General features: G+C 53.1%; 9 protein-coding genes across 19 annotated transcripts in view; 5 read left to right on the top strand and 4 right to left on the bottom strand.

The window, feature by feature from the left end:
- The window catches only part of LOC142825969 (uncharacterized), a 6826-nt gene extending 1374 nt beyond the window's left edge, over positions 1 to 5452 (top strand). Inside the window, exons 2-7 of the mRNA XM_075918319.1 lie at positions 835 to 1903; positions 2537 to 2605; positions 3058 to 3405; positions 4529 to 4651; positions 4837 to 4874; positions 5313 to 5452. Coding sequence (XP_075774434.1) covers positions 1618 to 1903; positions 2537 to 2605; positions 3058 to 3405; positions 4529 to 4651; positions 4837 to 4874; positions 5313 to 5423 — 975 coding nt within the window. The 5' untranslated portion in view covers positions 835 to 1617 and the 3' untranslated portion in view covers positions 5424 to 5452. The remainder of the gene's footprint in view (positions 1 to 834; positions 1904 to 2536; positions 2606 to 3057; positions 3406 to 4528; positions 4652 to 4836; positions 4875 to 5312) is intronic.
- LOC142825972 (uncharacterized) lies at positions 5370 to 13398 on the top strand. 2 transcript variants are annotated; one of them, XM_075918326.1, is made up of 7 exons: positions 5370 to 5509; positions 7588 to 7760; positions 8356 to 8424; positions 8877 to 9221; positions 10416 to 10538; positions 10727 to 10764; positions 11617 to 13398. In XM_075918326.1, the coding sequence occupies exons 2-7, from the start codon at positions 7694 to 7696 to the stop codon at positions 11725 to 11727; spliced, it is 753 nt and encodes a 250-aa protein (XP_075774441.1). In that variant the 5' UTR covers positions 5370 to 5509; positions 7588 to 7693; the 3' UTR covers positions 11728 to 13398. The 2 variants fall into 2 exon arrangements, with proteins under 2 accessions (XP_075774441.1, XP_075774442.1); XM_075918327.1 differs by lacking the exon at positions 5370 to 5509 and having other exon boundaries at positions 6845 to 7760; positions 10730 to 10764.
- A 3769-nt stretch (positions 13399 to 17167) lies between these two features.
- GPANK1 (G-patch domain and ankyrin repeats 1) lies at positions 17168 to 20160 on the bottom strand. 2 transcript variants are annotated; one of them, XM_075918270.1, is made up of 3 exons: positions 19919 to 20160; positions 18747 to 19390; positions 17168 to 18536 (listed from the first exon to the last, which is right to left on the bottom strand). In XM_075918270.1, the coding sequence occupies exons 2-3, from the start codon at positions 19319 to 19321 to the stop codon at positions 18074 to 18076; spliced, it is 1038 nt and encodes a 345-aa protein (XP_075774385.1). In that variant the 5' UTR covers positions 19322 to 19390; positions 19919 to 20160; the 3' UTR covers positions 17168 to 18073. The 2 variants fall into 2 exon arrangements, with proteins under 2 accessions (XP_075774385.1, XP_075774386.1); XM_075918271.1 differs by having other exon boundaries at positions 17168 to 18533; positions 19919 to 20157.
- Positions 20161 to 20679: 519 nt separating this feature from the next.
- On the top strand, positions 20680 to 27119 carry CSNK2B (casein kinase 2 beta). Of its 2 annotated transcripts, none has more exons than XM_014568661.3 (7): positions 20680 to 20800; positions 22960 to 23042; positions 23232 to 23334; positions 25332 to 25447; positions 25558 to 25633; positions 25900 to 26089; positions 26768 to 27119. In XM_014568661.3, the coding sequence occupies exons 1-7, from the start codon at positions 20731 to 20733 to the stop codon at positions 26856 to 26858; spliced, it is 729 nt and encodes a 242-aa protein (XP_014424147.3). In that variant the 5' UTR covers positions 20680 to 20730; the 3' UTR covers positions 26859 to 27119. The 2 variants fall into 2 exon arrangements, with proteins under 2 accessions (XP_014424147.3, XP_075774388.1); XM_075918273.1 differs by lacking the exon at positions 20680 to 20800 and adding an exon at positions 21782 to 21917.
- A 3171-nt stretch (positions 27120 to 30290) lies between these two features.
- Positions 30291 to 32481, top strand: LOC142825957 (16 kDa beta-galactoside-binding lectin-like). Its single transcript, XM_075918274.1, has 4 exons — positions 30291 to 30359; positions 30810 to 30889; positions 31748 to 31919; positions 32237 to 32481. Exons 1-4 carry the CDS (start codon positions 30351 to 30353, stop codon positions 32381 to 32383), a joined length of 408 nt encoding a protein of 135 aa, XP_075774389.1. The 5' UTR covers positions 30291 to 30350; the 3' UTR covers positions 32384 to 32481.
- Positions 32482 to 45576: 13095 nt separating this feature from the next.
- Positions 45577 to 65794, top strand: LOC112544184 (uncharacterized). Of its 2 annotated transcripts, none has more exons than XM_025179915.2 (2): positions 45577 to 45723; positions 55570 to 65794. In XM_025179915.2, the coding sequence occupies exon 2, from the start codon at positions 55623 to 55625 to the stop codon at positions 56250 to 56252; it is 630 nt and encodes a 209-aa protein (XP_025035700.1). In that variant the 5' UTR covers positions 45577 to 45723; positions 55570 to 55622; the 3' UTR covers positions 56253 to 65794. The 2 variants fall into 2 exon arrangements, with proteins under 2 accessions (XP_025035700.1, XP_075774384.1); XM_075918269.1 differs by having other exon boundaries at positions 45666 to 45751.
- On the bottom strand, positions 65646 to 69016 carry LOC142825956 (uncharacterized). Of its 3 annotated transcripts, none has more exons than XM_075918267.1 (2): positions 68887 to 69016; positions 65646 to 67320 (listed from the first exon to the last, which is right to left on the bottom strand). In XM_075918267.1, the coding sequence occupies exon 2, from the start codon at positions 66965 to 66967 to the stop codon at positions 65951 to 65953; it is 1017 nt and encodes a 338-aa protein (XP_075774382.1). In that variant the 5' UTR covers positions 66968 to 67320; positions 68887 to 69016; the 3' UTR covers positions 65646 to 65950. The 3 variants fall into 3 exon arrangements, with proteins under 3 accessions (XP_075774382.1, XP_075774381.1, XP_075774383.1); XM_075918266.1 differs by having other exon boundaries at positions 68914 to 69016; XM_075918268.1 differs by lacking the exon at positions 68887 to 69016 and adding an exon at positions 67588 to 67605.
- A 21925-nt stretch (positions 69017 to 90941) lies between these two features.
- Positions 90942 to 111811, bottom strand: LOC142825960 (uncharacterized). Of its 2 annotated transcripts, none has more exons than XM_075918284.1 (2): positions 111020 to 111811; positions 90942 to 95523 (listed from the first exon to the last, which is right to left on the bottom strand). In XM_075918284.1, exon 2 carries the CDS (start codon positions 95294 to 95296, stop codon positions 91451 to 91453), a length of 3846 nt encoding a protein of 1281 aa, XP_075774399.1. In that variant the 5' UTR covers positions 95297 to 95523; positions 111020 to 111811; the 3' UTR covers positions 90942 to 91450. The 2 variants fall into 2 exon arrangements, with proteins under 2 accessions (XP_075774399.1, XP_075774400.1); XM_075918285.1 differs by lacking the exon at positions 111020 to 111811 and adding an exon at positions 97392 to 97497.
- A 2765-nt stretch (positions 111812 to 114576) lies between these two features.
- On the bottom strand, positions 114577 to 136027 carry LOC112544940 (uncharacterized). 4 transcript variants are annotated; one of them, XM_075918290.1, is made up of 3 exons: positions 135382 to 136021; positions 133700 to 133898; positions 114578 to 117700 (listed from the first exon to the last, which is right to left on the bottom strand). In XM_075918290.1, the coding sequence occupies exons 2-3, from the start codon at positions 133719 to 133721 to the stop codon at positions 116337 to 116339; spliced, it is 1386 nt and encodes a 461-aa protein (XP_075774405.1). In that variant the 5' UTR covers positions 133722 to 133898; positions 135382 to 136021; the 3' UTR covers positions 114578 to 116336. The 4 variants fall into 4 exon arrangements, with proteins under 4 accessions (XP_075774402.1, XP_075774405.1, XP_075774403.1 ...); XM_075918288.1 differs by lacking the exon at positions 114578 to 117700 and adding an exon at positions 129380 to 132986 and having other exon boundaries at positions 135382 to 136026; XM_075918287.1 differs by lacking the exons at positions 133700 to 133898; positions 135382 to 136021 and adding an exon at positions 119410 to 120038 and having other exon boundaries at positions 114577 to 117700.
- Positions 136028 to 136518: the final 491 nt, after the last annotated feature.

The following is a 136518-nucleotide window of genomic DNA, read 5'->3' as shown; positions in this document are numbered from 1 at the left end:
GACATACCCTATTTTAGTTACCCTTTTCTGAACCTTTTGAAATAAGGTTCTTTACTAAGTATTTCTTCTGGAATAGCTTATTTCGAAATAAGCATTCAGTGTAGACATATCCCTAATGACATAAAAAAAAACAAGCACTGGGTACTTAAAAGCATTTAATACCCACTCTGTCAGCTTCTTTTAGCATGGACATTCTGACAATTTTCTCCCTTTTTTCCCCCTTCTCCCTCCCCCTTCTTTCTCTGCTATTAATTTGGAAACTGGACCCTGGAACTCCATTCAGCTGAAGAAGTGGGTTGTGCCCACAAAAGTTCATGATCCCATCGACAGGTTTTGCTAGTCTCTAAGGTGCTGCAGGACTATTTGTTGTTTTTTAAGTTTTTGCATCTTAGAAGTGAGGGTATGTCTACACTACAGTGTTATTTCGAATTAACTTATTTGGAAATAGTTAATTCGAAATAAGCTAATTTGAAATAATGCATCTATACACAAAAACTAATTCGAAACAGCGTTTTTCTATTTCAAAATAGCGCGTCCACGCTGAGTGGACGCTGAACCGAAGTGCTGGCAGGGCATCAGGTTAGGCCCCCCTATTTTGAATTAAGTGTCTACACAGCACTTAATTCGGATTAACTATTTTGAATTTGGTGTTATTCCTCGTAGAATGAGGTTTACCAAATTCGAAATAAGTGCTCCACTATTTCAATTTAAAATCGAAAGAGCAGTTTGCATGTATAGACACTATTAAAGTAAATTCGTAATAATGGATGTTATTTCGAATTAACTTTGTAGTGTACACATACCCTTAGTTTTTGAATGAATCGTTTTCTTTAGCTTGGTAGGTTCCTTTGTAAGAGAAATGGCTTTCTCTGAAATGCACCGTCGTTTGTGCAAGTGAGTAATGTGTGAACGTGTCAAAAGACATAAGACGCCGGCCTCCCCCGACTCCTGATAGAATGGTTAACAAGGTGTGAACTCAAGCATGGGTCATATACTGGATGGCTGAAGAAGGGGAGAAGGAAAGACAAACTTGTGCGAATAAGAGAAACCAGCTGCAGCGACTCCACGGAGATGCATCGACGGAGCACGAGGAATGAAACCACCTTTGAAGTAAACACCAATCAGCAAATACATGATTCCCGCATGATGCTGCAAAACCCATAATGTTGAGATTTCCCCTATGAAAGTGTGTGTGTGTGTGTGTGTGGGGGGGGGGGGGGGTTGCCCTGAAATGTGGGCTGAATCCTGAGGAGACGACTTCAGGGCATCTGCTTGTGACTGACTGAACCCAGATCCTTCCTCGTGCCTTGCTTAACCGGCCACCAGGCTGGTACCAGGCTGGATGCCAGCGGCGGGACGTGCGTGTGTGCGGGAATGGAGGCAGATGCTGATTTCTCTGCTGTATTTGCAATCCATGTAGCGCGTTGACTCCTCCCCCGAAAAACATCCTGTGTGCTTATCAGCGTAACAGACAGGCCAGTTGACCCAGTGCTACAACGGGGGAACTAAGGGGAGCTAGGGGTCCGTTTCCCCTTCCCTCAATTCACAGGCCTCCGCAGCTCTGAGTAGAAGGGAATCCCCCACAGTTGTCGACAGGATGGGGTACAGGACTCATGGATGAGGGGAATGATCCATGCCACCAGGGAGCGTATGTGGTCCCAAACATGCACCCAGACGTCTGCCACATCTAGCAGCCCAGACACCAGCTTCTCCTTCCCTCCTCCCCTTATCTGGCCCATCTCAGAGGTGCTGACCACAGACGTTTCCGTCGGCCCTTGGGGGCTGATGCTGCCAGAGCTGAGCTGGCCCCGGAGAGCCACCCAGAGAGCAGGGACCATGGAGCAGCTGCCAGCCCTGAGCCCCGTCCTCTGCATCCTCCTCCTCGTCCCCATCTGGGCAGCAGGTAAGTCGGCAAACCCCGCCTAGATAGCCTGAGGATCCGTCTGTCCCCGAGGTCCTTCTGTCTGTCCCTCCCCATCCCTACAGCCATGGCTAGTCATCCCGTTTACATACCCACCTATCTAAATCCTTCCACCCCATCCTCTGTTCCCTGCCCATCCCTCCTCCTGGCTCTCCTTTCACCCTTCCCTCTAAAGTATTTCTCCCATCATCCTTTTCTGCACAGTATCTATCCTCCTCTGCTCTCGAACCCCAGAGACCTTTACCTGGCTGCAAAGGGAGCATATGGCGCCAATGTAAACTAGACTGGGTTTTACATCGGATTAGCTGACGGGGGCAGCTGTGCAGACAGGTTCATTCACTTCCTCAGCGAATGTGGAACTCCCTGGCGAGTGCGTGTTCAGGGAGCCCCTCGATGCTTCTAGCTCATGTTGCAACAACTGGGGCTTTTCGCTTTGGACGTGCCCGGTTCAATCCGCAGGATGCAGGCCAAGACGGAGGTCCCAGAAATGCATGAAAGTCTTCTCCCCGACTTGAAGGGCAGAAGTGACATTTACGAGTCCCTAGTCCAATCCCTGCACATCACAGGTCCCACAACCTCACCACCTGCTCTTGTGTTTTTCCCATCGAAATGAAGATGGCGCAGAAATTCCCGCTGGCTGCAGGAGACCGATCCCAAACATCAGTGGGTCTGCCCAGAGTACAGGTGAGTTTGTTGCGGCATTCGGGGATACGGCTCTTGATCAAGTGACCAAAATGGCAGGATTCATCGAGCGTCTGGGATTACAGATCATCCTTGGGGACTGATCCACGTGGAGTTAGGGAACGTGGGACAAAAATGGAGAACAGATGAATGAATTAACCAACAGGGGTCCAGGAATGAAAGGCTGGATGGATTGGATTGACCAATGGACGGAAGGGCCTGTGACTGGAAAATGGATGGATGGTTCTGTGACCATTGGTTGGGTGGATGTAGGGTTAAAATATGGATGGATGGATGAGAAGCGGAGAGACAGATGCTGCTAACAAATTAGGGAGGGGGGAGTTGACTTCTGCACTCAGCAACACAGTGACTTATTCTCTCTCCAGAGCCCAGGGCAGGTCTATCCCATCGCACGGGTGGCCCAGAGTGTGACGCGGGTTCTCTCTCGTCCCCAGATGGTCTGAACATCTCCCAGGAACCCAGGTCCCTTAACACGACAGTTGGGGACCACATGACCCTGAATTGCACCTTTCGGGCCAGAAAGAATGACACAGTGAATGTGCTTTGGCTTGGTGGAACTGGAGAAGACCTGTGGCTGGTTCGTAATCATTCCTGCTACAAGGGCCGGCTCAACGTGTCCAGTCAGGAGGAAAACAGGAATGGGACAGCAACCCTGACCCTGTTGAAGCTGGAGCGGCGGGACTCCGGCTTCTATTACTGCTGCATCAAAATCAACAACGACAGTGCAAAGACAGGAGAAGGCACCAAGCTAACAGTGATTCGGAGAAACCAAGGTGTGACTGGTGAGAGGTGGGATGCGGGACGGGGCATATACCTGCTTAGACGTTGCTGGCTCTGATCCAGCCCCAAGGTGGGGAACTGGCTGACTCGGGGGGAGGAAAATGGGACGTGGGGCTGGCTCCTATTCCGAGTGGAGATGACAAATCCTTGAGTGATGCTCCTGCAGTGGCAGGATGTCAGGTTTCAATTAAACAATCTCCCAAAACTGGTTAGAGGCAACTTTTGTGCCTAATTCTCACAGGCAGCAGCTCTGGTCTGGCTCACATCTTGCCAGGATCTGCAAGGGGAGGGAGAGGTGGCTAGAAATTGAGCCCCGCACTTCTGCCAAGAGGCACCAGATACTCAGAGATGGGAGATGTGTCGCTCTCCTTCTTCCCTCGCTATTGGTTTTCTAGTCTGCAGAAGATAAGGGTATAACTGACGCCCCACTGACTCACCGCAGGGTGATCAGACTTGTGGGCAGCTGTGAAGGGCTTTGCAAGATGTGGAGATAGGGGAAGTTTACTCACCATGTTTGCTGAAGAGGAAATAGGTCACTTCGTGCAGGGGCATATGAGAGGTGCACAAAACCTCTGATCCAGAGACACAGAGAGGCCCACACAGGTCCAGGAATTAACCAGACCCTGGAACCCACATGGCACCAGCCTGCGTTCTGTTGTGCCCCTCACTTGAGATTCTGTCTCGCTGGCCCCAGATGGGAATGGAAGGTGAAGACCACTAGCACAGATGCGCAACTGGCTATGTCATACTCCTCAGCATCCCAACAGGCCTCTCCTGTGCCTCCTCAATTGGGGAGCAACTCTGTGGTTGCTCCAGATTCGCTGAGATCAGAATCCAGATTAACTCCTTTGGAGTCAGCGGGCTGACTCTGGATTCACACCACAATTACTGAGACAAGGCCATGATTGCCTGAGCCTCCGGGAGCATCATTCCAGATTTAGATCAAGTTCTTGGAGATCAGACTTCCGGCCCTGATTCTGCTGACATCCTGGGAGTCACTCCGGATTCACACCGGGTCCACCGAGACCGGAATCCAATGTGAGAAAGCACTACGCCGGAAACAGCTTCCTAAGGCCCTTCCCAGCTGAGGTTCCTGCTGACGTTCACACCCTTCCTTTGCTATAGAAAACAGAAAGGGACTGAATCCAGATGCCGGCACTGAACTCACCGTCTACAGAGCTGTGGTTGCCCTCGCAGGTGTCAGCATCGTCATCCTCATTGCCACCCTCCTGCTGCGCAGACGCACAGGTATTTACTCTTCCCACCGTGCTCCCTCCATCTGCCTGGGCCCCCCTCCTTTGGCATTCACGTCTCCTCCGTCCTGCTGGTGCAAGTGGGCTGGTAGCTTCCGACGTACATTCCCCATCTGTTCAGTCCGTATGCTTCCGTTCATCTCTCCGCCAGTAACCCTCGCCTCCTCCTTTCCTCCCCAGCAGCCGTTCCAGAGACCCAGAAGCAGCTGCCGGCCAAGGTAAGACCGTTAATATCAGAGCCTGAATTTAACTGGGTGGTGTTGTCTGTGTCCAGCCAGTGCCGATGTGTGGTCTTGTGCCTCTGGTAGAAACCTGTAGAACGTGTGAGGGGGGCATTAGCACTTAGATATCACAGTCACGGAACTGCAAAAGAATAGGAGATTATCTGTCATCTAAAACCAGGTTTTTCAAACCTTGAGGTCGTCGGGGGATACATTAACTTGTCTACGTATCTGCCTAGTTTTACAGCAGGCCATATAAAAAGCAACGTTAAAAATAGCACAAGCTAAAATTACATGCAAGCGGTGACTTACTTTTACTGCTCTGTACACACTAGACACTGAAATGTAAGGACAATATTTAGATTTAATTCATAACTATATGGTAAAAAAATCACAACAAGGATGTGGCTGTGACTTTGTTTATGTCTCCAACAGGGGGAAAGCAGAGCTAGCGAGGATGCGAGCGAGGGGCTGCACTATGGCGAGATCACATTCCAGGCTCCGGCTCACACAGAATATGCCTCCATCCAGACTCAGCAGCTCTGAAGAGCCAGACCTGGCCATGAAGGAAATGGAGACGCAGGGAACGGGATGGGAACAGGCTTCATGCAACCTGGGAGTCATCTCCCAGGGTCAGTGCTGGCTTAGTCAAAATGCTGAGACTTTCGCTTCTGGACAGGGATAGGTGTGGGAGGCTGGGCCAGGCCTCCAGCTGGTGCCAATCAGCCGCTGGTCCATGGGTGTTGGCCCCTGGCTGGTCTGAACTGTGTCACTCCTCTCACCCAGAGGCAAGGTACAGTGCAGCCCAGGAGCCTGGCCTGCACAAAATGAGATCTCCTTTCAGAACTCTCGGGTGAATGCCATCCGGTCCCGGTGACTTGTTGCTTGTTTAGTTTATCAATTTCTTCGAAAACCTCCTCTAATGACACCTCAATCTGGGACAATTCCTCAGACCTGTTGCCCAAAAAGAATGGCTCAGGTTTAGAAATCTCCCCAGTATCCTCAGCCGTGAAGACCAAAGGAAAGAATTCATTTAGTTTCTCTGCAATGACCTTATCATCGTTGAGTGCTCCTTTAGCATCTCGATTGTCCAGGGGTCCCACCAGTTCTTTAGTCGGCTTCCTGCTTCTGAAGTACTTAAAAACATTTTGTTATTACTTTTTGAGGTTTTGGCTAGCTGCTCTTCAAATTCATTTTTGGCTTTCCTTATTATATTTTTATACTTAATTTGACAAAGTTTATGCTCCTTTCTATTTTCCTCACTAGGATTTAACTTCCACTTTTTAAATGATGCGTTTTTATCTCTCAATGCTTCTTTAATTTGCTTGTTATGCCATGGTGGCAGTTTTGTTGGTTCTATTACTGTGTTTTTTTGATGTGGAAGTATACATTTAAACTGGGCCTCTATTATCGTGTCTTTGAAAAGTTTCCATGCAGCTTGCAGGGATTTTACTTTGGGCACTACATCTTTTAATTTCTGTTCAACTAACCTCCATCCATCTGTCCATCCACTCACCCTAGCTCAATCTATCCATCCATCCTCCCACCCTACCTCCATCCATCCAACCAACCATCCATCCCATCTCTCCCTCCTCTCATCCTAGCTCCAGCTATCCATTCTCCAGTCCTACTTCCATCCCCTCCACCCTTTCTTCCTACATCCTGTCTGTTCAGCCATCCACCCCCCATTTCTATCCCTGCCCCCCTCAATCCCCACCGCTCTACTTAGCCCCAGAGTGGATCCATCCCGCCATTCGTTTACCCCATGAGCCACGACTCCATGGGAAAGGCACCTGGTTTCTGCGGCGACCCGCCAATGTCGGGGATCCGTCCCCTGCAGGCAGTGGGAATTGCTGCCGCGGCTTCATGGGCATGAAACAGAGGAGGAGAGTTTAGCGCTGGTCATGCAAAAACGAAGGGCCCAACCGCACAGCATCCCCGGGCTGGGAACAGAGCTCACGTCTCCCCGGGATGCCATACAATGGGAATGGGGGGGTTAGGAGATTCGTGGGCTGGCACCCCCTAGAGGGGACAGGCCCCTGCCCTGTTCCCTGGCCCCCATGAACCACCTCCTGTCCTGCAAATTACCTCTGCCCGTCACAGTCAGCGCGGTGCCGGTGCCCGTCTCCTGCTGGCCCTGCGGGTGGGTGATGTAGCAGCGGTAGAGATCCGAATCCCTCTCCATCAGCTCCGACAGGGTCACCGTGGCCTCCGCCCGGCCCTGCTGCTGCTGCTGGCCCTCGTCCAGCCGCCCCTGGTAGAAGGGGTGGGAGGGGTCCAGAACCGCAACCTCGCTGCAGCTCTGAGCCCAGGTGACGTGGGTCCCACTCCAGTTGTGGCTGGGAAAGATGCAGCTCAGGATGACGCTGCCCCTGGCTGGGGCACTCGCCGTGGTGGGGAGCTGTTGGAGCCCCCAGGTCTGTGGGGAGCAGCATGAGCCATGTGTTGGTCAGTGGCCAGGGCCTGGGCCGCCCCCTGGCACCATGCGGTGCTGTCTACATCTGCCTGTCTGTCCCCCGGCCTTTCCGCAGCAGGGTCTGCCAAAACTGTGGATGGGATGGGGTCCTGGACCAATGGAAGAGGGGAATGATCCATGCCACCGGGAGGAGGGGGGCGCATGTGGTCCCAAACATGCACTCAGCCGTCTGCCACATCTAGCAGAACAGACAGACACCAGCTCCTCCTCCTCCCCTTATCTGGCCCATCTCAGAGGTGCTGACCACAAACGCTTCCATCTGCCCTTGGAGCCTGATGCTGCTGGAGGAGGCTGAGCTGAGCTGAGCTGGCCCTGCAGAGCCGCCCAGAGAACAGGGACCATGGAGCAGCTGCCAGCACTGAGCCCCGTCCTCTGCATCCTCCTCTTCTTCCCCATCTGGGCAGCAGGTATGTTGGCAAACCCCGCCTAGATAGCCCGAGGGCCAGTCTGTCCCCATTCCTACAACCATAACTAGCCATCCCGATTACATACCCACCTCTCTAAACTAATCTCTCCACCCCACCCTCTGCTCCGAGTCCATCCCTGCTCCTGCTGCCTCTCCTTCCACCATTCTCTCGACACTATCTCTCCCATTATCCTTCTCCTCACAGTATCTATCTATCCTCCCCTGCTCTTGAACACCACAGAGACCTTTAGCTTGATATAAGGGCAGCATGTGGCGCCAGTGTAAACTAGACTGGGTTTCACATCGGATTAGCTGACGGGGGCAGCTGTGCAGACAGGATCGTTCACTTCCTCAGTGAACGTGGAACTCCTTGGCGAGTGCGTGTTCAGGGAGCCACTCCGTGCTTCCACCTCAGGCTGCAACAACTGGGGCTTTTCGCTTTGGAGGTGCCCAGTTCACTCCACACGGTGCTGGCCAAGACGGTGGCCCCCACTTAAAGGGCAGAAGGGACAATTACAACTCCCTCGTCCAACCCCTGCACATCGCAGGCCCTAGAACCTCACCACTCACTCGTTTTTTTTTTCATTCAAACAAAGAGGGCGCAGAAATTCCTGCCGGCTGCAGGAGACCGATCCAAAACATCAGTGGGTCTGCCCAGAGTCCAGGTGAGCTTGCTGTGGAGTTCGGGGATACGGCTCTTGATCAAGTGACCAAAATGGCAGGATTTATCGAGCATCTGGGATTACAGATCTTCCCTGGGGACAGATCCATGTGGAGTTAGGGAGTGTGGGACTAACATGGAGGACAGAAGAATGAATTGACCAACAGGGGTCCAGGAAGGAAAGGCTGGATGGATTGGATTGACCAATGGATGGAAGGGCCTGTGATTGGAAAATGGATGGATGGTTCTGTGACCACTGGATGGGTGGATGTAGGGTTAAAATATGGATGGATGGATGAGAAGCAGAGAGACAGATGCTGCTAACAAATTAGGGAGGGGGGAGTTGACTTCTGCACTCAGCAAGACAGTGACTTATTCTCTCTCCTGAGCCCAGGGCGGGTCTACCCCATCGCATGGGTGGGCCAGTGTGTGACGCGGGTTCTCTCTCGTCCCCAGATAATCTGAACGTCTCCCAGGAACCCAGGTCCCTCAACTTGACAGTTGGGGACCACATGACCCTGAATTGCACCTTTCAGATCAGAAAGAACGACACAGTGAATGTGCTTTGGCTTGGTGGAACTGGAGAAGACCTGTGGCTGGTTCGTAATCATTCCTGCTACAACGGCCGGCTCAACGTGTCCAGTCGGGTAGAAAACAGGAATGGGACGGCAACCCTGACTCTGTTTAAGCTGGAGCGGCGGGACTCCGGCTTCTATTACTGCTGCATCAAAATCAATGACACAGCAAAGACAGGAGGAGGCACCGAGCTAACAGTGATGTGGAGAAACCAAAGTGTGACTGGTGAGAGGCGGGATGCGGGACGGGGCATATACCCCCTGAGAGGCTGCTGGCTCTGATCCAGCCCCACTGTGGGGAACTGGCTGACTCGGGGGGTGGAAAATGGGACGTGGGGCTGGCTCCTATTTCGACTGGAGATGACAAATTCCTGTGTGATGCTTGTACGGAGGCGGGTTGTCAGGTTTAAATTAAACAATCTCCTCAGCTGATGAGAGGTAGTTTTTGTGCCAAATTCTCGCGGGCAGCAGCTCTGGTCTGGCTCATGTCTTGCTGGGATCTGGAGGGAGGGAGGGGGAAAGGGGAAAGGAGGAAGGAGTGGCTGGAAACTCAGCCCCACAGTTCTCCCGAGAGTCACTGGACACTCACAGATGGGAGATGTGTCACTATCCTACTTTCCTCGCTATTGGCTTTCTAGTCTGCAGAAGATGAGGGTATACCTCAGGCCCCACTGACTCACTGCAGGGTGACCAGATTCGTGGGCAGCTGTAAAGGGCTTCGCAAGATGTGGAGATAGGGGAAGTTCTCTCGCCACGTTTGCTGAAGAGGAAATTGGTCACTTTGTGCAGGGGCATGTGAGAGGAGCACACAGTCCCTGAAGCAGAGACACAGAGAGGCCCACACAGATACAGGAATTAACAAGAGACCCATAGCAAGGCAGGCACACATCCAGAGAGAGAGCAGAATCGCCCTAGGACCCACACAGCACCAGCCTGCATTCTGCTGCGCCCCTCTCGAGATTCTCTCGCGCGGGCCCCAGGTGGGAATGGAAGGTGATGACCACTAGCACAGAAGGGCATCTGGCTACGTCACACGCCTCAACATCCCAACCGGCCTCTCCTCTGCCTCCTCAATTTGGGACCAACTCCACAGACATCCCTGGGGTTGCTCCAGATTCGCTGAGATCAGAATCCAGATTAACTCCTTTGCAGTCAGCAGGCTGACTCTGGATTCACACCACAATCACTGAGACAAGGCCATGATTGCCTGAGCCTCCGGGGGCATCATTCCAGATTTAGATCAAGTTCTTGGAGATCAGACTTCAGCCCTGATTCTGCTGATGTCCTGGGAGTCACTCCGGATTCACACTGGGTTCAGCAAGACCAGAATCTAATGTGACAAAATAGTACGCTAGAAACAGCTTCCTAAGGCCCTTCCCAGCAGATTCTTGCCAATGTTAATACTCTTCCTTTTCTTTAGAAGACAGAAAGGAATTGAATCCAGATGCCGGCACTGAACTCACCGTCTACAGAGCTGTGGTTGCTCTTGCAGGTGTCAGCATCGTCATCCTAGTTATTGCCCTCCTGCTGCGCAGATGCACAGGTATTTACTCTTCCTGCAGTGCTCCCTCCATCTCCCTGGGCCCGCCTCCTTTGACATCGATGTCTCCTCCGTCCTGCTGGTGCAAGTGGGCTGGTAGCTTCTGATGTACATTCCCCATCCTCTGTTCAGTCCGTATGCTTCCGTTCATCTCTCCGCCAGTAACCCTCGCTTCCTCCTTTCCTCCCCAGCAGCTGTCCCAGAGACCCAGCAGCAGCCGGCGGTCAAGGTGAGACCATTAATATCAGAGCCTGAATTTAACTGGGTGGTGTTGTCCGTGTCCAGCCAGTGCTGATGTGTAGTCTTGTGCCTCTGGTAGAAACCTGACCTGTAGAACGTGGGCATTAGCACTTAGATATCACAGTCATGGAACTGCAAAAGAATAGGAGATTATCTGTCATCTAAAACCAGAGGTTTTCAAAACCTGAGGTCTTCGGGAGATACATCTACTTGTCTAATTATTTGCCTAGTTTTACAGCAGGCCACATAAAAAGCAACATTAAAAATAGCACAAGCTAAACTTATATGCAAACGGTGGCTTGCTTCTACTGCTCTGTACACACTAGACACTGAAATGTAAGGACAATATTTAGTTTTAGTTCATAACCATATGGTAAAAAGATCACAGCAAGGATGTGGCTGTGACACCTTTGTACATTGCAGTCTGATTTTGGAAGCCAGGAATTTTTCAGTGAGGTGAAACGGAGAGTACACAAGCCATATCTGACTCCTGGAGGGAAGGAGTAGTCTGGGAAGATTGAGAACCACTGATGTAGACAGATGTGGGGCTAGTCAGACACATCTGTATGCAGAGATGAGTGTGCTGAAAGAATCTCAACTCCCAGCCCCTCTGTTATTCTAGCCCTGGGCTCCTTTCTCCACACACAGCCTGGATGGTGCCTCACTATCCCACCCTGTAGCCACCTGGGGCCGTCCATCATGGAGCAATGGCACACAGGGCTCCCACCATGCCGCTGGGGTGTGTGTCCGTTTCATCCCTTCCTACTTAAATGCACGGAAGGGGCAGGAAAGTCGGCGGCGGGGGGTGGAGCCCGGGTGAATTTGTTTGTGTCTCCAACAGAGGGAAAGCAGATGTGGCGAGGACACGAGCGAGGGGCTGCATTATAGCGAGATCGCATTCCAGGCTCCAGCTCACACAGAATACGCCTCCATCCGGATCCGGCAGCTCTGAAGAGCCAGACCTGGCCGTGAAGGAAAGGGAAATGCAGGGAACAGGATGGAAACAGGCTTCATGCAACCTTGGAGGCATCTCCCAGGGTCAGTGCTGGCTTAGTCAAAATGCTGAGACTTTTGCTTCTGGACAGGGATAGGTGTGGGAGGCTGGGCCAGGCCTCCAGCTGGTGCCAATCAGCTGCTGCTCCATGGGTGTTGGTCCCCGACTGATCTGCACTGTGTCACTCCTCTCACCCAGAGACATGGTACAGTGCAGCCCAGGAGTCTGGCCTGCACAAAATGAGGTCTCCAAATTCCAAAGCAGTGCCTAATGGGAGTTGAAGTTCCCTCATTCTGGATGGGAGCATGTGTCTTGGCTGGTCCACACCTCCCACAATGTCATAGGAGTCTCTGGCAGTGATGTCTCGTGGGAGATGTCGTGTGGCCCTGGCGTGACAACTCCCACAGGCACCGTGTTGAATCCAAACCGTTCGGTTTTTGAGGTTACACCCAAACATTCTCCACAGAAGAAAAAAGATGTGTGCTGAAATTTTTTGGGGGAAAGGAGGTGTCCTTTTTTCCAGCCAGCTCTAAATCAGAGATTCATTTTTTTTTCCTGCTGCCTCTTTCTTGAATGAAAAAAAATGAGCACTGGAAAGGTGTTTCTAGGTCACCACCAACTTGCTGGCACCCGCTAAGTGTTCTATATAGCCGTGTGCCAGGCTGTGAGCAAATGAGGTTCTGTGTTGTTATCAAACTCAAAATCAAACTGCCTGAGAGTGTGTGGGGAGGGTTTGTAATTGAAACAGAGAGCGGAGCAGCAGCATGAAAAAGCATCTGCGTGTAAGGAAATATGTATAGTTGGGATTATTCCCCTCCCTCCCCCCGCCATGTGCATTACTTTGCATTTATCAACATTAAAATTCATTTGCCGTTTTGTTGCCCAATCACGTAGTTTCGTGAGGTCCTTTTGAAGCTCTTCACGGTCTGCTTTGTTCTTAACCATCTTGAGTAGTTTAGTATCCTCTGCAAATTTTGCCACCTCTGTTTACCTCTTTCTCCAGATCACTTACAAATTTGTTGACCAGGATTAGTCCCAGTATGGACTCCTGTGGGACACCACTACTTACCTTTCTCCATTCTGAGAACTGACAGTTTATTCTTAACCAGTTAAAAAAGACAGAAACAAAGGGTATCAATCCATGAAAGGACCTTCTCTCTTATCTCATGACAATTTACTTTACTTGAGAGACTTTGGTGGGGGACCTTGTCAAAGGCTTTCTGGAAATCTAAGTACACTACATCCACTGGATCCCCTTGTCCACATTTGTTGACCCACGCAAAGACTTTAGTAGATTAATAAGGCATGAATTCCCTTTACAGAAACCATGTTGACTTTCCCCCAACAAATTATGTTCATCTATGTGCCTGACAATTTTATTCTTTACTATAGCTTCAACTAATTTGACTGGTACTGACGTTAGACTTAACGGTCTGTAATTGCCAGGATCACCTATAGAGCCCTTTTTAAAAATTGGCGTCACGTTAGCTATCTGCCAGTCATTAGGTACAGAAGCTGACTGAAAGGATAGGTTACAAACCACAGTTAGTAGTTCCGTAGTTTCACATTTGAGTTCTTTCAGAACTCTTGGGTGAATGTCATCTGGTCCCGGTGACTTGTTACTGTTTAGTTTATGCAAAATGCAGGACAATGTAGCACTTTAAAGACTAACAAGATGGTTTGTTAGATGATGAGCTTTCGTGGGCCAGACCCACTTCCTCAGATCAAATAGTGGAAGTGGGTCTGGCCCACGAAAGCTCATCATCTAACAAACCATCTTGTTAGTCTTTAAAGTGCTACATTGTCCTGCATTTTGCTTCAACTACCCCAGACTACCCCAGACTAACTACCCCAGACTAACACGGCTACATTTCTATCACTGTTTAGTTTATCAATTTGTTCCAAAACCTCCTCTAATGACACCTCAGTCTGGGACAATTCCTCAGACCTGTTGCCCAAAAAGAATGGCTCAGGTTTGGGACTCTCCCTAACATCCTCCGCCGAGAAGACCGAAGCAAAGAATTCATTTAGCTCCTCTGCAATGACTTTATCATCTTTGAGTGCTCCTTCAGCATCTCGATCGTCCAAGGGCCCCATAGGTTGTTTAGCCAGCTTCCTGCTTCTAATGAACTTGAAAAACATTTTGCTATTACTTTTTTAGATTCGGCTAGCTGTTCTTCAAACTCCTTTTTGGCTTTTCTTATTGCAATTTTACACTTAATTTGACAAAGTTTATGCTCCTTTCTATTTTCTAGGATTAGATTCTATTTTCTAGGATTTAACTTCCACTTTTTAAAGGATGCCTTTTTATCTCTCAATGCTTCTTTTACTTGGTTGTTAGGGCACAGTGGTGGGTTTTTTTTTGGTTTTCTTACTGTGTTTTTTGCTGTGGAGGTATAAATTTAAATTGGGCCTCTATTATGATGTCTTTGAAAAGTGTCCATGCAGCTTGCAGGGATTTTACTTTGGGCACTGCATCTTTTAATTTCTGTTCAACTAACCTCCTCATTTTTGTGTAGTTCCCTTTTCTGAAATTCAGTGCCACAGTGCTGGGCTGCTGAGCTGTGTTTCCCACAACAGGGATGTTAAATGTTATTTCCTTTTGGTCACTATTTCCAAGCGGTCCAGTTATATTTACCTCTTGGACCAGATCCTGCGCTCCGCTTAGGAATAAATAAAAAATTGCCTCTCCCCTTGTGGGTTCCAGAATCAGCTGTCCCAAGAAACAGTCATTTAAGGTATCAAGAAACTTCATCCCTGCATCCTGTCCTGAAGTGATGTGTACCCAATCAATATGGGGATAGTTGAAATCCCCCTCTATTACTGAGTATTTAATTTTTATAGCCTCTCTAATCTCCCTTAGCATTTCACAGTCATTATCACTGTCCTGATCAGTAATATATCCCTACTGCTATATTCTTATTGGAACATGGAATCCCTTATTGGAGATTCTATGGACTATTTTGGTTCATTTAAGGTTTTTATTTCATTTGATTCTACATTTTTTTTCATGTATAGTGTCACTCCCTCCCCCCCCCCATGACCCGTTCTGTCCATCCGATATGTTATACCCTGGTATGACTGTCTCTCATTTATTGTCCTTAATCCACCAAGTTTCTATGATGTCTATTATATCAATACCCTTTTTTAATCTGAGGAATTCTAGTTCAGTGTTTTTCAACATTTTTTTTATAAAGTACTGCTTTAAAAAAAAGTTATAATTACATCCTTTTTAAAATATATAAGTACCCCCAGTACCTACAGTTTTCAGACACACAATTTTTTTTCCTTCTATTGCAACACATTTGTTTAAACAATTTAATCTTACCTTGGTGGGCGATGAAGTATTTGGGTGTAAAAAGTACAAAAATTATCAAGCGCTGTAAAATTTAAAACAAAAATTCAGTTTTCTTCAAATGTCAGTTGTGTTAACATACCTCCCAGACTTCTCTCACATAGCCCCAAGGGTTCTCGTACCACTGGTGGAGTAACACTGCTCTAGTTCACCCATCTTATTATTTAGACTTCTAGCGTTTGTGAATAAGCACTTTAAAATTTTGTCTCTATTTATCTGACGTTTCCTAATGTGTTTAGACTCTTTTCATTTGATTGTTTCTCATCTGATGCAAACCATATTTTATCATCTTCCATCCTCTCCTTTTTACTAGAACATAACGAATCTCTATTAATAGACCCTCCCCTTAGAGATGTGCATCTGTCGGCTTTCTCCCAGCCCTTAGTTTAAAAACTGCTCTACAACCTTTTTAATGTTAAGTGCAAGCAGTCTGGTTCCATTTTGATTTAGAGGAAGCCCATCTTTCCTGTATAAGCTTCCCCCTTTCCCTAAAGTTTCCCCAGTTCCTAATAAATGTAAACCTTTCCTCCCTACACCATCATCTCATCCATGTATTGAGACAGAAACTCTGCCTGCCTACCTGGCCCTACACGTGGAACTAGAAGTGTTTCAGAGAACGCTACCATAGAGGTCCTGGATTTCAATCTCTTTCTAGCAGTCTAAATTTGGCCTCCAGGACCTCTCTCCTACTTCACTGGTACCTACATATAACATGGCCACTGGCTCCTCTCCCACACTACACATAAGTCTGTCTAGATGTCTTGAGAGAGCTGCAACCTTTGCACCAGGCAGACAAGTCACCATATGGTTCTCCCAGTCATCACAAACCCAGCTGTTTCTAATGATCGAATCTCGTATTACTAACACGTCTTTTTCATTGTCATTATGAAAAGATACCATAACATTCTCTGGAAGGAGGGATCCAAATATGGGATCATTTCCCTCTGTTCCAGCTGAATGTTCTCCTTCCTTGAGTCTTTCACCCTCCGCTACAGCACAGGGGTTGTCTGACCGGAGGTGGGACCATTCTACGGTGTCCCGGAAAATCTCATCTATGTACCTCTCTGCCTCTCTTAGTTCCTCTAGTTCAGCCATCCTGCCCTCCAAAGACTGTACGTACTCTCTGAGGGCCAGGAGCTCCTTGAACCGAATGCACATAGACGCCACCCGCCCATAGGGCAGGTAATCATACATCCTACATTGGGTACAATGAACAGGATGGCTCCCACTTTGCTGCTGGGCTTGTGCCTATGACCTCTCCTGTAGGTAATTAGATTCTTGATAGGTTTTTTTTTATTACAATCGGGTAGTTTTGGTTTTAGTTTGAAAGAAGTGTTAAAGAATGCCAAGTGTAGCTAGCCCCCTTCAAACTCTCCCTCTAAACGCCCTCACAAAACTCCCTGAAAGCTGCTCCCATTAGCTAAGCTCCCTGGTCACTTACTAGCTCTGGCCTTCCTGATAGCCCTGCCCCCTGGTTAAGGCCTGATGAATGGACAAAGTGTTAGGTTTCAAAGCCTTCTTAACAAGCATACAGCTTCCAACTGCCGGCCTCAGCACATGGTCCTTCAAATAAACAGCTCACAGACATCCAAAGAGACAGAAAAGCACACGTTCAGCACAGAGTATCTTTCAGGCAACCAGGAAGTATCCCCCAAACACAAACACACACACTACAGCCAGCCACTTACCCCAAGGGTCCCATAATTGCTTCTCCTTCACCTGGAGAAATCCCTCATGAAACTCCATTAGCTACACTATGATGTCAAATAAAAGGCCTGTTTTGTTGACTTTGCAAAATGGAGCTGTAAGCTGATCTCAGGGACTCAGAGCTAAATCCAGAGCCACCACACTGTTGTCAATCCCGGGCTAGGTTCTGTATTCACTGAATTCAGAGTGACACCACTGTTGTCAATGGACACGTTCTGATCTCACTTCCTATGAGGTAAATTTGGAGTCAGGGCTAGACTCTGATCTTACCTATGTTTACACGGTCAATTAGGAAATCCAGATCTCTTAGGACAATCACTAGAGCCACAAAACAACCAGGGAGGGACCACTATTTATTCTCACTTAAAGATTCCAAATCAAATAGAATCCAAACAAAAACTGAGATTTGTTTCCCCTCCAAATCAGTCAAAATCCCCAGACACCAAAAAACCCGGCCAGCATCTTTTCCTGCTCACACATCTCACTGCTTTCTGAGCAGAAGGGAGAACAGCAACCAGGCCACGTTCCCATCCCTGAATCATCCCATTAAATTACAGGAACAAGAGCTTGTGCATGTTGGCCTAGTCAGCAGATCTGGCATTCTAAGACCGTGAGGATTGCAGAGATGTGTCTCTTCCCTGATAGCTACTGGCCCTTTAAGAAAAATGATGTCATATCAACCAGCCAATCCAGAATTCCAATAGGCCGAATGGTTTGAAGAACTGTAGGCTGAGTGGTTAATGGTGCGGCACAGAGATCCCATTGAGATGCTTCTGGTTCATAGTCAATGTTTTGTCAAGGGTTTGCATCCAACATGTCAAGGAAATCAACTGTCTGGATACTTTCAAGGACTGTGCGTTATTAGTTAATGGTACTCCACAAAGATGACATCATAGGTTAAGGGTCAATACTCATGTAGACATGAGGGATCTGATTGGCTAAAAAGTTTTCCTGGGCTGTAGGTTTGTTGGCTAACAGCGCAGGTATCAGAAATACCAGAGGTTGAATTTCTCAAAAAGCACCTCACCTGGATAATCCAACTGGCTGCATGATTTTAGGGTTGTTAATTGTCTCGGGGGGTTAAAGGTCAGAGTTCATGTAGACATTCCATCCTGGCAATCCAAACAGCTGAACATTGATAGGAATCAGTGAGTGTGAAAGGTTAAAGGTCAAAGTGAATGTAGATGCACCATCCAAGCAATCCCAGTAGCTGAATAACCATCGAGGCTCTTAATCCAGAGTTCAAAGGTCAAGGTTCATGTAGGTGCGCAGATTACGCTCCCAGGCCTGTGCTTTGGCCTCTCTGCGACGGGCCTCTTTCTTCCCCACTGTAGCTGCCCGTTGTGTCCTAGGCTGCTGCTCCCTGGGCTGAGCCACAGCGCTGGGGTCATTAGCGTTGAAATGGGTGACCTTGGGCCGGAGGTCGCTACGGAAGCCCAGGCCCTTCTGGTCCCTCTTGAGGACAGTCTGGACAGGGAATTTACGACCAGTGCCCTCAGGCCCCAGCCCAGCCTCAGCGTCCCAGCCCCCCTTGACCATGAGCTGGAAGCCGACGTTGTTCTCGGGGATGTGGTAGCGGGTGGGAGGCAGTGGGTCGCGCCGATTGAAGAGGTGGGCCGTGGAGCGTTCGTGGAGCTCTACGCTGTCCTCGCTATAATGCATCTTGCACACGGCACAGTATTTCCTCTCTGCTGGAGTCCTCCTGCTAGGGAGACAACAGGGTCAGGGACTACTTGGTTGGCTCAGGGAGATGAGGAACGGGACATAGGGCCTTTCCCCTTTTGGTCCCATCTGGTCCCAACTTGGGGAAACTAGCTAGTTGAGGCAGATGGGGAAGGGGAGACGGGACCTTTCTTCTCTAGAGAGCTCTAGCTCTGATTGGGGTTGGGTCAGGTGAGCAGAACCGAAGACTCACCTGGCCATCCTGCCCTCTGGCTGAGCCGTTTCACGCTCCTGGAGGATCCTCACTACATCCTGGTGCCCGGCTTCCTCGGCTAGGTCCACCGCATCCCGGCCCTGCGACTCGCACACGCCCACCCATGCGGCTCCCCGGGTCAGCAGGTATCTCACGGCCTCCCCCCGGCCTGCATAAGCGGCACACATGACCGCCGTCCAGTAATAACCGTCCCTGTAGTTCACATCGCACCCCTCCTTTTCCAGCAGCCGCCGCAGGGTCCTTGTGTCACCCTCCTGGGCCGATCTCAGCAGCAGGTTCCCACGGCGAGAGTCAGTCTGCCCTGTCTGGGTGGTGGGTGTCTCAGGCACCCTCGGGCGTCTCGGTGGGGCCTTGCGTTTTCGTAGGGGACTCGAGCGGTCACCGGAGGCCAGGACGCTCTCATAGAAGCTCCGGGCTTCCTCGCCTTCCATATCCGCATCCCCTTCCCGGCGTCGGACAGGGCACCCGGCCCGTATCTGGAGCTGCCCATCCTTCCAGAGGTCTGACTCTTCCCGGGCCCGGGTGAAGGAGATGAGCTGGGGGCCGGAGTTCATGGTGGAGACGGGGGGATGGAGGTGGGTCACTGGGCGGCCCCGGTGCACAGGGCGGGATCAGCCTGTTTCCTAGCGGGGAGGGGAACAAGGCCGGCAAAGGTAGGAGGCAGAGCGGTGATTTCCCCGGGGGGGGGGGGCACCAGTGTCCTTGGGGGACCCGCAGACAGGGCCGTGGGGGTGGGGTGCCGGGGGGGGGGTCGGGCGGGGGCCCTAGCGAAATGGGGGCGGGGCCACGAGCCGGGGGGGGGGTTTGAGGAGTGGAGCCGGGTCCCGAGACGGGTGGGGGTGGGGGGTGAGACCAAGAGCCCAGGAGGGGAGTGGGGGCTGGGAGGGGGCGGGGCCAGCTCCTTGAGGGCGGAGCCCGGGTCTGGGGGCGGGGCCAGCTCCTTGAGGGCGGAACCCGGGTCTGGGGGCGGGGCCAGAATCCGGAACGAGCCCCCTGGGGGCGCTGTGGGCGGGGCTAGCGCCCCAGGGGCGGGGCTAAGGGCCAGGGGGCGGGGCGAGCGCCTCGGGGAGCTGTGGGCGGGGCTAGGCCCTGGGGGCGGGGCCAGCCACACTCCCGCCCCTCCCCCCAGACGCCGTCGCGGCCCCACTCACCATAGAGACGCCGGAGGCCGCAGCAGCCGCGCGCCGCCCCCGGGGGCCAAGGGAAGGCGCATGCGCGCGAGGCCGCCGGTGGGGGGGGCAGGGGGGTTCCTGGTTCTAGGCACGCGCATGAGGGGAGCGGCTCGAACGCAGCCTCCCGCCGGCCGGTTACTCTAGGCCGCGACGAGTGACCCGCGACGCGCATGCGCAGTACATCCCCCCCCCCCCGAGGTGCGTGCGCACCGTGTTCCAGACGCGGGAAAAGCAGGCGGGGCGCGTGAGTGACGTCACGTAACGCGTCAGGCGGTGAAGGGAGGAGCCAGGCTCCTGCGCACGGGAGCCCAGTGAAACCGAGCCAGGGGGCGCGCGTGCGAAACCGAAAACAGGCGCATGCGCAGCCCCGTGCTTCGAACCTAGAGGCCAGCACAGCGCATGCGCAAGGGCCCTCGCGCTCTCGCTGGCCTAGTAACGGCCACTGCCCCGCGCGCTTCCCTGCTTCTAGCGTGAGGTGCGCGGTAATCTCATTTGCATATTACCCAGCATGCCTTTCTGCCTCGAACCCAGCCAATTAGCGTCGATTTGTTCCCATTTCAATAGAATTAGATTTAATTTGGGAAGGAATTAATGACAGTAGGATCGGCTCGCAGGCGCGTGACGTCATCCCGACGTCGGTTCATTAACACACCTTCTAATTTACCTCACCCTAACCGGATTACGTCAGAAATAGCCCTACCCGCGACAGGCTAATTAACATATTTGTAATTAACCTGTAGGTCAGCGTAATTAACCCTTCATGGCCGGTACCAATTAACGTGCCGGGGCAGATGAGCACGCGGGGCGCCATGGAGTACAGCAGAGCCAGCACCCGGCGGAGCAGCACCAGCATCAAGGAGGGTAAAGGAAGCCACGCCCCCGGCGGGGAGGCCACGCCCTTTCGTGGGGGCCGGACACTCCCGGAGATGAGGCCACGCCCCCTGCGGGAAATCCCGCCTGTCCCAGTAAGGGGCACGCCCTCACGAGGGTTAGACCACGCCCATTTTGCAGGGACACGCCCGTTTAGGGGAAGCCACGCCCTCTTTGTGTTGGCCCCGCCCTTTAATATGGCAGTTACTCTGGGTGAAGTCTCACCCCATCGGGACAGGCCACGCCCATTTGCGTGCGGACACCCCCCTTTTTGGATAAGCCCCTCCCCTTCGGGTCAGGCCACGCCCATGTCTGATGGCTTTCAGGTGTCCGGGCCCCTCCCCCATGCGTCTGGCTCCGGTCTGCTCCTAAGAGACGGCGGGGGGGGGAAGACCGCTCCTCCCATTATGCTCTGCGGCCCCTCCTCTCGCCCCTCCTCTGGGCTTCGTAGTTTCCCGCTCCCCCGCCCTCCAATCCCGGCAATGAGGCTCGGGCGGCGACAGAACTACAACTCCCAAGCGGCCTTGCGGCGCCTCCCCCGGCTTCCTCCCGTCCCGCCTATCGCGTTCAAACATGGCGGCTGTAGTTCGCGCGGGGAGCTGCGGGACTACAACTCCCAGGAGGCCTTGCGGCGCCCGGCTGCGCACGCAGCCGCTTCTCTGTCTGTCATGGCGGGTGTAGTCTGTGAGCATCCTGCCGCCCGTTCGTTCTAATGGCCCTAGGGGCACTCCGGGACTACGATTCCCATGCTGCTTTGCGGCTCCGCGGGGTCCCCTCCTGCCGTACGCCCGTAGTACCGTCGGGTCCCGCTGCCCATGCGTCCCAATGCGGTTCGGGCGGCTGGAGAACTGCAACTCCCGTCGTGCATCGCGGCCTCCCATCACCCCCCGCGCCCGCTGCCCCCGCTTTGCATGGTGGGAGCGGTAGTTCCGCGCTGGCCCCGCGTCCCTGGACTCCTATGGAGGCGGCGGTGGCTGCGAACTCCATCTCCCGTCATGCCCCGCGCGCTGGGAGGGGGCCGGAAGCGAGGCCTGTGCACGTCTGGCAGCGCTTGTTTGCACTCGCTGCCGGGCACCGCCTGCTGCCGAGCGGGGCTGAGCGCGCGGGGGTGAGTGTCCTGCGCCCTGGTGCGAAGAGGGGCGGGGGGTGGACTGCCCTTGTGCAAAGGGCCGGCCGCGCCGTAGTGCAAGGGGGGGCTTCTACCCTAGTGCAAAGGGGGGGCGGGGAGTCTGCCGTAGTGCAAAGTGGGGGTGGGGGTGTGCTGTAGCACAAGGGAGGCCGGGGTGTCTGCCCTAGTGCAGTGGGGGGCGGGGGGATTTGCTCCTCGTGTAAAGAGGGAAGAGGGCCTTCTCCTAGTGCAAAGGTGGGGGGGGCTGCCCCTACTGGAAGGCATGGCGGGGGGATTTGCACCCTAGTGCAAAGAGGGGGAATTTTCACCCTAATGCAAAGGGGGGGGAGCCTGCCCTTAGAGGCCGGAGGTGATTTGCATCCTAGTGGAAAGAGGGGAGGGGGCCTAATCCAACGGGTGTAAGAGTGTGTGTTCTGTCCCCAGTGCAAAGGGTGTGTGTGTGGGGGGGGTCTGTCCCTAGCACAAAGGGGGGGGCATGTGCTCACTAGAGCGAAGGGGGCATGTGGCAGGGTCATCTGCCTTCTTAGTATCAAGCTGGGGAGGAGGGAGCTGTGCAGCGGGAGGGCAAGGGGGCCCAGACCCACACAATGATGAGCGGTCTGCCCTTGTGCAAAGAGGGGAGGAGGGTGGGGGCATTTGTGCCCCAGTGCAAAGGGGGAGTATTTATCCCTCATCTCTGCCCGTGCCATGGGAGGACGAGTTAAAGATACAATGGGGGAAGGGCCATTCACCCTTCATGCCCCACCCCAGAGCCAGCTGCATCTCAGTGCCGAGAGAGGGGTCCCTGTAGAACTGCCCCTCTCCCTCCCCGTGTCCCACCCCAGAGGGGGCGCATCTGAACGCTGTCTGAGGGGGCTGCTCCTGAGGGGGCTGCTCCTGAGGGGACACGTGAGGGGACACGTCACAGCACTGGCTGCACGGTCTGTAGTGGGAGCGGCGTGTGGGGCTGCCAGCCAAGCCCGAGCCACGTTCACCGCACACACGGGTAGCCTGACGCGCCCCCCCCCCCCCCCCTCTGCAGAGGACGGGAAGATGAGCAGTTCCGAAGAGGTCTCCTGGATTTCCTGGTTCTGTGGCCTGCGTGGAAATGAGTTCTTCTGTGAGGTGAGTGGTGCCTAGTGGTTGGAGCCAGAGTGCCTGGGTTCTCTGCCTGGCTCTGGGAGAGGAAGCAACTGGGAGCCAGGACTTGTCCTGACCATGGGAGGAGAGTGGGGTCTAGTGGTTGGAGCATGGGGGGAGGAGGGCCTGGGAGTCCGGACACCTGGGTTCTCAGCCCGTCTCCCTCCCCCGCAGGTGGATGAGGACTATATCCAGGACAAGTTTAACCTGACGGGGCTGAATGAGCAAGTCCCCCATTACCGCCAGGCGCTCGACATGATCCTCGACTTGGAGCCAGGTACTAGGTGGGGGTCCCAGGGCTGAGGAGGGGTCTCGGTCTGAGCCCCTGACCCGTCACCAGCCCCCTGCCAGCTTTGTGTGAGTCCTCGTCTCCTTCCACCCTGCTGCCGCTCCCCGCCCCTCTGAATGGGCCGGCATGTCGAAGCCAGACAGCTGCCCCTTCGCACGACTGCCGGCCCAGGATGCGTGCGGCACAGTTGTGTGAGCAGCAGGGTGTGTCTTGCCCAAGCGTGGGGGACAGGTGTGCGTGTCCATTTCAAAGTTGTCCGTCGCAGGGTGTTTGTGTGGTGCACAGGCATGAAGGATGGGATGTGTGCCTCTTGCACACACGTGGAGGAGGGTTGTGTGTGGATGAAACATGCACGTGGCACACAACCTGGCTCTGAGCTCCTTGTCCTCTCTCGTGCACAACTGCGAGGTCCTGGGATGTTTGTGCCTTTGCACGAGGCTGCATGTCTTTTACAATATAGTGAGGTCTTGATTTGCACGTAGCTGTTTTTTGCACAAGCACGTCACAATTGAGGAGGGCTCATTATGATCCCCTTTCCGGGCAGCATCTGCACTCGTACCCATCTAGACATGCGAAAGCAGCGTGGGTGTGTCAGCCGTACAATGGACTGGCCTTGGTGGTGTCTCTTTGCCTGAATCATTGAGACCCGGGGTCCTCCTCTCCCATCTCTTCCTTCCAATTTGACATGGCCAAATAGAAGACCGGACCACCAGGAATAGCCACGGGGACCCGTCCTTTGACATATGGGCCCTGGGGGAGAATCGCTGAATGGGAGCTCCCGACGTAACATGGGTCAGTGCGCAGCTGGGAAGGCAATTTGTTGGTTCTGTGGATGGAGATAGAGATCCCAAGGCCAGGAGAGTCGTGAGTTCAGCAATTTCACGGTTCGCAGGGCCCACGGGAATTGGCTCCCGGGATCACGCCGGCTGGAGCACGGATGAGTTAGTTAATAGCATCCCATCTGGATTGAAAAATTGCTGGCGACGGAGAATCCCCCAAAACGTGGGCCAGCGGTTCATTACGTTCCCTGATGTCGATCTGTGCCGGGAATAAGCAGGAGTATTTCCCACTTCTTCCTACTCCCGCGTTGGTTCCTCTCCCTTCCCCCTGGAGAATTTAGACACGGTTTTGACTTTGAAAAGAATCAAACACATCTTGCATGTTCCATGTGCAAAAAGTACGTTCGCTCCAGTTGGAACAGGCCTCTCGTCTTTCAATCCTGCACTTCAGTCAAAGCCTTAAAACTTTTATTTGAAAAAAGCCTCGTTTTACGTTGCGGACGTTCGGTTTGTGACCCTCCGCAGCCGTGTGTGGTTGGCACATCATGCCAAAGTGGGCTGCACTTTTGCCTTAAAAATGTAGATTTAAAAAGCCCTTCTACGTGACGTGTTTGCTGGAATTTTTGTAAACTGCTTGCGGCATTATTTTTAGACCCACTGAAATGTACCGTTTAAGTTATTTCTGTGTCGGGCTTTTTGCAAAATATGTAACGGAAAAGCTGCTCTCTGAAGGAGGTTTTTTGATAGAAAGGAACAAGAAAAAGAGACCAGCCGCTGGTCAGAAATCGAATTTCCGCGATGTAAAACGAGGCTTTTTTTAAAGAAAGGTTTTAACGCTACTGAAGCGATCGGTAATAACAAAACTTAAGCAGGGGGTCTTGCGAAGTGTGCGCTTTGTTTGCCTGCAAATTCCCGCAGCCTGGAATTTTTGTCCACCTGGTCTTGCCCCGCAACAAAGTTTATTTGCCCTGCTGCTGTCACTGCGGGGATCCTGGCTCCGATCAGAGGGAAGGCGAAGCAGAGTGACTTGCGATGGGTTGGGTGGATCTAAGCGTGTAGGAATGAATTCCAGGCAGCCGGTTGGCCGGTGGTAGGGGCTCAGACCGATCCCGCGGGTTGGGAGTGACTCTGGAACTCCCGGCGTTCCTGCCTCCGGCTCTGCGGGGTCTCCCCGACCTGTCTCTCACGCCGCCCCTTTCCTTGCAGATGAGGAACTGGAAGATAACCCCAACCAGAGCGACCTGATCGAGCAGGCGGCCGAGATGTTGTACGGGCTGATCCACGCCCGGTACATCCTCACCAACCGCGGCATCGCCCAGATGGTGAGCGCCAGCCCCGCCGGGCCAGCCAGGCCCTGCCCTGGCGCTGGGTGCGGTCCGGAAGGTCCTGTTCCCAGGCCCGGGCTTATCCTTTCTCTCTCTCTCCTTCCCAGCTTGAGAAATACCAGCAGGGGGATTTTGGCTACTGCCCTCGGGTCTATTGTGAAAACCAGCCCATGTTGCCCATTGGTAAGTGGAGGAGCGGAGTGAGGTGTAGTGGTTAGAGTGGGAGATGGGGAGCCGGGATTCCGGAGTTCCCTTCTCAGCTCTGGGAAAGGCAGTGGAGCCTAGTGGTTATAGCGGAGGGGGGCGGGGGTGTGTGCATGCGCGTGTGTTCCAGGATTCCTGGGTTCTCTTTCCAACTCTGGGAAGGGCAGTGGAGCCTAGTGGTTAAAGCCGAGGGGGCTGGGTGCCAGAATGCCTGGGCTCTCTCTGACTCCCCTTCCTCCCGCCAGGCCTGTCCGACATCCCCGGCGAGGCCATGGTGAAGCTCTACTGCCCCAAGTGCATGGACGTCTACACCCCCAAGTCTTCCCGCCACCACCACACGGACGGCGCCTACTTCGGGACCGGCTTCCCCCACATGCTCTTCATGGTGCACCCCGAGTACAGGCCCAAGCGGCCAGCCAATCAGTTCGTCCCCAGGTGAGCTGCCTCCCACTGCAGAAGGGCAGAGTCCAATCCCAGCGGGTCAGAGAATCCAGCTCCGGGTTTTCCCCCTTTCCTGATGGGCTGAAGCCCAACTCCGTTCTGGGGGGCTGGCTCCAGTTTTTCCCTCCACCAGCAAGCTGCAGCCCGAGTATGTTCCAGTGGACTTGGGATCCACTTCCAGCTCTTCCGTCTCCCCTAGAAGGCCTGTTCCGGTGGACCTCCAGGTTTTCCCTCCATCCCTTTGGGGACCTGGCTCCTACTGCCCCCCATGGGGAGTTCCCAGAGTTCATTCCAGCTGGGCCCATGGATCTGGCTCCAGGTTTTCTCATCCCTCCTCCATTGACGCTGCCGCCAGACTCCGTTCCAGGGGGATCCACCTCTGGAACTTCCCCTGGCAGCTGGGTTTCATTCCAGGGGCATATGGCGATCCAGTTCCATATTTTCCCTTTCCTGCACGCAGACTTCAGCCAGAGTCCATACTGGTAGGCGCAACAATTCCAGCTCTGTTTTTTTCTTTCTCCCACATATGAGTGTTCACTCTGGACCCTACTGATGTCACCCCAGCGTCATCTCTGCAGAAATCCCTGGTGTCAGTGGGGCCTGCTGGGGGGGACTTGTAGGCGTGGCTGGGGCTTGTTCCCAAATATTAACCCCTTCCTCTCCTTTTGGTAGGCTCTACGGCTTTAAGATCCACCCCATGGCTTATCAGCTGCAACTGCAGGCCGCCAGCAACTTCAAGAGCCCTGTCAAGACCATCCGCTGATCCTTTGCCCATCTCCTCAGCCAGCTCCTTTTCCTCCACCGTTTCCACCTTGGACAGGGCCACTTTGATTTTTTTGGGGGAGAGGTCCCCTTGGACTGGTCTGAATTCCTTTCCCCTCCCCCCCAAGCTTTCCCCCCTCGTGTCTGATTTTCATTCCTTTGGATGCGTTGTTTAAATTAATTACCCATTCTCGAGGGGGGGAAAATATCCACACAACTCAGAAAGTGTCTCCTTCCAAAATAAAGTGAGGAGGAAGATTGAGGGATTGGCTCTGGTAGTGGGGACTAGTGGTTAGAGCGGGGGGGCCCTGCTGTGGGAGCCAGGCCTCCGGAGGCGCTGTTGGGATCTGCCCTCAAGACTCGGCCTCCATCCTGCGCACCGTTTCCCGGCCCTGCCGTCTCTCTGCTTTTCTCCGCTGGGGGCCATGGCGGGCGGCGCTCGCTCTTGGGGTGACCTGTCGGGGAGTCTAGAAGCCGCCGGTTCCAGCCGTCACCCTGTCCCTGTTGGAGAGCCCTGGTGTGGGGGACCCCAATACTACAGGCCTGTCCCCCTCACCTAGGCGAGTGGGTGGGGGGAGGTCGGGGGGCTCAGAGCGAGAGCTGCGGAGCAGACACACCCCCACCCCCAGTGCTGTCTGCAGGTGTGAGGGGGTCAGGACCAGAAATTGGTGCCTTGCTTGCAGCTCTTCTGCCCCTGGAGAGAGAAGCTTGGCCAGTGCCTGGGGGGCCCTGTGGTTTGGGGAGGGAGGAGGGGGGTCTTGACTGGGATGGGCCAGGCTAAGAGGAAGCAGGGGGGTTGGGTCCTTGGATTAAGACCATGGTAATCCCGGAGCCCCCCCCCACAATCCCTCACCCTTCAGTTGGCCCCAGGTCCCCCAGCTCAGGGAGAGGAGGGACAAAGTGGCACATGGTTGCTTTGAGGGGGCAGGAGAACCCTGGGGTCCTCCCCCCCGCCTGCCCGTTGCTGGGGAGGGACCCCAGGAGTCCAGCTGTAGCCCCACTCCAGAGCAGCAGGGGGCGGGACCGTTCCCCTGGAGCGCAGGCGTGTTGTACCGGAGGGTCTGGGGCCGAGCTCAGGCTGGAGACGACCGGGGGAGATGGATGGAGGGGGATGTCTGCAGGGGAGGGGTGGAACGATACGGGCCCGAAGGACCTGGGGGGGGGGGGGGGCTCTGGGCAGTGTCTGGCAGCTGATCACTGGAGCGCTCCTGTTCTGCCCAGCCAGTGACCAAGCGGCAGGCTGGTGCCGCGGGGACGGCCGCACCGTTCGGACGCCCCACAGCACGAAGAGCCCCCAAAGCCATGCAGCTGGGCTGTCTCTCCCCACTGCGCCGTGGGGCGCTTCCCCACACCGCTTGGCTCTGAGCCTTCCCCGGGCAGATGCGGCCTGCGATGAACAGCATCTCGGCACGGATGCCAAGACCCAGCCGTCCTGCCTCCCAGTCCCATAGTCCCACTCTAACTACTAGGCCACGCTCCTCTCCCCAGCCAGAAACAGAACCCAGGAAGTCGAACCTTCAGCCCCGCTGGGATACGGTTGTGGGCAGGGCCCTTCCGCTATGGCTACGCTGGCGGCGTCTTCTGGGAGAAATATGCAAATGAGGCTACACATGGAATATTACTGAGCCTCAGTTGCATACCTAATGAGCCACCATTTTTTTCAGAAGAGGCTCTTGCACAAGAAAAACTCGCTCAACGCCGTTCTTCCTGAAAAGTAACCGGTGTAACGGCGTTGTGCAAGAGGGCTTTTCTTGCGCCAGAAGGGGCAGTGTAGACACTCCTGGCGCAAGAGCCTCTTCTGAAAAAAATGGCTCATTAGGTATGCAAATGAGGCTGGACACTATTCCATGCTTAGCCTCATTTGCATATTTCTCCTGGAAGAAGCCGCGAGTGCAGACATAGCCTACGAGATCTCTCCCCACCAGATGTCGCGACAGCAGTAGCATCCCTGGGTTGTTACATACTCGGAGGAAGACCCGGTGGAAAGTGAAAGATAAGCGACGAGGTTACTAAATGAGCAGGAAGCAATGGGCTTAAATGGCAGCGAGGGAGGTTGAGGTTGGACAGAAGTAAAAACTTCCTGCCTCTCGAGTGTTAAACTGGAATAAATTGCTTAGCGGGGTGGTAGAATCTCCATCGGGGGGGATATTTAAGAGCAGGTGGGACAGACCTCTACTAGGGCTGGCCAGATGGTAATTGGTCCTGCCGTGAGGGCAGGGGACTAGACTCTGGAGTTCTCTTCCAGTTCTAGGGTTCTATTAATCTGTGACCCCATCCTTGCTTAATAGCCATCCTCGAATTTATCTAGCTCTTTTTTGAACCCTGTGAAAGCTCTGGTCTTCACCCCGCCCTCTGGCGAGGAGTTCCACAGGTTGGCTGTGCACTGTACGAGGAAATACCTTGGTTTGTTTTAAACCTGCTGCCTGTTCATGTCATGGCGTGACCCCTTGTTCTTGTGATACGGGCAGGCGTAAATAAGCAAAGACGGATGGATTTCTCCACACCTGGCGTGATTTTATGGACCTCTCTCGTCTACCCCCTTGGCTGTCTCTTCCAAGCTGAATAGTCCCAGTTATTCATCTCACCTCCTACAGACACTGTCCCGTCACCATTGTGACCCTTTCCCCCGTCCGCTGTGGCGTTCTATCCTCTCCGGGGACGCCAATGAAAGTGCCATCACTGGTTTGGAGGGGCTGAACTCCAGCCTGTTAGATTTGCAGGGTCTAGGAGGGGATTGTGACCTAGATGAGGGGGTGCAGAGGGTGACATGGGGCAGGGAGTTGGGGTGCGGGAGGGGCTGGGGTGCCAGGTGCACCACCAGACTGCTCGAAGCACTTGGCTGCTCCCTGAGGCCTGATCTAGAGGTTCTTCTTAACCCCCCAAAACAGAATCGGCATGAGCCCCCCGCCAGCCGGGGAGCGTGGCTAAGAGATGCACCACCCTCAGGCCCCGCTGTGTGTAGAAAAGCAACTTTGACCCCAAAGGGGAAAGGGAGCCAGCATTAATTTGGGGTACACACCCCGAGCATCTGATTACGAGCACACACCTGCCCCAGAAGGCATCAGGCCGGATCTTTGCCTCAGTTTCTCACCATGGGCATGTGAGAAAAAAAGACACTCTCCCTCTCTTCCCCCCACCCACCAAAGTGAAAGAACGTGGCCCATGGTGTCCTTTTTATAGGCCAGGAGCTCCCAAGGCAGGATGGGAGCGAGGCATGCTGGGAATTGTAGTTTGCCCACGGCTCCGTTTCTGATTGGCCGGGGAGCGAAAGGGGGCAGGGCCCCAGAGTGAGTGCAGCTGTCTTCTCTGGCCCCGCCCACCTGACCAGCTGGGGCTCCACCTGGCCACACCCCTCTCCCCTCTAATTGGCCAGTTCTGTAGGGCTGGGGCGGCCTGATTGGGCCACAGGTGGGGTGTCTGGGTATTTAAAGCTCCTGGCTGGGGTGGAGGCTCATGGTGTGTGGTGGTAACAGCTGTGTGTGGAGTAGCTGCCATGGAGTGTGTGAGTTACTTTGGGGGGGGGGTGTTAAGGCTGGTTTGCTAGGAGAGGGGTTATCTATGTGGGGTGCACTTGGGGTGTCTCTAATTCCTCTTCCTGTGCTGGAGAGACTGCTTGATGACCCCCCTTGCCCTGCCCCACATCTGTGGGGGTGACTGGGGTGTATGTTTCTTGGTAGCTGTTGCCTTGTGGTGACTGGAAGCTGAAGTCCCTGAGGGTGGGGCTGGCGGGGGGGGGTGGGTGATGGGTCCCCCTGGGGCTGGGGGGGAGTAGGTGGGGGGGTTACAGCTTTGCCACTTGCATCCCCATGGGGAAGCTCTTACAAACTTTCTATGCCCCCTGGAGAGGAAGCTGCCCCTGCCCCCACCCCATGACCCAGTCTTCTGCTCGGGGAGGGGCCTCTGCCCCATGAGGTGTCCCTGGGGGGTGCTCACCTCTTCCCCCTGCCCCCAGGGAATGGTTCTGACCCACCTGAAGGTCCAGCCGGGCGAGTGCATCGCTGTGAAGGGCACGGTGCTGCCGGATGCCCAGAGGTGAGTTCAGACCCATGGGGAGGGTTAAATTTCCCCCCTATGGGGCAATTCCTGGCTCTCCCTGTCCCCCAACAGCAAGATGGGAGAGTCTCTGGGGCTCAGCCCCCCCAAGTGGCAGCAGCACCCTGCTGGCCTGTCACCCCATGGATCTGCCTTGGTGCCACCCCAACATCCTCTCCTGAGGTGGGGGTGGTGCTGGGGGGGGTTCCCCCAAGGGCCCCTAGCCCTGTTTCTGTGGGGCTGGCACTCTGCCCCTGCATGGGATGGGCTCGGAGGGGCAGAGCCCCACAGGGGGAGGCTGGGCTGTGGGGAGCCTTGCTGGCGTCTGCCCCTGGATGTTCCCCTCCACCCCGGGAAGGGACCAGCAGGCGGCAGAGAGGATGCTGGGAAAGTCCAGCCCAGGCTGGTGCATTGTGGGAAGCTCCCAGTGATGCCCTGCTGCAGAGGCGGCTGGGAGATTCCCTGGCTCTACCCCTGGGAATTCTGGGAGGCTCATCCCGTGACCCAGAGTTTGTGGGGGGGAGGAGGGGGGTGGCAGCAGGGAATGCTGGGAAATACCCAGAATGCCATGCTCCCCCAGAGGATGCTGGGAAGTTTCCCACAGTGTGATACATTGAGCAGTGGGAATTCTGGGCTGGAGGGAGTCTTTGGGGGTGTGTGGGGGGGGGGAGTCACCAGCCCTGCAGAGCATCATGGGACATTCCCATGGGGGGGGGGGGGTGGCTGGGCTGGGTGGCTTTCCACAAAGCAAACAGGGGCTGCCCCTGGCTTTGCAAGGGCAGGATCCCTAGGGGACGCTGCCTGGGAGTTGGGGGGGGGGGAGGGGAGAGTGGATCTAAGCCCTTCTTCCCCCCCCAGGTTTGCTTTGAACATGGGCCGGGTGGCCTCCGAGCTGGCCCTCCACTTCAACCCCCGCTTCGAGAGCCAGGGGGACACCCCCGTCGTCGTCTGCAACTCGCGGCAGGACGGGGTGTGGGGCGAGGAGCAGCGGGCGCAGGACTTCCCCTTCCAGCGAGGGCAGGACACCAAGGTGAGGGGCAGCCTCGGGTGTGGGGGGGGGGGAAGAGACCACAGCCCCCTCTTCTCCTTACTAGTGCGGGGCACAGTCACGGGGTGAGCTGAGTGGGGCTCTTCTGGGGCAGCCTACTCCTCCCATCTCAGGAGGCCGGTAGGGCACTGTCTGGGGAAGATCGCAGCTCTCCTCTGCGGGGCCAGCTGAGCAGAAGAGAGGGGGGCAGACCACCGCTACCCCACTCTAGCAGATGTGTATATCTGCGGAGGGCAGGTCTCCTGTCCTGGGGCAGGTAACTCAGGCTCCGCCCCTCACCCTCTGGCTCCTCCCCCCAGGTCTGCATCTCCTTCGATGCCCAGGAGCTGATGGTGGGGCTGCCGGGGGAGCAGCAGATCAAATTCCCCAACAGGCTGGGGCTGGAGGCCATCGAGTTCTTCTCGGTGGAGGGAGACTTCAAGATCAAGTCCATCAAGTTCAAGTAGCTCCTCCCACTTCCCTGCTGGCTCCTCCCACTTCCCTGCTGGCTCCGCCCCTTCCATGGGGAGTTAAAAACCCACCAATAAACTTGAATTTGCTTGTCTCTTTGGGTTTGTCATTCACCTGAGTTTGGGCTGGGGGTTGGGGCCTGGGGCCATCCCTGTTAGCTGCGGAGAACTGGTTTGGCAGAGGCTGTGCAGGCAAGGGGGGGGAAGAGAAGAGATTCCCCCTGGAATGGGATGAGAATCTAGGGAGGTGGCCTAAGGGGTGGGAGCCAGGACACCTGGGTTCTCTCCCTGGCTGTGGCAGGGGAGTGGGGGCTAGTAGTTGGAGCATAGGAGCCTGGTTCTCTGGTTGGGCGCGCTCTCTCTCTCCCCCCAGTGTGCTGCTCTCCCGATCTCACTGCACAGCTGGGGCCAGAGGTGGGGTGGGAGGGGAGGTCACAGCCCCTGCGTCCCTCCAGCTCTCTGGACTGGGTGAGATCAAAGGCCTGTCTAGCCCAGCGTCCTGTCTGCCCACATTGGCCAGTGCCAGGTGCCCCCAAGGGAGTGATCAGAACAGGGAATCAGCCAGTTGTCCCTCCCCTGTTGCCCATTTCCAAACCGACTAGGGACCCCATTCCTACCCATCCTGGCTAACAGCCATTGATGAATCAATCTAGCTCTTACTTTGAACCCTATTGAAGTTCTGGTCTTCACCACATCCTCTGGCAAGGAGTTCCACAGGTTGGCTGTGCGCAGTGTGAAGAAAAACTTCCTGGCTGTGTCTACATTGGTGTGATCTTGCTGCCTATCTACACTGGCGGGGAGTTCTTGTGCAAGAACACTGACGTTCTAATGTGTGAAATAGTGCTTCTTGTGCAAGGACTATGATGCTCCCGCTCAGGAATAAGCCCTCTTGCACAAGAGGCCAGTGTAGACAGGCTACAGGAATTTCTTGCGCAAGAAAGCCCGATGGCTAAAATGGCCATTGGAGCTTTCTTGCACAAGAGAGCGTCTACACAGGCACGGATGCTCTTGGGCAAAGGCACATGCCAGTGTAGACGCTCTCTTGTACAAATACTTTAACGCAAAAACTCTTGCATTAAAGAGTATTTGCACGACATTATGCCAATGTAGACACAGCCCCTTTGGTTTGTTTTAGACCTGCCTCTTCATTTCACTTGGTGACCCCCTAGTTCTTGGGGGAATAAGTAACTTTTCCTTATTCACTTTTCACACCAGTCATTTTCTAGACATCTATCCTGTCTTCTCTCCTCTCCCCCACCCTGTTAGTCCCCTCTTTTCTAAGATGAAATTTGAACTTTTTAATCTCTTCATATGGGACCCGTTCCAAACCCTTCATCATTTTGGTTATTTTTTTAAATCTTTTCCAGTGCTAGGATCTTTTTTTTTTTTTGAGATGACATGACCACATCTGTATGCAGGATTCAAGCTGTGGGCATCCCATGGTTTTACAGAGGCAATAAGATACTCTGTCTTGGTATCTATCTTTTTAATTCCTAACGTGTGCTTTTTTCGCTGCTGCTGCACACAGAGTGGAAGTTTTCAGAGAACTAGCCACACTGACTCCAAGATCTTTCTCCTGAGTAGTTGTAGCTAAATTAGTCCCCATTGTATTATGTCTAGTTGGGATTATTGTGCTTTGTAACATTTATTCATGTTCAGTTTCATTTGCTATTTTGTTGCCCAATCACTTAGTTTGGTGAGATCTTTTTGAAGCTCTTCAGGCTGCTTCTGTCTTAATTTCCAGATGACGCCAAACTTTGCCACCTGTTTGCCCCTTTCGCTAGATCATTTATAAATAAGTTGAACAGGATTGGTCCAAGGACAGACCCTTGGGGGACACCACTAGTTACCCCTCTCCGTTTATTCCTACCCTTTGTTTCTGTCTCTTAACCAGTTCTCTGTCCATGAATGACCATCCCTCTTATCCCGTGACAACTCACTTTACTAAAGAGTTTGAGGGACCTTGTCAAAGGCTTTCTGGAAATCTAAGTACACTGGATTCTCCCTGTCTCCATCTTTCACCTTTCCAACAGGCCTGTTCGGTTTCCTCCTTCTGTGGGGCAGACAGGATGCTGGGCTAAATGGGTCTTTAGTCTGACCCAATCTGGCCGGTCTTATGTTCCTATGTAATCTGGTTTAACTCCTCCACGTCACCTTCACACTCTTAATGTGGATTAATTTTTCTGGCTGTCCAGCTGCAGGCAAGCTGTCAATTACGTATAGGGAGGCTTTGTAATAGACAAACACTAGCTGGAGTTACCTGGTGCTGCTCGGGAAACCGAAGGAACAAAATTTAGAAAAACAGCAGTCCGTTATTTGTTTTTTGCATGATAGAAAAGTTGCACTGACTTCTATAGGGATTAAAATATAGGTCTGTGGAGCGGGTTGGGGGTGGGGGGTGGCCTGGTTACATGTGGGGGGGGGGGGGGGCAGGTGCGGGGTGGCCCCAGGGGGAGGGGAGGTCACGTGCAGGAGGGGTGCCCCAGTTTGCACCTGGGGCTGCAGGTAGGGTTGCCAGGTGTCCGGTATCTTACTGGACAGTCTGGTTTGTGCGACTGTCTGTCGTGCTTCGCTGGGACAGGCAGTGCCCTGGGATCTGCATGTGCCCGGGTCAGTCCTGCTCCCTGCCGGCAGATTCTCCCCCCCCCCCCCCCCCCCAGCTCTGCTTCCTGCAGGCCGCTTCTCCAATCTCCCCAGGCCAGTCCTGCTCCCACTGGCCACCCCCGTCACCCCAATCTTCCCCATGCCAGCCCTGCTGCCCCAGACTCCCTTCCCCTCCAACCAGTTCTGCTTCCCACCAGCTGCCTCCCCCACCCTGATCTTTCCCCCAGCCCCTGCCAGCTCTGCTTTTGGGGGCCCCCCCTTCCCCTAGCCAGTCCCTTCCCTCCCCCTCACGCCCAGTCAAGTGTCTGGTGTGTGGGGGTGTGTGGGGGTTTTTTTTTTTTTTTTTGAGACTACCTGGTACCTTAGCTCGGGCACTTGTCCTGCTCACTATGGCAGTTGTGGGGGTGGGGGCACTGCGTGCTGGGTGGGGTCAATCGGGTCCAAAAGTACCTTAAAACCTTCTCTTGGAGGAAAGGTTATCCCTTGCAAAGCTGGGTTGCGATAGCTCTTATACTGTCCAAGTTATTAGCACACAAACTAACAGGTTTTCATTAGGGGACAAACTTAGAAAATCCTTTAATAGCAGCAGAAATTCACGAGGTTTTACAAAGGCAGGTGGAGAACATATCAGACCCTCCACTCCCAGTGCCTGTATCTGATCTCTTCCAGACCCCCTTTTCCAGAAAATCCTTTAATAGCAGCAGAAATTCACAAGGTTTTACAAAGGCAGGTGGAGAACATATCAGACCCTCCACTCCCAGTGCCTGTATCTGATCTCTTCCAGACCCCCTTTTCCAGAAAATCCTTTAATAGCAGCAGAAATTCACGAGGTTTTACAAAGGCAGGTGGAGAACATATCAGACCCTCCACTCCCAGTGCCTATATCTGATCTTTTCCCGAGGCTAACAGCAGCATACAGACAGGTCTGGGGCTTACACTGATCCGATGTACTAATCCTCTGAGAGGGACATTGGCCACAAAGGATCAAAGTCAGACATCGGAAACAGTAATACACACACAGCTGGACGGGAACACTGAAATCCACTGAGTACCCAGGCAGCCTAAAAATTTGCCTTTCTTCTATGAAGGAACATCACCAGCCACTGACAGAGCAAGATGACAGGTGACTGTCAGTTCTGCAAATTTGGCGGTGTTCCCCGCGTCTTGAACCAAGACCATAACGTAGAAAAGTTAGTGCAATGAATTTCTCCAGTTTAACACTTGTAGTTACCTTAGTGTGACTTCTCGACAGCTTTAGTGAAATACAAGCACCCGTTGTACACGCAGAGAATTTCAAAACAGCTTAACATAAATTACTAGGAGCCTGGAGGTAATGCTAAAAAATAGTACCGTAAGCTCATTTTTTCACATGGTCTTTACAGTAGGAGGCCCATTGGAGCAAAAACTCCCATTACTCCTCATGAGGAGCAGGAGTACCGGCTGCTGACGGGCGGGGGCACACCCTCTGAGTTTGATTTAGCGGGTCTTTACTAGACATGCTCAATCAAACTCCAGAAGATTGATCACGGCTATGTCAATCATTCCGATAGTGAAGACATGGTCTCAGTGTTTAAAAATTACGGCTGGGTGTTTCAAACAAAAATCACAAACTTAGCTTAAAAATTGGCGTGAGTGTTCGTTTGCTTTGTGAGGGGATGTTGTTGTTGTTGTTGTTGTTGTTCTAGAAGGGGATCCAGGAATAGGGCGTGTCAGACAGCTGTAGATATTAGAAGAATAAATCGCAGCGAGGAGCCAGAATTATTTAGCTTAATGGACTGAAGAAGAAGCTGGAAACTGGGAGGTGTTTCCAGATGTTAGTTGCTAAGGGAAGAGACAGAAACGTTATCGCTTGTAGAATAGCAGAGACATGAGTCTTGGTAGTGCGGATTTCTGTCTACCTCAGTGTTTCTCAACCAGTGGTGGTAGTAGCCTTAGGGGTACTTGACATCCCCCCCCACCCCGACTTCTCTCAACACACTGAAACTTGGCAAAAACTGAATTTTTGTTAAGTTTTACAGTGCTTTATTATTTTTGTATTTTTTACACCCAAAAATTTCACTGCCTGCCCAGCTACGATTAAGTTGTTAAAACAAATGTGTTGCAATAATAGAAAAATTGTGTGTGACTGAAAACTGTAGGTACTGGGGGTACTTACAATTCTTTCGGGGAGAAACGGGGGGTACTCAATTTTTTTTGAAAAAGGGGTACTTTATAAAAAAAGGTTGAGAAACACTGGTCTCTTTGGGGAAAGTTCACGAGGGGAACACACAAATGATACAGAAGGAGAAAAAAAGAAAGATGAATGCTATTTTGTTTGTCTATAAGAATAAAATCACCGTAGATTGTTGCACGCCTGGTTTTGTGCTTGATTTTTGTGGAGTGGTAGTGCAAATATGGGGGCGCATTCTCTATCACTGGCAGTTTCGAAATCATGACAGGATGTTTTTCTAACCGCTCTGTCCAGGGAATCATTTTGAGCAGCTTTTTTGTGGCCCTGTGGGGGAATCGATTAAACTAAAGGAAAAAAAAAAAGCTGCGTTCCATACGTTTTGAGATGGAGCGCTTTTTCATTAATTTAACTTTTTTTTTGTTTCTTTGATCTTGAAAATTTTCCGGGCTCAATGTTTGGTTTTCGGTTGTACCCTCCCATTCACTATGGAAAACCCTGCAAGATTCAAAAATGACCCACTATGTTCTTCTCAGGTTTTGTGGAAACAAATGAACTCTCCCAAAAGCTTGCTTAAGAGAGGTTCAAATGTTTCCCGGCAGAGGAAAAGAACGAGTGGAAAACCTTGGTTTGCCCCCCACATTTTAACCCACTCCAATTTTAGTTTTCTGCTGAATTTTACCTGTGTCAGTTTCGGTCCCAAATTAATTGCATGAAAGTCTGGATTTGAGGTCTCACCACCGGTAGGATCAAGTTGAACAACACGTACCGTTTTCTGTGTAGCATTCTAGCTACCACTATGTACGGTGGGGCTTTCACATCATATTGGGCTCCCCCGTCAGCCAAGTAGTACACGCAAATTTGACATTCCCCGCTCCCGGACCTAAACGCCAGCAATTGGTCTCTGGCTTGGATCAGCATCTGGGTGTTCTCCTGGACCAACTTGGGTTCTTGATGATACTCTTTGAGCGCGAGGTCCATGCAGCTTCTCAGCTCCTCCGTCATCTGGCCCTGGCTTTCGAGTTGGCTCCGTCGCCGCAAGAGGCTCATGGCGCTCAGAGGTTCCGGATCAGGGAGCAACTGTTCGCGGACGTGGGCTGGTTGCTGCAAGTTATAACGGGGCTGGCCGTCGATGGTGAAGAAGGTAAACACGCTCTCCCCACTGCCGGAGATGAATTCCAAGAGGACGCTGTTGTTTTGGAGAACCACCCTGGCGTTTTCTTGGACCTCCACGCGCTCCTGAGGGAACACCCGCAGGGCCATGTCGAAGAGGTTCCTCAGCGCGTTGGTCATTCTCCCTTGGGCCTCCAAGCGCGCACGCTCTCTGAGGAGATTTTCGACGCTCAGCAGGAGCGGGCAGGGAGGTTTGCTGAAAAGAGCACCCATCTGCGTCCCGTGGAGGGCAGCTTTCGAGTTTGGACAGAGGCGCCTTTTCTAGCCTGAAAATGAAGCAGAATGAAAAATTTGGAGTTCAGCTACATCAGGCTAAGCAAGTTCACCGCCGACCTCCCAGGGGTGCGACTTGAGGGGAGGTTTTTAGACGAGGATGCTGAACATTTAGTAGCTTGACGCTCGGCGCGGCCTGAAAATCCGACCACTCTCAGTGTGCAAAAAATGGATTGTACAAATTCAGCGTGGCCTGAAGTTAGTCGTCGCTTTTGAAAGTTGTGGACCCTGATCCTAAGTTTATTCATTGCTCCCGTCTCACTGTGGAGGAGAGATTAACGAGGCTGGGACTTTTCAGCTTGGAAAAGGGACAACTAAGTAGGGATAGGATAAAGGTCTATAAAATTGTGACAGGTAAGGAAAAGTTATTGAAGTTATTGAGGAAAAGTGACTAAGGAAAAGTTATTCACTCATTCCCATAACACAAGTACGAGAAGTCACCAGATGAAATTGATGGGTGGCTGGTTTAAAACAAACAAGAGGAAGTATTTCTTCACAAACTGAGTCAACCTGTGGAACTCCTTGCCAAAGGATGTTATGAAGGCCAGGACTTTAAAAAGGTTCAAAAAAGAGTTAGATACATTCATGGAGGACAAGTCCATACATGACTGAAGAGAGTCTCTTCAATTGGACACTAGGGGGTGCCATGGGCTCAGAATAGGGGTTCAACAGAGTTCTTTGGGGGGCACCTTTCAGGACTGGGATAGCAGTTGAGGAGAGCTAGGGGCACCATGGCTTTTACAGTGATGCCCCAAGGCTCATGCAGAATAGGGGCCCCATTCTGTGGGGCTCAAGCCCTCAAAGCCGCAAACATATTTCATATTTATATTGGATTTTTCTCGCGTTCCATTTCTACGGTCGTGGGAATTTACAGGGAGTGGGGTCAGAGAATGAGCAGCGATCTGTCCATATTTATTGACTGTCTGTAGAGACTGAGATTCCAAAAGGTAAAGCTTTTAGGACTGTTAAAATGTGTGGTTTTTAAGTGTGTGTGGTTTTTTTTTTTCCAATTTACGTGAAAATATGCGAAGGAAATAACCCAAAAATCAAACAAAGATGCCTCCTTCAGAGGCACTTTTCTTACTTTGCTGGTCTGTACATTTCACCCGTTAGCGAGCAAAATAGTTTTTCCTCAGTTGTGTAGGGGTGGAGCAATCCATGTTGATTTCTATCTGCCCATAAAATCTAATTTTTCCAAAATTATTTATAAGGCACCTGGAATCCTCTTCTAAACAATTTTCCTCTCAGGTAGGCCTCGCTACTTCTTTTTCATTTTTAAGATCGACTTTGCTCCTCTCAGGCCTAGAATGCAAGGCCTTGCTATGACTTCCGTTTTGTGTTCATTTTTTTTTCTCCCCTACAAAGCCCACATATCTGACAACGACTTACTGTTTCTCCATCCCCAAGTTACTCTCTCGAGCTCTTTTAAGCCAGTTTAGATATTTTAATCCAAAAAAAAAAAAATTAACGAGGTTAGAATGGAGGAGAGCTAGAACGTTGCTCTTTTGAGCAACAGCTTAATGAACCATTTCGGGGAGAAAAAAAATCATATCCCTCAAAGATACACAATGTTCTTCTAAGAATACATGGTATAATACATTGCTAAAGCCATCTGGGTTGCAGAATATGAGAGAGAGAAGATGGGCAGGGAATATTTTTCGTTAGAACAATTTCTGTTGGGGAACGAGGCAAGATTTCAAGCCCCACAGAAGTGCTTCTTCCAGCAGAAGACCGGAAGTAGGGTTGAAAAGTTGAAGAAACTCTTCGTAGAACTCAAAAACTCATGCCCCGTAAAAGGAATCAACTCTCCCACCTTGTTGCAAGATCGCCATTAGTTGCTATTTCTTATGGCTATTAATGCCGAGCCCTTAATACGCAGACATACGCACCCAATGTAATTTTGAGATGTTTGGTTTCGTGAGCTCCCTGCTGCTGTTCCGGCAACAGGGGGTGACATTAGGTTGGAAAAGGGTGTTTTACTCTTGAGTCATTAAGCCAGTTCCATTGCACTGCTTTAGTTGCGAGTGTGTGGTAGGAGGCAACACCTTTTATTTTCCACTTTCTTTGCACACGACTCAGGCATTTGTGAAGGTCGCGGCTGGAAGGCCGAGTTCTTGGAAGACGTGGCCCAAAATGACTCATCGTTTCTGCTAATGATTCAACTCTAGATTCGATAGTTGGGCTTTTGGACTCTCGTGTGGGTTTTACATCTGTTTATTTTCCATCTGATTCTTGAACAACCTGTCATCTACCTGCACTACCAGAGTTCCATCCCCCTAGACTGGTGTTGGCGTCTTTTATCGGGAGAAGATGGCTTCAAAATGGCGAAAATGAGGAACCTAGAGAGAGAAACAGAAGCTAACTGAAGGGGGAAACGTTTGAATAAATACAAGCTACTTACTTCTGAAGAGCTGAACAAGACCCCGGTCTCCAGCAGAGAGAAGAGAAAGTTGTGCGTGTTCACGCCGGAGATGTTTCCAAGTTGGGAATCGGAGATTTCTCCTAGTGCCACATCCACAGTCTCTACTGCGCCTGTACGGGGCAGCAACGCTCTTTTGCGCTGTCCGTTGACTGCGCATGCACCGCGACGCCTCCTGGAGGCATTCTTAGTGGAGTTCTGAAGAGCAAGAAGTCAGTCTTCAGAGACAAACCACCCATGCTAACCAGCTACAGCTCTGGTGAATGGCAGGAAGGGAGCCTTCCGTCATGTTACCGCCAGGATGTGAGGGGGCGGAGGGAGTTCAAAAAGGGCTAAACACGTGTGAAGCGAAGGGGGGGGGGGTAGACCATAGGCCCCATTTTGGCCATGACCGTCCCGTTTTTTAAGCCCCGTCCCGACTTTTTTGGCAAAACTGGGCCTTTGTCCGGTTGACTCTTCCCAACTTGATTGTCACTAAAAAGGCCTTGTTTTAAGAACATAACATAAGAGCGGCCACACTGGGTCAGACCAAAGGTCCATCCAGTCTGGTATTCTGTCTGCCCACAATGGCCAATGCCAGGTGCCCCAGAGGGAGTAAACCAAACAGGTATGATCAAGCCATCTCTGTCCTGCTACCCCACCTCCAGCCTCTGATAAACAGAGGTTAGGGACACCGTTCCTTACCCATCCTGGCTCCTAGCCATTAATGGACTTAAATTCATGGAGGTTATCTAGTTCTTTTTTGAACCCGGTTCAAGTCCTGGCCTTCACCACATCCTCTGGCAAGGAGTTCCACAGGTTGGCTGTGCGCAATGTGAAGAAGAACTTCCTTTTGTTTGTTTTAAACCTGCTGTCCGTTAATTTCATTTGGTGAGCCCTCATTCTTATATTGCCCCCCCCAAAAAGGGGGGGGTGCCGGCCGTAGTGGGGCATGGAGGAACATGTGGGAGGGAAGAAGATGAAGGGTAAAGGCAGCCTTGTGTGGGAGGGAGGGTGTGGGACAGTTGTTTGGCCTGCATGGGCAGGTGGCAGTGGGTTCTTGGGCCAGCTCCCTCTGCAGCGGGAAGAGGATCTGGCTGCGTGGCAGTGGGAGGTTGTCACCCTCACATGGTGGGGAGAAACAGGGACTTTGAGCCTGAAAGCAGGAGGTAGGGCGAGCTTGCACGGGGGGGGGGGATCCCAGGCGGTATCCATGTTCCCTTGGGAAAAGACGGTCACCCTACTGGAGGAAGTCGGAGTTTGTAAGGCGTTATCGGCAAGGGGCCGTCAGACCTGGGGAAAGCGCGATCAAATCGCAGCATGCAGTCCCCTCTCGCTTCAAGGAGAAATTGTCCCTGCCCGTCTGTTCCCCAGGGTGATACCCCCAGACCCACCTTCTCCTGTAAAACGTGCAACACCGCTCCAGTCTGATTTCACCCTGCGCCGGCTTTCTGCTGCTGGGTCGTGGGGTGGAGAGATGGCTTCCGGATCTCGCCTCTTACCCTTCGCTTTCCGCTCACTCGGGCCTGTCTGAACCATCCCCAGGTCCTTGATAATGCGAGTGAGGAGCTCCGCTTGTGTCGATTTGCTAGACGCGTGGCCCTGTGTTGCTTGGGTCCTCAAAGTGACTTATGTTTGGGTTTTTTTGTAAATAAAATGAAAATGTCTGTGCATCATGGGAATCCCTGCTCTGGGGAGACCGGATTTATCTAGCTCTTTTTTTTTTTCCTAAGCCTGTTCAAGTCCCGGTGTTTACCACATCCTCTGGCGAGGAGTTCCACAGGTTAACTTACCACTGCAGCCTGGGGCCAGGTAGGAAGCACCTCTCCAGGGCCACTGCAACTCCAGTGGGCACCGAGGAGGGATGCATGACCCCCAGCTGGGGCAGATCCAGGTTCATCCACCCTCTGAGGTCCCCAACCAGAGCGAGGGCACTTGGGACAGGGGGAGGCTTGGGGCTGAGGCAGTCCTGGGGCGGGGAGGCACCCTCAGCCAACCCCTTGCACCTGCCTGGTGATTGTCTGGTTTTCTGAGACACCATCCCATTCCAGGCACGTCCAACTGTTCTGGTGCAAGCAAACCCTGACCTTGCTTTTAAGATAGGGGAAGAGGATGCTGCCTGCTGAATTTGGTGCTCCTAGCTCTGACTGCTTGGGAGAAGCTCTTGAACAAACAGAGACAGACAAACTTTCTCAAATATATAGTCGATTTGATTTAATTTAATTCAATGTTTGCATTGGTTTACCTGTCCTGCGACTCCGAGCTGGCCACGGGTTTTTTGTTTTTGTTTTTTGCATCCAGACCTGGCATAGTTTTCTGTTCACAAAAGCAACTTGCCCCGGGCACCTGCATTTTGCACCTACACTCGAACGGCAGGCGTGTGTTTGTGCTGTTTGATGTGGTCTGCAAACAGCAGCAGAAACCGGTGCAGCCCTTCAGCATGTTTTTTCTGCACAGCTAGCTTGTTTTCATGCTTGAAAAAAATAAGTTTTTGGTGGGGGTGGTAATATTTTCATTCTCTGAAGTGTTTCTCTAGGACTTGGCCTCTCTGTACACCCAGACTGAGGGACATTAATTCTGTCTCTAAGGGTACGTCTAAACTACATGCCTCCATCGACCGAGGCATGTAGATTAGACAGATCGGCAGAGGGAAATGAAGCCGTGATTAAAATAATTGCGGCTTCATTTAAATTTAAATGGCTGCCCCGCTCTGCCGATCAGCTGTTTGTCGGCAGATCGGGGCAGTCTGGATGCGCCGCGTCGACAAAGAAACCTTTCTTGATCGGCACAGGTAAACTTGATCGGCAGAGCGGGGCAGCCATTTAAATTTAAATGAAGCCGCGATTATTTTAATCGCGGCTTCATTTCCCTCTGCCGATCTGTCTAATCTACATGCCTTCGTCGACGGAGGCATGTAGTCTAGACACACCCTAAGGGAAGATCTCCAACGGTACAGCTGGCTGACAGTGCAGAAAACTTACCGAGAACACGGGAGCACTTTATCTGCGCTCAAGCACAGTTGTTATCATCCCTTCCAGGCAAAAATACATTTTGATGTTGTTGTTGACAACCTCTGAGAGTTCACAAAAACTTCAGAAAGTCTGGAAGTTCTGGAAGACACTTTTCCACCCATCCAAGACTGAATTTGTCATGAGAAGCCTTCTCCTGTGGACATAAGAGCGGCCAGGCTGGGTCAGACCTAAGGTCTATCCAGTCCAGTGTCCTGTCTGCCCACAGTGGCCAATGCCACATGCCCCAAAGGGAGTGAACAGAACAGAAAATCAAGTGTTCCTTCTCCTGCCCTCCATTCCCAGCCTCTGACAAACAGAGTCCAGAGATACCATCCCTACCCATTTTGTCTAATAAGTATTGATGGACTGGACTGCCATGAATTTATCTAGTTCTTTTCTGAACCCTGTTCAAGTTCTGGCCTTCACAATATCCTCTGGCAAGGAGTTCCACAGGTTATGTTAGTTTCCTAGTACAGACATGACCCATTTCAGATTTACTAAATTTGATTGAATAACTCCTGATTTAACAAATTCTAAATCGTGTGGTCTCACTACGGGGAAACCTCTAAATTAGTCAGAGGCAGGCTACATTAATGTGGACATGCTACCTCAGACGTAGCCCCAGGAAGCACTGGGGGATCATTACTTTGAATGACTCTGGGGAGTGGTTATTTTGAAAGAGCAGCACTGGAGAGTCCACTCTACCGTTATTTTGAAATAACTATTTTGGGATTAGCGTTACTCCTGATGAAAAGCAGGAGTACGGATTTGGAATTAACAGGCTTGGGAGTGTGGACGCTCCACTTATACATTCAACCTAAGGGGGGTTAGTTCCAAATAAAGGCCTAGTGTGGACCAGGGCTTAAAGTCCTAGCCTTCACAACCTCCTCTGGCAAGGAGTTCCACAGGTTGACTGTGCACTGAGTGAAGAAATACTTCCTTCGATTTGTTTTAAACCTGCTGCCTATTAATTTCATTAGTTCTTTTGTGATGGGAAGGAGTAAATAACTCTTTATTCACTTCCTCCACACCAGCCAGTATTCAAGATGTAAACATGGCATGGATTGATATAGAGGCAATAAATTATTCTCTGTCTTATTCTCATTCTAGACCTTTCTTTGCTCACTGGAAGAGCCAAATTTTTGTTCCCTGGGTTGTTACTTACAGACTGTGAACAAGTCCCTTCTTAGCCATCTCTTGATTAAGCTAAACGGGTGGATCTCAAATTTCCCCTCCCCCCGGCGGACTACTTGAATCGCTGAGGGTCTCGGCAGACTATTTCATGATCTTTCCAGATCATATTCGTGCCATCAACTAACGATTGTAAAGGACTTTGGATCAACGAGTTTGATTTATATATAAATAAAAAGCCTTCATAATCATTCTCACCATAAAAATGTCTCATAATTTAATAGTGGTGGGGTCTTTTGCCCTGAGCAGCCACAGAGATAGGCTGTCTTTCCCTGGTAGATGCAGCCCTGGAGTAGGGGAAAGACACCTCTTTCTCCGGTCACTGCATATGCTGGAAACTTTGAGAGATAGGGGTGCAGCAAACCCCCAAAAACTCCCTGTACAGGACGTCTGACACAAACTAATAGTAGGCGAAGCATAACAGGCAGGGGGCAGGAAGTCGGCTTGCAGTGTTTGCTTCTTTTCTCTGCAACGTGAGAGGAATCGGCTCGTGGCTTGAATTTGGACACGGTGCAGGAACGTAAGTCTGCTTTGGGTTTTTTTCAAAAGTGAGTCCCTCGTGCGTGAATTTCTGCAGCCCTCTTCTGCCTTTATTCTGGACTTGTGCGTAGAGTGCACTGTGCACCCAGCTCTGGCAGGGGAGTGAGACGGAATGGTTACAGCAGGGTGGGAGTTGGGAGCCAGGAATGCTCGGTTCTGCCCTCAGCACTCAGAGGACAGCAGGTCTAGTGGTTAAAGCAGGGGGGACTCAGCGTTATGGTGCCGGGTTCTATCCTAGCAAGGAATTTAATTCACCTTTTAAAAAAAAAAACAAAATTGCCGTGGTCTCATCTGTAGCTCCGATTCCTCCTCTAGTCCATATAAATGTGATAAGACCCATCTGTGTAAAATGCTTACAGCTTTTGAGAGACTTGGGGACAAGTCTGGCGAGGAGTTCCACAGGTTGACTGCGTGCTGCATGTAGAAAAACTTCCTTTGGTTTGTTTTCAACCTGCTGCTTATTAACAACAGAATATTGTTAGACTTAGACTTAGAAAATTATGCCTAGCAAAAGTTGCAAACACCTTTCCAATTTGCATGTGACTTTCATGCTACTTTGTGTCTTACTCTGTGTGGATCCAGAGAAGAATGTGGAGGGAGATTGGGGGGGAGATCCCCTCACCCCAACTGTGCGAAGCCCTCAGGGCATCTGTTCAGAAGAAATTAATGTTCTAATTGTTCTCCATTAACGTTTGGCATACAGGTGTCTAAACCACATACCTTAAAGTATGTTAGTTTTTGTAAAAGCTGATAGGGGAGTAGATGTAGCATTTGCTTTCTACATTTTTCTATTTGCAGTTTATATTGTCCTGGATGCTTTGCAGTTATGCAAATCAACCTGCTTAATTATGCACTGAAGTAAGAACTTAAAAATATAAGAAGAGCCAGACAGGGTCAGACCAAAGGTCCATCCAGCCCAGAGTCCTCTCTGCCCACAGTGGCCAATGCCAGATACCCCAGAAGGAGGGAACACAACAGGTAATCCTCCCATGATCCCTCCCGTTGTCCATATTCAGAGAAACAGTGGCTAGGGACCTATTCCTACCTATCCTGGCTAATAAATATTGATGGTCCTAACCTCCATGAATCTATCTAGTTCTTTCTTGAACCCTGTTCAAGTCCTGGTCTTCATGACATCCTTTGGCAAGGAGTTCCACAGGTTGACTGCATGCTGCATGTAGAAAAACTTCCTTTGGATTGTTTTCAACCTGCTGCCTATTAAGAACAGTCAAGAGTGATAAGTTGAGAGGCTGAAGAGTGAAATTTTTAGAGATTCGGGCTGGTCACTGCAGTCTCCTCTCTTTTAAAAAGTTTAGCCCCTTGTTTTTAAAAACCTCCATCTGTACATGGGTCATCTCCCCGCCGTTTAAAAGTCGGTAGGACTTCAGTGGACTTAACCGTTCTCTGAACGCCACGCAGCTACGGCTCTTTGCAGCCGCGTGTATTTCAGAGAGAGAAACAGCGTAAGCGATAAATTCAAAGGGCTTTCTACGTAGCTTAAACACTGGGAAGGTTAAGGAATGATTTGATCACCGTCTGTAGGGGAAACAAATATTTAATAACAGGTTTTTTAGCAGACAAAGGTATAACACAAAGCGGAATTCTGGAGCGCGGGAAATGGAGACAGAAAAGAAGCTGTCCGTTTCTGACAAGGAGGTGAATTAAGCCCTGAAACAATCTAGGCTCTGTCCATTTTCCGATCAAAACGTTTTTCTAAAAACATCTGCCCAGGGAATTATCTGGAGGCATCTTCTCTGGCCTGCGTTCTACACAGATCACACAAAATCACTCAAGCCACAGAACCTATGAAGATACAAGATCTTTTTTATCCGGACTTGGTCCTTTTAGATGGTTGCTTTGTCTTGGTTCCGTCAGGGAGTCCTACTGTAGCTGTGATGGGAACGGTAGTAGTGCGTTGTCTGGGACTTTTTGTTATGTCTGAAGTCCTCTTATGAACAGAGGCCACTGTTCACCCGTGCCATGAACTATGCACCTAAATTCATATGTATGCTTTAATCCCGCTCAGTTCAATGCAAGATAAACACCATCCTAAATATTTTGCCAAGTCGTGAGAGAAGTCTGGGATAACTATTCTGAAAGCTCAGTTCATTTTCTCAGGCTGTCTCTACCCTTTTTGTTTCTTCTCTATAAATAGGGTTTTTTATGGTGAGTTTTTAATAAATAGATTTTCTTTTCTGGAAATCACAGAAACCATAAAAACGTGGGGCAGAAAGAGACGGTAAGAGGTCATCTGTTCTGTTCCTGCAGCGCCAAGCCTACACAGAACATCCTTTACAAGAATTTATTGAATCTTTTCTTTAAAAACCTCCTGTGACAGAGCTCTTCTGTCCTCGTATAGCGGTGCAGAGCTTAGAGTTGTGGAAGAAAACAAGCCTTCACTCTGCACACACATTCCCTTTTCCTGCCTCCACACTGTTCAGGTGAAATTCATCAGCCTCTGCCGACTTGAACAGTTGTAATTTGTCCTTCACAATCTCCTCTGGCGAGGAGTTCCACAGGTTGACTGCGTGCTGCATGTAGAAAAACTTCCTTTGGTTTGTTTTCAACCTGCTGCTTATTAACAACAGTCCAGAGTGAAAAGTTAAGAGAGGCTGAAGAGTGACATTTTCTGAGTTTTGGGCAGTTCACTACAGTCGCCTCTTTTTTCAAAAATCTTCAGTTCGTCTGTGCATGAGTCGGTAGCATGTTCTTCTCCCAATTTTGAGGCTAAGAACCTTCCATCTTGTTAATATTAATGGTGTTACGCCGAGGTCATCACCTAATTAGTGAAGCAGAAGAGACATTAAACATCTCAGCCTTTTTGGTATCATCTGTTATTTGCTCTCTTTCACCGTTAAGCGGAGGCCTTACGGGTACCTTCGTCTTTCCCCTTACCATTCCTGTCTTTTTTTTTTAAATCGTCTATTATGTCTATCTCCTTCGCCTTTTTTATTTTGTCCCTGTCGGTTTTTGCTTTTCTGGAAATTGGCGATTTGCAAGTGATTTGTACAGAAAACAGGGTTATAGCTACTTAATACAAGTGGCGCTGTTATGCATAGTCTTGGAAGGGTTACAGGTTTGTTTATTTCTTTGTTTTTAACAGGAAATTTGAGTTCACTCTCTCTGCTGAAACTGACCCTTTCGCCTGCCTGCTGATTCTCTCTCTTTTCTGTCTGGTTTTCTGAGCACCAGTCCCATTCCAGACACATCCCACTGTCCTGGTGCAACCAAACCCAGACCTGGTTGTAAGTTAGGAGAAGAGCGAGTTATCTGCTGAATTTGGTGTGCCTAGCTCCGACTGTTTAGGAGGAGTTCTTGAACATACAGAGAGACAGACACACAGGGAAACTCGCAAATATATAGCACGTTTTCTGCCACTCCATTCTCTGACCTCATTTTCTGCTTCTGTGAAACACGAATGGAACCATAAAAAAATGCTTAAAATCAACATTCTCTGTAAAATGTTGATCATACAAATGAAAATTGAAGTTTGCCCTGGTGTGTGGTTTCCCACCCAATCCTGTGGCAACAGAAAAGCAACTAACTTCTCAGAAAATAGCACCTGTGGCCTCTCTGGTTATCGATAAACTGTTCAGAGCAGACAGCAGCAAAATAGAGATAAACACTTCCTCTCCCTTGATGTTATCAGTTATTAGGTCTCCTTCCCATTAAGGAAAGCCTCTACACTTCCCCTACCCCCGCCTCGTAAAATATCTAAAGGTGTTACAAGGAGGGAAAAAATTGTTCTCCTTGGCCTCTGAGGACAGAACAAGAAGCAATGGGCTTAAACTACAGCAAGGGAGGTTTAGGTTGGACATTAGGAAAAAGTTCCCACCTGTCAGGGGGGTCAAACACTGGAATAAATTGCCCAGGGAGGTTGTGGAATCCCCATCTCTGGAGATATTGAAGACCCCAATTCGACAGAAACCTGCCAGGGATGGTCTACATCAGTATTTTTTTAAAAAGTTGAGGAACAAAGTACCCTGTTTAAAAAAAAAAAAAAAAAGTATCCCCAGTACCTACAGTTTTCAGACACACCATTTTTTCCCTACCATTGCAACACAGTTGTTTAAACAACTCAATCAAAGCCAGGCAGGCGATGAAATTTTAGGGGGGGTAAAAGGTACAAAAATAAAGCGCTAGAAAGCTTACAACAAAAACTGAGCGTGTTCCACATTGCAGTGGTGTTGACGTACCCCCTGGACTTCTCTCGGACCGCTGGTCGAGAAACACTGCGCTAGACGGTGGTTGGAGCAGGGTACAGGACACGGGGACCTCACGAGATCCCTTCCGGTTCTATGATTCCGTGATTAAAATAACGGATGGAAAGTTTTCCCCATGCTGTGGATTATGTGAATCTTTGATCAGTCTAATCTGGCCCCAGTCCCCAATTAAATTGGATAAGAGGGTTCAGCTGTAGAGTCCCAGCAGAATTTTTTCTGGCCCAGGACAAATTGGTAACATAGGTCCCTATAGACCACAATTTGCAGCCTGGGCCCCAGGTAAAGTTTACCCTCCTGCCCCATGGGGGGGACCCGGTTCTGTTGTACCGTGTGCTGTTTCCTTCCCGGCTGTGTCTACACTGGGCCACTTATTCCGGAAAATCAGCCGCTTTTCCAGAATAAGCTGCGAGCTGTCTACACTGGCCCTTGAATTTCCGGAAAAGCAACGACGTTGAACTGTACAAAATCAGCCGCTATTCCGGAAAACCTATTCTGCTCCCACTCGGGCATAAGTCCTTATTCTGGAACACTGTTCTGGAAAAGGGCCAGTGTAGACAGCCCAGTAGTCTTTTCTGGAAAAGCGCGTCTACATTGGCCACGGACGCTTTTCCGGAAAAAGGGCTTTTCTGGAAAAGCAGCCTGCCAGTGTAGAGGCTCTTTTTCCGGAAATACTTATAACAAAAACTATTCTGTTTTAAGCATTTCCGGAAATTCATGCCAGTGTAGACACAGCCCCCCTGTTTGACTTCAAGGCACGACAGAGAAATCTCCTAAGGGAATTTGATTTGTCCTTTTCATGTGTGTTCATTTTTTTAATTGTATCCTTTGGTATACAGGCAGTCCCCGGGTTACGTACAAGATCGGGACTGTAGGTTTGTTCTTAAGTTGAATTTGTATGTAAGTCGGAACTGGTACATATTGTAGGGGAAACTCTAGCCAAACATTTCTCCAGAGCTCAGTTTTATTTTCCCACACCTCACTTCCCTCAGGCCTTTATTCTCAAGCTGAGGTGTCTGCTGAGAAAAGCCGCTCCGCGTCTCCCTGGTCTGCTGGGTGGGGCGCTAGCTTCGTGTCTCCCTGGTCTGCTGGGGGGGGGGGGGAGCGCTAGCTTCGTGTCTCCCTGGTCTGCTGGGGGGAAAAGCAGCTAGTGCGGGGTTGCCTCACCCCGTTTGTAAGTAGGGATCCGATGTAAGTCGGATCCATGTAACCCGGGGACTGCCTGTATAAGGTTGTGACAATTTTCTTCCACAAATTGATCTGAGGAAGTGGGTCTGGCCCACGAAAGCTCATCCCCTAATAAATCATCGTGTTAGTCTTTAAAGTGCTACCTAGTCCTGTTTTTTGTTTCAAGGGAGTTCCAGGTTCCCTTGTGCCCAGGAAAGCAGTCCTATGCTGGTTTTGGCTCCACCTCGCTGTAGCGATTTACACGTAGCTGACTGGGTGGGTTTGCACTTCGGGGAAATGGCCCGGAGAGATGAGTGATTAGGAAGACAGATCGCTTACGGACAGTTTGACTCAAAATAAGGCTCAAACACCCTTCCTGACAGGGTGTGCAGCCCTGTGAATGGGAGTGTTTTACAGGCTCGTGAAATCTGACCGCCCAAACTCCAGCCGCCGGTCACAGCTTTAGGATTGCCTCTCTCCTGGGGGAATTCTCCGTTGCGGCTCTGAACTCCTCTAAACTAGACTTGCGTGGGATTTGAGGGGTACGTATGCCCTGCCCTGGGTGTAAAATCCACCAGCGCCATGCCTCCGAAAGTATTAAACCTGACTGGGGAAATACAAGAATGGATGTTTGTAAAGGGTTCATGTTAGTGTAAGATTTTTGGAGCAGTGCTACTGCTACAGGGGCGGTGACAGCGGAGTCGGGGTTCCCCTGATCCTACACGCCTATAGCAGCCAGAACAGTCATCACCAGCCAGCAGAATAGAGAGGGGTTTTACTGAGCTTTCAGAATACAGCCCAGCATTAATGTGGTGTGTTTACAGGATTTGGGGCCAGGGTGTTTCAGACCCCTTGGGTTAGGCTCCATTACCCCTCGCCCTCAGCCCCAGCAACCTCAGTCTGTCTCCCTCATGGTTCCAGGCCCAGACTGTAAAAGTTCTTCTTCACACAGCACACAGTCAACCTGTGGAACTCCTTGCCAGAGGAAGCTGTGAAGGCTGGGACTATAACAGAGTTTAAAGAGAAGCTGGATAATTTCATGGAGGTTAGGTCCATAAAAGGCTATTAGCCAGGGGATAAAATGGTGTCCTTGGCCTCTGTCTGTCAGAGGCTGGAGAGGGATGGCAGGAGACAAATCACTTGATCGTTGTCTTCAGTCCACCCTCTCTGGGGCACCTGGTGCTGGCCACTGTCGGCAGACAGGATACTGGGCTAGATGGACCTTTGGTCTGACCCAGTACGACCGTTCTTATGTTCCTATGAGCCATTAAAAAAGAGCTGGAGGATAAGACAGAAAAGATCTTTTTGCTTCTACGTAAAACCACAGGGCGCCCACAGCTGGAATCCTGCCTACCGCTGTGGTCTCCTCATCTCAAAAATGGGTCAGAAAAGGGCAACCGAAATGATGAGGGGGTTGGAACAGGTCCCAGATGAAAAAGCCTGGAACTTTTCAGCGTAGGAAAGAGGAGACTAAGGGCGATAGGCTGGGTGGAGAAAGTGAATCAGGGAACGTTATTTACTTAGTCCCAAGTAAATGTATGCGAGGACCTTGGGAACTAAGAAACCGTCTGTTCTCCCTGCTGCCTGAGAGTCACATCTGGCGGTGGGTAGAGGTGTGGGGCCCAGAGGCTGTCGGGAGGCTGGGGAAGAGAGGGGGAAGGCAGTTTTGGGAAGGCTACACCTTCCCTTACCTACCTTACCCGCCACCCGTGCCTGACTTCTGAACCCCCAACCCTGGAGGTACCTTACTGGTGTGTGGGGAGGGAAAACCGTGTGTGTTTATGGCACGTCTGGAGAATTGCAGCCAGTTCTGGGCCCCCCGCTGCAGAAAGGCTGTGGACGCACTGGAGAGGGTCGACCGAAAGGATTCGGGGGCGGGAGCACGTGACCCGCGAGGAGAGGCTGAGCCATCGGGACTTGTTTTGTCTGCAGAAGAGAAGAGCGAGGGGGGATTTGGGAGCAGCCTGCAACTCCCTGCAGGGGGGCTCCACAGAGGATGGAGAGAGGCTGTTCTCAGTGGGGGCAGGTGGCAGACCGAGGAGCAATAGGCTCACGTTGCAGTGGGGGAGGTCTAGGTTGGATATTAGGAAAAAATATTTCCCTAGGAGAGCTGGGAAGCGCTGGGCTGGGTTCCCGAGGGAGCGGGTGGACTCTCCATCCTTAGAGCTGTTTCAGTCCCGGCCTGGCGGGGCTGATCGAGTTGGGATTGGTCCTGCTTTGAGCAGGGGGCTGGACTTGATGGCTCCTGCGGTCTCTTTCAAACCAGGGTGTTTTATGAGTCTGTTCCTGGCCAGGACTTTCCAGTAGAAACCAGTCCGGAAAATCCAGTGCGGTGACACATTTGCACGTGGGCAGTATTGGGGATTTTTGTGTTTCTTTGGCCAGGTCGTGCTGACAAGGAAACGCTTTGCACTGAGCCAAGGCCAATGCTGAATGTAGGAAACAAATCAGAAGCCATTACCCCCGACTGTACGCACACGACAATGGGGTGCAAGTTAGCCTTTCTCAAGAGAGAGAGATCTTGGAGTCACTGTGAAGAGTTCTCTGAAAACATCTACTCCATATGCCGTGGCTGACTTAAAGCTAACATAGAGGCGACGTCTGCACTGCGGCTTTTGCTGCGAGAGCCTATGCAAATGAAGCATGGATTAGCATATCGTTGCGCTTCATTTGCATAATTTACTTGGCGCCGTTTTTTGCGCACGGGGTTTTTACGCAAAAACAAGCTATGTGGACTTTTTTCTTTTTGTGCAAAAACACCTTTTCCCACTAGATTGGTATAGGGACATAAGCAGGGTTTGACAGAGCGGTGAAATCTACTCGCCAGCCCAGCACTGCGCATGCACGAGACCCGCATTGCGCATGCGCGCGCTGCCGGTGAACAGGGCGACCGGCTGAAATCTACTCAGCGATTTGTCGAGCCCTGGGCATAAGGATCTTGCGGGAAAAGGGGGTTTTGTGCAAAAAGAAAACAGCCACACGGCTTGTTTTTGCGCAAAACCAACTCAGAATAAATTATGCAAATGAAGGGCAACAATATGCTAATCTGTGCTTCATTTGCATAGGTGCTCGCATCAAAAGCTGCAGTGTAAACGTAGCCTGGGAATCAGTAAGAAAGGGACAGAGAATAAGATGGAAAATAGCTAATTGCCTCCGAATAAAACCATGGGATGTCCACAGCTTGAACCCTCTGTACAGAGGTGGTCGCCTCGCCTCCCAAAAGTTCTCTTGGCAGTGGAAAACGTTCAGAAAAGGGCAACCGAAATGATGCGAGGTCTGGTACAACTGCCGCACAAGGAGACATTAAAAAGAGGGGGAATTTTTCAGCTTAGAGAAGAGGTGACTAAGAGGAAGGTCTGACACAGACCTGTCAAATCATGAATTAGGGGGAGAAAAGGATTTTTACGCTTTCCCACTCTACAAGAAGCCGAGGTCTTGACGCAAACTGAACAGGCAGCAGGCTGAAAAGAAACACCAGGGCGTAGTCTGTGGAAGTTGTTAGCGGGAGTGTTGCGAAGGCCAAAAGTATGATGAACAAAGATCCAGCAAGCGCAGTGTCCTGTCTGCTGGCAGTGACCACTACCAGGTGCCCCAGAGGGAGTGAACACAACGGGGAATCATCACGATCCTCCGCTGTCTCCCATTCGCAGCTTCTGACAGAGACTAGTGACACCATCCCGGCTTATAAGTATTAGTGGACCTAACCTCCATGAATGTATCTAGTACTTTTTTGAGCCCGGTTAAAGTCCTGGCCTTCACCACATCCTCTGGCGAGGAGTTCCACAGGTTGGCAGTGTGCTGCAAGAAAAAAAAATTCCTTTTGTTTATTTTAAACCTGCTGCCTATTTATTCCATTGGGTGACTCCCTTGTTCTGGACCGGGGTTCAAAAAAGAACTGGAGAAGTTCCCAGAGGAGAGGTCCATCAAGGGCTATTAGCCAGGATCACCTGGTCTCCATGCTCTACTTGTTCCTAAATCACTGATTGTTAGGAGCTGGGACCAGGTGACAGAGGATGCCCTGTTCCGTTCATTCCCTCTGATGCGTCTGGCACCGTCAGGAGAGTCTAACAAAAAGAGCAGGCAGCATGTGTTTCTACCGGTGGTGCACATGCCTTGGTGCACAGAAGAAAATTATTCCACACATGGGTGGAAAAGATCAGAGGGAACATGGCAGGTGGGGTTTTCCCAAGCCAGAAAGTTGGCTTTCCGTGGAAGTTGGGTTTCTATCAGTGGTGCACATGCCTTGGTGCACAGAAGAAAATTATTCCACACATGGGTGGAAAAGATCAGAGGGAACATGGCAGGTGGGGTTTTCCCAAGCCAAGATGTTGGCTTTCCGTGGAAGTTGGGTATCTAACTCCCCCTCTTCTTTCTCTCCTAGGTGAATCTTCGCTCATGTTTGGGGCCCTGGATAACGCTTATTTATCTGATTCTTTCAGATCATTTGCTCCCTTGCTTCAGGGCCAGAGACAGCAGCTGTGAGAAGAGGAGGATGGAGGGGCCGTCCCTTGTCAGCAGACCTTGCTATCTGGAACCGCTCACCGTAGAAAACCTTCTCCGAATGCGGTGCAAGCTGGAGTCCGAGGGCCAGATGACCCGGGAGCGGAAGGCCCGCTTTAACGGGGTGCTGAGAACGGTCAAAGAATCCGAGCTGGTGCAGAGCAACGCGAGGACGGTGATCGAGTGTGACGGGGGAGACCTGGAATATCTCTGCAGCGACGGAGGAGAAACCGTCTTCGTCCTGTGCCAAGGCGGAGAACCCCTGTATATCGGGAAGAAAAGGGACAGTGATTCGTACCCTTCTCCGCCGCTCCCCGAGGCAGAACGGCTGAGTATCAGACACCTCCTGGGGGCGATGAGCAGGCTGGAAACCCAGCACCGCATGACGGAGGAGCTGAGAACCTGCTTTGAATGTGCCCTGGAGAACTTCCGCAAAGAACCCAACTTCGTCCAAGAGAACGCCCGGTTGGTGATCAGCTGCGAGGGAAAGGAGCGGCATTTTGCGTCCGGGAATGGGGAGAACGAATTCGTGGTGTACCTGCAGGATGGCAAACCCCGGTACGAGAGCCAGGTGCTGGGATGGGGAGCCTACCTTTTTAAAATGCTGGCCAGGTTGTTTTAAAGCTTGCAGGGTGGACCGGATTTTAACTAGAAGACAGCTGGGAAGAAAACAAACCAACAAAAAAGAAGCACTAACCCAAATCAGCCAACGAACCAGCTCAACCAAACCAAAGTCAACCAACTCAACCTCTCTTATTCTATGAAGACAGATTAAAAAGACTAGGAGCTTTCATCTTAGAAAAGAGAAGATTATGGGGGCGATAGGTTAGAGGTTTATAAAGTAATGACTGGTGTGGAAAAAATGAATAATGAAAAGTTATTGGCTCATGCCCATAATATAAGAACTAGGGGTCACCAAATGAAATCAATAGGCAGCAGGTTTTACACAAACAAAAGGAAGTTTTTCTTCACTGAGCACACAGTCAACCTGTGGAACTCCTTGCCAGAGGATGTGGTAAAGACTAGGACTTTAATAGGGTTCAATATACAGCTAGGGTGTGTCTAAACCACACGGCTCCGTCGACGGAGCCATGTAGATGAGGCTGATCGGCAGAGGGAAATGAAGCCACGATTTAAATAATCACGGCTTCATTTAAATGTAAATGGCTGCAGCGCTCTGCCGACCAACAGTTTGTCGGCAGATTGAGGCAGTCTGGACGCTCCTGTGCCCACCTGAAAGCCCTTTGTTGACCTCCCCCTTATGCCTCGTAGGATGAGGTTTACCAGGGAGGTTGACAAAAGGCTTTCAAATTGGCGCGGGAGCGTCCAGCCTGCCCCGATCTGCCGACAAACAGCTGATCATCAGCTGGTTGGCAGAGCGTGGCAGCCATTTAAATTTAAATGAAGCCGCGATTATTTAAATCGTGGCTTCATTTCCCTCTGCCGTGTAAACTAATCTACATGGCTCTGTCGACGGAGCCATGTTGTTTAGACGTCCCCCTAGATTGCTTCGTGGAGGTTAGGTCCATCAGTGGCTATTAGCTAGGATGAGTAGGAATGGTGTCTCCCGCCTCTGTTTCTCTGCGGGTGGGTGACAGGGGAGAGAGAACATGAGGATTAAGTGTTGTGTTCCTTCCCTCTGGGGCATCTGGTATTGGCCTGTTTTGGCAGACAGGATAACGGGCTGCATAGACCATTGGTCCGGACCAGTATGGCCATTCTTATCAATCCGAGCTGGCGAAGAACGGATTTTTCACGTTCCTGGCCGTGTCAAAAAGTGACACCAAAGAAAAGTGTTTTGGGCCAAGCCAAGCACAGTGGACCCGAATCGAGCTGTGACCGAGCCTCTTTACGTTGTAGATTCACAAGACGCCTGACGGACAGAGGAAATCTCTTTTAGGAGCCCACTGAGAAGGGAGAGCGATATCTGGTTTTCAGTCTTCGCTTAAGAGCCAGTTGGCTTCTCGTGTCCGGTGGCCGAGGGCCAGAGAAGCAATTTTCACACCACCCTAGCAGTCATGATACTCATAAGTAAATAAAGTGGGTTTGGGATGCGTTCCAGAGCATCCGGCGGTCTGGATTTGGGCTGCCGTCCCCCCGTACGGTGTGTGGGAGAGTTGTGGGAGGTAAGAGAAGATGCCATGATGTAATCTACTGGGTCAGGATAGTCCAGATGCCATGGAAACCGAATAAGGCCACAGGGAATCCAGCTGCCATGGAAACCGGGCACCATAACAATCATGAACCATGGAAACCGGGCCTAAAAGAAACAAAGCGCCATGGAAACTCGGCCTGAGAGAAACCTAGTTGTCATGGACACCAGGCCTCTGAGAAACCCAGCACCATGGAAACCAAGTTGTTCAGGAACCAGGCTTCTATGACAACGAGAACGTCCAGGGAAACACAGTCACACAGAGAAGCCGGGTGCCATGGAAACCAGACTTCCAGGAAACCGGCTGTGTGGAAACCAGGCCTCAGAAACTCAGTTTCAGGGACAAGCAGGAAATTGGGAGCCATGGATACCTGTTGTGCTTAAAAGAAACACCCGGGATATTTTCCAGGAGGAGAAGACAACATGCCACATGTATTGAACATACATAAATCAATCAATACTTTATCATATGCATCTGATACATTACACTCACCACACACACACACACACACACACACACACACACACACACACACACACACTCTCCGTCTTGTTGTTCCCAATAGTTGCTTCCTCTAACTGCACTGGCCAAGTGAGTTATCTGGGAGAGGGATGGAGCCGGGTGTCTCCCAATCTGGATTGATGCTGCCATGTGGACAAGACAAAAAAACCCGGGATCCCTCTGCAAGATGCCTCCTATTTATCCCTCTCATGCAGCCAGTTAGTCAACACCTCACCTTTGTAATACTTCAAAGAGAGCTCTTCCAAGGGCAGGCACTTGCTGCTTGACTCCCGAGGCGTCTGTCTGTCCAGTCTTCTTTTCAATGAGCTCACGTCACAGGGATTGTCTCGGATTTGGCTCCCAGCCCCTCTCCACCCTTGCAACCGCTGTGGGAGCTGTTCACCTTTCAGTCTCCGTCCACACCTCGTCCGTTTCAACAGGGCCCTCAGGGAAAGGGGAGAGATCTCAAAAGACATTTTTCTTTCCCTTAACTATTCCTAAGGCCTATAACATAAAGGGCTTAATATAAGTTATATGAGAATGATACATGGTTACATGGAACTGTTACAGAGATTCATAGATTTATCCACACACCAAGCCATGGGGCAGCCAAGCAATACAGAAACCAGGCACCAGGGAATTTGGGTACCATAGAAACCCCGGCATCAGGGAATCTGGGTACCATAGAAACCCCAGCATCAGGGAATCTGGGTACCATAGAAACCAGGCATCAGGGAATCTGGGTACCACAGAAACCCAGCATCAGGGAATCTGGGTACCACAGAAACCCAGCATCAGGGATGCTGGGTACCATAGGAATCAGGCATCAGGGAATTTGTGTACCATATTGTCATGACCATGAGGGATGGCCAGCAGCCTGGACACTACGGGGTTAACTATGTCCCTTACCTAAGCCAGGTAAAATCAGCCAATAAAAATGCAGATAGGGATTTCAAACTGGGACAAAGGGAATTTTGTGTTTTTCCCTCCTTTGTCCCTGGGCAGTGTCTCTCCAGCGACTTAGGGGGACAGACACTATGTCTCCCTCCAAGGCTGTGTCTAGACTACACCTCCCAACAGAGAGATGTACATTAGGCAAGTTGAAATTGCTAATAAAGCAGGTATTTAAATATTGATTCATTAGCATAAACACGGCCACCTCATCTTTTGAGGAATACAGGACTTTTTTGACAAAGGGTTTATTTTTTTGAAAGATCCCTGTCTAGACTGCCATTTTTTTTCGAAAAAACGTTGTTTTGAAAAAAAGTGGCGGTCATGTTTATGCTAACTTCATTAGCAATTTCAACGTGCCTAATCTACATCTCTCTGTCGACAGAGAGGTGTAATCTAGACACAGCCCAAGAAAAGACTCTTCACTAGCTTTAAGTAGGGTAAAGTTTAGATACATCCGATAGATTTTATTGTTTTATGGTTTGGGAAATGGGAATCTGACGTCTGTTCATTTAAAAATGGGTTTTCCTCTCCTTTTTTAAGATTTTGGGGGGAAGCTTTATACCAAAGCCTGGAGAGAGAAGGTTTTAGGGTACTTTTGTGGGCCCCCACTTCTGCATTTATCGGCCAGAGTGGGGAAAAAGCCATGACATGGTGGCAGCGGTGGGATCATTTTGAGACCCCAGGATTTTAAAAGGACACAAGTTTTTCTTTTGAGTTGCAAGCTTTGCTGTTTTTTTCTCTTGTTTTTTTTTCTTTTGTTTTCTGTGCTGCCTGGGGGAGAGGCAGACAGAAGGTTAACCTTAAACCAGACACAGGCCATCCTACCCAACCAGTCTGTGGTGTTCTAGCTTTCGGGACAACTGGATAGCTAGGCTAGAATAGGGCAGGGAAGGAGCTCAGTACATGCTTTTGTGATGGGGCAAAGTAGCCCTAGAGAATCCAACTTTTCCTAAGCAACACCCTGAGGTAGAGAGAGCCTCCGTGCAAGGCAAGGTGTCAAGCTCCAGGGAAGATTCACACCCTGGAGAGGGGAAACAGGAGCATGTTCCTATGAGTCCAGGGGGAAGTAAATTTGAGGGGGCAGGAGCAGCCGGCAGCTGCCCTACGTCCCCCACCCCACCGCCTTCTATGTGAGATTATGCCTTAAAGGCAAGCAGACCTCTAAGTGAGAAAGATGGAGTTTCTCCTACACATGGAGCGTGCACAGCGAGAGGCCGAAGAGAAGCGTGACCAACGAGCGAGGCAGCTGGCAGAGACGAGGCGAGCAGAACTAGAGGCCAGGAGAACTTGCAGGATGCGCATCAATTCTCCAAAGCCCTTTTATTCCCGAGAACTCAAGGTTCTTCACTTCACAGCCCAGGAGAAGGAGGAGGCAGAGTGGCCCGAGGCAGCCTGCTACAACGGGAAAGGCAAGGGCGGAGTAGAAGAGGTAAGCCTCTCCCTGAACCTCAGCCACGAGCCGCGCTGACAGATCGTGCAACTGTGCACCCAGTTCACCCCCAATGTTCTCAGCTACCATGGGACAGACCGACCGAGTGTCTCACTCCATTGACACAGGTGATGCTCACCCAGTCACAGCCCAACTATACCGAATGGATCCTCCAGCCAAAGCAGCTACGGAGAGGGAAATCAAGGACATGTTAGAGAGATGGGCATAATTCGCCCTTCGGAGAGCGCATGGACTTCTGCAGTGGTCCTAGTTCCCAAGCTGGATGGGGAAATCCGTTTTTGCGTGGACTACCGTAAGCTAAATGCTGTAACTCATCCCGAGAACTACCCCATGCCACACACAGATGAGCTATTGGAGAAACTGGTTCATGCCCAGTTCATCTCCACCCTAGACTTAACCAAGGGCTACTGGCAGGTACCTCTGGAGGAAGCAGCGAAGGAAAAATCAGCCTTCATTGCACACATCGGCCTATATGAGTTTAATGTTCTTCCTTTTGGACTGCGCGACGCACCTGCCGCCTTCCAAAGGCTCATGGATCCTCTATTTGCCGGATTGGGAGAATTTGCAGAGGCCTATCTAGACAATGTGGCCGTATTCTCTGATTTGTGAACAGAGTGCCTAGAACACCTCCAAGCTGTCTTCCAACGCGTAAGGAAGGCAAAGCTAACAGTTAAAGCAAAAAAAAGGTCAAATTGGCTTGAACAAGGTGATTTACCTTGGACACCAGGTCGGTCCAGGAACTATCAACCCTCTACAGGCTAAGGTAGAGGCTATAATAAACCAGCCTGCCCCCAAGTCAAAAAAACAGGTCCAATCCTTTTTAGGCTTGGCCGGGTATTCCAGGTGATTTTACCACACTACAGTGAGGTCACTGCACCTCTAACCGATCTAACCAGGAAAAACCAACCCAACGGGGTCAAGTGGACTAACTAGTACCAGGAAGCTTTTAACCAGCTCAAGGCGGCTCTTACGTCGGACCTTGTGCTGAGGGCCCCAGACTATGACAAGCCTTTTGTCGTCACCACCGACGCGTCCGAGCGGGGTGTGGGGGCAGTTTTGATGCAGGAAGGGCCAGAGTAACAACTCCACCCAGTCGTGTTTCTCAGCAAAAAATTGTATGAAAGAGAAAGCCGCTGGTCTGTCTCGGCGAAGGAGCGCTGTGTGATTGTGTATGCTCTAGGGAAACTAAAACCGTAGGTGTGGGGGCGACGCTGACCACGCTGCTCTTCCGTGGCTCCATTCAGTCAAAACAACCCACAAGAAACTCCTTCGGTGGAGTTTGGCGCTCCAAGACTTTGACTTTGACGTGCAGCACGTTTTGAGAGCCTCTAACAAGGTGGCTGACGCCCTCTCCCGAGAGGCATTGCCGGATGCAATTCCTTAGGACACTCTCAGTATATAAGTCATGGTACTCCACAGATGTGGAAGGTTTGGTTTAATTTTCATGTATTCCATAGTCTAATGAAGGGGGCATGTACTTATTTCCTGTCTTTTATCTCAGACCGCTGGGAAGAAATCACAGATAGTGTACCCAGAAGCTGTCCAGCACTGTTTGTGATTTGAGGGGCGTGTCATGACCATGAAGGTTAGCCAGAAGCCTGGGGACTAAGAGGAAGCTGGGTACCATAGAAACCAGGCATCAGAGAAGCTGGGTACCACAGAAACCAGGCATCAGGGAACCTGGGTACTATAGAAACCCCGGCATCAGGGAATCTGGGTACCACAGAAACCAGGCATCAGAGAACCTGGGTACCATAGAAACCCCGGCATCAGGGAATCTGGGTACCACAGAAACCAGGCATCAGAGAATCTGGGTACCATAGAAACCCCGGCATCAGGGAATTTGGGTGTCATGACCATGAGGGATGGCCAGCAGCCTGGACTAAGGGGTTAACTATGTCCCTTACCTAAGCCAGGTAAAATCAGCCAATAAAAATGCAGATAGGAATTTCAAATTGGGACAAAGGAATTTTTGTGGTTTTCCCTCCTTTGTCCCTGGGCAGTTTCTCTCCAGCGACTGAGGGGGACAGACACTATGTCTCCCTCCAAGAAGAGACTCTTCACTAGCTGTTAAGTAGGGTAACATTTAGCTACAGCCGTTAGCTTTTATTGTTTTATGGTTTGGGAATGGGACTCTGATGTCTGTGCATTTTAAAAAGGGGTTTCCTCTCCTTTGTAACTAAGTTTTGGCCATGGCGGAATCACCCCATGAGTATACTAATGGGTGAGTTTTCCATCTAGTCATGCTGCTTGCAAAAGGAATACTGTGGTGATAATAAAAGTTCTTTCTCTTTTCTTTTTATTAACCTGCTATTGGTTAATGTTTGTGTCCTGGTTTTCCCAAGTAATCTCTCCCTGGTTTCTTTATCACTACGTGGGTGGTGACAGCGGATTTTTATCCCCAAAATCTAGGTTTTGAAGATTTTGGGGGGAAGTTTTATACCAAAGCCTGGAAAGAGAAGGTTTTGGGGGACTTTTGCAGGCTCCTCACTTCTGCATTCATCGTGCCAGAGTGGGGAAAAAGCCTTGACACACAGAGACCCAGCATCAGGGGAATATGGCAACAGACAATATTATTGCCCTAAAGAGGCCAGTGAGATTTTATTCACATTGCTATGGTGCATGTGAGGTTCATTGTCCCCTATGGACACTGTGCGTGCCTCTGTTTCCCTGGGTACCACACGGATACCCAGATAGGGGGATTTGGGAGCTAGGACTACCCAGCTGCCTGCCTGTAAACAACAGACACCCTTTGTAACCTGGGCAGAAGAGGGGGTGCGGCTGGGGACACCTTTTGCTCGGGAAGCAGGACACAGGGTGGAGGCGGCGGCTTGAGTGTGGTGGGGGTGGCAGCTGGAAGGTGTTTGCAGCTTGCAGCCGGTCCAGGGGCCACACAGGGAGACCAGGAGTCCTGACTCTGGACTTCCTGCAGCCAATATCTCTGTGCATGGGGCTGACCGGGCTCTGGCATCAGCCATGCGGGGCTGAAAAAAATAAATCCTGGCAGCGACGGGACGTAGCCCCAGACTCTGGCTGTGACTTAATTTCCCTCAGAAATGGTCTCTCTCGAGAAACATTTGTGAGAGTCGGCAGCTTCACTAAGGGCAACCAGGCCTCGGTGAACCCAGCTGCCATGGAAACCAAGCCTGGTGGTGAACCCAGGCCTCAGTGTACCCAGCTGCCATGGAAACCAAGCCTGGCTGTAAACCCAGGCCTCAGTGTACCCAGTTGCCATGGAAACCAAGCCTGGCGGTGAACCCAGGCCTCAGTGTACCCAGCTGCCATGGAAACCAAGCCTGGCGGTGAACAGGCCCAAAACCCTAACAGGCCACAGTGAACCCAGTCGCCATGGAAACCAAGCAGTGCAGCAGCAGACAGGCCCAAGAGCCACTGGTACTGGGCCCAGTTGCCATGGAAACCAAGCCAGCCCATTAACAGACTAAGGCCAACAGGCCTCAGTCTCCATGGAAACCAGGCCTGGCCAGTGAACAGGCTGAAGAGGCACCAGGCCTCTTAAGAAGGATAAGGGATCTTTCGGAAAAGGCTTTATTTTCCGCAAGTTCCACGTCTAGACTGGCACTTTTTTCCGGCAAAGCTCCCTGCCGAAAAAAAGCGGCAGCCATTTTTATGCTAATGAAGCGGGGGAGATTTAAATCCCCGCTTCATTAGCAATTGCGATACGTCTAATTTGCATCTCTTTTACGAAAAAGGGACAATCTAGACGTAGCCTGTGTGTGTTTGTCGGGGGAAGCTCATCTTTATGAAGCAGATGCTGTTTTTCTACTGTAGTCTCAATAAACGCCGTGTGTTGCCTTTTCCCCTGAAAAAAGCTCCACGTGCTTCTTATAAGCATAACAGGGGGACCAGCCGGCTTTGGGGGGCAGCCCCGCTCTCCATCCGCCCCATGAAGAACAAAGCTTCCCTGGGCATTGTCTTATCAGAAATAGCTTGGGGCACCCACCCACCAGGCCCCCGGCGCTTAGTGCTGTACAAATAGTACCAGACAGTCCCTGCCCCAACCAGCCTACATTTTGGACATCACAACACCCGCGGGTGCACGGAAGGCACAAGGCTGGAGGAGGGGGGGGGGGCAGGACCGTGTTCTGACAGAGACGAGCTCTGTGCATGACTTGTAACAAAATCAGGTTTTGTCAGCGGTTGGTTGGTGGGTTTGGGGAGAGATCTTGTGTGTTGCACAATGGGTAAGACACCGGGACCCTCTCTGCTGCTGTGGGTGGCATCAGTGCCCAGATAAGGCGGCGCTTAGAGTATTCAAACTCATTTTCCACCGTAGCAGCAGGTGCAGCCCTGGGGAATCGAAAAAAGGAAAATGAAAAAGGAAAATACATACCCTAGGACAGATGCTGCTATTCTAGCTCTGACCAACAGGAGGCAGCAGGAATCCATAGACCCCTTCCAATTAGTTGTACTAATTGCCAAAGAATTAATGCCCACAAATCAGATATCTTCACAAGGAAAAACCACCTTCTTTTCATTTCAGCCAGCCTGGGCATAGTCTTAACCTTACTACGTGCACCTTACTTCAAAGAGACTTTAGCAACAGATTAACTTCCGAACTTTCATTCATCCTTTAATTTGACACTTTACAAATGGGCCTTAACAAAGATGCTAATTACCTTACCCATTACAAAGATAGCTTCCCCATTTATCACCCCTGATTAGCCATTCATTGACTCAAATAGCTATTCCCTCCTTTCCTCTCCTTCACCCCACCTTCTGTTCTAAATCTGACTTGTCGGTTTAATAACGTGTTCACTTTTCCAAAATCCAGCGGATTCCCTCCCTGTTTGTTTTTCAAACCCCCTTTAGTTTAAGTTGTGTATTTCCTCTCACTAGCACCATGCAGAAATGCGCAGGTGCCAAACAGCCAGAAGAAAGGTTTAAATTCGAAATAAAAAACAATTGTCTTGATGGAGTTAGAGAAAACCCAACGACGTTTGTGGAAACTTTTCTGTTTATTCTATGAGGAAAAAATACATATTAAGGAAACAGAGTTTGGACTTCAAATATCCCAAGAGTAACGTTAAGGTTGCCTACGTCACCCTAACTGCCCCCTTGCAATACAACCTGCAATTATAAGATCATTTTTGAAATATCTGAAGATCCAGACTCCAGAGCAAAAATATCCTCTCCCAGCAGCCATGACACTAATAAGTAAAGAAAGATTTTTGGGGGCTGCTCAAAAGCATCTAGTGGTCTGGACTGGTCTATGGACAATCCCGCTACATGGCCCTATTCTGATCACACAGCATCACGGGGCCCGGTGCTGGGTGGATCTGTCGAGGGGTGCAACTGAGCCAAGCGCAGATGCAGGGGCAGCTCCCCGACCTCATAGTGGGGTCTCCCCTCCTTGTAGGACACGTTGATCTCACACGCCCCCTCCCCTGAGAGGAACTCCAGGGTGCTCCCGTCCCCGCACATCCGCAGCCGGGCGTTCTCCTGCACGCATACGGGCTCCCGGCTGAACCGGGCGATGGCCTCCTCGAAGCAGCCGCTCAGCTCCTCGCACACCACCCCCCAGCGCCCCAGCCGGAAGCGCACGATCTCCAGGTGGTCCACGCTCAGCGGCTCCGGGCAGGTGTGGGACCAGGTCACGGGCCGGTCCGGGCCCAGCTCCGTGATGCAATAATTCGGCCCCTCCTCGCACATGGGCACCAAGACCTCGCACAGCCCCTCGCCGGAGACGAACTCCAGCAGCTCCGGGCCGCACTGGATCCGCAGCCGGGCGTTGGCCCACACGCACTCGGGCTCCAGGGCGAACTCATTCCAGGCGTGGCACACGCAGAGTGTGAGGGGGTCCTCGCTCAGCTCACTGTCCCACAGATTCTCCAGCAGCGTCAGCAGCGTGTCGGCGCTCAGCGGCACCAGGCCGGCGCGGACCCGAGCCAGCTCCGCGGCCAGGGGCAGCTCCCCCACCTCGTAGCAGGGGCGCCCGTCCCTGCAGCGCACAGAGAGCTCGCACGCGCCCGCCCCTGCCAGGAAGGCCAGGCTGCCTCCGCCCCAGCAGATCTCCAGGCGGGCGTCCTCTTGCACGCAGGGAGGCTCCCGGCAGAACTGCTCCAGGGCCAGGGCCAGGCAGGCGTCCAGCTCGGCGTCCGGCTCCCCTCGTTGCGCCAGCTCAGCCCGCACGCCCTGCAGGGCCTCCGCGCTCAGCACCTGGGGGGCGGACACATCCCCTGGGGGCTCGGGGATGGGGCCCCCGTCGGTGTCACCCTCTGAGGGACGCGGCCGCTCCTCTCCCCCACAGCCGTCAGCCATCCTGGCGCTGCCCAGCCCACACAAGGGCCCCCTGGGCACACTCCCAACAGCTCCCCCGGCACGGGGCGGCTGCCTCCTGTTCCCAGACGCTGGGCCGGGCTCCGGAGCCGGGCACTGCTGGGCTTTGTGCAGCACCTTGTGGGGCTCTGGGCCGGAGTCCTGCAGGGCAGGGTGGAGACGGGCTCCCGGCTCAGCCCGCAGATCCCCCGGGGTGCAGCTGCCACCAGCTTCCCAGGGCACAGCAGCTGCCGGTCCCCTGGATTCAGCTCGGCCCTTCTGGGGCGGGTCCCGTTCCTCGGTGCCGCTGCCCGGAGCCTCAGCTCAGCTTCTCCCCGGACCAGCTCCTCCCAGGCCTGAGAAGAGAACAGGAGACGCCCGTTTCAATGGGAGAACATTGACACCAGTCGGGGGATCTCTCGGCCTCAGGCCACCGCCCCAGGTAACGGGCAGGGTGTGCTCCGGGCAGTGCTGAAGGCTGGGGGGGGGGGGGGTCCAGGAGGCACTAGGGGCCAGCTCTGCCCCCCCATCTTGTCCAGGGGCCTGACAAATCTCTCATCCTACCCTGTGGCAGGGGGCCCCGAAAACGCCTCTCCCAGCCCAGCCCAGCCCTGCATTCTCACCCCTCGGCCCCGGCCTGCCCAGGGGAGCCCTGCTGTGCACTGAGTAGGACAAAGTCCAGCAACGACAACTCCTGCCTGCAGATCCCCGCCTGGCACAGAGGCTGCTCCCGCCTCCCCGTCGCCGCCGGCCTGAGGCTCCTGATTTGACCCCGCCCATGGCGCTGCTGGGCTGGACCAGGAGCCCCGGATCCCGGCGGGCGGGGGAGGCCGATTCGGGGCAGGGCGCTTGGGCCGTGGGAGCCGAGCGGCCCCGTGGGGAGCGAACGGGGCAGAGCTCCTCAGACGCAGCCTGACCCCAGCCACGCCCGCAGCCACGCACTGGGGTCAATCTAGGAGGGCCAGGGAGGGGATCTGTCTGTCCCCAGCATCCCGGGGCAGGCGCGGCGGAGGGATCGGCACAGCCCGGCCTTGCTGGCGCCAGACGGAGCGGGAGCGACCCCAGGGACGGGGAGAAGGAACATCCCCCTCCGGTCCCCGTGCCACCCGGCCGGTCCCTCTGTGATGCTTCTAAGCAGCTCACGGCATCTTTTTCCGGGGAAAAGGCAGCGAGGCCGACTCCCGGCACCACCCTCTGTGGTTACTTGGGAAACCGCCAAACTCTCTGGCAACCCGCCGGGACGGCTGCTCAGCGCTGCTCCGGCTGGGCGGAACCACCCCCCCCCCCCCGTGAAAAACATTCCGGGAGGTCAGGTGACACCCCCAACGATTTGGCCCCCCCCACAGCCTTAACTCTGCCCCTGCCAGAAATCCTGCCCCACCCCTCCAGGGCAACCCCTCTGCCAACCGCCCCCCCCCATGTAAACCCTGAGATTCCTCCCCCCCTTCTCCCAAAGGCTTTTACACACCAGCTGGTAACGTTGCCAAGTGGGAGGTGCCCAGGACGCTTAAACACAGCGGTGTCGGGGGGGGGGGGGAGGAGGGGGGAGGAGACAGGGGCAGGAAGGACAGAAATGGGGGGGCACAAACACGGGGGGGGGGCAGGAAGGACCAAAATGGCAAGACAGACCCTGGGGTTTAGCGCAGGGAGAGGAGGGAGCCGGCAATGGGAACCCGGTAGGAACGGGGGGGGGGCGGAGTATAAGGAACCCCGCAGGCAGAGACTCACCCCACATCCCGGGGGGGGGGGGGAGATTTAATATGGAAAATAAGCCAGAACCCTCCGGCTCCCAACCCCTCCCCTAACGCCAGCGCCGCCCCCCAGCTGGAGGAGGAATCCAGAGAGTTTCGGGGGGGGGGGGCGGACTTGGCTCTTGCCCCGCAGGGGAGGGGCCACGGGGCAGGAGCCCGTCCCCCACTTACCGGGTTTGGGGGACCCCCGAGACCTACCCGGAGCAGCCGCTAGGTCGCTGGGCAAATGTTGCCGGAAACTTTCTGGGCGGGAGCAGCGCTGGGGCGTGGCTCGGAGGCCGCCGTGGCTGGGGGGGGGGGGGGGGGGAGGTCGGGGGCCCGGCTCGGCCCGGCCCGGCCTGGCTCGGCTCGGCTCGGCCCGGCCCGGCCCGGCCCGGCCCGGCGATGGCAGGCGGCGGAGAGACGCCCCCAGACGCGCCCGGCCCCGCGGTTCCCACGCCCTGGCCCGGTTCCCACGCTGCCTGCGGCTCCCAAAAGCCCGCTCCGGCCTCGCCCTTCCTGCGAGCCTGCCCCGCCCCAGCAGCCAATGGGAGGGAGGGGGCGGGGTCTCGCAGCAGCAGAGCAGGGCCTGGGGGGCGGGGGAGGGGGTGATGTTGCACCCTGGGGCGTGGGGAGCGAGAACAGCCGCGTGTCACATCTGAGCTGGCGGCCCGTGGGGGAGGGGTGCGGAGGGGACGGTGGGGGAGGGGTGCGGAGGGGCAGGAGGATGCAGGGGGGGGGATCAGACAGAGGGGCAAGTGGGGGGCGCCCCCTGTAGCAATGAAGATGTGGGCCGGGGCCTGCCCAAGGAGACCTGGGAGCAGAGCCTTCACCCCCACAAAACTCCGTGGGCTGCCCTGCCCCTCGCTGCCACCCCGGGGGGCATTGTCGGTGCAGGAGCCATCTGGTCCAGCGGGTCCGCCCGCCCCTTCTGAGCCGGGCTGCTGCCTTGCGGGTGCTTTCCCTCCCTATGGCGCTTGCCAGGCCAGTCTGGCGGGACTAACCCCTCGGGGTCCCTCACACCTGGCCCCACCTCACCCCCCTGCCGTGGGGCAGCGCGACGCCCAGGGGTCGCCTGTACCCCCTCAGCCAATGAGTAAGAACCAGCATTGGAGAGAAAGACCTTGCCACCTTAGAGCCCCGTCCAATGTCCCATCTCCAGCCAGGACCATCCCTGATGCTTCAAAGGAAGGAGAGAAGGGGAAAAAAACTGGATACATGTGGCAGGGGGGGGATAATCCGTCCCTTCCTGACCCCTGCCACTGGGCAGCTGAGACCCTGAAGCATGAGTGTTAGGAATGAGAGACGTACAGCAGAAATGAGGTCTGGGGCCGATCCCCCCTCAGAAGCCAACCCCAGCGCTCTCTGGAAAGGAAGCTTGCCCCCCGACAACTCCTAGTGGGAGTTAGAAACGTTCCTCCCCTTTCCGGCCTGAGTTTGCTCGTGCGCGGTGGGTGTCCGTCTCTCTTGGGCCGGCGTTGGAAAACTTCTCCAGGGTCCTGCCTGACTCTCTCTGGGTATGTCTACACTACAAAGTTAGTTCGAACTAACGGACGTTAGTTCGAACTAACTTTAATAGGTGCTACACTAGCGCTCCGCTAGTTCGAATTTGAATCGAACTAGCGGAGCGCTTAGTTCGAACTAGGTAAACCTCATTTTACGAGGACTAACGCCTAGTTCGAACTAGCTAGTTCGAACTAAGGGCTGTGTAGCCCTTTAGTTCGAACTAGTGGGAGGCTAGCCCTCCCCAGGTTTCCCTGGTGGCCACTCTGGCCAACACCAGGGAAACTCTATGCCCCCCTCCCAGCCCCGGACCCCTTAAAGGGGCACGGGCTGGCTACGGTGCCTGTGCCAGGTGCAAGCCTGCCAGCACCCAGCTAGCAGACCCTGCACCTGGCACAGCACAGAGCCACCCACCCGATGCCCCCCAGCCCACCCCCTCTTGCCGGGACCAGGCTGGCGGCTCCCGGGAGCTTGCCCTGGACCGCAAGAGGCGGGCACCTTCCTGGGCTAGTGCGGACATCGTGGACCTCGTCCACGATCTCCGCACTAGGCACAGGAAAGTGGCCGTCTAGGGCAGGAGAGCTGCCAGCCTGGCCACCCAGGACCAGGTGTGCATGAAAATCAAGGGGGTCCACTGAGACCCCCGACACTGAGCCCTGAGCTTACAATGGCCGTACTGGGTCAGACCAAAGGTCCATCTAGCCCAGTAGCCTGTCTGCCAACAGCGGCCAACCCTAGGGACCCTGGAGGGGATGGACCGAAGACAATGACCAAGCCATTTGTCTCGTGCCATCCCTCTCCAGCCTTCCACAAACTTTGGGCAGGGACACCACTCCTACCCTCTGGCTAATAGGACTCCATGGCCCCAACCTCCATGACTTGATCTCACTTCCCTTTAAACTCTGTTCTAGTTCTAGCCTTCACAGCCTCCTGCAGCAAGGAGTTCCACAGGTTAACTATTTGCTTTGTCAAGAAGAACAACTTTCTCTTACTAGTTTCAAGCCTGCTACCCATTCCTTTCCTTTGGTGTCCTCTAGTCCTTCTTTATGGGAACTCAGGAAGAACTTTTCTGAATGCACCCTCTCCACCCAACCCCTGCTTTTAGAGACCTCTATCCTGTCCCCTCTCCGTCTCCTCTTTTCTAAGCTGAACAGTTCCAGTCTCTGTAGCCTTTCTTCATCTGGGACCTGTTCCCAACCCCTGATCATGTTAGTTGCCCTCCCCTCTCCCAGCCTCTCTCTTCCCCTCTCCCACCTCCTTTTCCCAGTCTCCCCCAGTTTTGTTCAATAAAGACAGAGTCAATGTTGGAAGAAACGTTATCTTTATTTTGTACATCAATAAGAAGGGGGGCTAGGGAAGGGTAAGTGGAAGGAGGTGAGGGAGGAATGGGGTACGAGCCCCCGATGGGGAGGACTGGGCTGGCTCTGTGGGCTTCTGGGGGTGGAAGCTCTCCTGCAGCCCCCCAATTGCCCCCTCTCCCCAGATGGCAGCCTGCGGCAAGTGCAGCCGGGCTGATGGCCGAGTGGTGTGATGTGCCCAGTGTGGGCACTCAGGGCACTCCAAGCCAGAACTTCTTTGCAAGCGGGGCACCCCTTAGAACTGTGTGTCCGGGGTGGGGGTCGGGACCCTTTAAGCGCAGCCCTCGGCTAGCCTGAGACAGCATCTCCATGCTCTAAGTCCTCCTTTTATGCCCTGCCGGCACTGCTTCCGGCCATCCTTAAGCCCTGTTCAGAGTCCACTCAATGTGGACTTACTAGTTCGAACTAGCAAAACGCTAGTTCGAACTAGTTTTTAGTTCTAGATGCGTTAGTTCGAACTAGCTTAGTTCGAATTAACTAATTCGAACTAAGTTAGTTCGAACTAGCGCTGTAGTGTAGACGTACCCTCTCTCCTCCAACCCACTAGGTCTCGCCCCCCCACGCCGTCCCTCCTAAAGCAAAGGATACAGCCCAGACATCCCAACCTTCATCACTATGGCCATACAAATAGCTAAGCAATCCCTCTATTGAAATACCCCACCAGTTCAGGTCAGAAGGCCGGCAGCCACAACCGTTACATAATGGGCCAAAAACAAACATCCCCCCAGACAAAACACCCCCCAGAGTAAACCCTCCGCAGCGTCTTAGGAACGATGTGATACACAGCTGTCTGTATCTGCGGGGAGGAGACCTTTACACTCCGTACAAGTATCCTGGGTTCCCTCCCCTTCCTTCCCTGTCCAGTCAGCTGCCTGTCCGGCCAAGGTGCAGCGTTCCTATCAGAAAAGGTGTGGTTGGCTGTGGGGGTGGTTTGGTGAGCTGCTGGCTTAGCGTAAGCCGGGAATGTGTTGTCTTTGGGCTGTGGAGCAGAGGAGGGTCCCCTGACGCGGTAAGAGGCTGCGGAGGGTTTGCTCTGGGGGGTGTTTTGTCTGGGGGGGATCTTTGTTTTTGGCCGATTATGTAACCGTTGTGGCTGCCGGCCTTCCAACCTGAACTTGTGGAGTATTTCAATAGCGGGATTGCTTAGCTATTTGTACGGCCAGTGATGAAGGTTTGGCTTTCTGGGCTGTATTCCCGGCTTTCGAAGGGAAGCAGGGAGAATCAGGAGTCCTGGGTTCTAGTCCCACCTTCGGAAGGAGACTGGGGAACTATTGAGTTAGTGGAAGGGTGGGTCAGAGGCAAGAAACTCTATCTGGTAGAGCAGCTGTTTTCAAACTTTTTTTCTGAGGGTCCAGTTGAATGAGGAAGAGAGTTTTGGGGCATAGGAGGGGGCGTCCGGCTTTGGGGGAGGGTCAAGGCGGGGGCGGGAGGAGCTGACCTCGAGCCGCTCCCAGTGCAGCGGGGGTCCTAAGGCAGGCCTGATGGTCCATGACCCAGTCCTGGGTCGTTAGATAGAGACACCGTTCTTGGGGTCTTCCCTGCTAGCTCTCCCAATGCCCCACCCCAACAGCATGGGAAGGGCAGTGTGGGAATTCAGAAAGGGGAAAAAAGTTAGTAGAAAGGAAACTGAAACCATCTACAGGAAGGGCTGAGTTCGAAGAGAGAGCCACTGGCAGGCTGGCTCCGGACCAGCATGGGATTTCTGCACAGAATTCGGGGACCCACGACTCACCCACCCCCGAATACTTAAAAAGGCCCTGCTTGATTTGAAACAGGGGCTGGAACTTGAGTATCCCACCGCATCCCTCCTCCTGTAAAATGGGACATTTATACCATCAGAGAAAGGCCCAGGGATGAAACCCAGGAGCCCTGTCTCCCTGCTCTAACCACTAGGCTCATTAAAGCTGAAAAAGAACCTAGAATTCAGAAGCAGTGTCTCTATCCCAAGGATGTCGACTTGGTTATCAGTGTGTTTCAGCTGTATAGACTAACTGAACTGGCTGAGACCGGAGGAAAACTCGTCTCACTAGTGGCCAGGGATGGGAAATGAACCCTGGTCTCCAGGGAGCTAGCTCTGATTTCCTTCCTTTGCAAACTACACAGGTCTCCTATTGTCGAGAGCTGGCAGCATGGGCGGGTGTGCGTCGAAAGGCCCAAGGCCGCAGCCCCTGAGTGTGGAGCAGCTCCTCCAGGTCCGGGTGCGTCTGGAGTCCCGGAAGCGGCTGACCCCGGAGCTCAAGGCCTGTTTCGACCGGGCACTGAGCGAGTTCGCCCAGGAGCCGCAGTGCATCCAGGAGAACGCCAAGATGACCATCCAGTGCGGGCTCACGGTGCTGCTCTTCGAGTCCGGCTCGCAGGAGAACGAGATCCACGTCTTCTGTGTGAACGGGCAAGCCCAGTACCACATCAAAACAGCTGGGTGGGGACCTTACATGCTCAGAGGCTTGAATAGGGACGTTGTGAGTACTGTGACAGGCGTGATTGACTACATCCCCACTGGACCGGTCTTGGGGGGTATGAAGAAGCTCATGAGGACCTAGCGACCGGGGCGGACGGTTCTCCAGGGTCAGGCTGCTGGACGGGGTCTCTTAGCACTTCCACCAGCCACGTGCAATGAACCATGAAAAGGCTCGCCCAAAGAACAGTCCAGTGGCAGCTCTTGACCAAGAGAAAACTGTGTGGCTCTGGAGTGGAACCAGAAATTGAGTCATCCTCAAATAGACTTCAGTGGAGCCATCAGTGTCCACTGAGGCCGGCCGAACAGCTGGCCCAAAGTTGCTCCCTGTGGTTACCCCATATCGCCCGAACGACTGATTGATTCTGCCCAGGAGTTGGAGCATGGATGTAAAACAGAGCTGGTGGGTGCAGCACAACACGGACGTGTTATAAACACACAGAGGTAGGGCTTTGATTGGTTTCTCAGGGAACTTAAGGTGCCAAAGGCGAAGGAAGAGAGAGACACAAGGCAACACCTGGGTTGGTCTAAAACAGTGTTTCTCACCAGTGGTATGAGTCCCCTTTGGGGGTCTTGAGAGACATCTGGGGAATACATCAGCACAACTAACATTTGGAGAAAACTGAATTTTTGGTGTACGTTTGACAGCGCTTTATTATTTTTGTTGTTTTTACATCCAAATTTTCATCACCCACAGGAACTTCCAAGGGAGAGAATTAAGCACTGGGGCAATTCAGCAGCAGCTGTGGGGAATTCTCAGTCCCTGGCCGTTTGTGAATTGGGGTTGGCTGCTTTTCCAAAAGGCCTGCAATGGAGTTTGTGAAGGCTATGCTGGAACAGGGCTAGGCCCTAAGGCCAGAAGGGCCATAGAGAAGTCCTCCAGGCAGCTAGAGTGGCTAGGAAGAAACCAGCCAATCAGGGGCCAGGAGGGACTATATAAGGAACTGTAGGACTAGTGGAAGCTCAGATGTAGCCCAGACCTGGGAGGGGGAAGGTCAGGGGATGGCTGGCAGATCCAAGGGCAGCCGGGTAGGAGCTGTTAGAACATTGACTCTAAAAGGAGAAACCCTGGATAGACCACTCTCCTACTGAATGGGGAAATGGTCTAAATTGAGTTCTGCAGTGAGGCACTGGGATGGGCTCCTGGCAAAAACATATCCCCTGGAGGGGGTTGTGATTTTACACATGGCTGTGTGAGGGCTGAGTAGCCAAAAGGCTTTTTAAGAGCCATTGCAGGCAAACACACTCAACCAAACAGGGGTTGCCTTGCAATGAATCACTGAAAAACTCATAATCTGCTGAACAGTATTGTCCTGGTGAGACACATGTGGCAACGCTGTTGAGGTTCTAAAATGTTATGGTAGGATGTGACTGAGACGTGCTCCAAGCCTGCAAAAATGAACACAAACCGGTTCTTCGGCTGTGTTTCGCTTTCAGTTTCTTATCACTAGCTCTGACATGAATGCCTCATGACTTAGCGTCACTTAAAATCGGTTCTCTAGTTAAATATCTTTTGTGGTTTGAGCGAAACCAGTGTGTTTGGATTGAGGTGCCTGGGGCGAGGGAGCCGCTGGCCACGGCCCTATGTCCGCTAAATGGCTCTGCAGTTTTGAATTAAGATCCACCGAGGAAAATGGTTCAAATCAGCCGAGACTCTGTCCGGTTGCATCAGCTGTTGGGGGTGGCTGGTAGAGCAGGCCAGAAACGCCCCTCACTGGCCCACCCAGGAGACGCCGGCGGAAGTGACGGACAATTGACGCCCGTTTTCCAGTCTTGCGACTTAGAGTCTCCCCGGGCTCCTGGGTTCCTGTATTCCTGCAGGTGTCGAGTTTAGCGTGGCCCTTCCCCCAAGCGAACGGTCCCATAAGAACTAGGGGTCACCCAATGAAATTCGCAGGTTTAAAACAAACCAAAGGGAGTTTTGCTGTGCAGTGGCAACCTGTGGAACTCCTTGCCACAGGAGGATGTGAAGGACGTGAACAGAGTTAAAAAAACGAGATAAATTCATGGAGGGGGTCAGCCAGGCTGGGCAGGAAGGGGGTCCCCAATCTCTGCTGGGTGACGGGGGGGATCACTGGATGGTTCCCAATTCTGTTCGCCCCCTCTGGGGCACCTGGCATTGGCCACTGTGGGGCAGATAGGACACTGGGCTGGATGGACCTTTGCTCTGACCCAGCCTGGCTGCTCTGAGGTTCAATTCTCAGCCCATGCCAGCTCAACCTTGGCAAATATTCAAGGGCGGGCGCTTGGATATTTGCCACACACCAGTCCCCCCCCCCCAGCTCCATAGGGGCTCCTCACTCCCGCCTCACAGCCCTTTATAGCCAACCCACCCCCTACTCCTGGGACCAGGGCAGCCGGCAGCGAAGGGCCAAGTTCTGCCGCCAGCTGGACTGAGGATCAAAGGGTGAGGGGGGGATGTATCTGAGGCTGCACCCAGCTTTGGTGGCAGCCGGTGCCGATGCAGCTGCCTCTGGGGCACGGAGCCCCCCCCTCCCCACGTGTAACACGAGTGCCGAGGCAGGTTCTGCTGAGAGCCGGGTGAAATTCCGGCAGCCCACGGAGCTCAGAGGCGCTGGACAAGGAGGGGGTGAAGGGACCCAGCTCCCCATGGGGTGAACGGCACCTGCAGCCTCCCAGCTGAGTGTCGGCTGAGTGGGCCAGCTGGCTCCTCATTCCTGGAGCACGCCGGCTGATGTATAGCTTTGTAAGTTGGAAAGGGATCAAAGTCAACTGACTGGGTACCAGCCTCCATCTGTGCCACCGAGTCAGGAAAACGTTGGCATGGAAGGGGTCTTTGAGGGGTCGTCCAGTCCCACCCGCTGTGATGGGGCCGGGCCAAGTCACATGAGACCACCCCTGAAAGTTAGAAAGCTTTTCCTGCCCTCCAACCTACATCTCTCTCCCTGCAGATTATTCCCATCCCAACAGTGGCCACGGCCAACGACGGAGCCCCATCCTCTTGTTAGCCAGTTTGTAGACTGTTCTCACACCCCTCTCACTCCCCCGAGCCTTCTCCTGTGACTCCACGTGCTCCATTTTGTCCAGCCGCTCCTCACGGCTCAGCCTGGTTTGCTGCACTTCTGCCCCGTTCGAGCTTCTCTAGGCTGGACTCTCTCCACTTTCTTCACCTGCCAGTTTCATCACAGCGCCACCAGGCTGGCTCATAATCCATTTCTGCTCCAGGATAACTCCCGGATCCTTGGCTGCTCCCTTGCTACCGCTTCCCCCTCTTGTCATGGCCCGTTCAAGTGTTTCCTGCCCACGCGGAAGACGTCCCACTTGTCTGCTTTGATTTTAATTTCTAAGAGGTCTGGCGACTTGGTCAATTTATTGGGAGCATTTTGAATTCTCCCCCAACGGTGTGTCTAGACTACAGGGTTTTGTCAACAAAAGTCCACTTTTGTTTTTTTGGTTTTTTTGCTCAACAAAAATATTTGACGTTCCTCATTAAAAAAAAATTATTGCTTGGTGTCCCTTGGTCTTAAAAAGTTCAAGAAACACTGAGCTACAGTGAGCACAGCTGGCGGAGGGGGCATGTCCCCCGTCTGGTGGACAGAGAGACACGCAGACAAACAGACAAACTCTGAAATATATAGCAGAGAGCGGACCCTTGCTCCATCCCTGTCCCCTGCTAACCCAATGAGGTTATCGCTGTCCCAGTCCACATCTCTGGCCCCTTGCTGGCCCCTTGTGGTCATTATACAATGTAACTGTCCCTCCTGCTAGATCCCTCCCTTTGCATTTGATGAGAAACAGTCCAATTCCAGGCATATCCCATTGTCCTGGCCCAACCAACCCCGACCTTGCGTTAAGTCAGGGTGGGCAATAAAACGGTGGTGGCTCACCAGGCTTAGCCCCTTGCGGGTCACTGCCACTATACTTACCTGCATGGCCTCCGCTATGGATGATCACAGCGCCTGTTGGCTACGGATCCCCATTCCTGTCCAATGGGAGCTGCAGGAAGCGTAAATTTCAGTGTTGCTACATTGGATGCCAGCTGAAGAGCTAAACGTCTCACCCGCTACATGCAGCCGTACATGCCTCCCTCTCCCTCCAGTTCTCCTGAGACTGAGGGGGGACATGAGAGCAGTTTTCAGGTATCTAAAAGGGTGTCACAAGGAGAAAGGAGAAAATTGTTTTCCTTGGCCTACGAGGACAGGACAAGGCTTAAACTGCAGCAAGGGAGGTTGAGGTTGGATATTAGGAAAAACATCCTGCCTGTCAGGGTGGTTAAACACTGGAGTAAATTGCCCAGGGAGGTTGTGGAATCTCCATCCTTGGAGATATTGAAGAGCAGGTTGGACAGACACCTGTCAGGGATGATCTAGACAGTGCTTGGTCCTGCCGTGCAGTCAGGGGGCTGGACTCAGTGACTTGTCGAGGTCCCTTCCAGTTCTGCTGTTCTACTTGTAACCCTTCTGCAGGTAGCACAGGGAGCAGCCAGGCCTGGGTTCAATATCTAGGGGTCCCTTTTCATCCATCCTACACAGAACTGGCTTAAGCCCCCACCCAGTAGCTTGGAAATCCACTCCCCACCCCCCACCCCGGGGCATCTCCAAGAGGCAAAGCTTCCCTACTCGCATGCACAGAGTCTGAGGGTTAAAAAGAAACTTTGAATAAACGAGGGAGAGAAGTAACGTGGCATTAACTTGTGAACTCCCCCCCCCACAGAGTTCATAACCCCCACGAGTGAACGTCCCAGCTCAAATGGATTGAGCAATGTCCTTTGCCTCTCAGCAAGTGTAAGCGTACCATTTGCATGCCCAACCTGTCTCCAGACCCCACTCACAGTTGCTGCCCTCGGTCAGGGCAGACCAGAGCTCAGGGGTGATTTTCAGGGCTCACCCACCCTACCGGGAGTGGGGATAGGAGGTGTCTCACCTACTCTGTTGTCCACTCACCACTGTTCCTGCCAGCTGCTCCCGCCAGCTGTATGGCCCTGCCAGCCACCCCGCTGGCCGTCTGCCTGCTCCTGCCAGCCGCCCTGCTCCCGATGGGTTTGGATCTGGGCCAGACCTAGTGCTTTCAGCTCTCTGTGATTCCAGCTTTTCAATGATGTCAGCTCCTGAGCCACAGCACAGACCAGCAGAAAATAAAGTGTCTCCTTGTGGAGTCTGTTTTGGGTTCTGTCATTAGAAGGGGGAGGGGAAGAGAGAGAAACAGGTTGAATGACTCTTACAGCGCATGCCTGGATGTAGCCTGCTGGATCACAGCTCTGCTCTCCCCCCCTAGTTTGATCCACTTGAGTCTGGAAGAGAAAGCCTTGTGCATCCAAGATTCTTTCCAATGACCGTGTCCCTCCTGCAAACACTGGGGTCATATTTTACAATCCCTACATTTACGGTTAACATGGTTTGTGACCCCCCACAAGAGCTAAATTACTTACAACGGGCAAAATACCATTCTAACAACTGATTATCTATCAGCCCTGTAGCACGGACTGAACTGCATTACATAACCACACCCCCGATTCCTTTTCCCTTCCAGCAGGAGCTGTATTTACATAACGAGGTGAATACGTTGCAGGGCTAAACAAGTGAGTGAGCATGACCAAGCCCTGATAACATCTGATTCTGTGATTCCACCATGAAGGTCACTTTGAGCGCCAACACCCGTCAGAGGCACGAGCCCGGAACTGAAGCACCAGAGTCCCTGAGAAACGTCACCTGCTCCCTGAGGTGGGGATGAGCCACGAAGACCAGAAAAGCTCCCCAGTTCTCCTGCCTTCTCCATGGTGTAAACCTCCAGATACCCACCCTCCCCCACATGCTAATTCTTCTTCCCTTTTGCTTTGCAAACTGCTCTCCCCTCCTTGCAATAAAGTCTGGGCCCAGCCAACCGGCCGGCTCTGAACGTGACGCTCCCCAGGGAAACCACGGCACCTGCTCCGTCCCCCTCGGGTCGGTCTCATCTCGGTGGCCACAAGGAATCCCAGAGCGTCCCAGCTGGAGTCACTGGGGTCAGGCTGGATTCCAGCCTCAGGGACCAAGATGTAAATTCATTGACCCCAGCTGGGATCTGCCCCCTGGACCTCAATGGAGCTACGGCCCATTGACCCAGCTGGGATCTGCCCTTTGACCCCAGTGGAGCTACAGCCCATTGACCCAGCTGGGATCTGCCCTTTGACCCCGCTGGGATCTGCCCCATTGACCCCAATGGAGATATGGCCCATTGACACAGTAGATGTGATATACCTTGACTTTAGCAAGGCTTTTGATACAGTCACCCACAATATTCTTGCCAGCAAGTTAAGGGAGTGTGGATTGGCTAAATGGACGGTAAGATGGATAGAAAGCTGGCTAGACTGTCGGGTCCAGTGGGGAGTGATCAACGGCTCCATGTCAGGCTGGGGGTCGGTTTCTAGCGGAGTGCTCCAAGGTTCGGTTCTAGGGCCTGTTTTGTTCAATATCTTTATGAATGACCTGGCTGAGGGGATGAGTTGCACCCTCAGCACGTTTGCGGCTGACACTGAGCTAGGGGGAGGGTAGAGACGCTGGGGGGCAGGGATTGGGTCCAGAGTGACCTGGACAGATTAGAGGGTTGGGCCAAAAGAAATCGGATGAGGTTCAACAAGGACAAGTGCAGAGTCCTGCCTGTGGGGTGGAGGAATCCCAAGCATTGGGACAGGCTGGGGACTGACTGGCTAAGCAGCAGTTCTGCAGAAAAGGCCCTGGGGTTACAGTGGATGAGAAACTGGATATGAGTCAGCAGGGCGCCGTTGGAGCTAAGAAGGCTAATGGCATATTAGGTTGATTTAGGAGGAGCGTTGCCAGCAGATCTAGAGAAGTGATCATTCCCCTTTATTCAGATCTGGGGAGGCCACATCTGGAGTGTTGTGTCCAGTTCTTGGGCCCCCACTACACAAAGGATGTGGACGCACAATATCCACATATTGTCCTGTGGAGGGCGACCAAAATGCTTAGGGAGCTGGAGCACAAGACCTACGAGGAGAGGCTGAGGGATTTGGGTCTGTTCAGTCTGCAGAAGAGAAGAGTGAGGGGGGATTTGGGAGCAGCCTTCAATTCCCTGAAGGGGATTCCTGAGAGGCTGGCGAGAGGCTGTTCTCAGAGGTGACAGGTGGCAGAACAAGGAGCAACGGTCTCAAGTCGCAGTGGGGGAGGTCTCTAGATTGGATAGTTGAAAAAACTATTCCCCTAGGCGGGTGGGGAAGCGCTGGGCTGGGTTCCCTAGGGAGGGGGTGGAATCTCCATCCCCAGAGGTTCTTAAGTCTCGGGCTTCACCAAGCCCTGGCTGGGCTGATTGCATTGGGGTTGGTCCTGATTTGGGCAGGGGGCTGGACTTGGTGACTCCTGAGGTCTCTTCCTGCCCCGGGAGTCTGTGATCCTGTGACCCAGCTGGGATCTGCCCCAGTGACCCCAGTGGAGCTGCAGAAGGTCCCAGATGGACCCAGCTGCATCAAGTGCCCCATGGGGCTCTCGCCTCCAGATGGATGCACTGAACCGTGGGGCAATGGGAAAGAAACCGCGGCATGCTGGGCCCAAGGGTTTGGGGGGAGGGGGTCCTGTCCCCAAGGAACCCACGGGTCTGAGGGGACCCACCCAATCTAGGAAGAGGAGAGGGTGTCTGGAGGAGCCCTCACCCCCCACAGCTCCCACCCTCCAGCGGCCCCTCCACTGCCCCACACATGCCTAACCCCCAGATCTGACAGCTAGCCCCCTTTCTCCCCACTCCCTAAAGCTAGTCCTCAACACACACACTCACCCACACCCATACGCACCGGTCTCGAGTGAACCCCCAGCCCCAATCCCACAGTAACCCATCACTAGCTTCCCTGCACGCCCGCCTGCCTGCTCCATCTAACTTTCGATATCCCCATGGGGGATAATTCACCTTCCTGCCGGGTTCCGTCCCATGCCTGGGACGGGGAGGGAAGCCAGCCCACAATGCAACGACCAGGCCGGAGTCTTTCCCGGGGGAGAACCCAGGTGTCGGGTGCCTGGGTTCGTCTGGTGAAACCCTTGTTGTTTCATTGCGGAACCAGGAAGGTGTCCACTGGGAACCCCGCCAGATTAGATTTCAACCCTACCTCTGACACCAGCTCCTAGCGCCAACACCCATCAGAGGCACGAGCCTTGGCAGGGAACTGGAGCACCGGAGTAACTGAGACACGTCACCTGCTCACTCGGGGGGATGAGCCGAAAACAACAGTAAAAACTCCCCAGTTCTCCTGTCGTTCCCAGGGCGTGGACGGTTGAAGGCATCAGACACCCCCACACACACACCCGCGTTAATTCCTGTTCCCTGTCGCTGTGCAACCCGCTCTCCCCTCCTTGCAATAAAGTCTGGGCCCAGGCGACCGGCCGGCTCCGAACATGAAGCTCCCCAGGGGAACCATGGCACCTGCTCCGTCCCCCTCGCGTCGGTCTCATCTCAGTGGCCACAAGGAAACCCAGAGCGTACCAGCCGGGGTCATTGGGGTCAGGCTGGATTCAAACCTTAGGGACCCAGATGTAAATTCATTGACCCCAGCTGGGATCTGCCCCCTGGACCTCAATGGAGCTATGGCCCATTGACCCAGCTGGGATCTGCCCCATTGACCCCAATGGAGCTACAGCCCATTGACCCAGCTGGGATCTGCCCCATTGACCCCAATGGAGCTACAGCCCATTAACCCAGCTGGGATCTGCCCCATTGACCCCAATGGAGCTACGGCCCATTGACCCAGCTGGGATCTGCCCATTGACCCCAGTGGAGCTACGGCCCATTGACCCAGCTGGGATCTGCCCATTGACCCCAATGGAGCTACGGCCCATTGACCCATCTGGGATCTGCCCCATTGACCCCAATGGAGCTACAGCCCATTAACCCATCTGGGATCTGCCCCATTGACCCCAATGGAGCTACGGCCCATTGACCCATCTGGGATCTGCCCTTTGACCCCAATGGAGCTACGGCCCATTAACCCAGCTGGGATCTGCCCATTGACCCCAATGGAGCTATGGCCCATTGACCCAGCTGGGATCTGCCTCAGTGACCCCAGTGGAACTACGGCCCATTGACCCAGCTGGGATTGCCCATTGACCCCAATGGAGCTACGGCCCATTGACCCAGCTGGGATCTGCCCCATTGACCCCAATGGAGCTACGGCCCATTGACCCAGCCGGGATCTGCCCATTGACCCCAATGGAGCTGCGGCCCATTGACCCAGCTGGGATTGCCCATTGACCCCAATGGAGCTACGGCCCATTGACCCATCTGGGATTTGCCCCCTGGACTCCAATGGAGCTACGGCCCATTGACCCAGCTGGGATCTGCCCCATTGACTCCAATGGAGCTACGGCCCATTGACCCAGATGGGATCTGCCCCAGTGACCCCAATGGAGCTACGGCCCATTGACCCAGCTGGGATCTGCCTCAGTGATCCCAATGGAGCTACGGCCCATTGACCCAGCTGGGATCTGCCTCAGTGATCCCAATGGAGCTACGGCCCATTGACCCAGCTGGGATCTGCCCCAGTGACCCCAATGGAGCTACGGCCCATTGACCCAGCTGGGATTTGCCCCCTGGACTCCAATGGAGCTACAGCCCATTGACCCAGCTGGGATTTGCCCCCTGGACTCCAATGGAGCTACAGCCCATTGACCCATCTGGGATCTGCCCCAGTGACTCCAATGGAGCTACAGCCCATTGACCCAGCTGGGATCTGCCCCAGTGACCCCAATGGAGCTACGGCCCAATGACCCATCTGGGATCTGCCCCATTGACCCCAATGGAGCTACGGCCCATTGACCCATCTGGGATTTGCCCCCTGGACTCCAATGGAGCTACGGCCCATTGACCCAGATGGGATCTGCCCCAGTGACCCCAATGGAGCTTCGGCCCATTGACCCAGCTGGGATCTGCCTCAGTGATCCCAATGGAGCTGCAGAAGGTCCCAAATGGACCCAGCTGCATCAGGTGCACCGTGGGCCATGGGGCTCTTGCCTCCAGTTGGATCCACTGAACTGTGGGGCACTGGGAGAGAAAACACTGAATGGTGAGCCCAAGGCATTGGGGGAGAGGGTCCTGAATCAAGGAACCCTAGAGTTCTAGGTGACCCTCCAACCCCGGAAGAGGAGAGGGTGTCCGGACGAGCCCTCCCCACGCACAGCTCCCACCCTGCAGTGCCCCCTCCACCGCCCCACACATGCCCAGAGACAGAACTAGCCCCTTTTCTCCCCATCCCCTGTCGGCAGCCCTCTGCACACACCCACACACACCTGTCCCCTTGACCTGACCTCCAGCCCGTCCCACCGCAGCCGATAGCCAGCTCCCCTGCACGCCCGCCTACCTGCTCCAGCTAGCTTAGCTTTCCATTTCCCTGTGGGAGATAATTCACCTTCGTGCCGGGTTCAGTGCCACGCCCGGGGTGGGGATCCAGTCCACAATGCAACCACCAGGCCGGCCTGTTTCCTTGGGGAGAACAAAGATGTCCAGGCCCCTGGGCCCGCCTGTTTGCGCGGCTGTGGTTTGTTGCCCTTTTCATTGTCTAGTTCTGGCTCCCGTCACGCACACACATGGCCCGGGGCAATCCCTCCCCTGCCCCAGGGTCCCCCTCTACCGCCTGTTCGCCTCTCGGCCAACCCTGGCCCGACTCAGGGAGGCATGTGTCTCCCACTGTGCAACAGGTCCCGGAGGTCCCGGTAGCACCGCACACCCCAGGGGCGACAGGGACAGGCCGGCCCGGGCCACCGCTGGGATGCAGGCCAGGGCGTGAGGGGCAGAGAGGTTGGGTTGAAACCCACACAAGAGAAGGAAGAGGAGGCCGCTGGGCCGGCTCTCAGGGAGACGCCCCCTTGCAGCCGAACGTCCCTCTGGATAGGGCACAATTCAGAGGCTGGAGCACATGAGGAGATGCTGAGGGAGTTGGGTCTGTTCAGTCTGCAGAAGAGCAGAGCGAGGGGGGATTTGAGAGCAGCCTGCGACTCCCTGAAGGGGGGTTCCAGAGAGGCTGGCGAGAGGCTGTTCTCAGTGGTCGCAGAACGAGGAGCAATGGGCTCAAGTTGCAGCGGGGGAGGTCTGGGTTGGAGATTAGGAAAAACTCTTTCCCTAGGCGGGTGGGGGAAGCGCTGGGCTGGGTTCCCGAGGGAGGGGTGGAATCTCCATCCCTAAAAGTTTTTAAGTCCCGGCTTGACCAAGCCCTGGCTGGGATGATGGAGTTGGGGTGGGTCCTGCTTTGGGCAGGGGGCTGGACTCGACTCCTGAGGGCTCTTCCAGCTCTAGGACATGACATTAGCCTGGCAGAGGAAGGAGAGTCGGTGTTGGCTCCCAGCCCCCCCTGCTCTAACCACTAGCCCCTGCTCCCCTCCCAGAGAAAGGGACAGAAAACTCAGGCGTCCTGGGGATGAAGGTCGGGGGCAGATCCTGATCTCAGGGCCCGCCATGGAAACCCGGAAGGCACCTGGTTGACTTCAGTAAAAAATCAGCCCCCGCCGTTCAGTTTCTACTGGCTCCATTGCGGCCGTGGGGCGGTGACCCCCCACACTCATCTCTGCTGGGCCTCATGGGGGGAGCCGAGCGCCCGCCACCCATTTCCCCCCCACAGCCCCGTGCCCGCCGTGTCACCAAGCTCCGCCCACACGCATTACACCCCGCCCCCTGCCCTCTCCGGCCCCCTGCAGTGCCTGGAATTCAACCCAACTGATAGCTCCTGTCCCCCCCGGACAGAACTCCCCACCCCCCCATGCAGGGGGCTTGTGAGCGGACGGACAGACAGACAGACTGACCTGGAGCCCCTGTGTCTTCAGACGGAAAGCGAGTGTTTCTGAATGACTCAAGGAGCCCCCATATATATATATATATATATATATATATATATATTATACACACACACACACAAAATGTCCTTTCCGGGAAGCGTTAACTTTCGATTTCTCATCAAGGGTAAATATGATACCTGCTAGCCTCTGCCTCCCTCTCCTCCCCCCGCCACACAGGGCTGGTCCGACAGGCCTGTGGAAACACGGAGAGATTACGCCCTGGCAACTCACCCAAACAAAGGCAGCTCCCGGGCACACCCGGCCCTCCTCCGCATTGGCCTGGAGCCAAGTGCCAAGAGGGCCTAGGAGTCCGGGCCCCCCGGCTCTGTCCCACCAGCCCCCCTCCTCCCCTCCCGCAGCTGGGGAGAGAACCCAGGCATCCTGGCTCCTAGCTCCCCTGCTCTAACCACTAGCCCCTGCTCGCCCCATGACAGGGTGGATCAACCCTGCACTGATGACACAAGGGTTTCGGGGCTTGGAGGCCACGCCAACTCACCCTTGCCGGGCGGGCCCCAGGAGCGTATAAAAGGCCACAGCTCAGCTCGGTCTGGACTGGCTGAGGCACTGACGGGGACGTTCCCAGGTGCCCCTTCTCAGAAGCCACCAGGACACCACAAAGACCCAAACGACGGCGCGGGTGCTACCGGGGCAGAGACGCCGAAGTCGGGATTCAGGGTAGGAGGCAGCCCAGGACGGGGGGGTGTTTGGGAAGGATGTTTGACCCTCACACCAGGGGAAGGAGTTTCAGGAGCCCCATGTTGGAACAGGGGGGCGGATTCTGCTCCCCAACCCCTGCCCGTCAGCATGACTGGCTCGGAGAAAGGGGGCAGATCCTTTGAGCTCGTGTCCATGGCCCCCCCAGCTGCTGAGGTAAATCATCAGACATGCGGCAGCTCCTTGGCCCCCCCACGGACCCTGGGACACCACCCCAGACACAGGGACAGGACCCAGCAGTCCTGGTTCCCAGCCCTGCCCTAACCACTAGCCCCCACTTCCCTCCCAGAGCAGGGAGAGGACCCAGGAGTCCTAGAGATGAAGGTCGGGGCCAGATATTCCAGATGAAAATCCTGAAGCCAGGTCACTTTCTCCAGCGCGAGAGTAAAATCAGACCCCACATTTAATCCTCCACCATCTGCCGTTCCCTCCACGGATCTCGGCCGGGCCTCTAAGGGCCCTCCTTGTCTTTTTGGCTCGCTTCCTCTCCCCCTCTCAGAGCTAACGAGTTTCTTACCATCCCCGTCCCACAGAGGCACCTCGGCTTGATCCTAACGGCTGGATTCCCGCCCGTCTGGAGGCACAGAGCATGGAGAGCATCACAAAGGTGCGGAGTCAGCTGGCGTCTCTGGGCGGCCTCTCACGCGCCACGGAGGAGTGTCTGGACCACGCGCTGCTGAGGTACAGCCAGGAGGCCGGCTGGCTGCAGGAGAAGAACCGGCTGGCGATTCGCTGCGAGGAACAGCGCTCGGAGTCCGTCTCTGGACAGGAGAACACCAACGAGGTCTCCTACGTCCAGGAGCTGCCCTGGCATCAGGTGCTGCTCCCCATTTTCGACAGCTCCATAAAGCAGTCCCCCGGCGGGAAGCTGGCGCTGAGTCTGGAAAACCTGGACCAGGTGAAGGCCAAAATGTTCCCCTGGAAGGGGCGGACCGACGGGCTGAAATCCTGCTTGGAGAAGGCGAAGGAGAGGTTCTCCAAAGAGCCCCGGCGCATCCAGAACAACGCCAGGATGCTGGTGAAGAGCAACAGGCTGATGCTGGTGTTCGTCTCCGGGAACGGGGACACCCCCATCCACGTCTTCCAGCTCAAAGATGGAAACGTCCGTTACTCCAAGGACTGGAATGAGATCCAGCAGCATTTAAGGAGTCCGAATCACAACTGACGGACGGCCCCAACTCAGATGGGTCGTGGTGGGGCAGAGAAGAGGGCGGGTTTAAAATTCTACGTCTACTGGGGTCAAAGAACTGGGCTGGGTGGCGTCACGGCAGGGGAACAACGCAGCTACGGGTGTGATCCGGAAACGAGCGATGTCTGTCCAGGTTCACAGCCTTTACTGGCACCTTCTCTGTGTGCCTGAGTCTTGTAGAGCCAATAAACCATCTTCTTGCGTGCTACCAACATCTCCCGGTGTGCGCGTTGTTGCAGGGACCTTGTAACAACGGCTTCCTGCCTGAAAACAGGCAGAACGCTTGGTAAACTGTGACAGAGGGAAGGGAACCTGCGAGACAACCCACAGCGTACAGGACCCTGGTTTGTTGGGTGGAGATGCCAAGGGAATGTCGTTTAGAAGCCAACATGGCTGGTCGAAGAGGCCACCTAGTGGACAGTTATGGGATAGCTTCCCCACGGATGAAAATTTCTTCCAAATCTCCAGCGATCGATTTACACCCTAACGATTTTAGCACCAGAACGTCTTTGTATTTTGTACCTTCACTAGTCTAACTTTGGGTGCGCTACTTCTCCAAAGAAATATCCCACCTGTTTCAAATCCTGCTAAACGACTGCTCCCAATAAAATCTTGTGGCCAGGAGTTCCACAGGCCAACTGTGGCTTGGGTGGAAAAGGTGTTTGGTTCAATCTGTTTTACAGTTTACAGCCTCACAGGTTCATTAGCCACAGAAAGTTCAATTCTGGAGGTGTGTGTGGGAGACCCAACGGCGATACCAGTCCTTGGCGTGCAGTCTCTGGGCATTTGAATGGCATGGAAACAGAGTCCTGCCCAAATGCCTGATGGAAGGAGGGCTGGTTAAAAAAAACCCATTAAAAATATCTTTAAAATCACTGCAAATCCAGAGAAAAACATTGAACATGTGTACAAACACGATAAAGTTTTGATCAAAACCAATGATAAAATTTGCACAGAAAACAATTCAGTTATAAAAGCTAGAAAATAAAAACAACTTTAGAATTTCTACAGTCCACCCCCCAATCAGGAGAGCCAACTCCAAGCATTACAAAATGCTGAAACAGACTCACCTCAAAAGCACGAGCTGGGCCAAATAGTCTAATGAGTCATTAAAAAACAATAACCATAGGACTCTTTGCAGTTGCCGTCTTCCTTCTGTGCACCTGAAAGGTGAACTTGGGTCATATTTTCACGCTTGTCTCTGGGTCTACGAGAGCAAGAAACGTTCCCTGGAAAAATAAGTGAACAGCGAGTCTTTAAGAATCCCGGGACTCCAGGGTCTGGGGATTTAAATTGCCAGCTATCATGAGACCTGCAATCCAAGAATGAGAGATGGCAACACCACAATGTCACCGCAGCTCTGTCCTGGCATCTCAGGTGTGTGGTGGTTTAGAGATGTCACCCCAGCCGGACACCGACTCTGCCTCTGCAGCATGGGGGGCGTAGGTCAGGGGTTGGCTGAAATCTCCATCCAATTTGCTCTGCTTTTTCTGCACCCTCCGCCCTTCTAAGGAGCGAGTCTCAGCTCCTTGTGGGGCAGAGGCACCTTGGGGACAAAATTTTACCTTCCACTATGGTCTGTCCCCACTAAATTCACACAGGGCCCCTGTTAGCCCATCTCAGCACTGGGGCAGAGGGGAGTCAAGTGCTGGCCTAGTACCACAACCTCATTGCAGGAGGAATACCAGCGAATTTGAGGTGGGGCTTTAAATCGGAATCGCCTTTTCCAGCTCTCCATTAGCCGGCTCCACTCCACACAGTCAAGTTGCCTTTTCCAGCTCTCCATTAGCTGGCTCCACTCCACCCCGTCAAGTCGCCTTTTCCAGCTCTCCATTAGCCGGCTCCACTCCACCCTGTCAAGTCGCCTTTTCCAGCTCTCCATTAGCCGGCTCCACTCCACCCCGTCAAGTCGCCTTTTCCAGCTCTCCATTAGCCGGCTCCACTCCACCCAGTCAAGTCGCCTTTTCCAGCTCTCCATTAGCCAGCTCCACTCCACCCCGTCAAGTCGCCTTTTCCAACTCTCCATTAGCCAGCTCCACTCCACCCAGTCAAGTCGCCTTTTCCAACTCTCCATTAGCCAGCTCCACTCCACCCCGTCAAGTCGCCTTTTCCAGCTCTCCATTAGCCAGCTCCACTCCACCCAGTCAAGTCGCCTTTTCCAGCTCTCCATTAGCCAGCTCCACTCCACCCAGTCAAGTCGCCTTTTCCAACTCTCCATTAGCCGGCTCCACTCCACCCCGTCAAGTCGCCTTTTCCAGCTCTCCATTAGCCGGCTCCACTCCACCCCGTCAAGTCGCCTTTTCCAACTCTCCATTAGCCAGCTCCACTCCACCCAGTCAAGTCGCCTTTTCCAACTCTCCATTAGCCGGCTCCACTCCACCCTGTCAAGTCGCCTTTTCCAGCTCTCCATTAGCCGGCTCCACTCCACCCTGTCAAGTCGCCTTTTCCAACTCTCCATTATCCGGCTCCACTCCACCCAGTCAAGTCGCCTTTTCCAACTCTCCATTAGCCGGCTCCACTCCACCCTGTCAAGTCGCCTTTTCCAGCTCTCCATTAGCCGGCTCCACACCACTCTGTCAATTTGCCTTTTCAACTCTCTCCCACCAGGCCTCACCTTGTACCTTGTACCCCGGGAACTTGAGAACACGGAGAAGGAAAATGTAGTGGATAAGTACTGTTACACCAAGCTGACAAGGATAACAACCGGGGATAAATGTCTCTGGTTTCCCTACCCAACACTAGCTTCAAGTTCTTACACCACAATGGCCTCCGTTACTTGCCTCAATTAGCTGAGGGGCAAGATCAGGGCGTGGATGGCATGACCTAGTGCTTGGAGCAGGAATCAAGAATGGGTCAGACACCAGGGTGTTTGAATCTGAGTCAGGACCAATCTGGAGGGATTCCAGGAGCAGATATTGCAGGGGAAACCAGTCAACAGCAGAAAGAAATAACTTCTTGTACCTTTGCTTGAGTTAAATAGACTTTGGGACCTGTCAGGACCCCTAGGTTTCCACCAATGAGAGGTCTGGACTGGAGTCCCCCTGTAGAGTTCATCTTCTAGTCTAGCTTCATTAGGACACTGAGTGGCCAGGTTATGGGCTATCCCCTCAGTGTGCGGTGGGCCAACCTTTGAGATCCAGGGGTCTAGATAGAGAGGGAAGGAAGAATCCAGGTGGGCCAGATTTGTCAAAGGTATTTATCCTGTACATCTCTGGTGCCGGGAGCTTTCTTAGCAGACGAGCAAACAGAGGAGCCAGTACAAACACTTCAGGTAAACTCTTGCTAACTTTATTGTGCACAGAATAGTAAAGGAAAGCAAGGCAAAGTAACACAGATCTATTTCAAAGCACAGGATAGTTAGCACAGACAATAATATAACACCGCCGCCTAGGACAAGACACCAGATACTTCATTTTAAGGATGCGGCTATACATGCATAAATCTATAAATCGCACACTGCTCCACCGCTAATACCCTTACGATTGTCAGACCGGAGGCCGTGGTCTCGTTTCCCCATGTGCAGAGAAGTCCACCAAACATTGGTCCCCGCCACCCAAAAAGCTTCCCCAGCCCTGCTTTTACAGATTTATAGAACCCCTCTTTTCCCACCCCAGAAATACAGATTTCAAGTGACAGAACCCTCCTTCTCCCCCCAGAGAGAACCTGCAAATAACCCGCAGCCCCGTGTCTCACCGGGACCACGAGGGTCAGCCGGGGCGTAGCTTTCCGGCGGAGGCTGCCCACGTGCCCTCGGGGGAGGTATTGCCACTGCGCCCTAGTGCAGCCGAGGGAGCAGCCCCCCGTCAGCCCGTTGCGCTGTGTACTGGATCACCCCCTCCTCGTCCTCCCGCACTGTGATTCTGTTCTCCCCTTCCCCTGAGACGAACACCAGCTCCTCGTCGCCATCCCAGATGGCCAGCCTGGCGTTGCCCTGCACCCAACCGGGTTCCAGATTGAAACCCCTCAGGGCCTCATCGAAACAGGCCACCAGCGCCTTCTGCTGGCCATCCCTTGAGTGCAGTCCATTGCGCACATGCCACAGGGTGTCGGCGCTCAGTGGCGGTGGGTGGGAACGTAACCGGGCCCGGAACATGGGAGCCGGGAGCGCCGACATGTCGTACTGGGCTCTGCCATCGTGGTAGGACACGGAGATCGCACACGCACCTTTACCCGAGAAGAAATCCAGGTGGCCCCCATCCCAGCTCAGCCGCAGCTGGGCGTTCTCCTGCACGCAGGGGGGCTCGCGGCTGAACTGGGCGATGGCCTCCTCAAAGCAGCGGCCCAGCTCCTCACCCAGCACGCCCCAGCACCCCAGCCGGTCCTGCACCCTGGCCAGCTCAGCCACGCTCAGTTGCTCAGAGCCGCCGTCGGACCACGGCACCGGCCTGTCCGCTCCCAGCGCCGTGATACAATACTGGGGCTCCCCGTCAGCGTGGAGCACCGAGATCTCACACAGCCCCTGGCCGGAGACGAACTCCAGCTCCTCCCCGCCCCAGCGGATCTGCAGCCGGGCGTTGGCCTGCACCCACCGGGGCTCCTGGCGGAAACCCTCCCAGGCACAGTCCAGGCAGGCCGCGAGGGCCGCGGTGTCCCCGACACAGGCCCGCAGCTTGTCCCGCATCCACTCCAGGCTGTGCACGGAGAGGTATTCGGGGTCCGAGCGTAGGTGAGCCAGGTAGATGCCCAGGGGGAGCTGGAGGTGGTACTGGGGCTTGGGTTCTGCCTCCCGCACCGTGAGCTCACATTCCCCGGCCCCGGAGGTGAACTCCAGCTCCCCCCCGGCCCAGTGGATGCGCAGCCGGGCGCTCGCCTGCACGCCCTGCGGCTCCCTGCTCAGGTAACTAGAGGCCCAACTAACGCAGACGCTCAGGGCTTTGGTGTCGCCTTGGCATACGTACAACTTGTCCCGCATGGCTGTCAGCATGTCGGGGCTCAGGGGTTCCCGGCGGGCGCGTATCCGTGCCAGGTACATGTCCAGGGGCAGCTTGGTTTCCAGCCACAGCGGGGTCCCTTGGAGAGACACCACGCTGACCTCGCACGCCCCGTCCCCCGAGAGGAACACCAGGCTGCCCCTGTCCCAACTCAGCCGCAGCCGGGTGTTCTCCTGCAGGCAGGGGGGCTCCCGGCTGAACCGGGCCACGGCCTCCTCGAAGCAGCCGCTCAGCGCCTGGCCCAGAGCCCCCCAGTGCCCCAGCCGGTCCCGCACCCTCGCCAGGTCAGCCACGCTCAGCGGCTCAGGGCCGCCGTCAGACCAAGGCACCTGAGTGTCTGCTCCCAGCTCTGTGACGTGATACTGGGGCTCCCCGTCGGCAAGGAGCACCGAGATCTCGCACAGCCCCTGGCCGGAGACGAACTCCAGCTCCTCCCCGCCGCAGCGGATCCGCAGCTGGGCGTTGGCCTGCACCCACCGGGGCTCCTGGCAGAATCCCTCCCAGGCACAGAGAAAACAGGCCCTTGTGGCATCTCTGTCGCCTTTACAAGACTCCAACTCCTGCCATGCACTCTGCAGGGCCTCGGGGCTCAGGGGCTGCGGGCGGGGGCGGAACCGTGCCAGGTACATGCCCACGGGCAGCTCCTCCACCTTGTAGCAGGGGCTCCCGTCCTCACAGCGCATGGAGATTTCACACGCGCCTGCCCCCGAGAGGAACACCAGGCTGCTCCCGTCCCCGCACAGCCGGAGCCGGGCGTTCGCCTGCAGGCAGAGGGGCTCCCGGCTGAACCGGGCGATGGCCTCCTCGAAGCAGCTGCTCAGCTCCTCGCGTACCACCCCCCAGCACTTCAGCCTGTCCCGCACCCTCGCTAGATTGGCCACGCTCAGCGGCTCCGGGTCGGCATCAGACCACGTCACTGGAGTCTCCCCTCCCAGAGTCGTGATGCGATACTGGGGGTCCCCGTCGGTGTGGAGCACCAAGATCCCGTACAGACCCTGGCCGGAGACAAACTCCTGCCAAAAATCCCAGTTGAGCTGCAGCCGGGCGTGGGCCTGCACACACCGGGGCTCCTGGCGCAAACCCTGCCAGGCCCAGTCCAGACAGATTCTTAGTTTCTCCACCTCCCACTTGTAGGGGTCCAGCCTGTGCAGCACCCTCAGGAGCGTGTCGGGGCTCAGCGGCGGTGGGCGGGCACGTAACTGCTCCAGGTAGGTATAGAGGGGGAGCTGCTCCACCTGGTAGTGGGCGCTGCCGTCCCGATAGCACACGGAGAGCTCACATGCCCCCTCCAGCCCGGACTGGAAATGCAGCTCCCCCCCGCCCCAGCGGATCCGCAGCCGGGCGTCGTTCTGCAGAGTCGAGAGCTCCTGGCTGAACTCCTGCCGGGCCAGATCCAAGCAGCTGCTCAGCTCCTCGCCCAGCACCCCCCAGCACCCCAGCCGGTCCCGCACCCTGGCCAGGTCGGCCACGCTCAGCGGCTCCGGGCCGCCATCGGACCACGGCACCGGCATGTCCGCTCCCAGCGCCGTGATGCCATACTGGGGTCGCCCGTCGGCATGGAGCACCGAGATCTCGCACAGCCCCTGGCCGGAGACGAACTCCAGCTCCTCCCCGCCGCAGTGGATCCGCAGCCGGGCGTTGGCCTGCACCCACCGGGGCTCCCGGGAGAACCCGTTCAACGCGCACTGCAGACATGGCCTCAGGGGGCGATTTGGCTCTGTGTAGGACCAGCTTCTGCTCAGCAGCCTCGACAGAGATTCAGTGCTCAGGGGCTCTGTGCGGGCGCGTATCCGAGCAAGGTCCACATCCAGGGGGAGCTTCTTAACCTCGTAGGAGGGCCCCCTGTACCCAGAGCACACGGAGATCTCACACTGCCCCTGCCCCGCCAGGAAGGCCAGGTTCTGCCCACTCCACCAGATCTGCAGCCGGGCGTTCGTCTGCACGCAGGGGAGCTCCCTGCTGAACTGGGCGATGGCCTCCTCAAAGCAGCTGCTCAGCTCCTTGCCCAGGGCCCCCCAGCGCCCCAGCCGGTCCCGCACTCTGGCCAGGTCGGCCACGCTCAGCGGCTCCGGGTGGGAGCGCAGCAAAGCCAGATACGCAGCCCTGGCTGGCTCTGTGATGTGATACCGGGGCTGCCCGTCGGCGTGGAGCACCAAGATCTTGCACTGCCCCTGGCCGGAGACGAACTCCAGCTCCTCCCCGCCCCAGCGGAGCCGCAGCCGGGTGTTCTCCTGCACACACCGGGGCTCCTGGCTGAACTCCTGCAGGGCGAGGGCAAAGCAGCTCCCCAGCTCCTCCTCCAGCACCCCCCAGCGCTGCAGCCGGTCCCGCACCCTGGCCAGCCCGGCCACGCTCAGCGGCTCCGGGTGGGAGCGCAGCCAAGCCAGATACACGGTCCCCGTCCCCCCCGCGACAGTGTACTGGGGCTCCCCGTCCCGGCAGGACACGCTGAGCTCACACTGGCCCTGCCCGGAGACGAACTCCAGCGCCCCGGCCTCCCACTGCACCCGCAGCCGGGCGTTCTCCTGTACGCACTGGGGCTCGTGGCAGAACCGCTCCAGGGCGAGGTCCAGGCAGGCGCCCAGCTCCATGCCAAGCTCCCCGCTTCGCTCCAGCCCGGCCCGCACGCCCTGCAGGGTCCCCAGGCTCAGCGGCAGGGGGTGGGCGCGTAAGCTGGCCAGATCCTCCATGGGCTCAGTGACGTGGCACCGGCACGCCCGCTCTGCTCCGATCTCCCACCAAAGGACTCCTGGCGGGAACAGACCCTCCGCTCCTCAGCTGGGTCCCCTGCAGGATCTAGCTTGCCCCCAGGCTCCTGGCGTGGGGCACCTCCCAGTCAGAAGGTCCCGGCCGCACGTTTCCGCTGGATGTTCCTGTGACCGCCCGTCTCTGCTCCGCTGCCCTGGCCTCTCAGGACCTGGGAAACAACCAAGAGATACTCACTTGAAGAGAGGAGACTAAGGGGGGATTGGACAGAGCTCTATGAAATCGTGACGGGGGTGGAGAAAGTGACTAAGGAAAAGTTATTTCCTTGGTCGGTCCCATAACACAAGACCTAGACATCACCCAATGATATGAAGAGGTAGCAGGTTTAAAACCAAAGGAACAGCACAGTTAACCTGTGGAACTCCTTGCCAGAGGATGTGGTGAAGACCAGGTTCAGCAAAGAACTAGATACATTCATGTAGGTTAGATCTATCCTCAGTGGATTAGTTGCCTCATTAGCTCAGAGGCCAATTAAAAGGGGAAATGCAGGGGCAGGCTAGCTGAGCCCAGAGGAGTTAAAATCGATCTAGGGAGGCTAACGAGGGTGACCAAAATTGCAAATGAAGCGTGGGATTTAAATATCCCGCACTTGATTTGCATGCTCCCGGCCGGTCGCCATTTTAGAAATTGACTAGCCCGAAGTAAGTGCCCGCGTCTACTCGTGGCAGTGAAACGGGAGTCCGAAATAAAGCCCGAACTCGAATTAGCTGGTAAAGCTCATTGCAGGAGGAATACCAGCGAATTCGAGGTGGGGCTTTAAATCGGAATCCCGTTTCACTGCCGCGTCTCCACCTCCTGCCATCCCCGTGCAAGGCCGGGCCGGCTGAGCCCCCGCCCCCAGCCCATGTCTGGCCCCGCCCGGCCCCATGGCGGCCTCCGAGCTGCGCCCCCACCCGGAATATTTCTGGCAACTGTGGCTCAGTGGCACGCGGTGTGGAGGGGCGGCAGCCCCGGGCAGGTCTCAGGGGGGGGATCGCCCCCCTGTGGGGATCGCCCCCCAAAGCCAATAAGTGGGTGATGGGCTCCTACCCCTCGGCCCCTCCCCTGAGGGGAAAAGGCCAAGTCTGCCCCCCTGAAATCCAAAGGGGAGAGCCCCCCTGGATTTCCCCCTCCCCCAGCCCAGCGAGGTGGGGGGGCGGCGCTGGCTTTAGGGGAGGGGGGCGATCCGGGGGATGTGGCTGATTTTCCATGTTAAACGCTCCCCCCTCAGGATGTGGGGTGAGTCTCTGAGCCCGCGGGGCCCCTTATATTCCACCATCCCCCGTTCCTACTGGGCTCCCATTGCCAGCTCCCTCCTCTCCCTGCTCTAAACCCCAGGGTCTGCCTCCCCCATTTCTGTCCTCCCCTGCCCCTCGTGTTTGTACCCCCCCTTCTGCCCTTCCCAGCCACAGCCTCCTGCCAACTCCCCCCCCCCCCCCGCTGTGCGTATGCGTCGTGGGGACCAACTGGCGTGTAAAAGGCTTTGGGAGAAGAGGGGGGATTTCAGGCTTTACGTGAGTCAGCCGAGGCAGTTGGAGGGGGACAGGGATGGTTGGCGGAGGGGTTGCCCTGGGAAGGGGTGGGGAGGGGCAGAGTTAAGGCTGTTTGGGGGCAAATCGTTGGGGTTGCCACCTGAGCTCACGACGCCCGTAGCTGTGTGAGCGTTTTTCACGGGGGAGCGGGGATTCGCCTGGCCGCAGCCAGCGCTGTGGGTTGGCAGCTTCCCATGTAACCACCAACCCCAGCCGTGCTCCAGGATCTCTGCCGGGAGGGGCGGGGCCGGGTGTCTCAGCCTCAGTGTTCCCAGCCCCGGATCCCAGGAGGAATTTCCCTTGTCCCCATCCCGGGGGTCGCTCCCGCTCCGTCTGGCACCGGAAAGGCCGGGCTGTGCCGATCCCTCAGCCGCGTCTGCTCCGGGATGCCGGGGACAGAGAGATCCCCTCCCTGGCCCTCCTAGATTGACCCCAGTGCCCGGCTGCATCTCAGCTCTGCCCCATTCGCTCCCCGCCTGGCCGCCCTGCTCCGAACCGGCCTCCCCACCTCGCCGGGGGCCGGGCGCTCCTGGTCCAGCCCGGCAGCACCGCAGGAGGAGTCCGGCTGGCTCAGACGGGGCAGGAGGGAGGCACGGAGGCGGCAGCAGCGTCTGTGCCGGGCGGGAGGAGTTGTCGTTGCTGGACTTTGTCCTACCCACAGTGCACAGCAGGGCTCCCCTGGGCAGGCCGGGGCCGTGGGGTGAGAATGCAGGGCTGGGCTGGGAGAGGCGGTTTTGGGGGCCCCTGCCACGGAGGCCGAGGGGGAGAGATTGGCCAGGCCCCCGGGCAAGCTGGGAGGGGGGCAGAGCCAGCCCCTAGCACCTCCTGAAACCCCTCATCCCACCACTCCTCAGCACTGCCCGGGGTGCGCCCTGCCTCTCCCCTGAGGCTGAGAGCTCTGGGGACCCCAGACTGCCCCCCCAACCAGCCCCAATGTTCTCCCATTGAAACGGGCGTCTCCTGTTCTGTTCCCAGGCCCCGGGAGGAGCCGGCCGGGGGAGAAGCTGCGCCGAGGCCGGGGAGCGGGACTCCCCAGAAGGGCCAAGCTGCAGCGCCCTGGGAAGCTGGTGGCAGCTGCACCCCCGGGGATCTGCGGGCCGAGCCGGGAGCCCGTCTCCACCCTGCCCTGCAGGACTCCGGCCCAGAGCCCCACAAGGTGCTGCACAAAGCCCAGCAGTGCCCGGCTCCGGAGCCCGGCCCAGCGTCTGGGAACAGGAGGCAGCCGCCCCGTGCCGGGGGAGCTGCTGGGAGTGTGCCCAGGGGGCCCTTGTGTGGGCTGGGCAGCGCCAGGATGGCTGACGGCTGTGGGGGAGAGGAGCAGCCGTGTCCCTCAGGGGGTGACACCGACGGGGGCCCCATCCCCGAGCCCCCAGGGGATGTGTCCGCCCCCCAGGTGCTGAGCGCGGAGGCCCTGCAGGGCGTGCGGGCTGAGCTGGCACAACGAGGGGAGCCAGATGCCGAGCTGGACGCCTGCCTGGCCCTGGCCCTGGAGCAGTTCTGCCGGGAGCCTCCCTGCGTGCAAGAGGACGCCCGCCTGGAGATCTGCTGGGGCGGAGGCAGCCTGGCCTTCCTGGCAGGGGCGGGCGCGTGCGAGCTCTCTGTGCGCTGCAGGGATGGGCGCCCCTGCTACGAGGTGGGGGAGCTGCCCCTGGCTGCGGAGCTGGCTCGGGTCCGCGCCGGCCTGGTGCCGCTGAGCGCCGACACGCTGCTGACGCTGCTGGAGAATCTGTGGGACAGTGAGCTGAGCGAGGACCCCTCACGCTCTGCGTGTGCCACGCCTGGAACGAGTTCGCCCTGGAGCCCGAGTGCGTGTGGGCCAACGCCCGGCTGCGGATCCAGTGCGGCCCGGAGCTGCTGGAGTTCGTCTCCGGCGAGGGGCTGTGCGAGGTCTTGGTGCCCATGGGCGAGGAGGCGCCGGATTATTGCATCACAGAGCTGGGCCCGGACCGGCCCGTGACCTGGTCCCACACCTGCCCGGAGCCGCTGAGCGTGGCCCACCTGGAGATCGTGCGCTTCCGGCTGGGGCGCTGGGGGGTGGTGCGCGTGGAGCTGAGCGGCTGCTTCGAGGAGGCCATCGCCCGGTTCAGCCGGGAGCCCGTATGCGTGCAGGAGAATGCCCGGCTGCGGATGTGCGGGGACGGGAGCACCCTGGAGTTCCTCTCGGGGGAGGGGGCGTGTGAGATCAACGTGTCCTACAAGGAGGGGAGACCCCACTATGAGGTCGGGGAGCTGCCCCTGCATCTGTGCTTGGCTCAGTTGCACCCCCAAACAGATCCACCCAGTGCCGGGCCCCCTGATGCTGTGTGATCAGAATAGGACTGTAAATTGGGATTGTCCATAGACCCAGTGTTTCTTAAACTGTGCGGAGAACAACAGAATTCAAAATGGCCGTCCTTAAAGGGGCAAGCAACCTTTTTAATCTCAGTAACTTCTTCCCGACCTTTTTTTTTTTTTTTGTGCTCAACAAAAAGTCCTTGGTGTTCCTTGTAAAAAAAATTACTGTTTGATGTTCCTCAGTCTTAAAAAGTTTAAGAAACACCGCCATAGACCGAACAGCCCCCCAAATCTTTCTTTAGTGTCGTGGCTGCGGGGGGAGGAAATTTGTGCTCTGGAGTCTGGACCTTGACTAAATTGGTGATCCTGGCCGTTCCATTGCACCGAAACGTGCCCGCTGCCGTCGGGCAGGACATGGGCATCCTGTTTCTACGCAGGTACCTGCTTTGTGCTTGACTCTGCCGGGGGGACACCCACAGGGCAAAGTGGAGACTGGAGCCAGCCTGGCCCACCGTGAATGGGGCCTTCAAGTTCATGGCCTAGTCCGGGGTGGCCAAACCATGCTGGGCAAAGAGCCAAGATAGCAGAGGTTCCAGGGCAAAGTTATTGAGCAAAAAAGAAAAGAAAATAGGACGGACCCTTTAAAAGGAGCCTCTGGTTACATTTGGTTTAAAAAAAAAAAAAAAAGCTCTGCCCCTTTAAGAACCCGCAGTTAAGCACGTTCTGAGGCTTTTTGGCCACAGTACGCGCCCGCCGCCTGCTGCCATCTTTATTTCTGCAGCTTTCATGGCTGCGCCGGACAGCTCCCCTGCCCAGGTCTGCACAGGGAGCCGGGCGGAGAGGGCCGTTTTTGGAAGCATGGGGGTGGCTTTCGAGCCATGGTGGGGGGCTTCGTGAGCCACACCCGGGAAGGGGAAGAGCCACATTCGGCTTGCGAGCCTCAGAGTGGCCACCCCTGGCCTAGTCCAAGAGAATTCAACTCGCAATAGGCCGTGGAAAAAGTTCGCACCTGATCGGCCTTCCTGTGGGCTCCTCGGTTACAGTGTGGGTAACGGTGACTTTGGACTCCATCTTGGGCCTGTCATTTTCCACACGCTAACCCAGCAGTAGCTCCGCGTGGGAGAACGTATAATCCCTCCATCCCCAAGAGGTTCTGCGTTTGGCCTTTTTCCTTCTCTGATCCCTGGGCTTGCACTCAGAAGTGCAGAAGGGCTTTTTTGGGTGTTACCTGAGACCCCGACTGTGAGACAATTGACTCTAAAACAGAGCGAACCAAACACCCAAACCTGCGGAACTCCTGGCCTCAAGATTTCACTGTGAGCAGTCGTTTAGCAGGATCTGAAACAGGCCGGGATATTTCTCTGGAGAAGCAGAACAGCCAATGTTAGAACAGTGAAGGTTCAAAATACAGAGATTCTGGTGCTAAAATCGTGGTGGTGTATATCGATAGCTGGCGATTTGGAAGCAATTTCCACCCATGGGGAAGCTGTCCCCAAACTGCCCACTAGGTGGCCTCTTGGACCAGCCAAAGTTGGCATCTAAATGAAACTCCCTTTGCATCTGGGATACATGAACAGGAGTGTCGTGAGCAAGACACGAGAAGTCGTTCTTCTGCTCTACTCTGCGCTGGTTAGGCCTCAGTTGGAGGATTGTGTCCAGTTCTGGGCGCCACATTTCAAGAAAGATGTGGAGAAATTGGAGACGGTCTAGAGAAGAGCAACAAGAATGATGAAAGGTCTAGAGAACATGAGCTAGGAGGGAAGGCTGAAGGAATTGGGTTTGTTTAGTTTAGAAAAGAGAAGATTGAGGGGGGACGTGAGAGCCGTTTTCAGGTATCTAAAAGTGTGTCACAAGGAGGAGGGAGAAAACTTGTTCATCTTGGCCTCTGGGGATAGAACAAGAAGCAATGGGCTTATACTGCAGCAAGGGAGGTTGAGGTTGGACATTAGGAAAAAGTTCCTCACTGTCAGGGTGGTTAAACACTGGAATAAATTGCCCAGGGAGGTTGTGGAATCCCCATCTCTGGAGATATTGAAGAGTAGGTTAGATAAATGTCTATCAGGGATGGTCTAGACAGTGCTGGGTCCTGCCATGAGGGCAGGGGACTGGACTCGATGACCTCTCGAGGTCCCTTCCAGTCCTAGTGTTCTGTGATTCTATGATCTCCACCCAACAAACCAGGGTCCTGTACGCTGTGGGTTTTCTCGCGGGTTCCCTTCCCTCTGTCACAGTCTACCCAGCGTTCTGTCTGTTTTCGGGCAGGAAGCCTTTGTTCTAAGGTCCCTGCGAGAAGACGCACACCGGGAGACATTGGTAGCACGCAAGAAGTTGATTTATTGGCCCTACAAGGCCCAGGCACCCAGCGAAGGTGCCAGTAAAGGCTGTGAACCTGGACAGACATCGCTCGTTTCCGGATCACACCCGTAGCTGCGTTGTTCCCCTGCCGTGACGCCACCCAGCCCAGTTCTTTGACCCCAGTAGACGTAGAATTTTAAACCCGCTCTCTTCTCTGCCCCACCGCGACCCATCTGAGTTGTGGCCGTCCGTCAGTTGTGTTTTGGTCTCCTTAAATGCCGCTGGATCTCATTCCAGTCCTTGGAGTAACAGACGTTTCCATCTTTGAGCTGGAAGACGTGGATGGGGGTGTCCCCTTTCCCGGAGACGAACTCCAGCATCAGCCTGTTGCTCCTCACCAGCATCCTGGCGTTGTTCTGGATGCGCCGGGGCTCTTTGGAGAACCTCTCCTTCGCCTTCTCCAAGCAGGATTTCAGCCCGTCGGTCCGTCCCTTCCAGGGGAACAACTTGGCCTTCACTTTGTCCAGGTTTTCCAGACTCAGCGCCAGCTTCCCGCCGGGCGACTTCTCGACGGAGCTGTCGAAAATGGGGAGCAGCACCTGGCGCCAGGGCAGCTCCTGGATGTAGGAGACTTCATTGGTGCTCTTCTGCTGGCCAGAGACGGGCTCTAGGTGCTGTTCCTCGCAGCAGATCACCAGCCGGGACTTCTCCTGCAGCCAGCCGGCCTCCTGGCTGCACCTCAGCAGCGCGCGGTCCAGACACTCCTCCGAGGGGCGACAGAGGCCGCCCAGGGACGCCAGCTCGCTCTGCACCTTGGCGATGCTCTCCATGCTCTGCGCCTCCGGGCGGGCGGGAGGGAATCCGGCCCTGGGGATCAGGCCGAGGTGCCACTGCACAACGGGGGCAGACGGAGACACGGTCACAAACTCAGCTCTGGGAGGGGGAGAGGAAACCAATCAAAAAGACAAGGCGGGGGGAGGCCGGAGGTTGTCCGGTCTCCCTTGCAGGTCTCGTGGGCTCTGATTTTACTCTCGCACCGGAGGACGTGACCTGGCTTCAGGATTTACACAGGGAACATCTGGCCCCGACCTTCATCCCTAGGTTCTGTCCCCACGCTGGGTAGGCAGTGAGGGCTAGTGGTTAGGGCCGGGAGCCAGGACTCCTGGGTCCTGTCTCTAGCTCTGGGGAGGTGCCCCTTCCCTTGGACTGGAGCCAATTCAGCTTTAGGGGCGACCGAGGGAGGCGGATTGGGGGGGATAGGCTGGGGCTCAGCTGCTCACTGCTGCAGGGCTGGATTAAGGGGGGGCTAGCCAGGGAGCTGCCCGGGGCACCAACCTATGGGGGGGCACCCGATTGAAGTGGTAAGGGGTGCCGTGCTCCCGGGGGTGGGCCTGTGCATGTGCCGTGCACCCAAGGGTGGGGCCACGCATACGCCAGGTGCCCACTGTCCAGGGCGCAAATATGGCTCAGTCCAGCCCTGCACTGCTGTGCCTAACACAGATGCTGCCCTGTGTCTGTCCCCCACAAAGCCGCCCTCTCCCCCCCCAGGTCACATAGCTGAGGGGCGGGGCAATGCGGGTGGGAGGGGGCGGAGCCGGGAGGAGAAGAGGCGGGACAGGGGCGGGGCCTGGGACAGGGGCGTCTGTCTCTCTGGTGGGAGGGGCCAGACTGGACCGTTAACAAGCAGGGTCTCCTCTAGACCCGCTAAATCAAACCCTGCACGATGGATTGCAGCAGCCTCGATCTCCCTTTAGGGCGTAGATAAGGCTCACAGGGACGAGGCAGTACGAGTCCTCCGATCTTGGCGGGGGAAACTTCTCCAGGGTCCTGCCTGACTCACTCTCTCCTCCCACCCACAAGGTCCTGCCCCCCACGGCGTCCCCCCTAAAGCAAAGGGCACGCCCCAGACATCCCAACCTTCAACACAGCGGCCATACAAATAGCTAAGCAATCCCTCTATTGAAACCCCCCAAAACTGCAGGTCAGAAGGCCGGCAGCCACAACGGTTACGCAATCGGCCAACACCAAACCTCCACCCAGACAAAACGCCCGACCGAGCAAACCCTCGGTAGCCTCTTACCGCGTCCTCTGCTCCCCAGCCCAAAGACGACGTATTCCCGGCTTACGCTAAGCCAGCAATGCAGCACCCAACCACACCTTTTCTGAGAGGTGCGATGCACCTTGGACGGGACAAACAGCTGACTGGATGGGGAAAGAGGGGGGAGGGGACCCAGGAACCTTGTACGGAGTGTCAAGGTCTCCTCCCGGCAGATACGGACAGCTGTTGTATCATTCCATTGCCCACGCCCCTGGCTCTCTGATTGGTCCGTTCGTTAGGGCTCGGCCTTTTTGATTGGCCCAAAGAGGAGGTGTCCCAGCTGTCTCGAGCTCACGGGTAAGGCCTGTGTGGTCAGCTGGGACGGGCGGTGGGGTAGGAGCACCGCTGGGGGGCAGCTATGGGACATGGGATTGTCAGTCCGGCTTGAGGGGTGTCCCAGGTGTGGTGTGTTTGGGGGGACAGGGGGTCACATCCGTCTCAACTTCCTCCCCCCCCTCGGGCTGGATCAGAGCTGGTGCCCCTAGAAGTGTCCCAGTCTGTACCCCGCCCCCTTGGAGGAAGACCCCAGCTGGGGCAGAGGGGCGGTGTAGTGGGGGCGTCTTTGTGTTGCTGGATTCTCTGATTTGGGTCGGTCTCCCCTGCCTGGGAGGGACTGCTCTGGGGTTTGCTCATTTATCAGGGTTACTCCTATGGGGCTGGGGAGAGGTTCATAATTTTGCTCTTGTGCTACTTGTGTTCGCCTATGGAGCTGGATTCTCCCTGCGGCCAATTCCCCCTCCCACTGGAGCTCTCCTGCAGGAACTGGGATCCTCAGGACGGGTTCTTCCCGCCTTAGCAACACACGGACACTCACCCCCACCACCAGAGCGCGTCTGAGGGGACTGGGTCATCCGCACCCACACGCTGACCCCTCCTATGTCCCTGGACTCAGCAGGCTGGTTTAACAGCAATGCCACACTGCACCCTCATGTGCCTTTGGGCGCCGTGGGCTGGATTTCACAGCACTTTAAGCTGCCTTCCTCCTATGCCCCCAAGTTCAGCACCTCCCTATCCCCACTCACCCCACAAGCATTCGCTGGTAAACCCCACGATGAGCAAACCCCATGGGATTTTGGGGCACCACAGGGATCTTTAGCGTGGGGACAGGAGGCGTTGGTGCAGAGCGAATGGGGAAGCCAAAACCACCCCCCTGAGGAAGAGTGAGCGAAGAGAAAGAAAAAAAGCGAGAAGCAACCAGCTTAATGATCAAAGTGATTTATTTCTGGGTAGTGACAATATATATATAGGGAGCCAAACACACAAAGCAGTTACAATATTAAATCCAACAGTCTAAAACTGATTGGCTGTGTCTAGACTGGCAAGTTTTTCCGCAAAATCATCTGCTTTTGCGGAAAAACTTGCCAGCTGTCTACACTGGCCGCTTGAATTTCTGCAAAAGCACTGACGATTTCATGTAAGATCATCAGTGCTTTTCTGGAAATACTATGCTGCTCCTGTTCGGGCAAAAGTCTTTTTCCGAAAAACTTTTGCGCAAAGGGCCAGTGCTGCTTTTTTCCGACTCGGGGCTTTGCCGGAGAAAAGCGCCAGTCTAGACGGGATCTTGCGGAAAAGAAACCCTTTTCCGGAAGATCTCTTATTCCTACATTTTACAGCAAAAACCTGAGCTGGAAAAAAGCGGCAGCCATGTTCATGCAAATGCCGCGGGGGATATTTAAATCCCCCGCGGATTTGCAATTCCGAAGTGTCTCATTAGCATCCCTTTTCCGGAAAAGGGTGCCAATGTAGACACGGCCGAGATGAAGACGTCTCAATGGAACTGATGCAGTTTAAATGCAGGTATCAGAACAGTGTTTCTTGGGCAAGGGGAGGAGTTTTTGTAGGGACAGGACACTAGTTGGAGGAGACACTGGATTTGTTTCTGGGTAAACAGAGGCGAGGCAACAGAGACTGATCACTCCTGGCTATGGGGGATGTTCTTTGAAGGAGTTTACAATGCAACTAGGCAGTTTCAGTATCTGGATATCAAAAGGCTCCATTGCTAGAATTGGTCTGATAGAGATTTCCCATCAGGCCGTGCTTCTCTGCTTTCGGTATCCCATAGGTCAGTGCGGTTCCTGCCTTGGAAGAGCTGGTCTCCATGCTGTGTGCTAATGGAAAGGTCTTTTTGTTCTATCTTCAATGCAGCTGAGGCTGGGGTGTGTCCTTTACCTGTGTCTGGAGGGGTGTAGGTGGGTCTCCCCCGGCCTTTTCCTTGCTTTGTCCGTGATTCTAGCAGAGGCCTGGGAAGGGGGTTTGTTTTCCATGAGTATCACTCTCTGGGTTCTCAAAAACACAGGCCTGGCAAGTGGCCACGCTCTGGTTCCCCAAGAACACAGGGCTGGTAGGTGACACTACGGCCCAATGACCCAGCTGGGATCTGCCCCATTGGCTCCCCAATCCTGTCATTTTGATTCCGGTGGCTGCATTACTGGCACAAGTCAATTTGGGCAGGTTAGACAGACATCACTCCGGAATGGTCTAGACAGTACGGGGTCCTGCCGTGAGGTCAGGGGACTGGACTCGATGACTCTCGAGGTCCCTTCCAGTTCTCGTGTTCTATGATTCTATTATTTGAAAACCAGGCAACCCCACAACCCTGCACACTTGTAAATTCACGGATATTTCAGATTATGCCAGAGGGCAGACTTGGTCCCTTTCGGTTTGGTAGTTGCAGTTTCTGTTGGGAACTGTGCGCGAGACAGCTGTGGGGAGGGAGTCTCTGGAAATCCCCCTCCAGGAGTGACTCATTGTAACGAGGAACTTACAGAGTACAACTTCCTGCAAGTATTAAAGTGCACCTCATGAGTGCAGCTTACCAGACGGTGTTTCTTTGTGAAACTTATAAATACGGTCACCTGGTAATATCAGACCTTTGTGCAGGAAGATTGCAATGAATTAACTGTGGTAACGGTCCATTAGTCTGCAGAAGAGAAGAGTGAGGGGGGATTTGAGAGCAGCCTTCAACTCCCTGAAGAGAGAGTCCAGAGAGGATGGAGAGAGGCTGTTTTCAGTGGGGGTAGATGCAGAACAAGGAGTAATGGTCTCCAGTTGCAGTGGGGGAGATCTAGGATGGAGATGAGTGTGAGGAGGGTCTGAATCACTGCTTCCATTGCAGCCAGGTGGAATGGGAAAGAAATCCTGCATGTGGTTCTGTAAATACAGTTCACTCTATTTACTCAGGCCTGCTAGCTATTCAATTCTTAGATGGTACGTTGCCCATTGTAACCAATTTGGCTGTTGTGGGGTCACAAACTGCATGAACCCTAAATGCAGAAATTGAAAGATAAAACCACCAGTGCGTGCAACTATTGTGCTGCGAGTGCGAGTCAGTCAGAGGTGTGCTGTGGAGAACAACAGAGTTCAAAATGGCTGCCCTTAAAGGGCCAGATGACTTTTTTTTTTTTTGCTCAATAACTTTTCTCCTTCTCCCTCACCCCGCTTTTTTTTTTTTTTTTTTTTTTTTTTGCTTGATGACAAAAAATTCTTGGTGTTCCTCATAAAAAAAATTATTGTTTGGTGTTTTTCAATATTAAAAAGTTTAAGAAACACTGTCCTAGATGGACAGTGCCCACGAGAGCGTTCACACTGCAATATAACACAAGCCATGACAAATATCATCTCACGCACTGCAGCCTGCCCCTATGTTCTAATTAGACGCAGCACGCCATAACAGCAGAAGAAATGTGTGAAAGGGCCATAGACAGAGGTCATGATAAAATTAAGGAGAGAAACATTTAAGAAAATTTCTCAATGGCTTAAATGACTGCTTCTTGGAGCAGCTGGTGCAGGAACCCACAAGGGGAGAGGCAATACTCGATTTAGTCCTGAGCAGAGCGAAGGATCAGGTCCAGGAAATAACCGTTACAGGACCGCTTGGGAATAGTGACCATAATATAATAACATTCAACATTCCTGTGGTGGGAAGAACACCTCAGCAGTCCAGCACCCTGGCATTTAATTTCAAAAAGGGGAATTACACAAAAATGAGGAGGTTAGTTAAACAGAAATTAAAAGGCACAGTGACTAGAGCCAAATCCCTGTAAGCTGCATGGAAACTTTTTAAAGACACCATAATAGAGGCCCAACTTAAATGTATACCCCAAATCAAAAAACATAGCAAGAGACCTAAAAAATAGTCACCGTGGTTTAACCAGCATGTAAAAGAAACAGTGAGGGACAAAAAGGTATCTTTTAAAAAGTGGAAGTCCAATCCTAGTGAGATAAATAGAAAGGAACATAAACACTGTCAAATCAAGTAAAAAAATGTAATTAGAAAAGCAAAAAAAGATTTTGAGGAACAGCTAGCCAAAAACTCAAACAGAAATAACAAAATGTTTTTTAAGTACATTAGAAGCAGGAAGCCTGCTAAAAACCAGTGGGTCCCCAAGATGATCGAGCTATAAAATGAGCAATCAAGGACGATAAAGCCATTGCGGAGAAACTAAATGATTTCTTTGCTTCAGTCTTCAAGGCTGAGAACGTTGGGGAGATTCCCAAATCTGCACCGTCCTTTGTGGGTGATGAATCTGAAGAACTGTCCCGGATTGAAGTGTCATTAGAGGAGGTTTTGGAACAAATAGAAAAACTTAATGTTAACAAATCTCCGGGAGCGGATGGCATTCATCCAAGGGTTCTAAAAGAACTCAAATGGGAAATTGCTGAGCTATGATCTGTGGTTTGTAACCTATCCCTTAAATCGGCTTCCGTACCTAATGACTGGAAGGTAGCCAACGTGACACCAATATTTAAAAAGGGCTCTAGAGGCGATCCTGGCAATTACAGACCGGTAAGTCTAATTTCAGTACTGGGCAAATTAGTCGAAACAAGAGTAAAGAATAAAATTGTGAAGCATGTAGAAGAACATAATTTGTTGGACAAAAGTCAACATGGTTTCTGTAAAGGGAAATCATGTCTTACTAATCTATTAGGGTATGTCTACACTACAAAGTTAATTAGAACTAACAGACGTTAGTTCAAATTAATTTTAATAGGCGCTACACATACAAACCGCTAGTTTGAACTTAATTCAAACTAGGTAAACCTCATTCTACGAGGACTAACGCCTAGTTCGAATTAAGTAGTTTGAATTAAGGGCAGTGTAGCCACTTAATTCGAACTAGTGGGAGGCTAGCCCTCCCCAGCTTGCCCTGGTGGCCACTCTGGGCACCACCAGGGAAACTCTTCTGCCCCCCTCCTGGCCCCGGAGCCCTTAAAGGGGCACAGGCTGGCTATGGTGCCTGTGCCAGGTGCAAGCCTGCCAGCACCCTGCCAGCAGACCCTGCACCTGGTACGGCATGAGCCAGCAGATGAGTTTCCCTGGTGGTGCCCAGAATGGCCACCAGGGCAAGCTGGGGAGGGCTAGCCTCCCACTAGTTCAAATTAAGTGGCTACACAGCCCTTAATTCGAACTACTTAATTTGAACTAGGCGTTAGTCCTCGTAGAATGAGGTTTATCTGGTTTGAATTAAGCGCTCCGCTAGTTCGAATTAAGTTCGAACTAGCGGTTTGCCTGTGTAGCGCCTATCAAAGTTAATTCGAACTAACGGCTGTTCATTCGAATTAACTTTGTAGTGTAGACATACCTAGATCTCTGGGCTCGGCTCACAGTGTGGCTCCGATTCTGTCCTTTGGGACCTGAAGAGGACATACGGCAAAAAGGTCTCTGTTTGGGGCTGTCGGATATTACAGGTGATACTATGGCAGATTCAGGGGAGGGGGCCCAGCCTCAGTTTACCCTGCTCTGGCTGTCAAATGTCAGCCCCTTCCCAACATCTGTGGAAATTTCTGTCTCCATGAGAACATACAAAAGAACATAAGACCGGCCAGACTGGGTCAGACCAAAGGCCCGTCCAGCCCAATGTCCTGTCTGCCGACAGCAGCCAATACCAGGTGCCCCAGAGGGAGGGAACAGAATGCAGAATCAAGTGGTCCTCCTCTCATCCATTTCCAGCCCCTGACAAACAGAGGCAAGGGACACCAGCCCTACCCATCCTGGCTAATAGCCATTGATAGACCTACCCTCCATGAATTTTTCTGGCTCTCTTTTGAAACCTGTCTTCACCACATCCTCTGGCAAGGAGTTCCACAAGTTGATTGTGAGTTGTGAGAAGAAAAACTTCCTTTGGTTTGTTTTACACCTGCGACCATCCTTCCTTCCTTTCTCTATAAAAGAGACACTGCCCCAGCTAGCTGGCTGCTTCACATGAATGGCATTCTGGGATATGAGTTTGGGGCAATTTTCTTTTCCCGTGGTCTTTCCACGGGACTGAGAGACCTGGGTTCTTGTGCTAAGTCTGCTTTGCTACATGACCTCTTTGTGCAGGGTGGGGGTCCTAACCTCCTTTGTCAAGTGCATTCATGAAAATGGCTAGCTGGTGTTATTGTTCGTTAGTTGGATTTCTATCAATATTTACCCATTGAACTAATATTAATATTGTGGAATAAGTTAAAGGGTGTAATAATTGGGGGGTTTAAAAAAAATGTAATTTGAGGCCCTTGTTCAAATGTGCATGGTGATTCTCCATAACAAAGGTTGCCTCTGCAACAAAAAAATTAACTCTGTTTTGTATAAATGAAAAATGTGTTAAAAAATATCTCTAACTCCTCCATGAACCAACAAAAAATGCCAAAAATTACTGCATCAAAAAAAGCAAATTAATAACGCCAAACACTAAAAAAGCAAGCATTTACCTATTAAAATATTCATAATCCAAGCCAGTTTATCGTAGGGAAAAAAAATCACAAAAAACCACAACCAAAGCCAAACATTTGTCAAAAAACAATCTCGCCATGCAAAACTTTCTAATTCCAATTAAAGACTACCATAAAAACCTGCTTTGCTATCATTTTTAGAACATCCTGCCAAAACAAAAGCATTGGTCCCTTCTCTGCTCATAATCCCAATCTGGTTGACCACAAACTATAACCTAATAAATAGAACTTTGATTGGTACAATTGTAGCTATGTGTGTGTGTTGTGGAGGGGGAGCTATGTAGGCAGATGCTAAGTGCTTTGCTACTGTATTCTCAATAACTGGGGGATCTTGCCTTTCCCCCCTATAAAACTCAGGGGTGCTTCTGAGAGGATAGCACCTCACCTTGCTGTAGCCAGGACTCTGGGGGCGAGAACCGCTGAGCACTCTATCAGGAAAACATCTGGCCCATTACATCCTAAACCAAGAAGGTCCGTTGGCACCCTTAGCACCCCTCACAGCACCCTTGAGAGGTAAACATGGGGCCCTGCAGGCGGATAGAAAAGTTCATTGACTCTGCTCCAACCTGTTTAAAGGCGCATCCCACAGCCAGGCTGCATGCCAGGAGCCCTGGGGGTGGGTGTTACTAGACCTCAGCCCTGAAGAGACGTTCAGCAGAAGGGTCCCTTGCGGGTTCAATACCTGTGCGGCCCTGGGATAGCAGGGAACCAGCGCGAGGGCAAGGACAGAGAAATCTGAAAAACCGTCGGCAACTTACTGGGGGGTGGACAGGAGCGAAACTCCCCTGGTCTTCTATTTCACCCCGGCACACAGCTGACCGCGGGAAATCGGACACAGCTCAGAAGAGACACTGTTCTCTTTTACTTTCTGCACTGTTCACAGCTGATACTTGCAGAAGCTGGAGAAAAGCATAAATACACTTGCTGGAAGGATGCAGCATCATTGCCTGTTTTTATCACTGAACATTCACAGTTTCCTCTGGTTTTTTGGCGTTGTTCCCAGGAGTAGAGATTGAGGCTGACCCAGAATCAGAGCTAGCGATTGCAGCTCTCATGTCGCCACCATTCAAAAAAAAGATGGGTCAGGATCAGTGTCTCCAGATTGCAGGTGGGGAAACCGAGGCAGGCACACCCAGGCTGTCCCACGAGGTGCAGGCAGGAAGGGAACCATGTTCACCCGGGCTCAGCCCAGTGCTCTAGGTGCTCAGACGTGATAACCGCCCCCACCCCGTCTCCCGCTGGGACGGGATGTTTGTGTTCATTGTTGGAGACCAGCCCAGGGCGGGATACTTAGCTCAGAGCCCCAGTGGGAATCTCTGTTGGGAACTGTGTGAGAGACAGCTGTGGGGAGGGAGTCTCTGGAAATCCCCCTCCAGAAGTGACTCATCGTAACGAGGAACTTACAGAGTACAGCTTCCTGCAAGTATTAAAGTGCACCTCATGAGTGCAGCTTACCAGACGGTGTTTCTTTGTGAAACTTATAAATACGGTCACCTGGTAATATCAGACCTTTGTGCAGGAAGATTGCAATGAATTAACTGTGGTAACGGTCCATTAGTCTGCAGAAGAGAAGAGGGAGGGGGGATTTGAGAGCAGCCTTCAACTCCCTGAAGGGGGGTTCCAAAGAGGATGGAGAGAGGCTGTTTTCAGTGGGGGCAGATGCAGAACAAGGAGCAATGGGCTCAAGTTGCAGTGGGGGAGATCTAGGATGGAGATGAGTGTAAGGAGGGTCTGAATCACTGCTTCCAGTGCAGCCAGGTGGAATGGGAATGAAATCCTGCATGTGGTTCTGTAAATACAGTTCACTCTATTTACTCAGGCCTGCTAGCTATTCAGCTCTTAGATGGTACGTTGCCCATTGTAACCAATTTGGCTGTTGTGGGGTCACAAACTGCATGAACCCTAAATGCAGAAATTGAAAGATAGGACCACCAGTGTGTGCAACTATTGTGCTGCGAGTGCGAGGCAGTCAGAGGTGTGCTGTGGAGAACAACAGAGTTCAAAATGGCCACCCTTAAAGGGCCAGGTGACTTTTTTTTTTTTGCTCAATAACTTTTCTCCTCCCCCCCCACCCCCGCCTTTTTTTTTTTTTTTTTGCTTGACAACAAAAAATTCTTGGTGTTCCTCATAAAAAAATTATTGTTTGGTGTTCCTCAATCTTAAAAAGTTTAAAAAACAGCGTCCTAGATGGAACCCAGCCCTGCCCTGTGAATGGGTTACAATGAAATCCTTACTCAGTGTTATATTTTTACTGTTTTCATTCTTTGCCCGTGTTTTCTTTGGTCTTGTCCACACATCTCAATTTAATTCCCAAACCGCTTTTTTTAGCAACAAGCCCCCGTGAGCGTTCACACTGCAATACAACACAAGCCATGACAAATATCATCTCATGCACTGCAGCCTGCCCCTATGTTCTAATTAGACGCAGCACGCCATAAGGGCACAAGAAATGTGTGGAAAGGTCATAGACAGAGGTCACGATGAAAAATTAAGGAGAGAAACATTTAAGAAAATTTCTCAGTGGCTTAAATGACTGCTTCTTGGAGCAGCTGGTGCAGGAACCCACAAGGGGAGAGGCAATTCTCGATTTAGTCCTGAGTGGAGTGCAGGATCAGGTCCAGGATATAACCGTTACAGGACCGCTTGGGAATAGTGACCATAATATAATAACATTCAACATTCCTGTGGTGGGAAGAACACCTCAGCAGTCCAGCACCCTGGCATTTAATTTCAAAAAGGGGAATTACACAAAAATGAGGAGGTTAGTTAAACAGAAATTAAAAGGCACAGTGACTAGAGCCAAATCCCTGCAAGCTGCATGGAAAATTTTAAAGACACCATAATAGAGGCCCAACTTAAATGTATACCCCAAATTAAAAAACATAGCAAGAGACCTAAAAAAGAGTCACCGTGGCTTCACCACCATGTAAAAGAAGCAGTGAGGGACAAAAAGGCATCTTTTAAGAAGTGGAAGTCCAATCCTAGTGAGATAAATAAAAAGGAACATAAAAACTGTCAAATCAAGTGTAAACATGTAATAAGAAAAGCAAAACAAGATTTTGAGGAACAGCTAGCCAAAAACTCAAAAAGAAATAACAAAATGTTTTTTAAGTACATTAGAAGCAGGAAGCCTGCTAAAAAGCCTGTGGGTCCCCTAGATGATCGAGATATAAAAGGAGCAATCAAGGACGATAAAGCCATTGCGGAGAAACTAAATGATTTCTTTGCTTCAGTCTTCACGGCTGAGGACATTGGGGAGATTCCCAAATCTCTAATGTCCTTTGTGGGTGATGAATCTGAGGAACTGTCCCGGATTGAAGTGTCATTAGAGGAGGTTTTGGAACAAATAGAAAAACTTAATGTTAACAAATCTCCGGGACCAGATGGCATTCATCCAAGGGTTCTAAAAGAACTCAAATGGGAAATTGCTGCGCTATTCTCTTTGGTTTGTAACCTATCCCTTAAATCGGCTTCCGTACCTAATGACTGGAAGGTAGCCAACGTGACACCGATATTTAGAAAGGGCTCTAGAGGCGATCCCGGCAATTACAGACCGGTAAGTCTAACTTCAGTACCGGGCAAATTAGTCGAAACAATAGTAAAAAATAAAATTGTGAAGCATGTAGAAGAACATAATTTGTTGGACAAAAGTCATCATGGTTTCTGTAAAGGGAAATCATGTCTTACTAATCTGTTAGAGTTCTTTGAAGGGGTTAACAAACATGCGGACAAGGGGGATCCAGTAGATATAGTATACTTGGATTTTCAGAAAGCCTTTGACAAGGTCCCTCACCAAAAACTCTTGTGTAAATTACATGGCTATGGGATAAGAGGGAAGCTGGACCTCCAGCTCTGCCCTCCACTCTTTGAGCTAGAGGAGAGATGTGGTCGTTGCTAGCAGTAGTAGGTTGTTATCCTCCCACAGATGAGTCATGATGAGTTTTATTGGAGCTTTATCCACCACTGAAGTAAACTCCAAACAGTTCCACCAGCAGATCCCAGCAGGAAACAGGTGAGATGGGGCAGGCGGGTATCTGAGGTGGATACCTCCAGCCTCATCCTGTAATCTCCTTCTCTGCTCTGAGATGGGAGAAAAGCCCATGGGACCTTTCCAAACCCCTGTGCAGACAGATGGACAACTTAGAGCTGCCCTAGTTCTGTTCCCTCCAGACCACACTTGGGTTCCTGGATGATCCAGACAAAAGAACCCAACAACCTGGATTTGTTTTCCCAGTTTTCCATCCTCAAACCTCCTTTGGAGGGTAATCCCGTTTCAGGAGACGGATTTCCCCCCCCCCCCCCCACCTCGTTTCTCCTCCCGAGAGAGATCTCCATTCTCAGAGCCTCTCCCTCTCATTCTCATCAGAGGTCTCTTAATCCCTGCCAGCCTCCGTAATCCCAAACCCCACCAGTGCTCAGTGAGACCTCGCCGGCTGTGCAGCAGAGGCCAGAAACATCCCAAGGACTCAACGGCTGCAGTTTTCAGCAGCTTGCAGGTCTCCTGTGGCTTCCCCACACAGTGGAGAAGGGGGATGAATTTCTGAAGGACGTCCATCAGCTCATGACTCCATACCCAGGTGCTTGAATCAGCATGAAAAGGAGCTCACAAAACGAGGTGATTGGGCATCAAAATGGCAGATGAATTTTAATGTTGAGAAATGCAAAGTTATGCTCATTGGAAAAAATAATCCCAACTATACATATAATATGATGGGGACTAAATAAACTACAACTACTCAAGAGAGATCTTGGAGCTTTTGTGGATCGTTCTCTGCAAACACCCACTCAGTGCGCAGCGGCAGTCAAAAAAGCAAACAGAATGTTAGGAACCATTAAAAAGGGATAGAGAATAAGACAGAGAATATTTTATTGCCTCTACATAAAACCATGGGACACCTGCATCTTGAATACTGTGTACAGATGCGGTCGCCTCATCTCCAAAAGGATATATTGGCATTGGGAAAGGTTCAGGAAAGAGGTTACTTTACCTCTGGATTTGGCCCTGGTGTGACCACTGGCCCCAAAATCCAAGGAGGGGGTTAATGAACTGGAGAGGGGACAGAGAGGAGCCTCTAGGCCAATTACAACACTACATAATGCAGGGAGCAGAGATGAGGTTTGTTGTTACTGCTGTATGGCCGACAGGCGGAACGGAACCTGGGACCTTTGCAGCTTAGTGTATGATCCTCCACCACTTGAGCTAAAAGCACTCAGCTCAGGCTGTAGACAAACTTATTCTCTCTCCCTCTGTCAGGGTATGTCTACACTAGCCCCCTACTTCGAACTAGGGTGGCTAATGTAGGCATTCAAAATTGCAAATCAAGCCCAGGATTTAAATATCCTGGGCTTTATTTGCATGTTCCCGGCAGGTTGCCATTTGTGATATTTACAAGCCCGGACTAACTGCCTGTGGCTACACGTGGCAGGGAAACGGGCATTCGAAATAAAGCCCCTAAATCGAACTATCTGTTATTCCTCCTGCAAGACTAGGCCCGCCAGACTTGACTCTGCTCTCAGGTTTGGAGGGTAACCAAGTAGACACAAATCACTGTAAGCGAATAAATGCCAGGTTTATTAGCTATTACAGGTGATGTAAAAAGAAAAGGCAAGAGAAGGCTTACAACATCCCTTTGGCTTGCTGGGGACTCTAGCTCAGCAAAGGCTGGACTCCCAGGCCAGGTCCAAGAGGCACCTCTGTACAGTTCCAGCTCCATCGGGAAGTCCAATGGGCGATGGCAACAGTAAATGATATTCAGTCTGTGCACAAAATTCTAGAAGCTACATCTCACTACGTGCAGAGGGAAAAAAACAAAACAAAAAACCACCGGCTTGTTTGAGGAGATTCCCACAGACCGGCTTGTTTCCCTTGGAGCTTATCTCAACTATGTGGTGAGCGCAGCCATGCCGGGCATGGCCTATCTCTCTAATGAGCGAGATTTCAGCTGGAATTTTCCTTGCTACCAGCAGGCCGAAGCCTGTTTTCTAGTTGGCAGACATGAGAACTGGGCAGATTCACTAACTCCTTGAAATACAACAGTCTTCTGGTTTTCCAACCACAACACAGACTCAATGTGTTCATCTGGAGTGATTTCCTAGAGCTAAGAGATTGCTGTGTGGCTGCCTAGTTATCCGAAAGGGCACAATATTCAAAATGATAACTAAGAGTACCATGAAGCCTATAATCAGTATATTCCTGGCGATCCAGGTCACCCATCCCGGCACTATCACCACGTACTGAAGGACCCCCCAGTTGTCATGATAAACGTTGATTTCATTTTCCCCCCACCCAGAGACAAAGACCAGCTCCGTTCCCGCAGCACTGATCACCAGTCGGGTGTTATGCTGCAGGCACGACGGCTCCTTGGGAAATTTCTCCAGGGTGAGTTCGAAGCATCGTCTCAAAATCTCCGTCATCTTCCCCCCGGACTCCAGTTTGGCCTGGACTCTCAGCAGGTTCTCGACGCTCAGCTGCTCTGGGTGGTAGTGGAGCCGGGCCAGATACACCTCCACGGTTAGCTCTTTTACGTGATACTGGAGCTCCCTGTTTTGGTAGAACACGGAAATCTCGCACTCGCCTGTCCCGGAGAGGAACTCCAGGATTCTTCCGCTGCCGTGGATCAGCATCTTCGCGTTCTGCTGGACGTAGACAGGCTCCTGTTGGAACTTCTCCTGGGCATGGATGAAGCAGTCTCTCAACTCATTGGTCATCTTCCCCCAGGCCTCCAGTTTGGTCTGGACTCTCAGCAGGTTCTCAACACTCAGCTGCTCTGGATGGGAGCGCATCCGGGCCAGATACACCTCCATGGTCGGCTCTTTCATGTCATACTGGGGCTCCCCATTGTGGTAATGCACGTAGATCTCATTCTCCCCATCCCCGGATTTGAATTCCAGCATTGTCCCTTGGCACTGGATCAACATCTGGGCATTGTCCTGGACGCTTGGGGGTTCTCGCATGAATTCCTGCAGGGCGAGATCCATGCAGGCTCTCAGCTCATAGGTCATTTTCTCCTGAGCTTCCAATTGGCCCTGCACTCTCAGCAGGTCGGCAACGCTTAACGGTTCTGGGGCCTCCCCTTCCAATGTCACTAATCTATTGCAAAAAAAAAAGACCATCACCCCTATGGCTGTGATTCCTGCTGACACAGATAGCAGTGGGAGCCATGACCCCTGACAGAGCCGGCTCACACATGATCTGAAAACCCTCTTGACTCGATCTTGCAGAACCCAGGGGAGGGACAGGAACGTTCGCTGAAATTGGGAGTAAATCTGGATGCAGAACATGAGTTCGTTCCACACTGCCCCCACGAGAGCAGCCATCAGCCCGTTGGCTTTCACCACCCAAAAGTTCATTCTGCTTTTCGTCGGAGAGGAGCAGAATTCCCTGGTCCTAGATTTCCGGGCTTGGCTCACAGTGCGGCTCCGATTCTTTCCTTCAGGACCTGAAGAGGATAAATGGCAAAAAGGTCTCAGTTTGGGTAAGGCTGTTGAATATTACAGGTGATACTATGGCAGGTTCAGGGGAGGAGGCCCAGCCTCAGTTTACCCTGTGCTGGCTGTTAAACGTCAGCCCCTTCCCAACATCTGTGGAAATTTCTGCCTCCATAAAGACATACAAAAGAGCATAAAAACATCCAGACTGGGTCAGACCAAAGGTCCATCCAGCCCAGTGTCCTGTCTGCCCACAGTGGCCAATGCCAGGTGCCCCAGAGGGAGGGAACAGAATGTAGAATCAAGTGGTTCTCCTCTGTCATCCATTTCCAGCCCCTGACAAACAGAGGCAAGGAACACCAGCCCTACCCATTCTGGCCAATAGCCATTGATGGCCCTAACCTCCATGAATTTTTCTGGCTCTCTTTTGAAACCTGTCTTCACCAATCCTCTGGCAAGGAGTTCCACAGGTTGATTGTGTGTTGTGAGAAGAAAAACTTCCTTTTGTTTGTTTTATACTTGATACCATCCTTCTTTCCCTTCCCTATAAAAAAGATACTTCCCCAGCTAGCTGGCTGCTTCACATGAATAGCATTCTGGGATATGAGTTTTCGGGAATTTTCTTTTCCCATGGTCTTTCCACGGGACTGAGAGACCTGGGTTCTTGTGCTAAGTCTGCTTTGCTACATGACCTCTCTGTGCAGGGTGGGGGTCCTAATCTCCTTTGTCAAGTCGGTTCATGAAAATGGCTAGCTGGTGTTATTGTTCATCAGTAGGATTTCTATCAATATTTGCCCATTGGACCACAATATTGTGAAATAAGTTAAAGGGTGTAATAATTGTTGTTGGTTTTTTAATTGTAATTTGAGGCCCTTGTTCAAATGTGCAGATCGATTCTCCGTAACAAAGGTTGTCGATTCTCTGCAACAAAAAAATTAACTGTAAATAAAAAATGTGTATGTTAAAAAATAACTTTAACTCCCCAATAAACCAACAAAAACTGCCAAAAATTACTGCATCTAAAAAAAAAATTAACAACCCCAAACACTAAAAAAGCAAGCATTTACCTATTAAAAGAAATTAAACTGTAAACTGTAAACTACTAAATAAAACATCGATTGGTAAAATTGTAGCTATGTGGAGGAAGGGGGGGGGGGGAGCTAGGTAGGCAGATGCTAAGCGCTTTGCTACTGTATTCTCAATACCCAGGGATCTTGCCTTTCCCCCCCCTATAAAACTCAGGGGTGCTCCTTAGAGGATAACACTTCATCTTGCTGTAGCCTAGTGCTGCAGGTTGGACTCTGGGGGCGAGAACCGCTGAGCACACTATCAGGAAAAACCCTGTCCTGTTACATCCTGAACCTGGAAGGCCCGTTGGCACCCTTAGCGCTCCTATGGCATCCTTTAGAGGTAAACATGGCATCCTGCGGGCGGGCCCTCTTCTGAAGGCGGACGGCCCGGAGGGAAGAGCCGTAGTTCGGAGCTGCAGCCCCCGCCACAGAAAACGGAGGAAGGGGCCCGTCGTCTCTGCTCCAGGCTGACTAAAGGTGCATCCCACAGCCATGCCACACGCCGGGAGCCCTGGGGGAGGGTGTTACTAGGCCTCGGCCCTGCAGAGAAGTCCAGCAGAAGGGCCCCTTGCGGGTTCAATACCTTGGGAAAGCAGGGAACCGGCACGAGGGCAAGACCAGAGAAATCTGGGAGACCGTCGGGTACTTACTGTGTGGGGGAGACAGCAGCGAGACTCCCCCGTACTTATATGCCCCCATGATGCAGCCGAGTGCGGAAATCAGACAGCAGAGACACTTTTCTCTTTTACTTTCTGTTCTGTTCACAGCTGATACTCACAGAAGCTGGAGAAAGGCATAAATACACTTGCTGGAAGGATGCAGCATCATTGCCTGTTTTTATCACTGAACATCCACAGTTTCCTCTGGTTTTTTGGTGTTATTCCTGGTTGCAGAGATGGAGGCAGAGCCCAGACTCAGAGCTAGCGGTTGCAGCTCGCGTGTCACTGCCATTCAAAACCGGGCGGGCCAGGATCGGTGTCCCCACGTTGCAGGTGGGGAAACTGAGGCAGGCAAAGTGACGCACCCCCAGGCTGCCCCACAAGGCACGGGCAGGAAGGGAACCATGTTCACCTGGGCTCAGCTCAGCGTTCCATGCACTCAGAAGCGATGACCTCTCCCATCCCCTTTTCCCACTGGGATGGGATGTTCGTGTTCATTGCTGAAGACCAGCGCAGCACTGGATACTTAGCTCGGGGCCCTGGTGTTGATCTGGTATCTGATCCAGGCCAGATTCTGATCTCGTTGACCAGGGGACATTCCTCCTCTCCTCCCAGCATCTTCCCTCCAATGTAGGTCCCAGCGAATGACTATGAGCCTGTTTGTCCTGGGCCTGCCGCACACGCACAAACAGCACAACTTGTGTACTTTGATCTGATTTGATCAGTTCTCTTATCTTACCCTACCCTGGCGCCATAGTCCAGACTCTGGGGCAATGAGGGCGGGGCTCTGTCATGTGAAACATACATTAGGTATTTTTACCTGGCAAGGTAGCTCAAGCCAGCTGGCCCCCTCCCAAAATCTTTCTTGACTTAGTGTCGTGGCTGCAGGGGGAGGATATTTTTCCTCTGGAGTCTTGATTTTTGACTAAAATTTAGAGCTTGACAAACAATAGTTGTGGATCCTGGCCATTCCATGGCACCAAAATGTGCCTGACTGGACTGAGCCGATGGCACAGCTGCTGTCGGCCAGGGAATGCAGATTCTGTTGCCAAGCACGTACCAGCTTTGTGCCCGACGTGGCACAGACGGACCATGTCCTGGCATCCAACCAGTGTTCCTGGGAGGTGGGGGGATGACACCCTCAAGGCAAAATGAAGATGGGAGCCAGCCCAGCCCACTGTGAACAGGGTCTTCGAGTTCCTGGCCTAGTCCACGGGAATGCCACTCACAATGGGCCGTAGAGGACATTCGTCTCCACCCGATCGGCCTTCCTGTGGGCACCTCGGCTAACGTGCAGGAAACGGCTGCTGCTAGAAGTAATCCAACCGTGCAAGGGCCTGTGACGTTGGACTCCATCTTAGGCCACACGCTGACACAGCAGTAGGTCCGCATGGGAGACGGTATCAAAATAAACCCCGCGGAGCATCTCAATTTGGCCTGTTTCCCTTTCTGATCCCTGGACTTGCCCACACCTCCGCCCCGCCAGCTGGCAGCTCCTGCGTACGCAGCCTGGCTGTGAGGGATCGGGCCAGGTCTGGGCACAGCTGAGGGCGTCCGCTCAGGGCGAATTGCTCAAATTCAGGGCTCCGTACAGCCCCCAGACTGGTGACCTTCCAAATAGGCCACACACCAGTCCCACAGAGCGCTCCAGCTGCCTGCCTGGCCAGCCAGAAGCCTCACGAGCAAAACCCACTGAAACCCCAGCTATATCCAAACAGCCCCAGACCTCCCCGCAGGTGAGGGGTCATAGGACCCAATCTCACCAACCCCAAATGGGTTCATCCAGTCCCAAGAAACCAGCCACAGATCCCAGGCCAATTTACACTCTGGATCTCACCCACAAACCACATTGAGCCAATCCTTTAGCATCTAACATCTAAAGGCTTGTTACGAAACCAGGCTCAGGGAAACCCAGTGCCATGGAAACCAGGCCTCAGGGAAACCCAGTGCCATGGAAACCAGGCCTCAGGGAAACCCAGTGCCATGGAAACCAGGCTCAGGGAAACCCAGTGCCATGGAAACCAGGCCTCAGGGAAACCCAGTGCCATGGAAACCAGGCCTCAGGGAAAGCCAGTGCCATGGAAACCAGGCCTCAGGGAAACCAGGCTCAGGGAAACCCAGTGCCGTGGAAACCAGGCTCAGGGAAACCCAGTGCCATGGAAACCAGGCCTCAGGGAAAGCCAGTGCCATGGAAACCAGGCTCAGGGAAACCCAGTGCCATGGAAACCAGGCCTCAGGGAAACCAGGCTCAGGGAAACCCAGTGCCGTGGAAACCAGGCCTCAGGGAAAGCCAGTGCCATGGAAACCAGGCCTCAGGGAAAGCCAGTGCCATGGAAACCAGGCCTCAGGGAAACCCAGTGCCATGGAAACCAGGCCTCAGGGAAAGCCAGTGCCATGGAAACCAGGCCTCAGGGAAACCAGGCTCAGGGAAACCCAGTGCCGTGGAAACCAGGCTCAGGGAAACCCAGTGCCATGGAAACCAGGCCTCAGGGAAAGCCAGTGCCATGGAAACCAGGCCTCAGGGAAAGCCAGTGCCATGGAAACCAGGCCTCAGGGAAACCAGGCTCAGGGAAACCCAGTGCCGTGGAAACCAGGCTCAGGGAAACCCAGTGCCATGGAAACCAGGCCTCAGGGAAAGCCAGTGCCATGGAAACCAGGCTCAGGGAAACCCAGTGCCATGGAAACCAGGCCTCAGGGAAACCAGGCTCAGGGAAACCCAGTGCCGTGGAAACCAGGCCTCAGGGAAAGCCAGTGCCATGGAAACCAGGCCTCAGGGAAAGCCAGTGCCATGGAAACCAGGCCTCAGGGAAACCCAGTGCCATGGAAACCAGGCCTCAGGGAAAGCCAGTGCCATGGAAACCAGGCCTCAGGGAAACCAGGCTCAGGGAAACCCAGTGCCGTGGAAACCAGGCTCAGGGAAACCCAGTGCCATGGAAACCAGGCCTCAGGGAAAGCCAGTGCCATGGAAACCAGGCCTCAGGGAAAGCCAGTGCCATGGAAACCAGGCCTCAGGGAAACCAGGCTCAGGGAAACCCAGTGCCGTGGAAACCAGGCTCAGGGAAACCCAGTGCCATGGAAACCAGGCTCAGGGAAACCCAGTGCCATGGAAACCAGGCCTCAGGGAAACCAGGCTCAGGGAAACCCAGTGCCGTGGAAACCAGGCCTCAGGGAAAGCCAGTGCCATGGAAACCAGGCTCAGGGAAACCCAGTGCCGTGGAAACCACCTTGGCGATGCTCTCCATGCTCTGCGCCTCCGGGCGGGCGGGAGGGAATCCGGCCCTGGGGATCAGGCCGAGGTGCCACTGCACAACGGGGGCAGACGGAGACACGGTCACAAACTCAGCTCTGGGAGGGGGAGAGGAAACCAATCAAAAAGACAAGGCGGGGGGAGGCCGGAGGTTGTCCGGTCTCCCTTGCAGGCCTCGTGGGCTCTGATTTTACTCTCGCACCGGAGGACGTGACCTGGCTTCAGGATTTACACCGGGAACATCTGGCCCCGACCTTCATCCCTAGGTTCTGTCCCCACGCTGGGTAGGCAGTGAGGGCTAGTGGTTAGGGCCGGGAGCCAGGACTCCTGGGTCCTGTCTCTAGCTCTGGGGAGGTGCCCCTTCCCTTGGACTGGAGCCAATTCAGCTTTAGGGGTGACCGAGGGAGGCGGATTGGGGGGGATAGGCTGGGGCTCAGATGCTCACTGCTGCAGGGCTGGATTAAGGGGGGGGCTAGCCAGGGAGCTGCCCGGGGCACCAACCTATGGGGGGCACCTGATTGAAGTGGTAAGGGGTGCTGTCCCCCACAAAGCCGCCCTCTCCCCCCCAGGTCACATAGCTGAGGGGCGGGGCAATGCGGGTGGGAGGGGGCGGAGCCGGGAGGAGAAGAGGCGGGACAGGGGCGGGGCCTGGGACAGGGGCGTCTGTCTCTCTGGTGGGAGGGGCCAGACTGGACCATTAACAAGCAGGGTCTCCTCTAGACCCGCTAAATCAAACCCTGCACGATGGATTGCAGCAGCCTCGATCTCCCTTTAGGGCGTAGATAAGGCTCACAGGGACGAGGCAGTACGAGTCCTCCGATCTTGGCGGGGGAAACTTCTCCAGGGTCCTGCCTGACTCACTCTCTCCTCCCACCCACAAGGTCCTGCCCCCCACGGCGTCCCCCCTAAAGCAAAGGGCACGCCCCAGACATCCCAACCTTCAACACAGCGGCCATGCAAATAGCTAAGCAATCCCTCTATTGAAACCCCCCAAAACTGCAGGTCAGAAGGCCGGCAGCCACAACGGTTACGCAATCGGCCAACACCAAACCTCCACCCAGACAAAACGCCCGACCGAGCAAACCCTCGGTAGCCTCTTACCGCGTCCTCTGCTCCCCAGCCCAAAGACGACGTATTCCCGGCTTACGCTAAGCCAGCAATGCAGCACCCAACCACACCTTTTCTGAGAGGTGCGATGCACCTTGGACGGGACAAACAGCTGACTGGATGGGGAAAGAGGGGGGAGGGGACCCAGGAACCTTGTACGGAGTGTCAAGGTCTCCTCCCGGCAGATACGGACAGCTGTTGTCTCATTCCATTGCCCACGCCCCTGGCTCTCTGATTGGTCCGTTCGTTAGGGCTCGGCCTTTTTGATTGGCCCAAAGAGGGCGTGTCCCAGCTGTCTCGAGCCCACGGGTAAGGCCTGTGTGGTCAGCTGGGACGGGCGGTGGGGTAGGAGCACAGCTGGGGGGCAGCTATGGGACATGGGATTGTCAGTCCGGCTTGAGGGGTGTCCCAGGTGTGGTGTGTTTGAGGGGGAGGGGGTCACATCCGTCTCAACTTCCTCCCCCCCCTCGGGCTGGATCAGAGCTGGTGCCCCTAGAAGTGTCCCAGTCTGTACCCCGCCCCCTTGGAGGAAGACCCCAGCTGGGGCAGAGGGGCGGTTTAGTGGGGGCGTCTTTGTGTTGCTGGATTCTCTGATTTGGGTCGGTCTCCCCTGCCTGGGAGGGACTGCTCTGGGGTTTGCTCATTTATCAGGGTTACTCCTATGGGGCTGGGGAGAGGTTCATAATTTTGCTCTTGTGCTACTTGTGTTCGCCTATGGAGCTGGATTCTCCCTGCGGCCAATTCCCCCTCCCACTGGAGCTCTCCTGCAGGAACTGGGATCCTCAGGACGGGTTCTTCCCGCCTTAGCAACACACGGACACTCACCCCCACCACCAGAGCGCGTCTGAGGGGACTGGGTCATCCGCACCCACACGCTGACCCCTCCTATGTCCCTGGACTCAGCCAGCTGGTTTAACAGCAGTATCACACTGCACCCTCGTGTGCCTTTGGGCGCCGTGGGCTGGATTTCACAGCACTTTAAGCTGCCTTCCTCCTATGCCCCCAAGTTCAGCACCTCCCTAGCCCCACTCTCACCCCACAAGCATTCGCTGGTAAACCCCACGATGAGCAAACCCCATGGGATTTTGGGGCACCACAGGGATCTTTAGCGTGGGGACAGGAGGCGTTGGTGCAGAGCGAATGGGGAAGCCAAAACCACCCCCCTGAGGAAGAGTGAGCGAAGAGAAAGAAAAAAAGCGAGAAGCAACCAGCTTAATGATCAAAGTGATTTATTTCTGGGTAGTGACAATATATATATAGGGAGCCAAACACACAAAGCAGTTACAATATTAAATCCAACAGTCTAAAACTGATTGGCTGTGTCTAGACTGGCAAGTTTTTCCGCAAAATCATCTGCTTTTGCGGAAAAACTTGCCAGCTGTCTACACTGGCCGCTTGAATTTCTGCAAAAGCACTGACGATTTCATGTAAGATCATCAGTGCTTTTCTGGAAATACTATGCTGCTCCTGTTCGGGCAAAAGTCTTTTTCCGAAAAACTTTTGCGCAAAGGGCCAGTGCTGCTTTTTTCCGACTCGGGGCTTTGCCAGAGAAAAGCGCCAGTCTAGACGGGATCTTGCGGAAAATAATCCCTTTTCCGGAAGATCTCTTATTCCTACTTTTTTACGGCAAAAACCTGAGCTGGAAAAAAGCGGCAGCCATGTTCATGCAAATGCCGCGGGGGATATTTAAATCCCCCGCGGATTTGCAATTCCGAAGTGTCTCATTAGCATCCCTTTTCCGGAAAAGGGTGCCAATGTAGACACGGCCGAGATGAAGACGTCTCAATGGAACTGATGCAGTTTAAATGCAGGTATCAGAACAGTGTTTCTTGGGCAAGGGGAGGAGTTTTTGTAGGGACAGGACACTAGTTGGAGGAGACACTGGATTTGTTTCTGGGTAAACAGAGGCGAGGCAACAGAGACTGATCACTCCTGGCTATGGGGGATGTTCTTTGAAGGAGTTTACAATGCAACTAGGCAGTTTCAGTATCTGGATATCAAAAGGCTCCATTACTAGAATTGGTCTGATAGAGATTTCCCATCAGGCCGTGCTTCTCTGCTTTCGCTATCCCATAGTTCAGTGCGGTTCCTGCCTTGGAAGAGCTGGTCTCCATGCTGTGTGCTAATGGAAAGGTCTTTTTGTTCTATCTTCAATGCAGCTGAGGCTGGGGTGTGTCCTTTACCTGTGTCTGGAGGGGTGTAGGTGGGTCTCCCCCGGCCTTTTCCTTGCTTTGTCCGTGATTCTAGCAGAGGCCTGGGAAGGGGGTTTGTTTTCCATGAGTATCACTCTCTGGGTTCTCAAAAACACAGGCCTGACAAGTGGCCACGCTCTGGTTCCCCAAGAACACAGGGCTGGTAGGTGACACTACGGCCCAATGACCCAGCTGGGATCTGCCCCATTGGCTCCCCAATCCTGTCATTTTGATTCCGGTGGCTGCATTACTGGCACAAGTCAATTTGGGCAGGTTAGACAGACATCACTCCGGAATGGTCTAGACAGTGCTGGGTCCTGCCGTGAGGTCAGGGGACTGGACTCAATGACCTCTCGAGGTCCCTTCCAGTTCTCATGTTCTATGATTCTATTATTTGAAAACCAGGCAACCCCACAACCCTGCACACTTCTAAATTCACGGATATTACAGATTATGCCAGAGGGCAGACTTGGTCCCTTTCGGTTTGGTAGTTGCAGTTTCTGTTGGGAACTGTGCGCGAGACAGCTGTGGGGAGGGAGTCTCTGGAAATCCCCCTCCAGGAGTGACAGGAGCGAAACTCCCCAGGTCTTCTATTTCACCCCGGCACACAGCTGACCACGGGAAATCGGACACAGCTCAGAAGAGACACTGTTCTCTTTTACTTTCTGCTCTGTTCACAGCTGATACTTGCAGAAGCTGGAGAAAAGCATAAATACACTTGCTGGAAGGATGCAGCATCATTGCCTGTTTTTATCACTGAACATTCACAGTTTCCTCTGGTTTTTTGGCGTTGTTCCCAGGAGTAGAGATTGAGGCTGGCCCAGAATCAGAGCTAGCAATTGCAGCTCTCATGTCGCCACCATTCAAAAAAAAGATGGATCAGTGTCTCCAGATTGCAGGTGGGGAAACCGAGGCAGGCACACCCAGGCTGTCCCACGAGGTGCAGGCAGGAAGGGAACCATGTTCACCCGGGCTCAGCCCAGTGCTCTAGGTGCTCAGACGTGATAACCACCCCCACCCCGTCCCGCTGGGACGGGATGTTTGTGTTCATTGTTGGAGACCAGCCCAGGGCGGGATACTTAGCTCAGAGCCCCAGTGGGAATCTCTGTTGGGAACTGTGTGAGAGACAGCTGTGGGGAGGGAGTCTCTGGAAATCCCCCTCCAGAAGTGACTCATCGTAACGAGGAACTTACAGAGTACAGCTTCCTGCAAGTATTAAAGTGCACCTCATGAGTGCAGCTTACCAGACGGTGTTTCTTTGTGAAACTTATAAATACGGTCACCTGGTAATATCAGACCTTTGTGCAGGAAGATTGCAATGAATTAACTGTGGTAACGGTCCATTAGTCTGCAGAACAGAAGAGGGAGGGGGGATTTGAGAGCAGCCTTCAACTCCCTGAAGGGGGGTTCCAAAGAGGATGGAGAGAGGCTTTTTTCAGTGGGGGCAGATGCAGAACAAGGAGCAATGGGCTCAAGTTGCAGTGGGGGAGATCTAGGATGGAGATGAGTGTAAGGAGGGTATGAATCACTGCTTCCAGTGCAGCCAGTTGGAATGGGAATGAAATCCTGCATGTGGTTCTGTAAATACAGTTCACTCTATTTACTCAGGCCTGCTAGCTATTCAGCTCTTAGATGGTACGTTGCCCATTGTAACCAATTTGGCTGTTGTGGGGTCACAAACTGCATGAACCCTAAATGCAGAAATTGAAAGATAGGACCACCAGTGTGTGCAACTATTGTGCTGCGAGTGCGAGGCAGTCAGAGGTGTGCTGTGGAGAACAACAGAGTTCAAAATGGCCACCCTTAAAGGGCCAGGTGACTTTTTTTTTTTTGCTCAATAACTTTTCTCCTCCCCCCCCACCCCCGCCTTTTTTTTTTTTTTTTTGCTTGACAACAAAAAATTCTTGGTGTTCCTCATAAAAAAATTATTGTTTGGTGTTCCTCAATCTTAAAAAGTTTAAAAAACAGCGTGCTAGATGGAACCCAGCCCTGCCCTGTGAATGGGTTACAATGAAATCCTTACTCAGTGTTATATTTTTACTGTTTTCATTCTTTGCCCGTGTTTTCTTTGGTCTTGTCCACACATCTCAATTTAATTCCCAAACCGCTTTTTTTAGCAACAAGCCCCCGTGAGCGTTCACACTGCAATACAACACAAGCCATGACAAATATCATCTCATGCACTGCAGCCTGCCCCTATGTTCTAATTAGACGCAGCACGCCATAAGGGCACAAGAAATGTGTGGAAAGGTCATAGACAGAGGTCACGATGAAAAATTAAGGAGAGAAACATTTAAGAAAATTTCTCAGTGGCTTAAATGACTGCTTCTTGGAGCAGCTGGTGCAGGAACCCACAAGGGGAGAGGCAATTCTCGATTTAGTCCTGAGTGGAGTGCAGGATCAGGTCCAGGATATAACCGTTACAGGACCGCTTGGGAATAGTGACCATAATATAATAACATTCAACATTCCTGTGGTGGGAAGAACACCTCAGCAGTCCAGCACCCTGGCATTTAATTTCAAAAAGGGGAATTACACAAAAATGAGGAGGTTAGTTAAACAGAAATTAAAAGGCACAGTGACTAGAGCCAAATCCCTGCAAGCTGCATGGAAAATTTTAAAGACACCATAATAGAGGCCCAACTTAAATGTATACCCCAAATTAAAAAACATAGCAAGAGACCTAAAAAAGAGTCACCGTGGCTTCACCACCATGTAAAAGAAGCAGTGAGGGACAAAAAGGCATCTTTTAAGAAGTGGAAGTCCAATCCTAGTGAGATAAATAAAAAGGAACATAAAAACTGTCAAATCAAGTGTAAACATGTAATAAGAAAAGCAAAACAAGATTTTGAGGAACAGCTAGCCAAAAACTCAAAAAGAAATAACAAAATGTTTTTTAAGTACATTAGAAGCAGGAAGCCTGCTAAAAAGCCTGTGGGTCCCCTAGATGATCGAGATATAAAAGGAGCAATCAAGGACGATAAAGCCATTGCGGAGAAACTAAATGATTTCTTTGCTTCAGTCTTCACGGCTGAGGACATTGGGGAGATTCCCAAATCTCTAATGTCCTTTGTGGGTGATGAATCTGAGGAACTGTCCCGGATTGAAGTGTCATTAGAGGAGGTTTTGGAACAATAGAAAAATTTAATGTTAACAAATCTCCGGGAGCGGATGGCATTCATCCAAGGGTTCTAAAAGAACTCAAATGGGAAATTGCTGCGCTATTCTCTTTGGTTTGTAACCTATCCCTTAAATCGGCTTCTGTACCTAATGACTGGAAGGTAGCCAACGTGACACCGATATTTAGAAAGGGCTCTAGAGGCGATCCCGGCAATTGCAGACCGGTAAGTCTAACTTCAGTACCGGGCAAGGTCCCTCACCAAAAACTCTTGTGTAAATTACATGGCTATGGGATAAGAGGGAAGCTGGACCTCCAGCTCTGCCCTCCACTCTTTGAGCTAGAGGAGAGATGTGGTCATTGCTAGCAGTAGTAGGTTGTTATCCTCCCACGGATGAGTCATGATGAGTTTTATTGGAGCTTTATCCACCACTGAAGTAAACTCCAAACAGTTCCACCAGCAGATCCCAGCAGGAAACAGGTGAGATGGGGCAGGCGGGTATCTGAGGTGGATACCTCCAGCCTCATCCTGTAATCTCCTTCTCTGCTCTGAGATGGGAGAAAAGCCCATGGGACCTTTCCAAACCCCTGTGCAGACAGATGGACAACTTAGAGCTGCCCTAGTTCTGTTCCCTCCAGACCACACCTGGGTTCCTGGATGATCCAGACAAAAGAACCCAACAACCTGGATTTGTTTTCCCAGTTTTCCATCCTCAAACCTCCTTTGGAGGGTAATCCCGTTTCAGGAGACGGATTTCCCCCCCCCCCACCTCGTTTCTCCTCCCGAGAGAGATCTCCATTCTCAGAGCCTCTCCCTCTCATTCTCATCAGAGGTCTCTTAATCCCTGCCAGCCTCCGTAATCCCAAACCCCACCAGTGCTCAGCGAGACCTCGCCGGCTGTGCAGCAGAGGCCAGAAACATCCCAAGGATTCAACGGCTGCAGTTTTCAGCAGCTTGCAGGTCTCCTGTGGCTTCCCCACACAGTGGAGAAGGGGGATGAATTTCTGAAGGACGTCCATCAGCTCATGACTCCATACCCAGGTGTTTGAATCAGCATGAAAAGGAGCTCACAAAACGAGGTGATTGGGCATCAAAATGGCAGATGAATTTTAATGTTGAGAAATGCAAAGTTATGCTCATTGGAAAAAATAATCCCAACTATACATATAATATGATGGGGACTAAATAAACTACAACTACTCAAGAGAGATCTTGGAGCTTTTGTGGATCGTTCTCTGCAAACACCCACTCAGTGAGCAGCGGCAGTCAAAAAAGCAAACAGAATGTTAGGAACCATTAAAAAGGGATAGAGAATAAGACAGAGAATATTTTATTGCCTCTACATAAAACCATGGGACACCTGCATCTTGAATACTGTGTACAGATGTGGTCGCCTCATCTCCAAAAGGATATATTGGCATTGGAAAAGGTTCAGGAAAGAGGTTACTTTACCTCTGGATTTGGCCCTGGTGTGACCACTGGACCCAAAATCCAAGGAGGGTGTTAATGAACTGGAGAGGGGACAGAGAGGAGCCTCTAGGCCAATTACAACACTACATAATGCAGGGAGCAGAGATGAGGTTTGTTGTTACTGCTGTATGGCCGACAGGCGGAACGGAACCTGGGACCTTTGCAGCTTAGTGTATGATCCTCCACCACTTGAGCTGAAAGCACTCAGCTCAGGCTGCAGACAAACTTATTCTCTCTCCCTCTGTCAGGGTATGTCTACACTAGCCCCCTACTTCGAACTAGGGTGGCTAATGTAGGCATTCAAAATTGCAAATCAAGCCCAGGATTTAAATATCCTGGGCTTTATTTGCATGTTCCCGGCAGGTTGCCATTTGTGATATTTACAAGCCCGGACTAACTGCCTGTGGCTACACGTGGCAGGGAAACGGGCATTCGAAATAAAGCCCCTAAATCGAACTATCTGTTATTCCTCCTGCAAGACTAGGCCCGCCAGACTTGACTCTGCTCTCAGGTTTGGAGGGTAACCAAGTAGACACAAATCACTGTAAGCGAATAAATGCCAGGTTTATTAGCTATTACAGGTGATGTAAAAAGAAAAGGCAAGAGAAGGCTTACAACATCCCTTTGGCTTGCTGGGGACTCTAGCTCAGCAAAGGCTGGACTCCCAGGCCAGGTCCAAGAGGCACCTCTGTACAGTTCCAGCTCCATCGGGAAGTCCAATGGGCGATGGCAACAGTAAATGATATTCAGTCTGTGCACAAAATTCTAGAAGCTACATCTCACTACGTGCAGAGGGAAAAAACAAAACAAAAAACCACCGGCTTGTTTGAGGAGATTCCCACAGACCGGCTTGTTTCCCTTGGAGCTTATCTCAACTATGTGGTGAGCGCAGCCATGCCGGGCATGGCCTATCTCTCTAATGAGCGAGATTTCAGCTGGGAATTTTCCTTGCTACCAGCAGGCCGAAGCCTGTTTTCTAGTTGGCAGACATGAGAACTGGGCAGATTCACTAACTCCTTGAAATACAACAGTCTTCTGGTTTTCCAACCACAACACAGACTCAATGTGTTCATCTGGAGTGATTTTCTAGAGCTAAGAGATTGCTGTGTGGCTGCCTAGTTATCCGAAAGGGCACAATATTCAAAATGATAACTAAGAGTACCATGAAGCCTATAATCAGTATATTCCTGGCGATCCAGGTCACCCATCCCGGCACTATCACCACGTACTGAAGGACCCCCCAGTTGTCATGATAAACGTTGATTTCATTTTCCCCCCACCCAGAGACAAAGACCAGCTCCGTTCCCGCAGCACTGATCACCAGTCGGGTGTTATCCTGCAGGCACGACGGCTCCTTGGGAAATTTCTCCAGGGTGAGTTCGAAGCATCGTCTCAAAATCTCCGTCATCTTCCCCCCGGACTCCAGTTTGGCCTGGACTCTCAGCAGGTTCTCGACGCTCAGCTGCTCTGGGTGGGAGTGGAGCCGGGCCAGATACACCTCCACGGTTAGCTCTTTTACGTGATACTGGAGCTCCCTGTTTTGGTAGAACACGGAAATCTCGCACTCGCCTGTCCCGGAGAGGAACACCAGAGCTACTCCGCCTCTCTGGATCAGCATCTTCGTGTTCTGCTGGACGTAGAGGGGCTCCTGTTTGAACTTGTCCTGGGCATGGATGAAGCAGTCTCTCAACTCGCTGGTCATCTTCCCCCAGGCCTCCAGTTTGGTCTGGACTCTCAGCAGGTTCTCAACACTCAGCTGCTCTGGATGGGAGCGCATCCGGGCCAGATACACCTCCATGGTCGGCTCTTTCATGTCATACTGGGGCTCCCCATTGTGGTAATGCATGTAGATCTCATTCTCCCCATCCCCGGATTTGAATTCCAGCATTGTCCCTTGGCACTGGATCAACATCTGGGCATTGTCCTGGACGCTTGGGGGTTCTCGCATGAATTCCTGCAGGGCGAGATCCATGCAGGCTCTCAGCTCATAGGTCATTTTCTCCTGAGCTTCCAATTGGCCCTGCACTCTCAGCAGGTCGGCAACGCTTAACGGTTCTGGGGCCTCCCCTTCCAATGTCACTAATCTATTGCAAAAAAAAAAGACCATCACCCCTATGGCTGTGATTCCTGCTGACACAGATAGCAGTGGGAGCCATGACCCCTGACAGAGCCGGCTCACACATGATCTGAAAACCCTCTTGACTCGATCTTGCAGAACCCAGGGGAGGGACAGGAACGTTCGCTGAAATTGGGAGTAAATCTGGATGTAGAACATGAGTTCGTTCCACACTGCCCCCACGAGAGCAGCCATCAGCCCGCTGGCTTTCACCACCCAAAAGTTCATTCTGCTTTTCGTCGGAGAGGAGCAGAATTCCCCGGTCCTAGATTTCCGGGCTTGGCTCACAGTGCGGCTCCGATTCTTTCCTTCAGGACCTGAAGAGGACACACGGCAAAACGGTCTCAGTTTGGGGATGGTAAGGCTGTAGAATATTACAGGTGATACTATGGCAGGTTCAGGGCAGGAGGCCCGGCCTCAGTTTACCCTGCTCTGGCTGTCAAACGTCAGCCCCTTCCCAACATCTGTGGAAATTTCTGCCTCCATAAAAACATACAAAAGAACATAAAAACAGGCAGACGGGGTCAGACCAAAGGTCCATCCAGCCCAGTGTCCTGTCTGCCCACAGCGGCCAATGCCAGGTGCCCCAGAGGGAGGGAACAGAATGTAGAATCAAGTGGTTCTCCTCTGTCATCCATTTCCAGCCCCTGACAAACAGAGGCAAGGGACATCAGCCCTACCCATTCTGGCCAATAGCCATTGATGGCCCTAACCTCCATGAATTTTTCTAGCTCTCTTTTGAAACCTGTCTTCACCAATCCTCTGGCAAGGAGTTCCACAGGTTGATTGTGTGTTGTGAGAAGAAAAACTTCCTTTGGTTTGTTTTATACTTGCTACCATCCATCCTTCCCTTCCCTATAAAAAAAATACTTCCCCCACTAGCAGGCTGCTTCACATGAATAGCATTCTGGGATATGAGTTTTCGGGAATTTTCTTTTCCCATGGTCTTTCCACGGGACTGAGAGACCTGGGTTCTTGTGCTAAGTCTGCTTTGCTACATGACCTCTCTGTGCAGAGTGAGGGTATTAACCTCCTTTGTCAAGTCGGTTCATGAAAACGGCTAGCTGATATTATTGTTCATCAGTTGGATTTCTATCAATATTTTCCCATTGGACCACAATATTGTGAAATAAGTTAAAGGGTGTAATAATTGTTGTTTTTTTAATTGTAATTTGAGGCCCTTGTTCAAATGTGCAGATCGATTCTCCGTAACAAAGGTTGTCGATTCTCTGCAACAAAAAAATTAACTGTAAATAAAAAATGTGTATGTTAAAAAATAACTTTAACTCCCCAATAAACCAACAAAAACTGCCAAAAATTACTGCATCTAAAAAAAAATTAACAACCTGTGACGGCGCGTTGGGGGTCCCCTGTCTCCTGCACCCCGAAATGGCACAAACAGACTGCACCAGCCAGTGGAATAGAGGAAGTTTATTGCCTCTCCAGGATACAGCACAGCACAGATGTAGTCTGGTCACAGAGCTGGGCTAGGATGCCTCAGGCCCCCTTGAGATGGGGGGAGACTGGGCCCCTAAACTCCAGCCCCTTTCCCTAGGCTGTCTCCTCCATGCTCCCAGACAGCAACTAACCCACTCTCTTCCAGCCCTGCCCCCCAGCCAGGGCAGCATTCCCCCTTCCTTTGTCCCTCTCCCTGGGGGGAGTCTGGCCATACCGGTTGAGAGATCCCTTTGCATAGCGACTCATCCTGTTTTGCTGGGTCGTGGTACCCACAGCAGCCAGTGGGGGTTACCCCAGAGCCAGCAGCATAGAAACCAGCCAGGTACCCCCACTACGTCACACAACCCCAAACACTAAAAAAGCAAGCATTTACCTATTAAAAGAAATTATTCAGAATCCAAGACAGTTTAGCATAGGGGAAAAACGACACAAGAACCCCACAACCAAAGCCAAACGTTTGTCAAAAAACAACCTAGCCATGCAAAACTTTCTCATTCCAATTAAAGACTACCATAAAAACCTGCTTTTCTATCATTTTTAAGAACATCCTGACAAAACAAAAGCATTGGTCCAAACCAATCCACATCCCTTCTTCTCCTCTCGTAATCCCAATCTGGTTGACCACAAACTGTAAACTACTAAATAAAACATCGATTGGTAAAATTGTAGCTATGTGGAGGAAGAGGGGGGGGGAGCTAGGTAGGCAGATGCTAAGCGCTTTGCTACTGTATTCTCAATACCCGGGGATCTTGCCTTTCCCCCCCTATAAAACTCAGGGGTGCTCCTTAGAGGATAACACTTCATCTTGCTGTAGCCTAGTGCTGCAGGTTGGACTCTGGGGGCGAGAACCGCTGAGCACACTATCAGGAAAAACCCTGTCCTGTTACATCCTGAACCTGGAAGGCCCGTTGGCACCCTTAGCGCTCCTATGGCATCCTTTAGAGGTAAACATGGCGTCCTGCGGGCGGGCCCTCTTCTGAAGGCAGACGGCCCGGAGGGAAGAGCCGTAGTTCGGAGCTGCAGCCCCCGCCACAGGAAACGGAGGAAGGGGCCCGTCGTCTCTGCTCCAGGCTGACTAAAGGTGCATCCCACAGCCATGCCACACGCCGGGAGCCCTGGGGGAGGGTGTTACTAGGCCTCGGCCCTGCAGAGAAGTCCAGCAGAAGGGCCTCTTGCGGGTTCAATACCTTGGGAAAGCAGGGAACCGGCACGAGGGCAAGACCAGAGAAATCTGGGAGACCGTCGGGTACTTACTGTGTGGGGGAGACAGCAGCGAGACTCCCCCGTACTTATATGCCCCCATGATGCAGCCGAGCGCGGAAATCAGACACAGCCCAGCAGAGACACTGTTCTCTTTTACTTTCTGTTCTGTTCACAGCTGATACTCAGAGAAGCTGGAGAAAAGCATAAATACACTTGCTGGAAGGATGCAGCATCTTTGCCTGGTTTTATCACTGAACATTCAGTTTCCTTTGTTTTTTTGGTGTTATTCCTGGTTGCAGAGATGGAGGCAGAGCCCAGACTCAGAGCTAGCGGTTGCAGCTCGCGTGTCACTGCCATTCAAAACCAGGCGGGCCAGGATCGGTGTCCCCACTTTGCAGGTGGGGAAACTGAGGCAGGCAAAGTGACGCACCCCCAGGCTGCCCCACAAGGCACAGGCAGGAAGGGAACCATGTTCACTTGGGCTCAGCCCAGCATTCCATGCACTCAGAAGCGATGACCTCTCCCATCCCCATTTCCCACTGGGATGGGATGTTCGTGTTCATTGCTGAAGACCAGCCCAGCACTGGATACTTAGCTCTGGTGTTGATCTGGTATCGGATCCAGGCCAGATTCTGATCTCATTGACCAGGGGACATTCCTCCTCTCCTCCCAGCATCTTCCCTCCAATGTAGGTCCCAGCGAATGACTATGAGCCTGTTTGTCCTGGACCTGCCGCACACGCACAAACAGCACAACTTGTGTAGTTTGATCTGATTTGATCAGTTCTCTTATCTTACCCTACCCTGGCGCCATAGTCCAGACTCTGGGGAGATGAGGGCGGGGCTCTGTCATGTGAAACATACACTTTCGGGGAGATCTTGGCGTCAGTGTGGATCGTTCTCTGAAAACATCCACTCAATGTGCAGCGGCCGTCAAAAAAGCAAACAGCGTCATTAAAAAGGGCTAGAGAATAAGACAGAAAAACTCTTATTGCCTCTGTAAAAAACCACGGGACTCCCACATCTCGAATCCTGCGCACAGATCTGGTTGCCTCGTCTCAAAACAGATCTCCTGGCATTGGAAAAAGTTCACAAAAGGGCAACCAAAAGGATGCAGGGTTTGGAAACACTCCCATCTGAAGAGAGATGAAAAAGACTGGGATGTTTCAGCTTATAAAAGAGGAGACTT

Source organism: Pelodiscus sinensis, unplaced genomic scaffold, assembly GCF_049634645.1.
Source record: "Pelodiscus sinensis isolate JC-2024 unplaced genomic scaffold, ASM4963464v1 ctg87, whole genome shotgun sequence".
In the NCBI taxonomy this organism is placed as follows: domain Eukaryota; kingdom Metazoa; phylum Chordata; order Testudines; family Trionychidae; genus Pelodiscus; species Pelodiscus sinensis.
The sequence above is the reverse complement of the archived record's forward strand: the minus strand, read 5'-3'. Positions and strand labels throughout refer to the sequence as shown.

What these genes read in the sequence shown, in the direction of transcription:
- LOC142825972 (XM_075918326.1), top strand. Translation starts at nt 7,694, where the DNA reads ATGGAGCAGCTGCCAGCACTGAGCCCCGTCCTCTGCATCCTCCTCTTC. An exon ending in CTTCCCCATCTGGGCAGCAG is followed by an intron (nt 7,761 to 8,355) that starts GTATGTTGGCAA and finishes ATTCAAACAAAG; the next exon opens with AGGGCGCAGAAATTCCTGCC. An exon ending in CCTGCTGCGCAGATGCACAG is followed by an intron (nt 10,539 to 10,726) that starts GTATTTACTCTT and finishes TTTCCTCCCCAG; the next exon opens with CAGCTGTCCCAGAGACCCAG.
- GPANK1 (XM_075918270.1), bottom strand. Translation starts at nt 19,321, where the DNA reads ATGAACTCCGGCCCCCAGCTCATCTCCTTCACCCGGGCCCGGGAAGAG. An exon ending in CCAGAGGGCAGGATGGCCAG is followed by an intron (nt 18,537 to 18,746) that starts GTGAGTCTTCGG and finishes TTGTCTCCCTAG; the next exon opens with CAGGAGGACTCCAGCAGAGA.
- CSNK2B (XM_014568661.3), top strand. Translation starts at nt 20,731, where the DNA reads ATGAGCACGCGGGGCGCCATGGAGTACAGCAGAGCCAGCACCCGGCGG. An exon ending in CAGCACCAGCATCAAGGAGG is followed by an intron (nt 20,801 to 22,959) that starts GTAAAGGAAGCC and finishes CCCCCTCTGCAG; the next exon opens with AGGACGGGAAGATGAGCAGT. An exon ending in ACCGCGGCATCGCCCAGATG is followed by an intron (nt 25,448 to 25,557) that starts GTGAGCGCCAGC and finishes TCTCCTTCCCAG; the next exon opens with CTTGAGAAATACCAGCAGGG.
- LOC142825957 (XM_075918274.1), top strand. An exon ending in GTGCTGCCGGATGCCCAGAG is followed by an intron (nt 30,890 to 31,747) that starts GTGAGTTCAGAC and finishes TTCCCCCCCCAG; the next exon opens with GTTTGCTTTGAACATGGGCC. An exon ending in AGCGAGGGCAGGACACCAAG is followed by an intron (nt 31,920 to 32,236) that starts GTGAGGGGCAGC and finishes TCCTCCCCCCAG; the next exon opens with GTCTGCATCTCCTTCGATGC.
- LOC112544184 (XM_025179915.2), top strand. Translation starts at nt 55,623, where the DNA reads ATGGAGGGGCCGTCCCTTGTCAGCAGACCTTGCTATCTGGAACCGCTC.
- LOC142825956 (XM_075918267.1), bottom strand. Translation starts at nt 66,967, where the DNA reads ATGGCTGACGGCTGTGGGGGAGAGGAGCGGCCGCGTCCCTCAGAGGGT.
- LOC142825960 (XM_075918284.1), bottom strand. Translation starts at nt 95,296, where the DNA reads ATGGAGGATCTGGCCAGCTTACGCGCCCACCCCCTGCCGCTGAGCCTG.
- LOC112544940 (XM_075918286.1), bottom strand. Translation starts at nt 135,430, where the DNA reads ATGGGGGCATATAAGTACGGGGGAGTCTCGCTGCTGTCTCCCCCACAC. An exon ending in GCTGCTGTCTCCCCCACACA is followed by an intron (nt 132,987 to 135,381) that starts GTAAGTACCCGA and finishes TGTCCTCTTCAG; the next exon opens with GTCCTGAAGGAAAGAATCGG.